Source organism: Engraulis encrasicolus, chromosome 10 (assembly GCF_034702125.1).
Source record: "Engraulis encrasicolus isolate BLACKSEA-1 chromosome 10, IST_EnEncr_1.0, whole genome shotgun sequence".
NCBI classification, from domain to species: Eukaryota; Metazoa; Chordata; class Actinopteri; order Clupeiformes; family Engraulidae; genus Engraulis; species Engraulis encrasicolus.
This window is the reverse complement of record NC_085866.1, coordinates 10301098-10445276: the sequence shown is the minus strand read 5'-3', so window position 1 is coordinate 10445276 and position 144179 is coordinate 10301098. Positions and strand designations below refer to the sequence as shown.

Sequence of the window (144179 nt, the reverse complement as noted above, 5' to 3'; positions counted from 1 at the left end):
GCTTCGCTCGTGTTCGCTTGCTTTCACTTGCCTTCGCCTCTCATAGGAATGAATGGCGAAGTTCGCTTCGCTTGGCCAAATTCTCGTCTATGTGTCCCTACCGTGACATGCAATATCATATGCAGTGTAGCCAGATGTGTCTAACCAAATCCCGCCCAAAATGCTCTCAAAAAATGCCAAAATGCGCTAAATTCCGCCCTAATTCAACAAATTACATTGACTTCTATGGGCCCAAAACGAAAAACCCGCATAATGTCCAAATTTTCCCGATTTTACCCGCAGACGCTTGTCCTAAGTAGCCCAATTGGGCGGGCACCCGCCCAATCTGGCAACACTGAACATATGTGGTATAACCTACTTTCACAGGGCCGATCCTTCGTGTGCGTAATGTCATAGCAGGGCCTGAGTTCCATGATACTCCCATCACAAGGTTTTCCTTCAAATTCTTTGTCACAAGTCCGCCGTCGCTTCTGTTGTCCAGTTTTTTTGGTACAGCTGATTGGTCTGTTGTAGGTGCTTTTAGTACACGCACTCCACTCACCCCACGCTTCCCATTCCCCATGTACTGAAAAGACAGATGATTTTGGTCCATGATTATACAGTACATTCATATCCACACGCACGCACGCCAGCAAGGAAACCAAACAGCCTCCTGCAATACGTTTGATGAGTTCTCAAAATGACGATAAGTATCTCACGTGGGCAGTGGTTTTCTATTTTGCAGATTTCAGACGCACTGCTGTCCCCTACGCAGGGCCTCCCGCCGTATTTGGGTGCCGGGTTGTCACAAGAGCGGCTACTGAATTTCTGGCCGACTCCACAAGTCACTGAGCACTGCGACAGAGGCCCCCAGTGTCCCCACTTACCATCGACTGCAGAAAAGGAAGTAAGTTAGTGGTTGAAATGATGTAATGGATGCCAATAATGGAAACGGACAGAGGTGTCAAGAGTAAAAGTAAAAGTAGTAGAGTGAACCTGATGAAGCAACAGCGAAACGTGTTGTTCACCAAATAAACTACCAGCAAAGATACCATTGTGCTGTGATTCATCCTTCATTTATTTAAAAGTAAAAGTACTTTTGTTGGTGTAATTACAACACTGGCACATGACATTACATAGCTATTACATAATTTACGCCATTGTACCTAATGAGAGAGGTAGACTGTGTTATTACTAGAGATGGGATTTATGGCTCTTTTTCGGGATCCGGATCTTAGTGGCTCGTTCCTTTCAAAGAGCCGTTCAAAAAACTGGATCTTTTGGCTCTTTTTTAAATGATTTATTCAGTGTTAAGAATGTAATATTTTGACTCCTCCTCAAGGTAATTTTGTCCAAACAACAACTGATTATTCTCCTGCTTCTAAAGACCGTTTTTGCCTCTATTTGGGGCAAACAATTGTGTTTTTTCCCAAATTGTATTACTCTGGTCGAGGTCACGTGCTTAAAATGAATGAGAAATGAACGAAATAACGGTCGAGTGGCTCCCCCAGCTGTGATCCGGTTCCCATCGTTCACTTCAGGGAGCCGTTCAAAAGAACCGGCTCGTTCATGAACGACACACCTCTAGTTATTACTGAAAAACACTGAAAACCTAACAAGAACCCACCACAAACTTGATCCAACCAGTGCAGAGTTAGCTGATCGTAAGACAAGTACACAGGTCTACTGGTTACTCAGATAAGTTACTTGTGTTGGAAGGAAACAGTGTTTCTTTTTTTTTTTACTTTTACTTTTACTTTTGACACCTCTGGAAACGGAACTACATAATGCTGAATCAGCGAAAGACAAATTGTCCTCATCATGGCTGAGCAGCATTGTGGTGTGGTCTTACTCACTGGGACACATATCCAGATAGTCACAATGTTGAGACTGGACGTCATCTCCTGGACAGGGCAGTCCTGCTGGTGCTGATGATGGTGGGGGGTTGGTGCAGCTCCTCCGGCGTTGTCTTGATGGGGGAACACTACCTTCTTTCTTACACGTCCCTGAGCAGGGACCCCAAGCTCCCCATTCCGCCCAGCCACCGTGCGCTGAGGGGAAAACAAAACAAAAAACTGCCTTACATATTCGGCAAGGGAAATGGGAAATGCCACACTTCCTGAGCTTCTGAGAAACTATCCTCAGATCCACACACTATAGGCCTTGAGCCAGGACCCAAAAATTGACCTCTCGCAATCGAACGGGTGGGCAAGTTCTAAGCTGTTTTTTTGACTTCTTGGACATCTCAAGTAAACAGTTTGGCATGATAACCATTGCAAACAGGTAGCTTTTTGGTAGTTATCATGCGTTGAAATGGTGGACCAGTAAAATGAAAATGTGAAAATCGGTATTGTGGTTCTTTGCTATTATGTAGTTTGTTGACCACACAAGGTGCTTGAATTACCTCAGGGATGCTTCCCCTTCTATTAAGACCCTACAGGGGTTGTTAGACCACACTAAGAGGCCTAATAGAATCACCTCAGCAATTTGTGAAGGACAAAATGTGATAAAAAGGATAACATATGAAATCCGTTTTTTTTGTTTTTGCTTTTTTTACTTTTTTACTTTTCCCCCAACAGCAAAGCAACACCAAAAAACATAATGAATTAACACATACTAACATGTGACAACCATGTACATTAATATGGCATGATAACCATTGCAAAGAGGTAGTTAGTGAAAGATCATGCGTTGAAATGGTGGACCAGTAAAACGGAAATGTGAAAACTGTATTGTTGTTCTTTGTTATTATGCAGTTTGTTGACCACACAGGGTGCTTAAATTTCCTCAGGGATGCTTTCCCTTCAATCAAGACCCTAAAATAGTTGTTAGACCATACCAATAGACCTAATAGAATCACCTAAGCAATATATGAATGACAAAATGTGATAAAAATGACAACATATTATTATTATTATTATTTTTTTAATTAAACTTGTCCTGCAACAGCAAGAATAACATTAACAAACACCATGAACAAATACACATTAACCATATTAAAATAAACTAAAGAGCATTATTTCAGTCCTCAAGATCTGACTGAGTCCAGTAAGCATCTGGAAATATGTCAACATGATTATCCTCTTCATGCTGATATACGCATGTCTGAAGTTTTTAGAGGGTTGTGCATTTTGAGCTACTTCTCAGACATTGGCAATCTGACAGTTTACATTGATGGCTGCACTTGCAAGACATCAGTTGTAGCACTGCCTCAGGGGCTGGAGATTGCCGCATCCACTGTATAGTGTGCTGGTCATTTTCATAGTTGGCCCAGCCATGGTCAAGTGGGCTTGGGATTTGTGGATGCTGCTGAATACTTGCTCTCAAGATGCCAGTCTGATAGTTGGCAAACATAGCATGCATGAGGAGGCAGTCCTCACATGGTGGAAGTTGTCTTGATTCACACTCTCCATGCTGAGTGCAGAAAAACTGGTAGCAGGTTGTATTTATGTTCTACGTATTTGTCGATGTTATGTAGAGTTAGCACCTAAATGCTTCATCAATACATCCATGGACAGCTCCAAGTCCTGTCCCAGCTTATGAAAAACTGCTTGAAAGAGCTCTGATCTCATCGTGAGCTTTAGGGCTCTGAGCTTTCCACGGCCTGCACTGTCCTTTTGTGTTTTTATGATTATTTTTTGTATTTACTTTACATTATTTTTCTATTGAAGCCCTAGCCTCTTCCCCCTTACATTAGATAATGTGTATTTCATGTTAAGATATTCCCTATCAAATAACCTGGTGGCTCGGTGGTACTCGCACTGGATACAAAGTAGTTCAAGAAAACTGTCGTATTTTACCCCGGCTGGCTTTAACGTCGTAACGCAGTCCCTCTGTTATAACCTTATTGTCACCAAATGGTGATGGCCAAGTCTCAATCGGTTATCTAAGACTTCCTGCATTGTTAGCAATGTTGTTATAATGTAGTTGAGCGTTTTCAGCCAAGAGTGAATTGGCCTGTCGCCAGGCCCATTTGCAGTAGGAGGCTATCAGAGGTGGAAAGAATTACCATACTTGTTTCAAATTCTACTCAAAGTAGAAGTAAAATTACCTCTTTAAAAATCTACTTGAGAAAGTTAAAAAAAAATACTAATAATAATTTGAGGAAAAGTTAGTTTTCAGTTGGTCTGTCTATTGCTTTCCTTAAATAGCACCCTTTGTGACCTCTGTCTATCTCTACACAAGTCATCTTCCAATAACCTGGCAATCGTGACAGCAAAATTCTGTGTGCCCTGGTGTGGCAAAATTGCAGGCCTAGGGTTAGCTCATTGATACAATAGCCCATTACTCTGAATTTAGGGGTCTGGATTTCATTGTGTTTGGGTCTGGGACCTTCCATTTCAAAGGCTGGGACGCCTACCAAAGGCAATAGTCTGATGCATTTCATTTAATTCCCTGTTGTGGGATTACATTCATGAATAAGTTTTGTTAATAAATAATAAGTCTTGTATATCTTCTAAAAAAGGCTTTCAGGCTGCGTTGCTATACAGATCTAGTCCCTGGTGTGTGCTCTACTATTCTCAGCCAGTCGCTTGCAACTCTATTGTGTACCGTCTGTGGGCTGTCGGACTAATGGTATGGGGCCGGCGGGCCCTAGATAGTAATCCAATAGATTAGTCCAAAATAGATAATTTATGGTAAATGGTAATAACACACAATTTCCCTTCATGTCTGACAGATTTTCCCCTTTATTTCAATTTTGCCTTCCTCAGTACTCAAGGTAGATGTAAGTAAAATACTTGGGCCAAATTGTAATTTGAGTAAAAAATAAAATCACCCACTTTAATAACTACCTTGGAAACTACAAGTTACACATCAAAGTACTCAATTACAGTAATTTGAGCAAATGCAATTGCTTGAGGTTATAGAACTTAAGTATGAGGTGGCCCCTTGTCAGTATATCAGGAATATACACATCGCCACTAAAAGTGTATAGGCCTTTTCCTCACACATGTGTTATGTTTAAGCATGCATGTACAAGAAAAGGTATTGTACTTGAATTGATGTCTATCTCTGATATTGTCTAAAGAGTGCCTCATACTTAAGTACTACTTATTACTACTTAAGTGTTTTTGGGAAACTCAGCCGAAGTCGATATTATAAGAGTTACCAGCAGGGACAGCCAGATGAAGGTAGATATTTGAGCAGAAGGAGACAAATGCAAGCAGATAAAGCTCATAGAGTCAACTCCATCTGTCAGGCACAGACACACAACCACTGCCACACCAACACACATGCACATTATGTGTTTTCTCTGGGTTATGTGTGGAATGATCAAAATTTGAGAATAGCATAACATATGAATCTAGAAACCACCACTTATTTTCACATAGTAAATGTACTTTCATTACCAGACACTGAAGCAGTAACTGTAAGGGAATGCAACTCTTCAATTTCTTGATTGTTAATAATCGTCAAACATGTAATCTGTTATTCCCTGTTACTGGCCTGCTCTCTGGACTCTTCATACAGTATGTTGCTTTGAAGGTGGGGTGATCCCTCACCCCCACTGCTTTCAGTACAGAGCGGGTCAGTCTGTTGATTTGGGACTTTACTTTTATGGTTAGATTTCCAAACCCCAGTGATTGTATCATAGGCATGCACAGATATAGGAACGGACTTTGTGGTGCTAAAGCACCTGCCCCTTCGCAGTATTGGACGAAAAAAAGGCCCTTTTTGAACGTTCCATTTTTATTTTGTCACAATGTGTTCCATATTGGCATGATCATCTACGGTAGAAATTCTTGAGATCAAAAGCATGTGACAATTCCCCCTGATATAATATAGTTTATAATAAAAGGGTGAATAACTTATGTCTCAAGGGCCGTTTACGGCCCCTGATGTAATTTTAATCTTATGCAGTTTCACATGGAATTTGACATGCTTTGTAAAGAAATTTAATTTGCAATACAATTAAGTTGTTTTCAGGGGACCTAGTGGAGGTGGGGTCTGTTGTGAAGGTGCCCACCTTCAATATAGGCCTAAACTGCCGGGGGAAATCCTGATCTGTGTTCATAGTGCAGCCTTTTATAAAATTTGAAGTGGCCCACGAATGAAAACGGCTCCCCACTCCTGCTCTAACCTAGCAAAGCAACTGGAAGTTCCACACGCCCCCCGCCCCCACCTTGAGCACCTGCCCCCAAAAATGTCTGTGCATGCCACTGGATTGTATAATGTTGTACAATCTCAACAACAGCATGGTACAAAAAGTTACTTTATCCTCTCCAAACACCCTTAGTTGTTTGGAGAGGATAAAGTCTCTGCTTCATCAAAGAGGTCTTTGTCTACATATCAAATTCGAGTGTGTCTCTAAATTAGTTTACATTTAAGTACAGTACACTTTGTTTGGATAATGAAACTTTTTTAAGGAAATTTTTAAGAAAATTTGTAATACAAAACCCACCTGTATTGTAATGTACTGGCAAAATTGTGTGGTGAGGCATAGAAGATTTATTTTTCTTACCCAATCTACCAGTATTTTCACTCTTGAGAAATAAACCCTCATTTTAAACGAAAAGTCAGTGAAAATGGGGGCCTGAACTAAATTAAGTGGGAAATATGTGTAATGTGCCCTTTGAACTATCCAAGAATTTTGTATAACATCTTTTCCTATAAATATATTTATCTCACAGTCATTTTTATGTTCAATTTATCAATATATTAGCAAATTAGCCTAGGCGTTTTAAGTGTAAAATGGTTCAAATAAGAAATGCATGATAAATATGATAAAGCTACTGTTCTGCAAAGGTTATCATACCAATTCATAAACTAGACATATATAGCAATAATAAAATACCAACAAGACTTTGCCCACCCTTTCGATTGCGATCGGTGGTCTGGCTCATGGACTAATACTAGTAGAAGATTATGCGTTGTTGAAGATTGGATACATTTATTGCCATGTCAACAGAGTTCTTTTTGTATTTTTTTTTAAGTATCACCATGTAGCCCTACTTGGACAGATGTTTTTTGTTTGACAAGGTTGAGTGTCTTGGCTCAGGCCGTCACATCCTCCTCCACATGTGGGTGGAGGGTTGGAGCAGGTCCTGTCTCGCTTCTCAGTGCCGTTCGCACAGGTCACTGAACACGGCTGCCACTCTCCCCATTCGGCCCAACCACCCTGCTCTAGGAAACAAAACAAAAAACAACAACAAAAGCACACCTAAGCACAACAGCATTTCACAACACCACACACACAATTTAAATCCAAAAGCACTCTCAGAAAACAAGGTTTGATAAAGAGACGTAGGGAACATTCAGGGAAGAAAGATGCATGGGCATCTGTGGGAATACTTGATAGCAGCAGTACTGGTAGTAGTAGACCCTAATATTAGTAGTAGCCAGTCAGGGCCGCTGCTAGGCTTAAGCAGAGTAAGCAGAGAGCTTTTCCCCGAAAATTAGAGCCTCTGAAAATGAGATTAAACATATCATTATTATTATTATTATTATTATTATTATTATTATTATTATTATTATCTAATTATGAGGGGGGCCTCCTGACTAGTTATGCTTAGGGCCTCCAAAACCTTAGCAGCGACCCTGTAGCCAGTAGTATTAGTAGTAGAAGTGCGGTCTACTAGTACTAGCCAGTAGTAGTGGAAGTAGTGGAAGTAGTGGTAGGCCAGTAGCAGCACTGTGCTAATAGTAGTAGGGCTTGCTAATACTGTAGTAGTAGTAGTGGTGGTAGAAGTGGTAGTAGTAGGCCCTACTAATAGTAGCCAGACTAATAGTAGCCAGCAGTAGTAGTAGCAGCCCCTACTAATAGTAGCCAGCAGTAGTAGGCCCTACTAATTGTAGCCAGTAGCAGCAGCAGCAGCAGCAGCAGCAGTAGTAGGCCCTACTAGTTGTAGCCAGTAGCAGCAGCAGCAGTAGTAGGCCCTGCTAATAGTAGCCAGCAGCAGTAGTAGTAGGCCCTCATTGACAGTGTGTGTGTGTCCAGGGGGGGCACCATGTTTAGTGACTGCAGTGGTGGTTATTTTAATGGTGTGTGTGTGTGTGTGTGTGTGTGTGTGTGTGTGTGTGTGTGTGTGTGTGTGTGTGTGTGTGTGTGTGTGTGTGTGTGTGTGTGTGTGTGTGTGTGTGTGTGTGTGTGTGTTATATCTCCAGGGGTTCCACCATGTTTAGTGACTGCAGTGGTGATTATATACTGTCAATGTAGGCCCTGCTAATACTGTCGTAGCCAGTAGTAGTAGTAGTACTAGTAGTACCAATTACCAATTAGCAGAGGTATCAAAAGTACTTGTGTGGTGTAACTAGCACATGGCATTACATAGTTGTCACACCCTTTACTCCATTGTAACTAATGGGATAGATAGACTGTGTTGTTACTGAAAAACACTGAAAACCTATCAAGGACCCACCACAAACTTGATCCAACTAGTTCACAGTTAGCTGATCATAAGACAAGTACACAGGTCTACTGTTTACTCAGATAAGGTACTTGTGTGGAAAGGAAACTGTGTTTCTTTTTTTTACTTTTACTTTTACTTTTGACACCTCTGCCAATCAGCTCTTACCAATATCCTTCTTACCTGGACAACAGTCCTGATCTTGACAAACTTGTATTTGCTGAGTTAATTCGGGATCCTTGCATTCCCCAATACCATCGCATCGCCTCCGTCTTCGCTGAACGCCTTTTAGGCAAGACACAGAGCAGGGACCCCAGGATGACCATTCAGACCACGAGGCTTTTCTGGATAACATGTAAAAGAAAACAATTATGGGCCTGTGTGTTTGTATACTTGCCACGTTTACATAATGTTCGTAATTCCAAATAAAAAAGACTGGAATGAAATGGTTCGAAATTAAAATTGTAATAATTATTTTCAGTCAAGTGTACATGAAGCACTTCATTTAACTCCTTAGGGCAGAGCGCAGATTATAACCTTATTGTCACCAAAATGGCAACGACCAAGTCTTAATCGATTTCTTAAGACTCCCTGCACTGCCATAGCAATGTCGCAATGATGCAAACATCGTATACAGTAAGAGATGTTTTTTGGCCTATAAGTTCTGAGTGGATGTACCATGTTTTTTAGACATGGTGGGTAATCTATAAATAAATAATGAGACTTAGGTTGTGAATGCGGATTTTTCTCCTTTCAGTTAAACAATAATTTACCATGGGGTTTGTGTACACTGATTTATGAGTGGAAATGACACTTCGTTGACCTACCGACAGGACTGGCATTCCCCATTTTCATTTATGAAGCCATAGTAGTAGTTGTAACAGCACTCTTCTTGGGTCACGTTCCCTATGAGTCTATGACAGGACCCAGTCTCTCTGGAAAACTCATAGTAACATGAGACGAGTTGTGAATCTTAAGCACACACACACACACACACACACACACACACACACACACACACACACACACACACACAAACAAACACAAACAAATAGTCATTACACATCTGCAAAGTCAACAAAAGGGACTGTGGAAACACTTTACACTTTAAATTGTTAAGTGAGGTCATAAGGCCTATATTTTAGGATCCCTTTACTGGAACGAAGTTCTACTACTGCTCTACTTTCTAGATAGAGTAGCTGTAAGGATTCAGATGCTACCGTAATCCTGCTTCTCTACACAACTGTTTCATCCGGGAAACTTACTGTGAAGCCTTTCCAAAAATGCAAATATGATCGATTTTCAGTCAATTCACCCCATCATAGAAACTCACTTTGAACCTTCAGTAAAGTCCATGATCATAATCTTACCTGTGATTTTAAGTAGCATGAAAAGACACAGCGAGCTAAAAATCCACAGCATTCTGTAACTCATAATGATCACAAGCCTATTTCTAAAATTTCCGTCTCAGTAGCCCTTTTATCCACAAAACAGCAAGGCTAGCGTCTTTTTAAGTGTCCGTCATTTCATTAGTTTCTTTTCAGCCAAAGGGCATTATTCATCATTTACTGGAAGTCCAGACCCGAGTCTGTTTGCTTAGTAAGATAAACAGCATTCGGCCTTTAACCAGAGCTCCCTGGTGATGGTGCTCAATAGTGTGAGCAAAGGGGTCAGTTGTCCCGGGCCCAGGGAGACAGGGGCAGAGGCGCATTTTGTCACCAGGCTAGGCAGGCAGCCGCTTGGGGCCCCCAAGCTTCTAGATGGTGAAAAACAGCTCAACTTTAAACTATAATAGCAGTGATTTGGTTCCTATGTCCATTCTTTTGGGTTTTTGCTTGGGCCCCCCACTGACACTAGAATCGCCTCTGGACAGGGGCCCCAAAATTCTGTTTTCATTACATTGTATGCATTGGATGGGGCGGGGGGGCTCTTTCAGATTACTTTTGTACTGGGTCAAGCAGAAGCTGTCTGCAGCCCTGGTGTGGAAGTGGACTCTGCAAAACTATGTGTCATTTCCTGCTGCAGCTTGTTAACAAACGTGCATTTTCTTTGAGTGTTATTTGCAGCTGTTTTGTTGCTGGAGCTTTATTAGATTTGGTTAGATTAGATTATTTATTGCCCCATAGGGATATATGTTTTCACATCAGACTGTTCAGTTCCATCAGGTTAGATCTTGTAGTGCACATCTCATTTGCTATACATATAGACACCATTTTCACACATAGACACATAAACATCCTCAGACAGTCACAAACAATACATATACACATATTTATTCATATACACTCCAATATACAGTGCCCTCCATAATTATTGGCACCCCTGGTTGAGACGTGTTAAAAGCCTTAAAATAAATTCAGTGTTTATTGCAGAAGAATACTGTCACACTGAAAATTGTAGGAAAATGTAGCCTTCAACTCAAATGAATTGTAGGAAAATAAAAAAATCCCTGACTAAAAAATAATTATTTTTCATTAAATCCCCTGTTCCATTTCTGTCATTTCTACAGTAGTTTACAAAGTTTACCAGAGTATGTAGGAACATTTAATTAGTAATTCATCACTTCCTGTTTCCCTGGGGTATAAATATGACGTGACACCGAGGCCATTTCTCTTATCCACTCTTAAACATGGGAAAGACAAAGGAACACAGCATACAAGTGAGGCAGATGTGCGTCGACCTTCACAGGTCAGGCAGAGGCTACAAGAAGATTGCCACTCAACTGCAGCTGCCCATATCCACTGTGAGAGGAATAATTAAGAAGTTCAAAACAACTGGAACAGTGGTAAACAAGCCTGGACGAGGACCCAAGTTTATTTTGCCACCACGCACAGTGAGGAGGATGGTAAGAGAAATCAAAAGATCTCCAAAGCTCACTGTTACAGAATTACAACAAATGGTAGCATTCTGGGGTCACAAAGTCTCCAAATCAACCATCAGGCGCTGTCTACACGCCAACAAGCTATTTGGGAGGCATGCACGGAGAAAACCTTTCCTCACTCACAATCATAAACGCAAGCGTCTGGAGTTCGCCAAGCGGTATTGGGGCTTCAACTGGGACCGTGTGCTTGGTCAGATGAGACCAAGATTGAGCTTTTTGGCAACAAACACTCTAAGTGGGTCTGGCGTACCACGAAAGATGCGCATGCTGAAAAGCACCTCATACCCACTGTGAAGTATGGGGGTGGGTCAGTGATGCTGTGGGGCTGTTTCGCTTCCAAAGGCCCTGGGAACCTTGTTAGGGTGCATGGCATCATGAATGCTTTGAAATACCAGGACATTTTAAATCAAAATCTGTTGCCCTCTGCCCGAAAGCTGAAGCTGGGTCGTCACTGGGTCTTTCAGCAAGACAATGACCCTAAACATATGGCCAAATCTACACAGAAATGGTTCACCAGACACAAAATCAAGCTCCTCCCATGGCCATCTTAGTCCCCTGACCTCAACCCCATTGAGAACCTGTGGGGTGAGCTGAAGAGGAGAGTACAGAGGAGAGGACCCAGGTCTCTGGATGATTTAGAGAGATTCTGCAAAGAGGAATGGCTGAAGATCCCTCTTTCTGTCTTTTCCCATCTTGTGAAACATTATAGGAGAAGATTAGGTGCTGTTTTGTTGGCAAAAGGGGGTTGTACAAAATATTAACACCAGGGGTGCTAATAATTGTGACACACATTATTTGATGTCAAATAATTATTTCTTTATGTGGGATTTTTTCCCCACTGAATAAATGCACTTGTATTGAAGGTTGGATTTTTCTCTTTTTTTCCATTAAGGTCCCATATTATTTAGAAAAAAATAAAATAATTGGAAGCTTAAAAAACACATCTCAACCAGGGGTGCCAATAATTATGGAGGGCACTGTACATTCCTCTACATACCTATACATTACATTCCCGTCTTCCACACAACCCATCCATTTTTATTTAATATTTTATACTATTTTATTCTACCCTCCCCCCTCGTTTAGTTTAGTTTAGTTTAGTTTAGTTTATTGGTTTATTTCATCAGGGACCATGTGCAAAGTACATTAGTTACATAGTAAAAAGATGACCTGCACCAGATTATAGCTAAAAGCTAATTTCCATCTGAAGTCCCTGCTATTCATCTGCAGTTACCCAGCTATGTCTTTCACCACACATACATTAGTCCATAGGGCCTACAAACCACATGTTGTTTCATCCCTGCATTGCCCCAAGTGTCACCATATACCCGTCATGTGGCATCCTGTTGGCCTTTTCCCTCCAAACTCTTGAGCATGCAACATTTCATGACATTTAATTATGCTTCATTTGTCCTGTGTATCTTTTATAATGTCAACCAATCAATGCATGAGATAAATTAAATTACTCCATTATGTATGGTAGTGTATATATTATTTTACGTATGCCTAGTTAATGTATAGTTTGTTGTGGTTATAGGCCCTGCATTACGTATGCAGATTGTGAAGCAGGCCTTTATTCACGCCTAGTGTAGACTACAATTCACCAAGTAGCTTTAAATATCATTACTTAGATGACACATAGATACATCTTTAATGTAGTAGGTAAGAATATTCAATGCCTCTTTAGCCACAGGAGTAGTTCCATCTTGCTTTAAGCAATCCATAATTGTGCCAGTTCCAAAAGGCAAAAGTTCAACATGCCTCAATGACTACCGTCCAGTGGCTCTGACATCAATGGTGATGAAGTGTTTTGAGAAGCTAGTGAAGTCCTTCATATGTACATCCCTGCCTAGCTCATTTGACCCTCTCCAGTTTGCCTATAGAGAGAACAGGTCAAGGGACGATGCCATCTCAAATTTGTTGCATACCACACTATCACATCTAGACAGAGGAAAGGGTAATTATGTGAGAATGCTGTTCATTGATTATAGTTCAGCATTCAACACCATAATTCCCCTCACTCTTGTCAGGAAGATTAAGTCACTGGGGCTAGACTTACCTCTATGCAACTGGGTGTTAAACTTTCTCACAAGCCGCACGCAGGTTGTTAGAGTGGGTGGCACAACATCTAACACCCTCACCATCAGCACTGGCTCACCTCAAGGTTGTGTGTTAAGCTCCCTACTCTACAAAATTTACACCCATGACTGCAGAGCCAGCAGCAGTCAGAAGTCCATCATCAAGTTTGCTGATGACACTGTAGTGGTGGGACTGATCAATAATAACGATGAACAGGCATATATAAATTAAGTTTCTAACATCTCACAATGGTTCCAGCACAACAACCTGGCACTAAACGTAAGCAAGACTAAGGAAATGGTGGTGGACTTTCGGAAATAGAGGGGAAACTACACTCCACTTTCCATCTGCAAACAACCAGTTGAGAGGGTAGAGTGCTTTAAATACCTTGGTTTTCACATCACAAATGACTTAACATGGACAAACAAAACACACAACATCATTAAGAAATCCAGGCAGAGACTGTACTTTCTGCGCCTGTAGAAAAAGTTCAAAGTTTCCACACCCATCCTAAAAGCCTTTTACTCCTCAGCAGTGGAGAGCATCTTAACAGGGTCCATCATCACCTGGTACGGAAACGCCACAGTGCGTGAACAGAAAGAACTACAAAGGATAGTGCGCTCTGCTGAGCGCTGTAGGCTATTCGTCAACCTCTCCCTGCCGTGAAAGACTTAAGAGAGTGCTATCTAGGGCCCATAACATTCTCAAAGACCAGTCACACCCAGGATATGGATTATTTAAAAAACTGAGATCTGGAAGGCGACGGTGCTGTCACAGAGCTAGATAGACTGAGAAAGAGCTTTTTTCCTCATGCCATTTGCTTACTGAATTCCTCGTAATTACTTTGATTGAACACACACACACACACACACACACACACACACACACACACACACACACACACACACACACACACACACACACACACACGCCATTAAAATAATCACCACTGCAGTCACTAAACATGGTGCCCCCCCTGGACACACACGCACACACTATATCAACGAGGGCCTACTACTACTACTGCTGGTTACTATTAGTAGGGCCTACTACTGCTGCTGCTGTTGCTACTGGCTACAACTAGTAGGGCCTACTACTGCTGCTCCTGCTACTGGCTACAACTAGTAGGGCCTGCTACTGCTGGCTACTATTAGCAGGGGCTACTACTACTGCTGGCTACTATTAGTAGGGCCTTCTGCTATTAGCACTACTACTGCTGCTACTGGCTACTATGCACTACACACACACACACACACACACACACACACACACACACACACACACACACACACACACACACACACACACACACACACACACACACACACACACACACACACACACACACACACACACACACACACACACACACACACACACACACACACACACACACACACACACACACACACACACCTTTTATTTTTATTTTTATTTTTATTTTATTTCTTCTTCACCCTTCTTCTGCACACTTGTTTTGCAACGGCCACACATTTCATTACAAGTGACACGAAAGTGTCTCTATGTACATGACAAATAAATATCCTTGAATCCTTGAATCCTTGAAGTAAATTAAGTCAGTCAGTCATTTCAATTTCAGCTGCTAGACTAATCTTCAGTCAATAAAAAAACACTCTTAATTGTGAGGTGCTTTAATTTTGTCACAAGATGGCAGTAAAGGCCTCCAGATGGCAAATCTGAGGACAGAGAGGAGGAGACATATAGCCTGTACGGTGCACACACCAGCCACCATGTTGTACAGAACAACTGGTTTTTCAACATGTTTGAAATTAAGTTTCTTCGGCAACACTTTATTTTAGGGATACATATATTAGCTCTAATACATACAATGTGCCTGTATAACTTGTAAGGCATGTACACCGCAAAATCAAACATTTGTTAGGCATGTATTCACAAATGTCTTGTTCATGCACAATAAGGGATTTATTACCAATTTAACCTTAGTAAGGACCTAGTAGGCCTTAGCATTTGCTTAGTACATGCCTTACAAGTTACTTATGCAGGCATTAACATTGTATGTATTAGTACTTATAGATGTATCCCTAAAATAAAGTGTTACCGTTTCTTCTCTAAAATGTAGGCTCGTTAAAATGGCAAATCACCTTTTACAAGGGCTATTGCAGTTCAAAACCAACTTTGAATATTTAGGAGCGAGTGAACTGGGACTCATTATGTAATGGCTAATCAGTATTGTATAAGAACATAGTCAATGTAACATGGAATACACATAAGTGGCTTCTTCAACTACAAATGTGGATGTTGGATATATCCTTTTTAGTCATTGTAGTCCAGAACCAACTTTGAAATGTTGGGACACATTATGTAAATGAGGGAGTGGCTAATTAGTATCACGTGAAGACAAAATACACCTGTTGATTAATGTGTACCACCATCACTGAGGTCCACCTGATGCAGAAGATGGTATTTATATTTTCCCCCTCTTCCTTCTGCACATGTGGGAGATGCCTATTTTATGCATGGGTTAACAGTGTGACACAACATTATAAAGAGGGGCAAGACATTGGCAGCCATCCACAAGAGCTAATTTTTTTGACAGACAGTGGTTTCCAACAATGAGGGGTTGAGTTGTGCGCTGCTAGTGTCGCACAGCCAGGAGAAAACAAAAATTGAGAACCCGTGTATATGGGCCATTCTATGAAATGGGTGCCTTTTTCATGTCAAAATTTGTGAAAAATAAAGTTATTTTTTTAAACACTGAATGTAATATCACACATTTATCTATTTGAAAAAGGTATGGGGCCATCTTAAGAGGCTTTAAATAGGTACTTTTGCAAACTGAGGATGAGTGAGGAGCAACGAGCTGTGTTTACAGCTTATGGACACTGGGTGGAAGCAGTGAGTGGGAGCAAGATATCTATGCACCATAATGGACACTACAATGGGTCCAATTCAATCTAGCGTCTCCCATCCTCTCCTTTTACTTGTGGCCTTGTGATGCGATGCAAGACATCATTGACGACAGATTTTTCATTCAATATCTCACACCATTGCAGTTTAATTTTGTCATTTGAAATTGGGAAGTTGAATGGTATAAATCCCCCTAATAAAGTTGCTCTGCTTAGACTGACAGCAGAGAAACTTTAATGTTTTCTCTATGGAAGCGGGCCTGTAGTGAAACACAGGGTCACAGGCAAAGGGAAAGGAGAAGAAGTAGGCCTACTGGATTAAAATGGACCCTGACTCTCATTGGATGGGACACCAAGAAGGAACAGGCCAGGGGTGCATTTCTGGAAAGCGTAGTTGCTAACTATGTTAGCTTTTGTTGGTTGCAACGCAATTTCAAATTGGCAACTACCGAAGTTGCTAATTGCTTACAACTACGCTTTCCAGAAATGCACCCCAGGTGGTGCTGCTGACCCATCACAAGCAGATCAAGTTGGAGCGGCTCTGGGGAACTCTTTATAACAGATGAAGGTCATGGGGAATGATTCTGCACATGCTGTCTGTTGATCAGAGCTCAAGAGGAGAGAGAGAGAGAGAGAGAGAGAGAGAGAGAGAGAGAGAGAGAGAGAGAGAGAGAGAGAGAGAGAGAGATGCATTAGACGATTTCAGAAAATGTGATTATTTAAATTGGCGTAAATTTGAGTAAATGTAGATATATCAATATTGACGTATTACATTGACAGTCATGATGATAGAAGGTATTGTTGAGTGGCAGTGAATACAAATCTGCTCTGCCCCAATCTCGTCTAATCCTGTCCAGTCTCCCATAGCTTTAAATGAAGCAGTCCTTTCCGGCCACCTCACCATTTGACATCTTTGAAATGTTTTGCCGCTTCACAGTATGGGCTGGCCCAGGCTATCAATGTACAGTGCTATGCTGTGAGAAAGCCAACATTCATTTAATATTTCTGATGAAATTTGACGATGCTGCTTGAAATGATACGATGTCTGTAGCCTATGTATGCACGAGTGTGTTGTATGTGTCTACTAATTTATGCGATTCAATGTTCCGTTTTAAGGATTTTGACACTTTTTTGTGATGTGTTGTAAATAAATGTATGCATCAATAAGCTACATTTATATCAGTTGTTCACCATAGGTCCTGATGGTACTCCACCCTCTCATGGCACTCTGGACACACACATAGAGAGAGAGAGAGAGAGAGAGAGAGTCCACAGATGACTAAGGGTGTCACCAAGTTAGGAATGTAGCCGATACCCAATATAGTTCCGCACATTCTTAAAGGGCAATATAAGTTAATTTGTCCATGACACAGATATGCCACAACAAAGGAGAGGTTTGTTACAGAGACATGAGCTACGGCTACACACAAGACACCTGCTCATCGTTGGGTATGTATAGGTACTCTTTCACAGAACAAACTTAAAAAAGGTAACCTTTAAAAATCAAGTATCTTTTTAACATGGTACCACAAAATGATCTTTTCAAGTACAAAAACTCAGGTTTGTGCCTGGTTGTGTATAAGTGTATGTGTAGACCTGAACGTATGTGTAGACATGAACTACAGTCTCAGTGCTGACAGGTTCATTTTATAATAATATGAACTTAAAAGTCATCGCCCCTAAGAAATGTTTGGTTAAACTTTGACTCAACCTGTTCTGCCCTCGACCAGTTGCAAACCAAAGGAGGTGGGTCAACCATGCCGTTTGAGAATGTTAGTTGTTATGCTCTTTTTCAGACCAAGTCTGGAAGAGATTTAAAAGTCATATCAGTGATAATCAGGCTACCGCCTCCCTTGGTTTGCTACTGGTCGAGGCCAGAAAAGGCTGTGCCGAAGTTTAAATCAAACATTTTCTTAGTCCCACTAGAACATCTCTGCTTAAACCACGTCACTGTCTTGAACACGCCTCTACCCAGGGATGTTGGAGCTGCTCAAATTTTATTGGTTCCTGACAAAGTGAGTGGAGTTCCTGATTTTTCCGGAGATCAGAAACGATATTTAGAAATTGGTGGTGGTGGTGGTAAATATTAATGAATAAGACATTATGAATAAGAATATTTCCTAATGGGCCATATACACCTTTAAACTTTAAACTAGAAGTGCTTGGCAAGGTGAGATAAACAGACAGGGAAACCACTGTAAAAGCTGACTCTCTACCCAAGAGGAATGTGTCCATCGTAAGAGGCATTATGAGGGGGAAGATTAAAACAGGCTGCAACAAAGGTGGTTCATGTACCATTGTCTTATCTTGCCATCAGAGATATTGAGCATTGAGTACCTTACAGTACACAGTTAATCACAGCAAATCACCAGCAGAAGGCGGGACAGGCAGGTGGTGGTGGGTGGGTGGTTGGGTGGAGAGATTTCCAAAGGCAGAACTACTTTCACTTCCACTATACCTGGTGGTGGATACACTGCTTATTCCAATTCTCACACAGTGATTTTGTCTTCCTACAGCATGACATGCTGTGCCAAATTAAGGATCCAGGAAGGCATTGGGATGTTCCTGGCAACATTGATTGTAACTGCACCATCTCTCCCCATCTCCCATGGCATATGTATGGGGCTGTCCTGTACCCCTGCCGAGTATGAGGTGAAGGAGGAATGCTGTCCTATGTGCAATCCAGGTAAGGCATATGCATCTGATAAATAACTACATTTGTTACTAGCGATGTAGTGATTCTCAACAGGGGCTCTACACCGCCCACTATATTGTCCCAGGGGGGCATTGAGAAGAAGACATGAATGATGAAGCATCTGCATTAGAATAGACTTACTTCATTTGTAGTATATGTAGTATCCCAATAATGGTTTTAAATATTAACTTGGCAGCTACCTAGAACTATACATGAAAATATTATTGTTATAAGCCTGTGCTACTTTCATCATGTTTAACGTGATGATGTTGAAATTATGTTCTGCAATAGAGAAATGTTGTTACTTCTGTATAGGCAACGGGTGGCTTTTGCACAAGAGTAGTTCTTCAACTTGACTGTTGAGTTCCACTGACAGTGCGACTAACTTCCCTGGTCTATTTGAAACAGCCATGATTATTATTGGATGACTGCATTAATGTAATGAATTGTGCAATGACTGTTGTGAAACAAAGCAAAATAAAACAACGGTGAACATTCGGTGGGTCCTATATTTCCCATATGGTGCGAATAAATAATTAATAATAATTAACTAGGCCAGGATAGCAGAGAAAAGTGTGGAAATCACCAGCACAGAAGTCAACAACATTCTATTTTTGTGTCTCTTAAGGATATTATGTGTATAGGCACTGCACCGAGTATACCAGTACAACCTGTTCTCCATGTCCCTTCCTTACCTACATTGATCATCGCGATGGCCTGGAGGAATGCGGGAAGTGTACCGTTTGTGACGCAAGTAAGTGTTGTTTATTACCTCCGCCAAGGAGGTAATGTTTTCGGTCGCATTGGCTTGTCTGTCTGTTTGTTTGTTTGTTTGTCTGTCTGTTTGTTTGTCAGCAGGATAACTCAAAAACGTATGAATGGATTTGGATGAAATTTTGTGCAGTTGTTGAAAATGACCAAAGGAAGAAGCAATCAAATTTTGGTGGTGATGCGGATCACGAACCAGAACCATGATTTTTAAAAAGATTCTTCACCATTGCTAGCCTATCTAGATGCCCCTAGTGACCGCAAATTGAATTGCGGGAAAGGGCGATTTTGACATTACAGTTTCTAACAAAAAGAAGGCAGAAAGACTTAAAATAAAAATAGGGTGTAACAAAGTCAAATGTTGTACCAAACAAGCTTCCTTGGCGGAGGTCTGCACTGTCTGATTGCATTTCTAGTTTATTTGTTTGTTTGTCTTGAATTGTTCCTTGTTTAGTCTGGTGAAGCTGTGGAACCGATGTGTGCTAGATATACCCCATTAAAACCCTAGCACGTATGTAATAATGTGACCAGGGACGCTGCCAGAAATGTTGGTGCTCAGTGCTTGGGCCCCCTTAAGGGCTCCTATCAGTGCTTGGGCCCTTAAAATCTGTACCACTTACCCCCCCTAGCGGCCCCCATGAATGTGACAGACAGAGTATATTACCGCTAATGGTGGATGTGTGTGTGGGGCAGCCACCTTACCTGCAGGCACCGGGCCTCTTCAAGCAGAAATCTGCCATAAACAGCAAGCACAGTCCTCTGAAACTTCTCCCGACTGCTCTTCTCCAGGTTCATGGTGGTGGCGGGAATGTGTGAGTGTATCGTCCCCTAGGAGGGAGCCTCTGGGGTGTTTCCACGGTACGAGCGATGTAAGGCATTTGCCTGTTACTCTCACTTACCGTGTTCTGTGACGGGTGGGGTTCAATGAAGCCAATTGGAGCCAATTTGGATTGGAGCCAATTTCGGTCCCCTAGGTAGGGGAAATTCTTTCTCTGCATTTATCCCATTTGGACTAGTGAATCACATACACTAGTCCGTAGCAGTGGGCTGCCTGCTGAGCAGCGCCCGGGGAGCAATGTGGGGGTTAGGTGCCTTACTCAAGGGCACTTCAGCCGTGGTTCAGTCGGGCACTGAACCGGGAACCCTTGGGTTGCCAACCCAGTGCTCTAACCACTGAGCCACGACTGCCCCAAGTTCAGGTGCAGTACGCTGACCCACCTCTGAAAATCTCACATGAAAAGTAGCTTGAGGGGTACTACATGAATGGCTGAAGCCATGAGGCCCAGAAAGCTCAGGAACATACGAAAGGGGAGCCACTGGGCGCGTTGAAAACTAGCTAGTCAGGCCTTAAAGTGTTTATGAAACGAAAACAAACGGTCATTCCCATTAAAGCCTTGTTTTTTCTGATAGCATCGATGAGACTTTGAACCCATTCATCCTGGAGGAACTTGTGAAAATGGCAACTCAAAGTGTGAATTCTGTGAAATTTGGTGTGACTAATGAGCTGGGCTGTGACATCATAGAGGGGAGTCCCTGGTTTGCTAGTATGGCGATCTGAGAAAACAACACACATTTGATGGACCCACATCTTATAAAGGAACCAAAATTCTGATACAAACATCAGCGTGTCGAAAAACCACACATCCAACCTCATGAGAGAAAAAAACAGCAGCACAAATCTATTTCAGAGGCACTGATACATCTGCAGAAAGTGACATGTCTGACAGGCGAAGTGACGATTGTTGACATAGCCTGACAGTTCGTTTTGTTTATGGTTACGGTTGCTAAGGGCGCTTTGCCATGACCCACAGATGACATGGCGTGTGTATTTGTTGACAAATGGGGGGCATTTTGATTCAATTGCGCGATATAGTGTGATTGAAATGCATGTAGGCTACATGCAAAAATATCATCAACTAGAGAAAAAACGGAGGTATTCGGCTGTTGGAAAAACGCCCTATATAGCCTAAGTCCTCAGCATATTTTTAGCGTTTATCATTATTATTATTTTTTGTGCTCAAAGTCACAGGCGTCGCGTGTCCCTCAGCCGGACTCTGAGGACGAGGTGTGTCCAAACGTCAGCCACACGTGCACCACAATACTAAAAACAAACAATCAACGCTTCAAAGTAGGCCTACGCTATGTGCATCTCTGTTTATTCGCTAAGCAGTAGCCCAATCTGTGAGTTGGCTGTCCTTGACTGAGAGCACCACGCTGATGTGCGGATATCCTCCCAAAAAACCAATTTATTGACCAGTTGAATGGCAATCAATAAAAAGTGTATATTCCGAGAGCATTCGCATCGGTTTGGCATGTAATGTGCATTACCCTTTCCCGAAAACAACATACAATGCAGATGGACAAGGTAAAACGAGTAGCCTAAAGCAAAGCAGTGCACTCACCTGTCTTCGTGCCCGAGCAGTTACAGGGGCAGTTTCAGTCTGCACGCCGGCGATGTCAATTGTTGGAACTGCTTGAGGCAATAGCATTCTCTTCAGTCCAACCATGCCCGCGACCTCCACATTTGTGGTGAAGCACAAGGGGTGGAAATGTGCAGAGCACAACAGTGACCACGAGCTTGCTTCAAAACCATGCATTGGATCCACAGAGCCCTAGCTTGATTTAGCCTTCTCCTTGTCGGCCACAGTTCCATCATTCTTCACAGAAGGGAACTTGTGCAAAGATATTCCTTCTGTCAAGTAGCCATTTTTGCAGCTGGCACCGTTCGGCCCTCCAGCAACACACTGCTTGACACTGCGCTTTGTTTTGGTACTAGCCGCCATTGATCTGAACAAGGTGGAATGAGGTGAACTCACCCCTTCTATGTCACGCATATCATTTGCATAAAATTTGCATGTCACCAAAAAAACACTTTTTGGGAACGTTTTAACATGACTTTTAGGACAAAATATCACCCAGACAATATCCCATTTTATTCACAAGGCTTAGAACTTTCAGAATCTGTCCTGGAAATTGTCAAATTCCTTTACTTTGTTTTCGTTTCATAAACACTTTAAACGCTTCGATTGTCCTCTGTGACAAGGAAGCCTTGAATGCAACAGAGTCGAGGTGCAGGCCAATGAACACTGTGATCTGGCCGAAGGGGAACACCATGAACTCATGAGCCACACAATCAAAGGCAAATTACAAGAATTTCCATTGAGGGGGGTAAACGTGAACCTGTAAATAGACATCCTTCAGATCAACCGAAGTGAACCAGTCGTTGCGATGTACCGAGCAAATGACAACCTCTGGAGTCTTCATCTTGAACCTTAAGACTCTGAAGTACGAGTTGAGACTTCTTCGGTCTAGTATGGGCCGTAGCCCACCGTCCTTTTCAGGCACCAGGAAGTATCTGCATTCGAAACCATCCTCGACCTCGACACGTATTGCTCTTTTCGCAAGTAACGCTGTGATCTCTCCCCTTAACAGTTACTTCCTCCCCATTTGCCACGAAGTGTCTGATCGCTGAATCAAAGGCAGGTGAATGACGTTTGAACTGCAAGCAGTAACCTCTCTCCACTGTATTCAGAATCCAGGAGGAGTCCGTGCATTTTGTCCAGAAGTCTATGCAGCGGGTCAACGGCATGATGGGTGAACCAGGCTCTTGGGTCCCTGTGCCATCACAACAGTCTCATGGGGACATGGCCGGATCTGCCCCTGCGGGGGGGTCCGTAGCCGTCCGCTGAGCGGGGTGGACAGCCGGTACTCTAGAGCCACGTGCAGTAGGCCCAGTGACCATAAACAGTAACCGGACGTTGGGGGGGCCAGGCGCCAGCGTCAGGTATAACGGTGGTCATTAGACGCCTCTTCCGTAACGTCAACCGAGTTGAAGGTTGAGGAGGGCGTAAAGAGGTATGCTGGGCGCTAGCCAGGAGACCTCTGCAACAGGCTAAACGTGAGTCAGCGTCCTCTACTGAGTTATCTTCTTTTCTTATCCCCGGACCCATGATCAGGGAACCTCTGGGAAGCGCCCTGTCTACCCCGAGAAGGGGGTTTCTTGAACTAGGCCTTCGTGCATCTCTCCATCACTGGGCCGGTGGCCGTGTCGGGAGGACTCACCCTGGCCCGAGTTCATAGAGGGCCTAGTCCAGTGCAGGTCCACGGGCAGAGAGTAGGGGACTGGGCGTTGGTACGTTGTACGTTGGCTTGGCGAGAAGGAACCATGGCCTTGAAGGCTGTTTGGCGCCTCAAATTGCCACTGGGTGGCTTCTATCGCAGCCGAACCGAAGAGTCCAGATGTCCTTGTCATTCATAGATGAAAGAATAAGGCAAGTGTGTCAGTCCCACCGTAGCTAGGGCCATGGCCCTGCCGGTGGCCTGGGCTGTACAGCGTGACACTCTCAGAATGAGCTCAGAGGCTGTCCTGATGTCCGTCCATAGCTCGTCAATGGGCCTGCCTTCCAGCAAGGCTGTGTCCATCTCCTTGCCTAGCAGAGCCAGGTAGGCTTTGAGGAAAGTGGAGGCACTTAATCCTCTGGGTGCAGTCGAGTTTTGTCGATGAGATGCCATATTTTCAAATAGGATAGTGCGGTATAGATATTAGTATAGATAGTATAGATAGTATAGATTTTTCCAAATTGTGTTTTTTAGAAACTACAAATCCCATAGTCTTCAAATCCACCTGTTTCCAAGATGGCGGATATGTGGTCATCATAGAGGTAGAAAATAACACTAGAGGTGACCCCGCCCCCCTTCTGACGGCAATCTGTGGCGGCCATTATCTGTAGGTAGGTCTGATAAATGGAAATGAATGGACAAGGAGGCTCACCTCTGTCAAAAAATGGCTTAATAATGTGAAATTGTCCATCAAAACACTCTACAAGGACATTAGTTGAAGTGTGTTGCTAAATATGTGCAGAATTAATATAATTCGATTTTTAGATGTATTTTATCGACTCATATGATTTAAGTAGATATTTATCCTGACATTTCAAATCTGGTCTTTGATTAATGGGTTACTTCATATTCACACAGTTTTAGTCCATTTTTTAACAGAGGTGGGCGTGTTCTCCATTGACTTGAATTGACTGAAGGTGCCTACACTACCTACAGACAATGGGAGGCGCCATGTGCCACTTCCCAGTGCTGTCGTGAATTGCCATATCCACTCGTGTTATTTTCTACCTCTATGTGGTCATATTCTAACACAATTGAATGTAATTGAAAGAAACATGTCATATACATTCTTGGAATTGGGGTTTTTATATTTCTCAGAGCCCCTGAATACAAAACAACCCGTTTCCATCCCCCCGCCCCTTAATTTTTGGTAGCAAAATCCAAGATGGCTGACATGACATATAGCATAAATTACATATTTGGTGTTTTAAGGTCTCTAAAGTTGTTGCTTTTTCTTGTATTTGTAATATTCACGATGGATAAAGGACTGTTCAGTCAGCCATTACATGAACTTCATTCAAAAACTATTTAATCTATTATTTAATCCATCTAAATTCTACGACATACAAAATAACTTCTTTCTATTTCCCCTTAACCTTTAGAAGCAAAATCCAAGATGGCTGACATTATAGCAAAATAAGGAGATTTGGTGTTTTAAGGTCTTAAAGCCATTCTGCCATATTGTATGCCTATTGGTAATATTTTGATAGACACATTACATGAAATGTTATCAACATTTATCTCATCTTTTGTCAAACTTCAGCATGGCGTCCAAAAATATCCTGGATCTCCTCTATATCTGAACTGACCTCTTTTCCAATTGGTTTATTTGAATTTTTATTTATTTGCAGGCACTTGACAAGGTCCTCAATAGCATAGCATCAGGTGGAGCAGGTGTAATTTATGACAGGAGTGGGGCCCACTGTCCATCATCAAGATGCCTCAGTCTCAGAGGAAGAGCATCTGAAATTTGGGGTGACACACTATAAATCTTGTGCGCAAATGTTGGCTTGCAATTGGCCAGTTGCAAAAAGAAGGCTGGTTGCCTCCATAAAAGCTCTCTAGACTGACCAGGAAGTTAAAGAAAATCCTATTAATTCAGTTCATAGAACAACGATCCAGAAGAATGGACAAGAGGACCACCTTATTCCACACAATATTATAGAGAATACTGTGCAGCAGCATCGAGGGAGACACAGTTTCATTTCATTTTAGTAGTTGGTATTTTTCTTTCATTATACATTCATACTTGTTCCACCTATACTTCATGAGGCCAAAGGTCTTATAAAGGTATGGAAGTGTGGCCATTACTAGGGTCGTGGGTGTGCTCTGACTGTCATCCCAAAGAGCCTAGTTCTATGAGCAGAGAACATGGCAAGATGGTTGGAATGCAACTTCCTGTTACACTTCTAGCAGAGCACTAATGCAGGAGACAAAAAATCAGGTCAATGCGGTGGATTTATTTTTCAGATCTTCAAACAATCAGGTAAGTATTCAGAGGTTAACATCAATCTTCTTCACGTCTTCAAGGGTAACAGAGGTAGTATTTCAAACATAAATATTCTCCCACACAGGGTTGTAAAAAGAACTGAGGTTCGTTTTCTTTTTTCAGGAATCATAACATAAAGTCTTTTCAGCATCAAAATGGAACAAAGGAGAATTCTTACGACCAGGGTGAGTTCAAAGGCAAGGTTCACAACAGAAAGTTCATCAGAGGCAAAGTTTGTCCAGGGAGTTCAGAGTCTATGTTGGCAAGGAATCTTCATGACCGAGCAAGGTCACAATGAAAGTCAAGGGCTTAAGTAAAGCCAGTACCATGAGCTGGAGAATGGGCTGCAGGTGATTCCACTTATCACCTGCTGTGGGGTCTCCCAGGGTGCTTGGCAGGGTCAGGGCCCGGCCTAGGTGTCTGGGGTTTCCCGGGCCGATTGCCAGGGGCTGAGGCAGACTGGCGGCATCTCCTGGCAGGTTGGGGCATGGCAGGTTGGGGCATGACAGTACCCCCCTCTCTACGACCGTCACCTGACGGTCCAGGAGCCCCAGGGTGGTCTCGGCGGAAGTCACGGATGAGCGACTTGTCAACGATGTGGCGTGACGGCACCCAGCAGCGCTCCTCCGGACCATAGCCGAGCCAATCGACCAGAAACTGCTCCCCTCGGCCCACTCTTCGAGAGTCCAGGAGTCGCTTGACAGTGTACACCGGGCCGCCTGCCACAAGACGGGGAGCTGGGGGTAGGGGTGTAGGAGGAGACAAAGCGGAAGTTAGAACCGGTTTCAGAAGTGAAACATGGAAAACTGGACTCACCCGAAGAGACCTAGGCAAAGCAAGCTGGTAGGCCACTGGGTTTATGCGCCGTACAACTCGGAATGGGCCAATGTAGCGCGGCTTGAATTTCTTGGATTGGACGCGTAGAGGAAGGTCCCGTGTGCACAGCCACACTCTCTGGCCCGTCCGGAATGAAGGGTTCACCCTTCTCTTGCGGTTGGCAAAACGCTGGGCACGAATTGCTGATCGCTTCAGGGCTGCCTGGGCTCGCTTCCAAGCTCGCCTACACCTAGCCACAGCAGCTTCAGCAGAGGGGACAGTGACATTGGGCTGCTCAGAGGGAAAGAATGGCGGTAAGTATCCACATTGAACTTCAAATGGGCACATACCGGTAGAGGTGGAGGTCAGTTGATTATGGGCAATCTCTGCCCAGAGAAGCATCTTGCTCCAGGACTTGGGGTTGTCAGAGATCACGCAGCGCAGGTACTTCTCCAGCTCCTGGTTGATCCTCTCAGTCTGCCCATTTGACTGGGGATGGAATCCTGAAGAGAGACTGACAGATGTATTAAAGAGAGACCAGAAAGCTTTCCAATACCTGGACACGAACTGTGGACCACGGTCAGAAACCACGTCGGCTGGGACCCCATGGTAACGGACCACCTCCTTCAGAATGACTTCTGCTGTTTCCTTGGCCGTAGGGAGCTTGAGAAGAGGAACAAAGTGAGAGGCTTTAGAAAAACGATCAACAATCACCAGAATTACTGTATTGCCTTCAGACTCCGGTAACCCTGAGATGAAGTCCATGGACAGATGGGACCATGGGCGACTGGGAATGGGCAGTGGACGGAGCAGTCCTGCTGGGGCTTGGCGTGAAGACTTTTGGGTGGTGCATATATTGCAGGCCTTGACATACTCAGTGACTTGCTTGGACATATCGGGCCACCAAAAACGGCGGCCGAGGAATTCTTGTGTTCTTTGCTCACCTGGGTGCCCAACCCAGGGTTTCTGCACATTTTGGATCACCAAATATAAGACTTTTTAAGACAAATATAAGACCTCTGATGATAAAATATAAGACCACCGCTCGGGGTGAGGCATTGCAATATTGCTAATGTTATTAGTTTGCATTGCTATAATGAAATGTAGGCCTAGTACATAATTATATATAATAAACAATATTATATGACTACTGTGCTTTTATAGTGTAGCCTAGGGTAAACACAGTGTAAGCAGTAGCAAGGTGTAACTGATCTGTAGGCCTACAGACACCATGTATGCATATGGTCAGGTCAGTTAACTGACAACTGGCATTTAATTGAGGGTCCCATGCATGTTTTGACGGCCTATGGAAAACTCAGATGAATGTTCATCAAATGCCTTTACATGTAGCCTACAATGCTCAACAATTCACCATTCTGATGGATAAATAGTTGAATGCACTTTACTATAGGAGAGATGACACCTGGTGTCAAAAGGGTTAAATGTACGACTACTCTGAGTGCCGTTTCTCCTCCTGGCTCCTCCAGCTCGCTTTATCAGACGGGTAGCAGAAGCAAGCGTTCTAATTCGAGCAGCCTGTCTGTAGTTTGTTGTTCTCAACAAACAGCGCACAACTTGGAAGCGATTTCCAGCATGTCCATAACAAGCAATTAGCGCGTTTATCTGTGACTGAACTTTCAACCTGCACTAACTCAAAACATACACATGCACACACACACACACACACACACACACACACACACACACACACACACACACACACACACACACACACACACACACACACACACACACACACACACACAAGCACACTGCACTTTCTGCACTAAACCCAAACATACACACACTGACACACAACTCATACTCACACACATACACACACACACACACACACACACACACATACACAGGTACACACACACAGACGCACACCGCACTTTCTACCTGCACTAAACACACACACACACACACACACACACACACACACACACACACACACACACACACGCACACACGCACACAAAACACATACAAACACACACACACACACATACTGCTGCTGGTGTATTTAATAAAAACCTTTTTTTAATTATTTATTTCTTCAAATGCTACTATTACTATGTCAGAACGCTATAAAGGACTTTTAGAAAAAAGAACAACAAAATACCTCCTCTTAATGTATGTTCTCTACAAGTCTTCTGTTGTCCAGTCTTGCACTTTAAATGTCTGTATGAGCAATGTCTACGTCCATACTGTCTATGTCCATGTATGAGTACTGTCTATGTCTATACTGTCTATGTCCTTACCTAGATTAGTCTATGTCTGCATGGGAGAGCAAGAAACGCAATTTCAAATTCTTTGTATGACCAGTGCATGTAAAGAAATTGACAATAAACTTGACTTGACTTGACTTGACTTGACTTACCATTGCCCATCTGGTTACCGATTTGGACATTACGCACCTCGCCAGATCATTGGCTTCGTACATATTCTGTTACTCATCCGATTTCGTATTGCCTCGCGCTCACTTCCTCATGCTACAATCATGTTAACGAAATCATTTTGCATTTGACAGAGGCCTCAAATAGCCTGTCACGTATCTAGAGGCGATTTTGAAAGTGTAGGTGAAGGAACATTTATTTTCGAATACGGTCATAATGGACTTTATGAAATGAACCCTTTACATTTAGCAAACGCTTCTACCCAAACGCGAGGGCATGGCTAACATGCTTACGATAGACAAGATTTAAAACTTACACTCAACGACTGATTAGGCTATGCGTCCTCCCGACACAGTTAACATCAAGCTTCATATTCCGACGTTGCTTTGGATAGCACCTAACCGTTTTATTTCTTGTCCTCAAGCCACATTACACTGAACGTGCATCTATCTACCCATCTCGATTCACGTTCATATTTTTTCGACCACTTTTTCGACTGTTTCTAATAGAACATGCAAGTAGGCTAGACGGCTCTGGCTGTACCCACAGGTCTGCGGCTGCCCCCCGCTGTGTGGCCAGCGGGCTGCGCTGCGCCACAAACACAGATCAGTTTCATCTACTTTTCCGCATCTTGATAAGGGACGTATGCCGGTTAAATAAGGTTTATAGCGTCAAAAAAAAGACCTTTTTCTTACACTCAAGCTACCCAGGGGAAATATAAGACCTCCCACGTAAATATAATACCACACTTCCAAAAATTGGCGAAATATAATGCTTTATAAGACCTTAAAAAACAAATATTAAAAGTAAGACTTTATAAGACTTTTTAAGGATCCGCGGAGACCCTGCCCACCCAATGTTCATTGTGACCCCACCTCAGTACCTCAGAGCGCATTGATGACGGTACGAATAAGCATCCCGACGGCCCACCTCCTGGATCTGGTTCAGCCTTCTGAGCCTGAAGGATGGACTCCTCCAAGGCAAGGCGCACTTGCCCGATCACCCGGCCTTGGGGAATTATGTGCTCTGGGGCAGGGGTCTGTTCAGTGCAGTCATGCTGACGGGAGAGGGCGTCTGCTTCGGTGTTCTTTTATCCTGGCCTGTAAGGGAGTATGAAATCAAAACGATTAAAGAACAGCGCCCAGCGTGCCTGGCGTGGATTTAGTCTCCTGGCTTCCTTTAAGTACTGTAGGTTCTTGTGATCAGTCAGTACTTGGAATTGGTGGGCAGCACCAGAGAGTGTTTATGGGTAGTACGAGAGAGGAATCTCGCAACTTTTTCCGGGTGGTACTGTCCACTAAGTGGCGCCATCCAGACAGCGCAGAGGAGCGCCAAGGAGCGCAGAGGCTGTTGAAATGAATGGGGTCCCATGGAGCTCAACCACGATGCTGCCATTGCTTTGGGAGAGAATTGGTATCATCGTTTCAATTTATTTTTCCAAAAGGCAGGATAGATTATCCTTTCGAACAGCACTTAGTTTGAATGTTTACTTGAGTTAAGGACTGGACGGACGTGTTCATTCGCTCCATGGTTTGTGCCATCTTGTAAATGTTCCTTTCTCGTTCACTGTAACAACTCACTCACGTGTGTATATGGGTCTTGTCTCACACCTCTACACAAGTTTGCGCAGGTCCCCACTTCAGCTCCTCCTCACTGCCTGTCCCCCCACTCCTCACACGTGGTGTGTTAGTAGAGCAAACCGGTGCGAGCTCATAGTCTCGTTCATATTTGTGGCAGCAAATGCGCTGTATTTATTAACACCCACATCGTGACAACAAGTTCTCGTTCACGTGCCTTTCGCAACATCGACGCTTGCAACAAACTTGTACGCGCCTATTCTTTTGAATGGTCTTGCAAAAATCTCTCAATTCCCCCTGAGATAGGAGAAATCCGCATTCATCTCTTAACACTTCCTCCGTCAATGATGTAAAAATCGTCATTTTGCATCATTGACGGAGGAAGTGTAAGAGAGGTGGATTTCTGTTGAGACTACAAGTCTTTTTCCCACCTTTTCAACCCCGCCCATAGGGGGTTTGACCTAATGCTCTAACAAACCTATCACAGATCAGTGTCCCAGTGCTTTTGAAATCACTGGCACTGAGGCTCCAGTAAGCAGTGTTGCCAGATTGGGCTGTTTCCCACCCAATTGCTCTGCTTGGGATGGCCGTCTGTGGGCAACAATGGCATTTTGCAGGAAAACTCGCCCAATCTTTCCCATAGACATCAATACAATTGGACGGGATTTATTGCTTCCAGGCAGGTTTTGAGCATTTTTTGGGCTGAAAATCATCAGCCTCATCTGGCAACACTGCCAGTAAGTCAATAAGGGCGTTCATGATGGCGTCTTTTCGGCGAGGTTGAAAATTTGCTAGGCAGCGAGCATGCTCAGTGTGTCCGCGTGAAGCATCCTGGTTAGAATTGCCGTTCACGACGCAGTTGAAGGGAGTGACCTCTGCTTGGCAGTCGTAACAAATGGCATTGAACCATCATGGAACAAAAGTTTTGTCAAGCAGCCACGCAGTGACAAAAAGCTACTGCTGGGCAGAAGACCTCCTCCATGATGTGAGGAATCTGCCGTGATTGGTGTTCATAGCTCATGTGATTCATGTGTGTGTAGTTGAACGTGCTTCATTTTCTACATGCTGAAATGTATTTCATGCTCAAATGCAGCATACTCAGAGTGGTACCATCCATATGTATGGTCGTACAACCCACTTACAACAGTAAAAAAGAGAAACAAACCACCCTGTTGTCACATGCTCCATCATCTCCACGTTAGGAGTGTATGCCGTAGGTTACAATACCAGTACTATTCTGTGGGCTGCCTGCTCGACGGTTAGAGTGGTGGTTACACGCCTGACTTCCATTCGTGAGGTCCCCGGTTCGAAACTGCACCGAAACACAGGAAGTCTTTAGTTGCTGATGGTTAATGTGGAAACAGACCCGTTGCGAGCGACTTATCTTGTCCTTTATGTATGAGAGTGCACGAAACAGAGTGGCCTTTGTGGTTGGCGCGCCATGGTAAAGCTACATATTGAACACCTGGGTTCAATCCTCGCAGGATGGGTTGGCGCTGTTAAGTAATTTTAAAACGGTCCTATCTGAATGACGACTTTGGTCCCAAAACACAAAATGAATAGCCTAAAGTGAGTACTAATTAACTGAATTATTACATGGAAGTGAAGCCAAATCATCACAAATTTAACTAAGACTTGTACCATGATTCACTGAGTGGTAACCTGTATCTCTACCACAAGACCACCCGATTTCTCTCCAAAACGCAGGGAAAGTCTCGCATTTCACAAGCATGTGCCGACGATGGTAAGCGCGTCATGGAATTAGCGCCATGATTATTTAATTCCACGAGAGGGCGCCCTGGTACACCCGCTGTCAAAATAGGTAGATCCACCCACAGACCTATAGATCCACCTTCTTTGCCGCTGTTGAAATCTCGTCGTCCTGATGTGTCCAGCTTGGTTGCGACGCAGTTATCCCCTCCTTTTTATGACCAAGCAAATCACGTTTTGATCAAATCTTTTACTGCGTGGTTGCGACCGAGCCTATTATTACCCCACACGACCATCCTAAGCAGCCCAATTGGGCGGGAAACAGCCCAATCTAGGGATGATGCATAGAGCAATAGTGTCCGGCTGCGTCCTGCGTCCACTAAAGACACGCCCACCTCTCGCTCGAGACACGCCCTCTCGAGACACGCCTACCGGTAGTGGCAGGAAACAGGATTTAGCGCCGCCATAAAAATACGAAATTCAAACAGTGAATATAAAGTTGTTAAACGGTATTTCATTTAATGATGAGATACTGAGAACCTCAGCTGATGAGAGCTGAGAACCTCAGCTTTCCATAACTGAAAACGGCATTTTCCTAGCATCTACCAATCCGAAGGTAGCCTACTTTAAGTGCGGGGTTACTTTTCTAAAGATAGGGTTTTGTTTCCTTGGAAACGGAACGGAGATGAAGCCAGACAGACTGACGAAGCGATAAATGTATGTCATTTGACTCGGTTTTGCATTATTATGGATGCATTTCTAATCTTGACATTCTAATGAACAATCTGTGCGAGTTTCAAAATGCGTTTTTATGGAACATGGGAGTAAAATGTGTTAACAGTACGCCCGTCTGGGATTTGTTAGCTAGTCCGCTAGTTAGCTAGCAAGTAAATAGATATTACAATCGATCTGTCTCAATGGCCCAAACATACACAAAGAAACACCAGGATTTGGATGTTTAATATCAGCAATTTGTCAAAGCAAAACATTTTGAAAACATTCACAGACCAGTTCATTATATCCACAGCCTTGAGTGTCGGCAAATCTTCCCACTTTTGACACATGATGTAGTGTAGAGACCTAGCACTTGCTAGCTAACTAGCGAGCCAGCTATTTTAACAAATCCCAGACGGGATGTAAACACATTTACTCCCATATCACATAAAAACGCATGATGAAATTCGCATAGATTGTCCATTAACATGTCAAGATTAGAAATGCATCCATAATAGTGCAAAACCGAGTCAAATAGCGTATGCGTAACACATAAACCGCGTCCGTTTCCAAGGAAACAAAACGCTATCTTTAGAAAAGTAATTCCGCACTTAAAGTAGGCTACCTTCGGATTGGTAGCTGCTAGGAAAATACCGCTTTCAGTTATGGAAAGCTGAGGTTCTCAACTTTTAAACAGGACCCATGGTGTGTCTTTAGGTCTAATTAAAAATATTCTGTGTCAGATCGAAAAAATGAAGTTTTGAATGGGTTTCAATGGCTTCAAAGGGCTGTGGTGTAATCCATTTTTCAGAACGCTCGAGACACGCCTTCAGAACGCTCGAGACACGCCTTCTCGAGACACGCCCCTGTCTTGCAGGACGCAGACAGACCCTACTCGCATAGAGTCCCAAATAACTGGGTGTGGCCTGTGGAACTTGAGCATTGCAGTGCATTATGGGGATTGTTGTCACAAATCCACAAGCACTAAAAAGTCATTTTCTGCCTTTTCTTGGCCAAGAAGGCACCAAATTAGAAATGTATGTTACTATTCTACTATAAATATGACCCACTTTCAGTAACATATTCATGTCTCCACCGGTGGAATGCCCCTTTAAGTAAAGTCAGTACCATGAGCTGGAGAATGGGCTGCAGGTGATTCCACTGATCACCTGCTGCGGGGTCTCCCAGGGTGCTTGGCAGGGTCAGGGCCCGGCCTAGGTGTCTGGGGTTTCCCAGGCCGATTGCCTGGGGCTGAGGCAGACTGGCGGCATCTGCTGGCAGGTTGGGGCATGGCAGGTCGGGGCATGACACATCCTGGACAGACCAAATGGTCTCATAGCCTTCAGATAAGATGAAACCAGAGCCATCTAATAACAGAGTTACGTCACTCCCATAGACCTCTATGGACCAATCTTTCCACAGCAATGGCGGCTCTCATGGAGCCTCACGGAGCGTTAACATGGAAATCCCCATTGACTTTAGTTCTATTAGAAGTTACTTAGTTCTAGGAGGTGGCCGTAGAACACAGAAAATGTGGTAAAGGTAATGTAATTTGTTTGTACTTAATCTTTGTTTGGTATGTGATGGTTCTGTGTTAGTTTCCAACGAACAGAAGTTTACTGTTAAAGGACCAGTTCAGTCAATTTCAATATGCTGTTGTATTGCTCACGCTACCCTTGACTTGTCAGTACCCGGTGATGCCACATTTTTCGGCTCAGCCCTTTCCGAGATATGAGCAATTCTAATGGGGGCAGCGTTTGTTTACATTTTTAAAAAATGAAACATAGGCCAACTCCAAATATTTTCCCAAAAGGTACTGCTGTTTGCTAGTTGTCTGCTGATGTTTTATAACCTTTTGGATGTTTTTGGGAATAAATAAAAATGTTTTTTTGAAATGTAAACAAAGAGCTGCCCCCATTACAATGACCAGGATCTCGGAAACGGCTGAAGAAGAAGAAAAAAAAATCTCAGGCAGGGTAGTGTGAGCATTACAACTGCATGTTGAAATTGACCAAACTGTCCCTTTAAGAAACATTTTAATCTACGCGAATCACATCACCAACCGACTTCCTGGTCCCCGGTTTGCTTATTATCCGTCTCTTATTAGACGGCTCTGGCTCAGACTAACCCTAAAGCAACTATGTAGGCCTTGGCCTTGACACAGGCAGCCAATCCAGTACAGGTAGCATTGCATAACAGGTAATGTGCCTACAGTACATGAACTGATTCATAGTAATTTTTGTTTGGACAATAATTTGGACCTGCACAGGACAAGATTGCAGACAATTAGACTGAGAGGCATTTTGGATTCATACTCTAAATTCAGTGGAGCCTCAGGGCATAAATGAGGAACTCAATATGTCTTGCTTTCTGTAACAAATTGCTCCAGCATCGCGGCTGTGGTCTTGTAATAATTGTAGCTGTGGTTTTATTGACAATGTTCTTTGTGTATTGTTTTTTCACTTTTTTGTTTTGTTTTGGGAAGTTGGCAAGCTGTCTAATTGTCTACAATCTTGTCCTGGTGTTGGGGGGTGGGGTCAATTACCTGCAATGAGATGAGACAATTTAGCCAAACCAAGTGGGATCATCAAGAATGTCAAGTCTTGAAATGTGTGTCTCTCTCTTGCTATCATTTGACTCTGAAGAAGGTGTAGCAACACCGAAACGTTGGTCGCGTGTGTGCACAAAATAAAGTCTTGAAAACTAAGCTGCAGTGTGCTCCAGCTTCTCCTTTCCAGTGATGTCTGTCCCACTGTGATGCACTTGCAAGCAGGGTTGCCAGATGAGGCTGATGATTTCCAGCCGAAAAACTGCTCAAAACCAGCCTAGAAGCTCAAAATCCCGCTCAATTCTATTGATTTCTATGGCTAAAATTGGGCAGGTTTTTCTGCTAAATGCCATTTTTACCCGCACACGGCCATCCTAAGCAGCCCAATTGGGCGGGAAACAACCCAATCTGGCAACACTGCCTGCAAGCTGAGTGAGGGATGATGCATAGAGTCCCAAATAACTGGGTGTGGCCTGTGGAACTTGAGCATTGCAGTGCATTATGGGGATTGTTGTCACAAATCCACAAGCACTAAAAAGTCATTTTCTGCCTTTTCTCGGCCAAGAAGGCACCAAATTAGAAATGTATGCTACTATTCTACTATATATGACCCACTTTCAATACATATTGATGTCTCCACCGGTGGAATGCCCCTTTAAAAAGGTCCTGGTTCCGGTTTGTGCTCCGGATCACCACCAGAATTTAATTCCTTGTTCCTTGGGTCATTACCAACGACTCCACAAAGTTGCGTCCAAATCCGTTGATTAGTTTTTGAGTTATCCTGCTGACAAACAAACAGAGGTGGAAGAAGTACTGAAGTTGTGTACTTAAGTAAAAGTAGAAGTACCCTGCGAAAAAATTATTCAAGTGAAAGTAAAAGTGTACTTAAGTCCTAAGTACTAACTTTTAAATGTACTTTTCAGTACAAAAGTACAAGTAGGCCTACTCACGCAATGGCTGTCTTTCTCCATGTCTACCTACTTGATCCAATAGGAAAAAGTGTCTGCAACGGTTTTCGGTTCTATTTGAACATGACTATGGAGTCCTGTTAATGTTTTTAAAAGTATATTTTCTGTCTGGGTGTCAATTTGGAAGAGGGGCTTGGTCCCGCCTCCCTGCCCGCAGCTGAGGCTACTGAAATATCCACGAAACACAACAGGAAAACCTAGGATAAATGTAACTAGTAACAAAGTCTTCTCCTAGAAATGTAAGGAGTAGAAAGTACAAGTAATTGTCAAAAAATGTAATTGAGTAAAAGTAAAAGTCTGCATTTTTATTTTTACTCAAGTAAGTACAAATTCCAGAAAAAACTACTTAAGTACAGTAACGAAGTAAAAATACTTAGTTACGTTCCACCTCTGCAAATNAACAGACAAACAGACAGACAATAATAGCCTACTTTGCGGCAGTAGGCAGTGTATGACCCTACAGGTGGATTTCATTGCTTGCATTTATTGTTTAAAGTCGTGTCTTCATCTGTGATCCCCAGGCGGTGGTCTAAGAGTGAAGAGGGAGTGCAGCCACATTTCAGATAGAGTCTGTGAGCCTCTAGAAGGATACTACTGTACCGACCCAATCAAAGATGCCTGCCAAGGAGCTGTGGAACACACAAAATGCAAACCAGGACAGTTCATCCAACAGAATGGTTTGGAAATTGTATTGCCCTAGCAAATTCTCTAAACTGAGACACCATGATTCATGGATGCGGTCCCTATGATTGAAATTGTTTATTCACACACAGGTACATCCTACTCAGACACTGTGTGTGGTGACTGTGGTAACAACACATACTCAGATGGATCGTTCACATTCTGCAAACCGCACACACAGTAAGAGCTTTCAAATGGTCTTTTGTCTATAATTTATAATAACTTATCTGTGTGACTACATTCCAAACTATTAATTTTAATCTCTGTGTTGTAGGTGTCCGGCAGGTTATATAACTGCAAATGAAGGAACCACGTCATCAGATACTGTGTGCCAGAGGACTGCCAGAGGGCACATTGGTTTGGTAGTTGGTGTCTGTGCTGCTACAGGCATAGGCCTACTGTTAGCCGTGAATGTCATAAAAGCCTTCCGAAAAGGTGGAAATGCTGGTATGCAGGTGTATTGTGAAATATATTTGTTCTTATGGCAGAATATAAGCTGATGAGTAGTAGTAGTTGTTGTAGTCATAGTAGTAGTAGTGGTGGTAGTAGTAGTAGCAGCAGCAGCACCACCATCAGTAGTAGAGCTGGGTAGATGATAGGATGGGGGAAATTAAATCTAAAACATTTGGCCTATCTTGGAAAGATGTTAAGAATTTGAGATGAACAGTGCTGCAGGGCTGTTACTTATGGTCTGAGCATATTTGAAATGTCCTGTTTGTGAAAACTGTCTTTGTGTTTCTCCTTTTCAGGCACACTGAGGAAGAAAAAGGTACTGTTACCATTTATTATTTTAATAAGAATGTTAATGATGTCAATAATAATCGATTCAGCTATGCATTGTAATCAGTGTTGCCAATTGGGCTACTTGGGATGTCGGGCTGCGGGTAAAAACGGGAAAAAAATGTGCATTTGGCGTTTTTTTTTCTGCAGTTTTGTGCCCATAGAAATCAATGCAATTTGTTGAAATTGGGCGGAATTTAGCGCATTTTGGCGTTTTTTGATAACCTTTTGGGTGGGATTTGATCAGACACATCTGGCAACACTGATTGTAATGTGGGGCAGGACAATTCAATAATCGATTCAGCAAATGCCATAATCAATGCAGCCTATTTTTTCTAGATTCAATTACTTCCTTGGACATTTCTAGAGAAAATTAACTTTAAAAGTAAATTAAAGCACTTCAAAGCATTGAAAACTGCAGGATACATACAACAGCCATTAAAGTGTTGTTCATTATCTGACTGCTTGTGTTGCCTCATGACTGATGAAAAATGGACCTTTTTCTCAATAGAAATGTGACAGTAAAAATGTAATGCATTGCAATGTATCGTAGAATTGGACTGAATTGATTTGAATTGAATCATTACCTGCCGAATCGTAATCGAATCAATATATTGTAATCGAATACTCGTAGTGTGACAAGGTGGCTCAGGGGGTACTCGAGCCAAAAAAGGTTGTGAAACACTGTTCTAGAGGGCCGCATAATAAAGGTTCTGGTGTGCAGAGAGCTCCTTATATTCTGAGGTAGCTATTTCAGATACTCTACCATCTTTAGGGTCAACTTCTTCCTGCCTAGCTCTGGTCGAGTTTAAAGAGTTTAAGCTATAAACAAATCTATTTGCATGGGTTTACTGTGACATGTGGTATGATAGGTCCTCCTTGTGCCCCTTGTGCTTCATCTAAATCCTGAATATGAACTTGCACTGCATTTCTTTTTTAGGAATATGCTCTTACTAAGAGGTAAGGACTCATTTAGATTGTGTGTGTGTGTGTGTGTGTGTGTGTGTGTGTGTGTGTGTGTGTGTGTGTGTGTGTGTGTGTGTGTGTGTGTGTGTGAGTGAGAGAGAGAGAGAGAGAGAGAGAGAGAGAGAGAGAGAGAGAGAGAGAGAGAGGGGAGAGAGAGAGAGAGAGAGAGAGAGAGAGAGAGAGAGAGAGAGAGAGAGAGAGAGAACATGTCAACCCCTTCACTAAGCCTCTGTAGCACTATTGTCATGAATGACCATGTGTTGATCTGTTACCTAACCTCCTTGTGTAGATGGAGCAGCCTCATTCACGCTTTGCAAAAAAGAAGACTCAACTACATCATAACAACATTGCTATAATCTTACCAAGAGCATTAATTAACAGCTTAAGACTTGGCCATTTCAACTTGACAATACAGTTATGACATAAGCTCTGCACGAAGGGCTTAAGACTCTCTGTGTTATCATAGTAATGTTGTAATGATGCAGTTGACGCGTGTGTGTGTGTGGGGGGGGGGGGGGGGGTGGTGTGGGGTCAGCAAAGAGTGAATAGAGCATCAACGGGCCCATCTGTTTGAAGAGGCTACAGGTGTTATCAAATTCTAAATTGTAAGTCACCAGCATGTGTTTGTGTTCAAGGGATGAGAGAGGTGTTCAAGATGAGGATATGCAGGAGACGGCAACTTGATCACATTGAAAAGAGATGGAAGAAGATTCTGCATATTATAAGGTGTGTTGCAGTGCTATTCACAAAACATATTGAATTCCGTTTGTTTACTTATTTGAACTACATTCACTAAACTTAACTTTTGAAAACAATCATGACTGTCACTGTCATTCAAGCCATTGCAATATGAATGTATGGGATTGTTAAAAGTATACATAGGGTACAATAAAAGCAAAAATAAATAATACTGGAATGACTCAATCCCTGATGGTATTGCTTTGTTTTATTTCTTCTTTAAGATCACAGAAGTTGCTACAGTGACATTTTGTAGTGTGCCAGCTGCCTACCACCCTCCCCGCCACTGATAAGCTAGAGGGACACCCTACTTTCTCCGCCTTGTCATCTGGGCTGTTCGGCCCTATTGGATCATGTGTGTCAGATGTCTGAGGTTGATAAGCTCCATCTGCAGCCCGGAAAGCTCATCTTTTCAAAATGGAAGCTATAAACTGTTGCTCATTTACACCTACAACTAGCAATTTATAACTAACTGTGTATGACTGCCTCCGTCAGGAAAGTTTATCTCAAGAGAGATGAAGGATATGGATCACTGGAACCATGCTGTGTGGTCTGATGACACCAAGATGAACAAATTTGCTTTTGATGGTGTTTAGCATGTGTGGTGGTAAACAAGTGAGTTTTACAAAAAAAGTCTATCTGGGTAGTCAAGCATGGTAGTTGGACTGACATGGTTTGGGGATGTATGAATGCCGTGAACATCAGAAATCTGAATTACACCTAAAGAAACATGCATACATGCTGCTAGTTGGCCTCCGTTACACTTTCCCCCCTAAACCTCATTCCCATCCCGGGTTAACGGCACTACTGTGATGGAGGTGTTCCTGCACAGTTGGTCCCCCTCAGAGCGCGAACCTGCTACCTTGTCAACTACATCGGCTCAGCAATGGGAGTCACAGTATGAGCGCGCTAAGCTAAAGAGCCGGCGGTCCGATAGCCCAACGCTACCGTAGTGTATTGAGGTTTTGGGAGGGAGGTTTACTAACGTTCCATGCCAAACTCTGCTATGGGCTCCGTTACACATGCACTGTGACTACTGAAGCAGATCATGACACTCTCCATAGGATTTCATTCAAATCTCACACCAATCTATTCAAGCCAGGTGCAGACTCATAATGTAGAAGTTCAATGTAAAGAAAGGTTGAAACGCACACTGATGATCTTTTCATTTCGAGACGTTTCGGCCCAACACGGCCCCTTNTCAGACACTCTCTACAGGATCTTAGCCAGGGGTGTACTCTGTCACGGGGGTGACTTGTGATTTGTGGGGGAGGAAATAACTTTTTGGTCACTTGTTTTACAGAGGGAAGGATTTTAACGACAGCCCATGGGATGTAAACACTGAGGGAATCATTAGGCACTTCTCAAAACCCAATCCCCACCTGAAAGCATTTCCATTAACTTCCAAGTGTATCAGCCTAATTAGTCACGCCCAGTGATTGGATACTCTTTATTAGTCACACCCAGTGATTGGATATTCCGTAGAGTTCACCAAAGAGTATCCAATCACTGGGTGTGACTAATTAGGCTGATACACTTGGAAGTGCACTACACTAGGGTTTGGGGCGGGCTGGTCGCTATGGCCTTTTCCTACGGAAAGCCCCCCTCCTAGATGTAGCGCTTCCCTCTGCTCTCTCTCTCTCTCTCTCTCTCTCTCTCTCTCTGACTGAGCTGGCAATCTGGAAATGTTACAGGCTGGAGCAGGATGGAAAAATAGTGGCACAAACTGACCTGTTTAAGACTCTTGTTGAAGCAAGGATAGTAACTGAGTTCACCTACTTTAAGGTCACAGCTGATGTTACTTTGTTTGAAAAAAAATGGTGTTTGGATAAGGGGCTTTGGTCAATCTGTAATGGAGGTAAGCTTAGATTTAGGTGGTAATGATCTGGGGTATGGGGGTGATGGGGGGAATGGGGAAGGAGAGGTCTACTCCCTTTTATGGTGAATGGAAGGATCAACATGCATGTAATGTAAAGTACACTTTTTAAGTGGTGACAATGGTTCACAATAAAGGAGTGTTGAAGGTCTCTCCCTCCACTATTCCTCGCTCTCTGTTCGAATCTGACTCCCACTCACTTGACTGGCTGCTCTTCAACACTAGGCGACCTTGTAGCGACCCGGCAGCGCATTGATAGAAGGCTACTCCTTTACACTCACGTATGACGTGCCGTAGTTTTAGTTAACCTTGATCACACTGTATGCTATAGCAGGATCGTGAATGGGATGCAGTGCTACTTTCATTGTGTGATTTATTCACCTTTGTGCGGTGACTGGAGTAGCCCTTAATTCTGTGATGTGTGCTGGAATCCTGAACAATCCAGCCCAAACTACCAAGCTTCCTCCTGTTCCCCCTCAGAGCGCAGCGGACCAAGGAACCTCCAATCTGGACCTCATCTGGGTGGCGGGTGGTTGCCAACATCACACACTTGGGCAGGCAGGACTGTGATTCCCCCCGAAACCCCCAACCTCGAACACTGACTTTCACTCCCCAGGACCAAGTAGAAAAATAAATATAAAACATTCTAAACCTCATTCTGTGTCTTGGCATGCTTGGTGATGTAGGGTTTACTCCTCAGGGTAAATGGTTTGTAAACGGGGGCCTCGCCAGTAGTGTGCCCCCTACCTGGGACAATCTGTTCCATGTTGTAAAACGTTAGTGGCTTTAATTTGATTTTTTTTGGAGTGAACAACAAATGTAAGTTGTCATATATGTTGTTAACAGGTCACTCATCATTGTGTCGAAGTGAAATGTTGTCCTATGAAAAGATATAGTTACAAATCTGCAAAAAACGTGATGGGTGTACTCACTGTGACATACTGTACGAACAATTTTGGCAACTCACCCAGTCCAAACAAGCGCATACAGTACATGTGGCTCCAATTGCCAGCTCGTACCCCACGCCACCATAACAATCCCAGCCCAGGCAGCCCGGAAGGAAGGGAGGCCACGACGGCACGGTTGCCTCCACCAATCCTCACACTCCCTGGTAGAATTACAGTACATGACACACCGCAGTCTCACCTGCTAACATTGGAGTCTATGACAAGACTACAATTCACACACAATACAATTGTGTCATGCCCCCTGGCTCCTTGCCTTACATGCTTCCATCTAAAACTGAACATGCAATTAAGAGATGGCCAAGATCTAAAAGAAAGTCTAGGAAATCTCAACTTGATTTGACTGAAAAGCGATAAATCAATTATGTTGGCCTATTTGCAGAACTATTTAAGCTTTGGAGAGGTATTTATTATTATTAAGTACTGTGCTCCCCATGTGTGTACTGTGTGTCTCCAATGAATAAAGTGTGGAAAGGATGGATTACACTCAGGCCTCTTCTTTTAGTTGCATTTAGTTTCAGTAGCATACAATGGACAGATGTTCAGATATAACTAATCCTTTGTAGCAATCAACATTTTTGATCTTTGTGTTTTTAATGTAGGCCTATCTGTACATGGAAAAGACAAACTGTACAAACCACACTACCCACCTCAGTGTTCTAGATGTAATAACTTTAAACTGACGAAATGACGTTATTTACAGTCCATGGACACCAGGTAAAAGCAGTGAGTCAGACGTACTATAGACACTAGTGATTCTCACAAAATGGAAACACTGAGAAGGAGCAGGCAAACAGAGGAGGAAAAACCTGCGTGCAGAAAGTAAAAACCCTGGCACATTTTTGCTCCAGCCTATTCAATGAACCAACTGATCCTAAATCACACTCGCCTTAAGCCAGGTTGATGATAATTAGTGACATTGCTTATGTTGAGAGGACAGGCAGAAGGAAATGCAGGACCTTTATTCTGCCTGTCATCTCTGACTGCAGGCTAGGCGGTGCTGCTCACTGAGGAACTTTTTAACAGATTATTGTCATGTGGAATGATCTTGCAATTTTCACACAAATTGTCTGTTGATCTGATCTCAAAAGGAGAGAGCTATTTTAGACAGGATTTCACAAAATGTGATTATTATTATAAATGTTTTGATATATCAATTGATGAATGACATTGACAGTCATGATTAAAGGTGTTTTTGCTGAGTGCCAGTGAAGACAAATCTGCTGTGCACCCATCCCGAACATCATCTCTTCTGGCTTCAAATTAAAAAGTCCTGTCCAGCCTCCTCCCTATTTGACATGTTTGAACTTTGCTGCAGCTTCTATTGAGTGGGCCCAGGCTATCCATGTACAGTGCTATACTGTAGCAGAGGCATGATTCATATGGTCGAATTTGAGGATGCTGCTTTAAATCCCATATGGAAAAGATATATTAATTTCATGCACATTTTTAATGGAAAGAATCTGTTCAGAACTTAAAACACTGTCTTAATGGTAAATCCTTGTAAAAGTATTGGTATAAAAATATATATGACATGTATGAAATTGGCCCATTTAGTGATTTCTCATACAAAAAGTATTAAGTAAAACTTAACTTAAGTACAAATTATGTATGCCATTTACAAATAATGTGTGAATTTTTTATGGGAAATGTATGCATTTTATATTATAATTTTTTGAAATATACATATTTTTCCATTGAATTGTGGATGTATCATAAGTATTCTATGATGGCCTGAAATCAAAAGCAAAGTGACGCCTCTCCCATTCAAGGGGGTAGCCCCCAGTGGCTCCCCAAGGGAGCAGTGCGGCGGGACGGTAGGCTACCATGCTCAGGGTAGGCCTACCTCAGTCATTGAGGAGGATGGGGAGAGCACAGGTTGATTACTCCCCCGACCAACCTGACAGGTCGGGAGTTGAATCGGCAACCTTTGGGATACAAGTCTGACACCCTAACCGCTCACCCATGAGTATAGCAGAGCAGATAACGCCAAAAATAGTTCACTTTGGTATGCAGGGAAACTTGGCACACATGTTCATTAGAATGCACTCTTTCAGTAGAGAGCATTGTCAACGCAAAAATCCAAGATGGACACCCTTTTCAAGATGGTCACCTTCTCCACTTGTAAATAAGGTCAAAAATAGTTTATATGGATATGGACTGCCTTACAGATATAGCCTACCAGGTAGCTGACGGCATGGCCTGCCTGGAGCCTGAAAACATTGTGCACCGGGACCTGGCGGCCCGCAAAGTGCTGGTGGGAGAAGACCACCTCTGCAAATAGGCCTTTGGCCTGACTCGAGTCGAAGGTGACCCTTCGTAATACAGTACCTATTTTAGTCCAACAATGTTGTTTGTTTATTTCATGTAAAATGAACTAAATGTTGATGTGGTTGAAATCCAAGCTACATTTTCAAACCGACCATAAAATAATCTCAAAAAGTCTCAAAATGGTTCCAGTATTTATCTACTTGTAACGAACAGGGCGGAAGGCAGTGGTTTGCTTCTGTGCACTGTGCCTAGCTGTGTTTGTCTGGAATGCTTACTAACAGTCCTTTATTATGTTGTATTGCTTTTACTAATGTTTTTAGCCAGACACTATAATGCACTTCAGACAGAGAGACAGAGATGGAAGTATAAAGAGAGCGAGAGGGAGAAAAAGCGACGTAGGACGGGAAAGAAACAGGAGGACGGGAAAGAAACAGGGCGGGATAGAAACAGGTAGGGAGATAGAGATAGAGAGAGAGAGAGAGAGAGAGAGAGAGAGAGAGAGAGAGAGAGAGAGAGATGGAAGTATGGAGAGAGCAAGAGGGGAGAGAGAGAGGGAGAGAGAGAGAGGGAGAGGGAGAGAGAGAGAGAGAGAGAGAGAGAGAGAGATGGAAGTATGGAGAGAGCAAGAGGGGAGAGAGAGCGATGAAGGGGGAAGAGGATGGGAAAGGAACAAGCAGACAGGAGAAAAGAGGAGAAAAGATAGGGAGAGAGAGGGGGAGGAGAGATTTGCGCTGTTTTCAAATCTGTTTTATAAATAAAATTTACTCACTTACACCTTGGGCTGTATGTGTTGTTATGAGAGACAATTCCGCCTCCAACCTTTCAGGCGACTGAAGAACAAAACTACTTAACACTGCTTTGGACCTGTGGAGGAACTTCCCTGTGGAAGCCATGCTCCAGAGGCCCTCAGCCACGCCATGTTCTCTAGCAAATCAAACTTCTTTGTCATTTGCCATTCTGCTCTACGAAATCTTCACCTATGGAGCAACACCATACCCAAGTATATTAACACAAATGTTTTTTTTTCAAGCTATCTGTATAATATATAATGTGTGTAGTACGTAAACCTCAATAATTATTAACATTAATTACTTTTGTGTTTGTGCGTTGCAGGTGTTGGAAATAATGAGCTATTCAATTATCAATTGGGTATCGAAATTAATGCCAAAGCCACCCAAATGTCCTGAACACATTTACTACATCATGAAGAAGTGTTGGAGTGACTCACCAGAGGATCGACCCAACTTTGAGGAGCTGAACACCCTTTTGCAAACTGAGGATGAGTGAGGAGCTGTGTTTACAGCTTATGGACACTGGGTGGAAGCAGTGAGTCAGAGCAAGATATCAATGCACCATAATGGACACTACAGTGGGTCCAACTCAATCTAGCCTCTCCCATCCTCTCCTCTTGCTTGTGGCCTTATGATGCGATGCAAGATGTCATTGACAACAGAATTTTTATTCAATATCTCACACCATTGCAGTTTAATTTTGTCATTTGAAATTGGGATGTTGAATGGTATAAATCCCCCTAATAAAGTTGCTCTGCCTAGACTGACAGCAGAGAAACTTTACTGTTTTCTCTATGGAAGCGGGCCTGTAGTGAAACACAAGGTCACAGGCAAAGGGAAAGGAGAAGAAGTAGGCCTACTGGATTAAAATGGACCCTGACTCTCATTGGATGGGACACCAAGAAGGAACAGGCCACGCGGTGCTGCTGACCCAGTACAAGCAGATCAAGTAGGAGCGGCTCTGGGGAACTCTTTTTAACAGATGCAAGTCATGGGGAATGAATCTGCACATGCTGTCTGTTGATCCGATCTCAAGAGGAGAGAGAGAGAGAGAGCTGCATTAGACGATTTCAGAAAATCTGATTATTTAAAATGACAGGACAGGAGTAAATGTATATATATGCCTATCAATATTGATGTATTGACAGTCATGATGATAGAAGGTAAGGTTAATAATAATAATAATAATAATAATAATAATAATAATAATTGTATTTGTATAGCACTGTATCATACAAGGCATGTAACTCAAAGTGCTTAACAAATGGGAAAAAAAACATCATTGTTAGAGATGGATTTAAAAGGAGCGGTATAAAGGAGAGGCAGAAATAGCAGGAAGGCAGAGGAAGAAGAGATAGATAGAGATTGTAGAGTCATAAGGTCAACGTAGGTTAGGACCAGGATTCTTAGATGCGTAAGGTCCATAGTGGCTGGGCCTAGCATAAGTCATAGATAGTCACACAGAGATTGGGCGCTCAGATGCGGCCCCTGGTGGCATCAGGGGTGAGGAAAAACTCCCTTTCGCTTGAATCATAGTTTGTGGGGGGGGGGAAGCTCAGTGAGGTCTGAGAAAAAAAGAACCCTATAGTCAGGAAGAAACCTCAGGCAGAGACCAGCAGCCACCTAGGGGAGCGCCCTGCCAGGGCTGGTTGTGAGCAGTAAGGACGCTTCATCAGCTGGGACACTATGACGCCTTGGCAGCTAGGAGTTGGCAAGGATGAAGCTGCTTCTTGAAGGAGTCGACGGAGCTGGCTGATCGGATCTCGATGGGGAGGGCGTTCCATCTCTTGGGCGCATAGCAAACGAACGTGGCGTTGTTGAGTGGCAGTGAATACAAATCTGCTCTGACCCAATCCCGTCTAATCCTTTCCAGTCTCCCCTATTAGCTTTAAATGAAGCAGTCATTTCCAGTCACCGCTTTGCCGCTTCACAGTATGGGCTGGCCCAGGCCATGTACAATGTACAGTGCTATACTGTGAGAAAGCCAACATTCATTTTATATTTATGATGAAATTTGACGATGCTGCTTGAAATGATACAGCGATGTCTGTAGCCTATGTATGCACGAGTGTGTTGTATGTGTCTACTAATTTATGCTGTTCAATGTTCCGTTTTAAGGATTTTGACACTTTTTTGTGATGTGTTGTAAATAAATGTATGCATCAATAAGCTACATTTACTTCACTTGTTCACCATAGGTCCTGATGGTACTCCACCCTCTCATGGCACTCCTGCATTTGGACTGCTGCACAGAGACAGACAGAGAGAGAGAGAGAGAGAGAGAGAGAGAGAGAGAGAGAGAGAGAGAGAGAGAGAGAGAGAGAGAGAGAGAGAGAGAGAGAGAGAGAGAGAGAGAGAGATGTCTTAAGCATACCTCTATATTCAGTCATGTCCCCCTCACATGCACCCGAAAATCAACAGACAGGTGATGATCAATGAAGTTGTCGGCGAGGTGGTTAGGTGTGAGCTGATAACGTTTAGCTTTAGTCTGTGTGTTTATCAGGACTTGGGTGAGTATCCTCTCCCATTCTTTTGTTTTGGAAGATGATAGTTCGTTATGTCAGTTGGTATCAGTGTTATCAGTGCAGTGGCAAGGCCGGCGGGAAAGTTTAACTAGGGTGAACGTACATGTGGCGGAGATCATCTTGCACCTGCTCGTCTCCCTCGGCGCGAGTCCATGATCTTCACAGGTGTCACCAAGTTAGGAATGTAGCCGATACCCAATATAGTTCCGCACATTCTTAAAGGGCAATATAAGTTAATTTGTCCATGACACAGATATGCCACAACAAAGGAGAGGTTTGTTACAGAGACATGAGCTACGGCTACACACAAGAAGACCTGCTCATCGTTGGGTACACGTAGGTACTCTTTCACAGAACAAACTTAAAAAAGGTAACCTTTAAAAATCAAGTATCTTTTTAACGTGGTACCACAAAATGATCTTTTCAAGTACAAACACTCATGTAGGCCTATGTGCCTGGTTGCGTATTAGTGTACCCTATGTGTAGACCTTAATACTTCAGTCTTTACGTGAACTACAGTCAGTGCTAACAGGTTCATTTTATAATAATATGAAATTAAAAGTCATTGCCTCTGATGAAGTTTGATGATTGGTTATGCCTTTACCAAAGCCCGGTTTAAAAAAATCGCTGCATGACAGGATTGACCTAATCTTACTGTATCTTACTGTACTTTATGCTAATAGATAAAAGTGAGTTTTAAGGTGAGTTTTAAAAGCAGCTAGGGAGGGGGACAGGCGGATATGGAGTTGCAGATCATTCCACAGTTTGGGGCCCATTACAGCAAAAGCTCTGTCTCCTCTGGTTTTCAAACTGGAGCGTGTTACAATGAGGAGCGAAGTGAATAGCTACTGCTGAACTACTGCATGTGAGTTGCAGTATGTTCCTGTCTGCAGAAAGTGTATGATGCTGCTGAAGTGTTTGTATTGACTCCTGTAGCAACTGACGACCAATGTCTTGTGCCAGCTGTTGGATAACATCAATAACAACATCCATTAACCATTTGATCACAAACCACTGTCATCTCTGCTCACATCCTCCAATAATCAGCATAGATGTAGCTTTTTGTGAATCAAATACACTGTTACATCAAATGGCAAGATGGAGTAGTGCAACTGAAAATGTGCACAGTTAGTCACTCCATCACAGTGCAGGATTCAGTAGAAATTTCTGCATAAAAAGGAGACAACCCGCATACTTCAGGTCTATATTTGTGCAAAGAAGCTTTAGTAGACTTGCAAGCTTTCAGTCCTTAGACCTTCATCAGGCAGAGGTGTGATGTCAGGCCAGTTCCGGTGCAGCCTTAGCCTGATGCAAACCTCAGAATTGGCATCGGCACAGCTGCTGAAATAGAAGCACGACTGGACTGGGACCAAAAAGGGCCTGGACATTTCTGTGCACTCCCCTCTTAATCGAGGGCCGGTCTCTAAGAAAATACAGGTACAATACAAGATTGGTCCCCAGGGACAGTCAGCGCGCCAGGAATGCCACAATACCAGTAGGCCTGCATAGAGACAATTGAGGCAACACTGGTGAAGCGCTCTGGGCATTTGAAAACGGAACGTTGAAATGTAGCTGCTGCTGGCAGCTCGCACTGTCTGCTGGAAATCAACTGTAAGTTAGAAAATGCTTCAATCTTTTTAACTGGATAGATAAGATATTTCTAACGGAAGTTATCAGGGCAAGTCTTTGCAAGTCATGAGGTGCAAGTCCAAGTCCAAGTCGAGTCTTTTGATGTTCAAGTAAGTCCGAGTCAAGTCGCAAGTCTTGAGACATTTTGTCAAGTTGACTCGGAAGTCATCAAATTGACGACTCGAGTCAGACTCGAGTCCAAGTCAATTGACTCGAGTCCACAACTCTTGCTATGTGCTGTCTTGCGAATCGATTCACAACCAAGCCAAGCCAACTTCACTGCAGTCCTCCGCCAGCTCAGTATGCTTGAAAGACCCTGAGTTCACTTCTTTCATTCCCCTCCTCTCAAAGACGGAGTAATGCGACAAACACTTTCATACAACAGCAAACATCTTTCTCTTGCTGTACATGATTTTTTTTAAGAAGTAGGCTTGTGTTTGAAAACTCAGTTGACACTAAAATTGCCTAAAGGAGACAGAAGGGTTTTTCCTGTGGACTTCTGCTGGCTCTCATTAGTTTGGTTATTGCATTATTATTGAGTGCCAATGTGATCTGATTTGTGACCAGGATGTTGCCCTTAGTGCCAGTGTGTAATTTGTCTCTTTCCAGATGTAATTACTTAGTCTATTTCCAATTCCGATCAGAAACGATATTTAGAAATTGGTGGTGGTGGTGGTAAATATTAATGAATAAGATAACATTTTCTAATGGGCAACAACATCCGTTAAACCTTAAACTAGAAGTGCTTGGCAAGGCGAGGTAAAGCTGACTCACTGCTCAAGATGAATATGTCCAGACATGTAGAAGGCTTTATTATGAGGGGGAAGATTAAAACAGGCTGCAACAAAGGTGGTTCATGTAGGCTACTGTATTGACTTCTTGCTAATGATTATGTTCTTTCCTTATCTTGCCATCAGATAGATTTGATTACCTCAGGCTGAGAAAGTAAAACAGAGGCTGGGACAGTAGAAGGCATGTCATGGGTGGGCAGTAAGTGGTTAGGGTGTCAGACTTGTTGCCCAAACGTTGCCGGTTTGACTCCCAATCCGCCAGGCTGGTAGGGGGAGTAATCAAGCAGTGCTCTCCCCCATCCTCTTCCATGACTGAGGTACCCTGAGCATGGTACCATCCCGCCGCACTGCTCCCTTTTTGGGTGTCATTGGGGGCTGCCCCCTTGCACGGGTGAAGCATGAATGCTGTTTCGTTGTGTGCATTGTGCAGTGTTCACTTGTGTGCGTGTCACAATGACAATGGGAGTTGGAGTTTCTCAATGGGCCTTCACTTTCACTTTTAAAGCACGCCTGAGAGGCAGGGTGTGTGTTAGAGCATGGCAACCCGACTGAAGTCCGACGGGCCTGGTCGGAACCCGACGGGCCGGGCCGGACTCAGACAAAAAAATTGAATATCTGTCGGACTCGGGTCGGACTCGGGCTTGAAGCAAACAGACATTGTGAAAAGTGTAAGCAACCAGAGGAAACGTTTCAGTTCATGCAAACGGCAGTTTTGTGATTAAAAAATAAGTAATTGAATATGCATAACTGAAAATGTTGGTAGGCTACTCCTGCGAGTGATTATTATTGGCTGTATGCACGCGCCAGTTACCAGTGGCAACATGGACGCTCACTCCCAGTCAGCCGAGCAGGAATGCCGAGTCAACTTGCTTTCTTAATAAGCGCCAAATCAACAGTTGTCAGTGAACGCGTGGTCTTTTGTTGTAGGCCTAGTGTAGGCCATGTTTTAGCATGCCTTCGATGCTGTCTTAAATGTTGAACATAAAATGACGAAGTTTGTCACTGCATTGCTCGCCAAGGATTACATTTCCAGCATGGAGTAGCAAGGAGCATAATATGGATTAAAGAAGACGCACACGCTACGTGGAGTTGCCTAGGGGCGAAGAGGTTTCCTGCTACTATTTTGTCCGCTGTGACATTTCATGTCCTTCACGTAGGTTCTTAATTCTTGTCACTTTTAGGCTACTGTAGGCTACAGTTGTAACTATGCGCGTGCAACCTTTCCTGATTTTATATTGACCGCATGGACATCAGGGGAAATGACATTCTCTTGGAGGGCCGAACAGGCTACTGTTCTTCGGGGTGAACTTATAGCCCATCCTTCAAGGAGCGGCATCTTCACCATGGCTCACCGGGATTTATTTGCACTATAGTAACGTAACAAATGCTTCCATAGGCGGGCTGACTGCATCCAAAACGTAGCCAATTCGTTAGTTTTCGCCTTTCTTATCCTCTCACGCCCCTCCCATGCATTCGATCACCGCACCCAACATCTCTGGTCTAACCGAAAGAAACATAAGGTGCGCTGTCACATGTGTGTGTGTGTGTGTGTGTGTGTGTGTGTGTGTGTGTAGCCTACTATGCGTGCGTAACTAAATGACTGTAGGCTACTGCAAATTGCCTCATCCTAACGTCTTTGCCTATCCTGGCTATTTATCACGTGCTATTTTGAGTATGGTGGAGCCCACATAGAAAATCTTGCTTGCGCACAGGTTCTGTTGATATTACAGTGGTCTCGGGCTTCGGACGGGTTCGGACACAAACATTTTAATTAGTCTCGGGCTCGGGTCGGGGTCGATCACTTTTCTGTCGGCTGAGGGCCGGGCTCGGACAGAAAAAACCGGCCCGAGCCACACTCTAGTGTGTGTGTGTGTGTGTGTGTGTGTGTGTGTGTGTGTGTGTGTGTGTGTGTGTGTGTGTGTGTGAATGACAGTGAGAGAGAGAAAGAGAGAAAGAGAGAAAGAGAAAGTGTGTGTGTGTGAGTGTTGGAAAGAACGGGGATTTCCAAAACAAAAGTACATTCACTTCCTCAGCTATCCGTGGACACACTGCTCTTGCCTCACACAGTGATTTTGTCTTCCTACAGCATGACATGCTGAATACTGGACTTTTTACTTGGTGTGCCAGATTAAGAATCCAGGAAGGCATTGGGAGGTTCCTGGCAACGTTGATTGTGATTGCAGTATCTCTCCCCATCTCCCATGGCATATGTATGGGGCTGTCCTGTACCCCTGCCGAGTATGAGGTGAAGGAGGAATGCTGTCCTATGTGCAATCCAGGTAGGCCTAAGGCATATGCATCTGATAAATAACTACATTTGTTACTAGCGATGTGTTTCTCAACAAGGGCTCTACAGCCCCCAAGGGGGCATTAGGTAGCCCTTTAGGGGCGTTGAGAATGAGATATGAAAGATGAAGCATCTGCATTAGAATAGACTTACTTCATTTAAACATAAATAAGGTGTCGCCTAATAATGGTTATAGCCCCTTAATGCACGCCGTACCTCCTGTGGCACGCTGTAATAGACATTGAAAGTTAACTACTATAGTACTACACGACTATGACAGTGCAAGGGGTCTTTAGTAATACATTGCCATTCTGGTAACAGCTAATTTACAATGCCGTGTCTTAAGGGGTTTAATATAAACAGAACTGGTGCCGAGAATTATACATGAGAATATTTTTGTTGTTATTTGGCTGTGCTATTTTCATGATGTAACTGACTTCCCTTTCCAGGTGTTGTGTAATAACTGTTGTGAAACAAACCAAAATAAAACACAAAATTGGATGGGTCCTTTATTTCCCAATAGATATAAATAACACAGAGAGAACAGTGTAAATTGTGGGAATTATATGTGGAGAAATCAACAACATTCTTTTTTTGGTTTCTCCAGGATATTATGTGTATAGGCACTGCACTGAGTACACCAGTACAACCTGTTCTCCATGTCCCATCCTTACCTACACTGATCATCACAATGGCCTGGAGTCATGCAGGAAGTGTACTGTTTGTGACACAAGTATGTGCTGTTTATTTATCTGTATGTTTGTTTTGAATGTGTTCCTAGCAGTTACAGCATAAAGCAGGTTAATCGACTCCCCCATGTGGATTGGATGTGTCAGTGTGCTGGTTACTTGAGATGCAATATCCTAACAAATGGTTGGCATTCAAATCAGCTCAATCTGCTTAGAACCAGACTGTGGACTTATATGGCCTTTTGGGCCTTTTATTTCTTGACAGGACAGTACAAAGACAACAGGAAGTGAGTGTGGGCAGAGATGGGGTAGCATCAGGAAATGACCCCGACCAGACACAAACCTGGGTGCCCCTGCATGCAAACCCATATCTGTGAGGCTTAGTACGCTGCGCCATTGGAAACACTTTATAATGTCTGCTTATAAAGCATTAATAACACTTAGTAAATAATGAACTAATGATGAACAAAACATCAGCAAATGTTTGTAAATGACTAGGAAATGTTAACAAATGTTTGTAAATGACTAGGAAATGTTATGTTAATATTTAATATTTATCAAACATTTGCAAATTGCTTGTAAATGAATAAACTACATACAGTACTTTGTTATAAGGTATGTGCAATCTTGAATATACTATAGATATTTTGTAAAGCATTAATAAAACTTGGGTAATAATTTTAAAAAAATGTTAATGTTTTGTTCATCATTAGTTAATTATTTACTAAGTCTTTACTAAGCAGACATTATTATAAAGTGTTACCACACCATTTACAGTTGCCATTGACAGTCAATGCTCCTGATACCCACCTCATCCACCTCGAGATGATTGATCAGCAATGTGATTGCAATAAGAAGCAGAAATGTGCGATATTTGGCCATTGCGTTACAGGTCCGGCCCACTTGAGCTCAAATTGACTGTATGTGGCCCCTGAACTGTAACAAGTTTGACACATCTGGTATAAAGTATATTTCTTCATAGATGTTGGCATACATATGTTAGATTATATGACATTCATCTGTACCTCACCATAAGTAGTGTATAACCCCGCAGGTGGGGGATTTCATCACATGTATTGTTTAAAGTCGTGTCTTCATCTGTGATCCCCAGGCGGTGGACTAAGAGTGAAGAGGGAGTGTAGCCACATTTCAGATAGACTCTGTGAGCCTCTGGAAGGATACTACTGCACTGATCCAATTAAAGATGGCTGCCAAGGAGCTGTGGAACACACCAAGTGCACACCAGGACAGTTCATCCAACAGAATGGTTTGGACATTGTATTGCCCTGGCAACTTCTATAAACTGAAACAACATGATTCATTGATGTGGCCCTCCTGCCAGTACAGTATGATGAAGATTGTTTACCCACACACAGGTACATCCTACTCAGACACTGTGTGTCGTGACTGTGGTAAAAACACATACTCAGATGGATCGTTCACATTCTGCAAACCCCACACACAGTAAGAGCTTTCAAATGGTCTTTTGTCTATAATTTATAATAATGTATTTGTGTCTTACAACATTCCTAATTGTTCATTTAATCTCTGTCCTGTAGGTGTCCAGAAGGTTATATAGCTGTAAAAGAGGGAACACCATCATCAGATATTGAGTGCCAGATCAATATGTACACCATTTGTTTAGGCATCATTGTTGCTATAGCCATACTGGGTGCTGTGGCAGCCATATGCTGGTGCTTCCGAAAAGGTGGGTATGTTGGTATGAAATATTGGTGTTATAATCGTTATTATTGCATAGGCTAATGTGATGAGTAGTAGTAGTAGCAGCAGTAGTAGTAGTAGTGGTAGTAGTAGTAGTAGTAGTAGTAGTAGTAGTGGTGGTGGTGGTAGTAGTAGTAGTAGTAGTAGTAGTAGTAGTAGTAGTAGTAGTAGTAGTAGTAGTAGTAGTAGTAGTAGTGGTGGTGGTGGTGGTGGTGGTGGTAGTAGTAGTAGTAGTAGTAGTAGTAGTAGTAGTAGTAGTAGTAGTAGTAGTAGTAGTAGTAGCAGCAGCAGTAGTAGTAGTAGTAGTAGTAGTGGTGGTGGTGGTAGTAGTAGTAGTAGTAGTAGTAGTAGTAGTAGTAGTAGTAGTAGTAGTGGTGGTGGTGGTGGTGGTGGTGGTAGTAGTAGTAGTAGTAATAGTAGTAGTAGAAGTAGTAGCAGCAGCAGAGCTGGGTAGAGTATAGGGTGGGGAAAATGAATAAAAACATTTGATGAGGAGTTCTGTAGGTTGATACTTATGAACTTGTGAATTTAAATGTTCTTGTTTGTGAAAACTGTCTTTGTGTTTCTCCTTTTCAGGCACACTGAGGAAGAAAAAGGTACTGTTACCATTTATTCTTTTAATAAGAATATGGTGGGTCTGTGACTGAGGGGTCCAAATAACAATCCTCAAGCTGCTCAGGCATTCATTATGATTACACAGGTACATTATAAGCATGGATTTGGACCTGACCGAGTGACCCAATGTGTCATGGTCTATCCATGGCAGGTGGAGGTTACTCACTCCCCCATAGACCCAGTTGGTACCTCTGGGCCTGCCCATGAAACTGCTTATTTTCCCCTCCGTATGCTCCACCTGCTGTATGTAGTGGCTAAGTCTAATGTCAACAAGCCTAATGACTGGCAGTGATTGGAACCGCACGGGTGGGGCATACGGAGTGGACAAACATGCAATTTCATGGGCGCCGCGGGCCAGAGGTGCCGACTGGATCTATACACTGTACATGTGGGATATGCAATGGAGTGGAGTCACAGTATCTCAACAATGGAACACACCTATGAAATTAATGAAACCATCAGACCGTTTAATAAATAATTATTTGAGCAGCTTTAGCTTGAGTATCACACAGTATCATACAGGAAGACAGTTGGGGAAGTGAAAAAGAGAAAAGAGGATGTGAAAAAGGATAACTCATTTTTTGAAAAAAGGTTCGCACACTTCTTTGGAGTTTTTTTCTTCTTTAAGTTATTTTTCTTCTTTTTATTTATTAATTCATTGGCAATGACGTTTCGACCTCTCTGTCTTCCTCAGATTCACTCTTTGTCAGTCCAAATCCAAAGGAGTGTGCGAACCTTTTTAAAAAAAATACGTTATCTTTTTTTTCAGCACCAGGGATTGTGCACAAGTAACTCTCTACAAGAAAAAGGAGAACTTGACTATAAACATGCACACCAAAGATGGTAAAAATGGACGTGGATCCTTCATAAGGAGACGCTTCCTGGTGCTGGGGGGTTGGGATGAACATTATATCTTTATCTCCAATGACAGTCCCATGACAACATTAATTCTGGTGTGCAAAGAGCTTCTTTCCATTCTGAGGTAGCTATTGCTAAACATCCCCACTATAGATGGGCCTATAAAACATTTCATATAGTCATGAAGCAATTTACTCTACTTACATACCATCTGTAGGGCCATTTTCCTCCTTCTGCTCGAGTATAAAGAGTTTTAGAAGTAAACAAAGCTGTCTGCGTGGGTTTACTGGGGCATGTGACATACTGTACAGTATGGTTTAATAGGTCCGTGTGCCCCTTGTGCTTAATCTAAACCTGAATATGAACTTGCACTGCATTTCTTTTTAGGATTATGGCCTAGTTATAAGGTAAGGACACATTTAGATTGTGTGTGTGTGCGTGCGTGCGTGCGTGCGTGTGTGTGTGTGAGAGAGAGAGAGAGAGAGAGAGAGAGAGAGAGAGAGAGAGAGAGAGAGAGAGGATGCACATGTCAACCCCTTCATCAAGAGCTTGTTAAAACACTATTGTCACGAATGACCACGTGTTGATCTTTTACATAGCCTCCTCCTTGTGTAGATGGAGCGGTACCGTTCACGCTTTGCAAAAAAGAGACTCAACTACATCATAACAACATTGATATAACCTTGCCGAGAGCCTTAATTAACAGCTTAAGACTTGGCCATTTCAACTTGACAATACAGTTATGACATAAGCTCTGCACGAAGGGGTTAAGACTCTCTGCATTGTCATAGCAATGTTGTTATGATGCAGTTGAGGCCTGTGTGTGTGTGTGTGTGTGTGTGTGGGGGGGGGGGGGGGGGGAGGCTTCAGCAAAGAGTGATTAGACCATCAACAGGCCCATCTGTTTGAAGAGGCTACAGGGGGTTCCAAATTCAAAATTGTAAATCATCAGCATGTGTTTGTGTTCAAGGGATGAGAGAGGTGTTCAAGGTGAGGATATGCAGCAGACGTCAGCTTGAAAAGAGATGGAAGGAAATTCTGTGTAATATAAGGTGTGTTGCAGCACTATTCACAAAACATATTGGATTCCATGTGTTTGCTTATTTGAACCACATTCACTGAACTTAACTTTTGAAAACAATAATGGCTGTGTCACTGTCATTAAAGCCATTGCAATATGAATGTATAGGATTGATATCTCAGTTTATAACAGTTTGTTCTGTTGAAACGGTCTTTATTTTAACCAACATATACTGCATACTGTGCATCCAGAAACAGATCAGAACAGGCCAATATCTCAATTCTGTACAAACGTCTAGAAAATGCCATTGTCTGGTGCAACACTACTGTATATTATAGTAAGTAAGTAAGTAAGTAAGTAAGTAAGTAAGTAAGCAAGTAAGTAAGTAAGTTTTATATCTAAAGCACATTTAAAACAGAACAAAACTGACCAAAGTGCTGCACAGAGGCTGGTTAAAATAAAAATAGATAGGCCTAAATAAATAAGGCATAGCACATTTTAGAAGCATTCCAATAGACACAAAGAAAAAACATCTGCATGCAGTGTACAGTTGCAGAGCTGACAGCATTGACTAAAAGGATACATAAAGTGAGCTTAGAAAAAAATTAATACATAAAACTATAGGGTCAAGGGCTAAAAGTATACATAGGGTACAATAAAAGCAAAAATAAATAATACTGGAAGGACTCAATCCCTGATGGTTGTTCTTTGTTCTATTTCCTCTTTATATTACAGAAGTTGCTAGAGTGACATTTTGTAGTGTGCCAGCTGCCTACCACCCTCCCCGCCACTGATAAGCTAGAAGGACACCCTACTTTCTCTGCCTTGTCATCTCAGCTGTTCGGCCCTATTGGACCACGTGTGTCAGATGTCTGAGGTTGATAAGCTCCATCTGCAGCCCGCAAAGCTCATCTTTTCAAAATGGAAGCTAACTGTTGCACAATACTGCCCTACAAAGGCAAAGTTCTGTAACTACGGCAACATTGAAACTGAGAAAAAGGCCTTAAAAATATTGGTATTGGGTTGGATATTGTAGTGGCTGCAAATTTGACATGGCAATAGCCTATCTCTAAAATGGGATACGTTTGGGCCATAAGGCTTTGCCACAATAAAGGTCGGAGGTGTTATGAAGATCATTTTCAGTCTAAACTCAATTTTGACAAAAATATAACACTAGGCCTACTTACTGCACTTTGCCTTTGTAGGCCTACGGCAGAAGACATGGGTCATACCCACAGCAACTGTATAAGTAACTCTGTCATGAAAGTTTATAATTGGTGAGGAGCAGAGGCATAGAATACGGATGGATAGTTGGCATTGCATGCAGAAACACTAAGCTAGTGTTGCGCTTATCTGATTGTCACATAGCCTATTTTAATGGTCCTTATAGGAAAATGTTTTTCCTGGACACTGAATGAAGGATGTAATTTCTGATGAGCAAAATGGTCCATTGGGTTCCAAATGTCCATGTTTATTTTGTCAGACATATGGCACCCCATGCAGCCCAATATTTCATGAATATCTTACACTATTGCCTTTTAGTTCTCATATTGATCACTGTTATCATAATACCTGTATCATACCTGTTATCATCTATCACAATCTGCATGGGTTTGTCACCTGTTCAGACATATGAGAGTATGTGGCTTCTTTCTTTTTAGTAGCCTATCATGTTTATTGTCTTTGTATATGCACCTTTTTTACAAGCAGTATTGTATTTGTAACAGTATTTGTATGCAATGTTAATTCATGCAATGTCCTGAAAAATAAAAGTAAAGCAAATGAATTAAAGTAGGCTCAAGTAAAGTAAATGTATCGTGATCTACACTGACAAATCCTCTTGACCTCCATCTCGTAGCCTACTACAGTCTTGCACTGACCTCTTGGGCCGTTTGTTGGGGTGGCCCTTGTCTTGCATGGGTGAGGCATTTGTAATGCATTTCGTTCTGTGCGCTCTGTGCTCACTGTCCTGTGCTGTGCCGCGCTGCTTGTCTGTCACGACGGTATTCGTACTTTCTCAGTTGAAGTTTCACTTCACATTATCAATAGGCCTACAATACAACGTGTTTTTATAGCGCAGTATCACAAATGAAGTTATCTCGGCGCTTTCAAAATACACACTCAAACACAACACATTCCCTCATTCACACACCTGAAGGAGTCTTATAAACGGCCCTGGAAGGAGTGCAGTCATATCGCCACCCCGTGGACATCAGGACAGCCAACACAATACAGACTTAAATAATGTGCGCCTGCGTTTGTGTATCTTTGTGGTTTTGATTTTTTTTACCGAGGGGGCTGAAATGCATTAGGCCTATCTGACCTGTTTTGCATTTTTGTAGGCTATACTGACACACTCATCATTTAGCATATTGTACCAAAAACAGGGCTGATGATAGGCCTACTAAGAAATAAATATGAAGAGTTGTCTTCCACAATTATGTCATCGTCATAGGGGTGTGCCCTTGCTCGGATAGCCTAGTAGCCCACTGCACTGCTTTCACTTTCCAGTGTTTAGCGTTGCTTTAAGAATGTAGACCATGCAACGATTGTGCTTTAACAGATCAGACATTGCAACTTGGGTCTTCACAGTGACGTTTAGAATATGTTCGGATTGTGCTCACGGGAGGGGCTGATAAAATAATTGTCATATTATGGCCATTCAGCTGTTCTTGACTGTCACTCAATAAAGTTTAACATAAACATTATACCAGCCTATCGTTTCCTTTCTTCTTCTAAATCCCACCCAGAGGACTGACCTGTTGCGGAAGCAGCGTAGTCAGAGTTGGAAATTACGAATGTGTCTTATTTAAACCCAACCCAAGTCAGTGAAGGAAAACATCTGTTTGCGCAGCCAACCACTTGGGCATGGAGCAACAATGAGGTAAGCTTCTCAAACCACTAAAAATAACAATACGAAAAAGTGTCCTTTCACATATGCCTTATGCTATCTCTCGTTAATATTTGGGGCGATTTGTTTATTCTTGCTTAGGAGCTGCTGAGCGTGTGTAGGCTATAGCCTATCAGACAGTTCTTTATTATCTGACAAGAGATACTTTTAATATGAACTCATCTGATGTTAGGCGATGCAGGCTAGCCATATGACGTTATAATATGTAACAATAGCAATGAGCGAATCGCATGGGATAACAAATCACTAAAATGTAGTTGTGGGAGGAGCGGGTAATTCACTTTTACGCGCGGCTGTTATCGCTCCGTCATTTGCCGGAGTGCATTGAAGACAAATTGTAATTGAAGTAAGTGTCAAGTGTTAAGCTTTTTACATAACTTGTGCCCACCACTCTCACGTACCATGTTTGGTGAAGGCGTGTGTGTCTTGGGGACAAAAAAACTTGTTTCAAAAAAGGCTCTGCCAAATTCAGGGTAAAGTGGAAAACGACGAATAGTCTGTGTATACTCACATACGTTACGCAGGGCTCTAGTCTAGATCAACCTTGTCCATCACCAGCCAAAATAGCTAGTAGGCCTAGATTTTCATTTCAATAGCCAAACACACACTTACTAATGGGTCAAAGTGGCTAGTAAGTTGGTCTTTTCTACCAGCCTTACTGAAAGTTCACCAGCATTTGCCCGGTTGGCGTCATGTGTCAAAAAAGTAACACTGGGCTACAAGTAAATCCATGGTGTACACCAGTACAAGAATAGACGTAGCCTAATGTTGTACCATTACATGTGATACATAGTTATTACACCAGTTATTACACTGTAGGAATTATGTAGGATCCTAATTATGTACTAACTCTATATGTTATAGACTGTTGTTACTGGAAAAAACTAAAAACCTCAAAAGAACACTGGCACAAATTTGACCAAATGAACTTAAGTTTACCTTTGGTTTACCCAAACCAGTTTACCTTTGGCACAACTTATTATGTTTCACACAGTATTGCCTTCTCCTCACTACACAGGTGCTGTACTGCGTGAATGGTTTCCCAGGGCAGCTCTGAGACCTCCCTGTCCTGTTGCTGCTGAGGTGAACTTCTAGTGGAAGCCATGAGGACGTTCCAGCCAGCAGCGGTGGTGATGCTGGCCGTGTCCCTGTTGGTGTTGTGGAAGACAGGCCTGGGTCTCACGTGCAATCCCTCTGAGTATGAAGTGGACGGGAGGTGCTGTGAGATGTGTAACCCTGGTAAGACTTGCATGTGAGACTAGTGAGCCTTATGAAAGCGAAAGTGAAAGCCCATTGGGAAACTCCAACTCCCATTGTCATTGTGACACAGCACTCTACAGCACACAAGTGAGCACTGCACACAACGAAATTGCATTTATGCCTCACCCGTGCAAGGGGGCAGCCCTCAATGGCGCGCCTAGGGAGCAGTGCGGCGGGAAGGTACTATGCTCAGGGTACCTCAGTCATGGAGGAGGATGGGGGAGAGCACTGGTTATACATACAGGGCTGAGTGCTGACAGATTTGACTGGGCCCAGGACGTCCTCTGAAAGATCCCCCTCGCAATACGCAATGCAATAAGGACCCAATTCTCGGGCCTCCATTTGTCTGTACCCTGGACAACATACCTGTTTGTCCCTGCCTGCCGGCTCTAGCCTATTCAGTATGTTACCTTACTTACAGTATGCCTTACTTATGCTGCAATATTACTGTATGCAATGTCATAGCAATGTTGATATGATGTTTTCTTCTGCCAAGTGTGAATGGGCCCATCAACAGGTCCATCTGTACTAAGAGGTTATGGTAACACCTTCCTTGTTAACTAACAGAGAGTCACTGGTTTTGAATCCCTCAGGTAAAGTAATAGACTTGATTAGAGGTTTGCAGAAACATACACATTGCCCATAGGCAGCATTGTCAGTGACTCCTGATGCACACCCTAGCACAGGGGTGGGGAACCTATGTCTCAAGGGCCGTTTTATACAGCCCCCGATGTTATTTAAATGTTATGCAGCTTCACATGAAATAGGACATATTTTGTAAAGTAATCTTAGAAAATACATTTGCAATACAATTAAGTTATATTCATGAAACCTAGATAAGGTGGTGTTTGTTTAAAAGGTGGCTGCCCTCAATATAGGCCTAAAGGGAACGGGAAAATCCTGGTTTGTGTTCATAGTACGGCCCTCGGATGAATTTGAAGTGGCCCTTCGAATGATTAAGGTTTCCCACCCCTGCCCTAACGGATTGAAACTTTTCTTTCTTTATAGGTTGCTTTTGGGCTTTTCAGCCTTTAGTTGGACAGGACAGTTAGAGCAGGGGTTCCCAACCTTTTTCGACGTGGGGCCCACTCGAAATTGTCACAAATGTTCAGGGCCCACTTCTGACCCAATAAAGAACAAAACTCAAATAAATCAATAGCAACACACTGCAAAATATATGACTATAATTTGTAGAAAATGATTTCAAGGCCCACTTGGAATACCTTCAGGGCCCATCAGTGGGCCCCGGCCCATAGGTTGTAAATCACTGAGTTAGAGCGTGTGACAGGAAGCAAGCAGGAGAGAGATGGGGGAAGGATCGGGAAATTACCTTGAGCCGGACTTGAACACGCCCCTTAGTCACAATGCCCCCTGAACTTTGTACATTTTTAAAGAATTTGACTCGGTTGGACTTTCAGTCTGCAGACTTTTACTCACTCTCACATTGTTACAATACCTGGACTTAGTGAGGTGGGACTTGCTGTGCATCCATCTCCGTTGTTGAATAGGGTTGTCCACAGGTGCAGATGTTGTGGGGCCCCTATAAGGCTGGTGCGCCCACAGAGCTCTCTCAAACAATGTGTCACTTGTGAGAAACTCTACAGCAGGGGTGGGGAAACTTCTTCATTCCAAGGGCCACTTCAAATGCATCCGAGGACCGTAAAAGTCCTCCGACGGCCGTACTATGAACACAAAGATTCCTTTACAAAATGTGTCATATTTCATGTGAAGCTGCATAACATTAAAATGATGCCGGGGGCGGATAAAATGGCCTCAAGGGACACAACCGGCCCTCGAGACATAGGTTCCCCACCTCTGCTCTACAGGGTCAATATGAGTCATACAAACATGGTGAGCAACCACCACAAGCAGAAACATGAGTAAATTTGACACCTGGCTTTGTCATTGATCAAATAGTGACCCGGCAATGAGGATAATTTATCAACATTTCTAAGACTTGTGTTTGTTCTGTTTCCCTCCAGGGTATTATGTGCTCAGCCGCTGTGCAGAGTCCACTAACACCACATGCTCTCCCTGTCCTGCATCTACCTTCACGGACACACAGAATGGACTGGAGGCGTGTAGCATGTGTGGAGTGTGTGACTCCAGTAAGTCTCAGCTTTTCTCTTCTGGTAGACTTACTGTATTTTATGTTAACTTCTGTGTGTATTTTGGTGAAAACTTGTGGTGTATTATCAATGTTGGCATTTTGTGTGTGTGTGTGTGTGTGTGTGTGTGTGTGTGTGTGTGTGTGTGTGTGTGTGTGTGTGTGTGTGTGTGTGTGTGTGTGTGTGTGTGTGTGTGTGTGTTGTAGTGCACTATAATGTCACTGATGTAGCCTACTCTAGTTTAGATATTACGTGATTCATAACTACTCTCTGCTTCATAGTTTTCAACAATAACCACCTGCTTGTTATGTGAAATCAATGCAAAATCAATGTCAACGTGTTACTTCATGCAAGCCTCTATTCTGCATTACAAAGGCAAAGTACAGTAACTACATAATACTGTTAGTCAAAACTGAGTTGACACTGAAAATGGTCTTCATTACTCCCCCTTTATCTTGTGACAAAGCCTTATGGTCCAAATGTGTCCCATTTAATAGACATTTCTGTGAATATTTCTGTAACTACAATATCCAAATGAGTTTACAGTAATACCAAGGCTTTGAAGGCATTCTTCTCGGTTTCAATGTTGGCATAGTTGCTGCTCTTTGTGGTATTGTTGTCTGAAACAATTGTGGCTTTTCACTTCTTTTTTCACTTCTCCATTATGTTTAACGTCTTTCACTAGGGGCAATTTCACACCTAGTCCCCTTAAAGTGAACCAAACTTCGTCCTCTATATGTGGACCAAAAAGTGAACCGACAGCAAAATGACTCAGTTCTGTTTTTGTTCACATTGGGAGTGTATTACAAAAAGAACCGGCTAATCTTTCTGGTCCTGATAGGCTCTTATGGTGTGTCAGTCAGTCCTCTTTTTGATCACATACGCATACGGTCCTCTAGAGCCATCCTTAAAGGGATACTGTGCAGGAAATGGTCAAAAAAGGTACTGCAACTATACTGCTCATTGAAACTTGGCTGCCTATTGCCAAATTTGATCTTTTCATGAAAGTTTACTAAATAATAAAGTAATATGTTCTAAGTTCCAAGTGCAGTCAGTTTTACAGCTAAAAATGGCTATTTCTGGAAATTCAAAATGGCGGACCATGGAGAAGATCCCCCTTTTCATGTATAAAAAGTGCAATTTTTCCAGTCATAATGAACACTCAGAATTTGATGGTGGTGGTAAGTATTCAAGAAAAAGGTAACATTAGTGAATGGGTAGCGTGGATTCTGGAAATAATCAACAAAAAATCCTGCACACTGTCCCTTTAAATCATTACCAGGGTGCAATTTGTAGGGGGGGAAGGGGGGATTGCCCCCCCCCCCCTTCTGGTCTTTATATTGCCATGATGTGATCACAGTTCAATGTAATTCCATTGATATTGCTTAAAATCTGAAAGATATCCCCCCTTTTGGTTTTCCGAAAAATCGCACCCAACTAACTCATAAGCCAACCGTACTGAGACCATGTCAATATAGGTCTCAGTATGGTTCACTTACAAGGGGACCGTCTGGGTACACTTTGGAGCGTTCACAAATGCACAAAAAATGCTGGGTCACAGCAGGTCTGAGTTCACTTAAATAGCTGAAAGAGACCTGGTGTGAAAACCCTATACCGTATGTCACATCTCTGAAAATTCCACAGTCATGATTGGTTCGCAACCTCGTAGCTGTGTATGGTAGCCATGAATAGGAGATAGCCTCCCTGATTTACTGTAAGTGTAGCAGTTGCTATCCTACTGCCATTAGACTTTTGAACTCAATACGTCACCTGCCCCCCCTCAATACTTCAGGACTCTCTATACTGTGAGATGCATATGGATTTTTATATATTATTTATTTACTGTTAATATATCTTTTATTTTGTGGGCATTTGTGAGTTGCCACCAAACAGTATCTCACTGTATTTTATATAGTGACAATAAAAGCACTCTACTCTCTCTACTCTACTCTACTTGAGGAGCTGAGCGGAAGAAAGCGGATCTGGAGAATGCTCCTCCTCCTTGTTTGGAAGTGGCTTTAGACCAGTGTTCCCCAACCTTTTTTGACTTGCGTACCCCCTAAGCCTTTTTGTTGTACCATGAGTACCCCTTATCCCATGCTCTCTACATTCCTTTATCCCAGTATGACTACTCTATTCAATTGTCATTATCACATTTTTCCGCGTACCCCCTGAGGTGTGCTCGCGTACCCCTAGTGGTACACGTACCCCTGGTTGGGAAACACTGCTTTAGATAACAAATAGAATGCACAATATTGGGCTTGTTTGTTGATTTGTTTTTTTTTGTTTTTGTTTTTTACAGTTCCCCTTGGAATCAAGTTGCCGTCACCATCCAAATTAAACCGTATCTGTGATCTCCAGGTGCTGGTCTAAGCCTGAAGAGGGAGTGCAGCTCCACCTCAGACACACTCTGTGAGCCTCTGGAAGGACACTACTGCACTGATCCAATCGCAGATGGCTGCAGAGGAGCTGTGGAACACAGCAAGTGTAACCCAGGACAGTATATCCAACAGCAAGGTAAGAGACAACAAAAAGAGAAAAGGGAATGCTTGCATGTGTGTGTGAATGTAAGATGGATGGAAGTTCGGCCCTTACATTTGTGTCTATCAGCATTGCACCATTGCACACAGGTCTGAGTGCCTTGTGCAGGAGCGCAAGATTGACATAAAATGTGCATGGCAATGCATCCATACACAAAATGTACACACACGGAATGTATCCCGCAACAGGCAGTAGTAGTGTATGCAAATGTAGTATTATTACCATTGTGTAAGCTATGTAATAACTCATCTGTCTATTTATTATTTATTCATCATTACTTGTATTTACTCGTTCATGCTTTTATACCATTATCTTTCTTCTATTGTACCCTTACTGTCTACTTTTGTTTTATAGCCAAGTAAAGTATAGAATGGCAGTGCAGTGTTTTAAAAATACAGTGTTAATTCAACACTTAAAGAGTTGGTGATTTAATATCTAGATTATATTTTATACCAGAGTACTCTCTAAGTGTTGTATTAACAGTACATTTTTAAAATCTGTAATGGTCCTGAAGTCTTGAATTAACAGGGCTATGGCTTGTTACAGGTCAACATGTCATTTATTCTTCATGTTTCTGTTTTCTGTCCATGCAGGCACCGCATCTACAGATACTGTGTGCGCTAACTGCAGCAAGGGCGAGTTCTCTGACGGGACGTATTTACATTCTTGCAAACCACACACACTGTGAGTTCCTTTAAGTGGGATTTTTCCGTGTCATTTAAAGAATTATACATGTACATTTAAACACTTAACGGATAATTCCGGCCCATTTCAACGTGCAGTTGTATTCCTCAGTAGTATGCAGTTGTATTGATTGTATTGTTACACTAAGGGTTGCCACCTCTGTCTGACAAAAAACCTGGACGTTTCAATGGTAATCATTTCGCTTATAAGCATGGCTCCCTTCATGCAGTGTGCAGGAAAACTGTATATCTCCTTTGGACAGACCATTAAAAAGTTAAAAAGGGTATGTTAAAATGAACACAAAAGGGGTTCCACGTGCTTCTGTTTTTTCATCTGGTGCATCAACGGGAGGGAGACAGGTAATCTTGAACGAAGAGAAGACACCGGAGCAGCACAGATGGGATGCTTTTCTTTTTTTAATCAAGTGCACAACATGATAGGGACTAACGTTTCGATGGAAAGCCATCTTCATCAGAGTTCATGGACTCTGTCAAGGACTCTGATGAAGATGGCTTTTAAGTGAAGATGGCTTTAAAATGAAGATGGCTTGTTAAAATGCTTCAAAATGTCCAGAAAAGGGCTGAACAAAAAAATGCTGCGTTGTTGTTGAATGTTGACAGCTCATATGTGGTGTTATATAAGTGATACAACTGCATGTTGAACCTTCAACTATTTACTTTTGTGTATGAATTCAAATTCCATAGTTTTTTTTCCCGTAGTTGTCTGTCAAGGGAATATAAGGTACTGAACTGTTCTATACTCATGCTGTATGATTGATATTCATTCATAATCCAATGTTTGTTTGTTTTTTGCCCCGTAGCTGTGAATCGTTGGACCTTGAAGTGGTGACAGAAGGAACACCTTCCCATGACACCGTCTGTGGGGAGAAAAGTGGCAACGGCCTTCTCATATTTGGGATCGTCGCAGCGGTCATCATATTCATAGTGGCCTTTGGCTGTGTGTATAAGATCTGCGATCATTATAACATCAGGCTCTGTAAAATCCCCCGGATCTTCATGTGGTGATCTGGGAAGTGACCTCTGAAACACACCTCTTCTTTCCAAGGCCTCTATAGTGTTTTTTTGCAGTCTGGATAGATAGCTGCAGATTTTATGTATATTTTTCTATATGTTATACCAAATAGCCAGGTTGCCTATACCAAATGTGTACAAAAGTGTCACCACTCAATTCCATTTCACTCTGACAGCTACAGTAGGTCAGGAACCACAGCTAGCGTACACTAGTCACTTGGACCAGGAAGTCGTAGGCCAATCAAAACAGCGGTTTCCAAGCTGCCAATCACAAAGGGAATGAAACCAGCTGGCGCACCGGGCTCCCAATCAGAAGCATTGATGGGAAAACTTCAAAAAGTCCATTCTTTCAAGTCCATTCTGCACTCCCATCTGTTAATACAAACAGTGATGGCATTTTATGTTTTTATTTGCTTCATGTCCTTTTTCTGTCATGCATAGGCATCTAGAGATTGGGAGAGAGAGAGAGAGAGAGAGAGAGAGAGAGAGAGAGAGAGAGAGAGAGAGAGAGAGAGAGAGAGAGGTTGCAGTTGCAAAATACTCTCAGGTAGCTGTATTTGAACCTGAGTCTCCACATTCTTCATAAAGGGTGCCTCCTCACCTGCTGGTATACCTTAGGCTGTTATGTATACGTAGGTTTGTGGACAATGCTTTACAGAAAATTCCTTAAGGGGGAAATACATACTTGAAAAAAAAAAGAGTTTCTCACTAGTGACACATTATTTGAGAGTTGTCCATGGGCGCTCCACGGTGCTGTAGCACTCACTAAATCAGCTCCTACAGTATGGACAATGCAGCTCAAAATTGATTTTCTACTGCCTTTCTGCAATCGCCCTTATTAATACGCACACTGATAGCATTTTTATACGTTTTTATTTGGTTCACGTCCTTTTTGTAATGTACAGGCACATGGAGAGAAAGCGTGTGTGTGTGTGTGTGTGTGTGTGAGAGAGACAGAGAGAGAGAATGAAATTGCGTTTGGAATACACCATACGGAATACACCGTATTGTCATTTTAGCGGATATTTGCAGTTTTCTCTAAATATCCCAAAGCTGAATGAGAATATTTGCGATAATATCCATTACGCACTCTTTTTAAGCACTGACAACTGGGGATATTTTTTTGTGGAAATTGAACAAAGCACTGAAAAGTGTGGATAATGAATATTATCGCAAATATCTTCATTTGGCTTTGGAAAATATAGAGCATTTTCAGAATTTATTTTTTATATTGATGTGTATACTGTTGTTGAATTGAAATTGTGTTGAATATTGTGTTGGATTGAAAAGTGTTGTTTCACATAGGCCTACATAGCTAACGACCTAACGTGGTCTATACTTTGTGTTTAATCTCAACCTCTTTGTTTTCTTCCAAAGACAGTACAAAAGTGGCCTATTACAATCAACATATAAGACTTTGCCTTTACAGATATCCAGCAGAAAACAATTAAACCCCAGTGGAAAGTGTAACAAATGTGACCTTTGTATTTCAAATAAAGTGTGACAAAAGAAATAAACTTGAGGAATGTGTTTTATTGAGTGACAAAGGGCATTTACTGGGCTGGAAGATCAGCTTCATACATGGAATGTAATGCGCAGTGCACAGTGATGTGAGTTACATTTTAAGATGTGCTCAAAACATGTGAGGCACCAAGTTAATTCTTGATTTCTTCTTTGTATGAGTGATGAAGCACTTTAAGGAGGCAGAGCGGTCCAGAGACAAGGAGTTCACCAACACAGATTATGAATGCTAAGATATATTGGGTATGTCATGATAGGCCTTTGGCTACAGACACAATATCACTGGATACAATAGCACCACAGTTGTCAGATGTGGATGTAATCCAACAGCAGGGATCCTTTTAGTCAAAGTTAAAGTGCAAATACATGAAGTAGGGAATTAATACTCTTTTGCATATTGCTAGTTCAGTAAGTTTAGTTTAGTTTAGTTTAGTTTAGTAGAATGTTACTGGTGAGATTGATTGCCACACCCAAGTATTAAAAGCCACCTTTTGCCACTTTAAAGGGCAGCTGTGTCAATATGCTCAGGGGAGGTTTTTTGGCCAACAGGAAAGACTTCATTTTTATTGACATTAAGTTTATATCCAGATAAAGGATTCTAACCACGCGAATAGACCAGGCGCAATGCGATTCAAGCGACAGAGTGCAGCAGCAAGCGATACGAGCGATTGAGGAGACTAGAGTATGTCCGTACAGGCAGAAGGCAAAGCATTCAAGCATTCCCATTGGCTGTGGTCACTGACCTCTATACAGTCATTGGCTGTCGCGGCTTGTCGCCGAACCGTGTCATAGAAAGTTGAAAAGATTTCAACTTCAAACTGTCGCGCTCGTCGCGCAAATCGCTCTAGTCTCCAGAATCGCTTTTGTTGCGCGACTCAATACAAAGTCAATTACTTCCGTCGCTCGCCTCGCTCCGATCGCCGCTGGTGTATTTCTGCGGTAATGGATTAGAGAGATATAGGACAAGGTCAGGAAGAAAATTTTAATACAAATATATTATTAAGACTATATATTAAATATATAGGAAACAAACAATACAAGCACATTTAAAAGTCGTGTGCACACCTTCAGATTGAATGCCTCTCAATGGAAACATCTAGAGTTCAGCCTTGTTGAACTTTCCCGCCGGCCTTGCTGCTGCACTGATAACACTGATAACAATTGACACAACCTGCCAACTATCATCTTCCGAAAGAAAAGAATGGGAGAGGATACTCTACCCACTGCCTGATAACCACATATACAGTACATACAATCTACAGCTCAACTTTATCAGATCACACCTTGCCACCTCACTGATAAAACTTGATCGATAACTCACCACCTGTATGTTGACTTCCGGGGGCATGTCAGGGGGATATGACTGAATATAGAGGTATGGCCAAGACAACAAACCTCCCTCTCTCTCTCTCTCTCTCTCTCTCTCTCTCTCTCTCTCTCTCTCTCTCACTCACTCACACTCACACTCACACACACACACACACACACACACACACACACACACACACACAATTTGTATAACCTGTACAGTAAAAGCAAATGCACTAATAAGAAAGTAACAAATCCAGTCAGGAGTTAGGCTGGAACATTAAATTAATATAACTGTATCAAAACAAAACATGGTTTGCTACCCTCTAGTGGTGACCACAGACGGACGTGCATTTCTTTACTGTATTTTTTTTTTGTTCAGATTACAAAATTGCATCTACCCCACCTGGGTAACACTTTATAATAAGGACCCCTTGTCAAGCATGAGTTAAGCATTATTGAAACCTTAGGTAATACTTAGTTAATCGTCTTTCAATCGTGTTAACCATTATCTCTTTATAACTCATTACTTAGGTATTGTTCTCACACTTAGTCCTCAGCATCATGTTTTAACGCCATTTAAGCCGTCTTACACCGGATTTCCCCTTCAACAAGTCTTTAGAAAAGTTCCCAAGAAATATGTAGGTAGCAAGTTACAATGTGGAGTAGGCCTACTCATGAGGAAGCCTTAGCAAGCCACATATGCATGCTTTGTAAAGCATGAACAGTTCTAACTTTAGAATAGCTACCTGGATTTACTTAGTTAATGAGTTATAACTTGTGAAGTAATCATGAGCAAGCCTTAGCAATCCATATGTGAATTCTTTGTAAAGCATTAACAGTTCTGACTTAAGAATACCTGGATTTACCTGCATCCATGAGGGGCAGTCACATAAACCTCAATTCATTCTGGGTAACATGTCATACTCAACGCATACAAATTATTTAACATACATGCTTAAGTGATGAAAAATAATCAAGAGGTATTTTCTTAACAAATGAGCAAGAAAGGGTTAACAAAGGCATCCCCAAAAGAATGAGTATTTATTCATCACATGCAAACCATTAATATACATGTTTAAGAAATGAGGAATAATTCAGATTTATATGTTAACTAATGATGAAGAAAGAGATTAACTAACACTAAGTAATGAGTTATAATACAGAGATAATGGTTAACACACGATTGAAAAAGAATGAATAAGCATTATAGGGTTTAAGTAATGCTAAACTCATGCTTAGCAAGGGGTCCTTATTAACGTACATGCTTAAGAAATGAGGAATAATTAACGTACATGCTTTAGAAATGAGGAATAATTAAGAGTTATATGCTAACAAATGATTAAGAAAGAGGTTAACTCGTGCTTATCAAGGGGTCCTTATTATAAAGTGTCACCAAGCTCTAAAGAGTATAAAAAATGTTACCTCATTTGATGATTATGTATGCATAAGCTATGTTTAGGTTCACGCTTCATTGAAATTAAATATATTGTAACATTTTGATGTAATGTTCAGATTTTCCATTTTACACCCTTAGAATAAAGTGACAGCCAACCCCATAGGGTGTGACAACAAACCCCGCCCTGGGGTTGGTTGTCTGCGCAAGGTGTCTTTGACAACCCGTATCTTTTAAAGCGAATGAATTCTATGGGATCTATGACTATACAAATGTACCTGACAGATGGCGCATTGGAGCTGTATAGAAATGGTTTTCTTACAATACACAGTTTTTCCTGAAATTAGATTTAAGTTTTAAAAAATGTGAGAACCACTCTCCCCTGGATGCGGGCAGATCCTGAGGAATCCCCTGTTTGGTGTCGGTTGGAGTCACTTTCAAGTAGGCCTACACCTGACATACTCTATACACTGGTGACCTGCTCTCCCCTATTAAAGAAAGCAAACCGTGGAAAGAATGCTCTTGTTACATCCACATTGCGTATGCAGACAGTTCTGTAACCATTTGGGAGTTAAAACTCCATCTCTATTCATGCCACTTAGTTGCAAGCCCCTGTTCCCTCCTTCTACTGTATGTTTCAGGCTATGGCACCAAAAGGATTTAGCTACAGTAAAATACTTATTCATTGACTGTGTATTTGAACAACGAGTAGAGAATTTTTTGATCCTAACATTGATCCATTTTGTGATAAATGCCGCCAACATCATGGCACATTGGTGCATGTTTTGGACTTGTCTCTGGTGCTCTACATTCTCTTCTGTCTCAGATGTGCTGCAAATAGAATTAGAGCCATGCCCCATTCCAGCCTTGTTTGGAGTCCTCCCTGACACTATCAAGATATCTTCATCCAAATTCGTCTTTGCTGCTTTTCTGTTTCTTATACAGTAGCTAGGAGTTTAATTTTGATTTACTGGAAAGCTTCACATTTGACTTACGTAAGACTCCCCCCCCCCCTTTTGTTACATGTAATAGCATTGTTTGCGTAAGATATTTTATGTTTTACTTTTGTACCAGCTTGTATTGAATTTCAATTGCACCTTCTGGAATAAGACAAATGTCAAAATAAACCATGGAAATCTCTTCCTGAACTTGAGTCTTGTTGCTTTTATGTTTTAGAGCTCATTTGAGGAAAAAAACTCTACCATGTATGCCAATATGTAGACTGAATTAATGTACTCTGGTTTTTTAAGACATTTTTGGAGAAACTGCACTCAGGAAGGTCAACGGGCAGCTGAGTTATTAATTAGTTAATTACTTGGTTAGTTTGGTAGGTTTTAATTTTGTAGTAGTTTATTTTCAAAATGCATTCTGTCAATTCACAAATGTAATCTTATTCATTAATATTTACCATCAATTTCCAAGTAGGCTACTCATCTCATCACTTATTCATCGCAAGACAATGCGAGATACATAATATTCATGCAAGGCGATATACAGCGCCAAAAGGATCAAATACACATACAGACATACACAAATAGATAAAACAAATAAATACATAAAACACAACACTAGTCCAACTGTGTGCAAAGTGTCCTGATAGCTCCCTTCTACAGAACTTAAATAGACCAATGAGCCCAACTTCCGGTTGCGCTGCTCGGCTGCGAACCGCGTCCTAAACATGTCAAACTCGCTTATGTGTATGTTCTGTCTTAAACGAGTCTTGCTCAGGGATGCAAAATGAATTTCAGTGTAAACTGACAATGGAATATTATCGTGTCGTATCGTATCGTATCGTATCATACCGTAGAATGAAGTGGCCAAAAGGTTGCCAATAGTGTAATAGTGTCCAAAATGGTCTCTGAAGTCTCAGAGACAGCAGATATAGATGCAGTTGATTACAAGCTCATTGCTCCAAACCCCAGTGAAGAAGTCATGCCAATACAAACATGTAGGCTAACATGCTTCATGTAAAAAAAACATTACAGTAATTAATTTACTGTAGGCTATTTGTTCTTTTCAGACATACAGTATAGTGAAACATGCAAAGGTGTTCATTAGATAATTATGTGTGTGTGTGTGTGTGTGTGTGTGTGTGCGTGCGCGCGCGCGCGCTCCCGTGCATGCATGCATTCGTGTGTGTCAGTTCGAGTCTTGGAGAGAGCGAAAGAGAAGAGGGAGTGTTTTTAGGGTGTGACCTAGGCCTACTGTCTGTTATTCAACCATGTCATCTCCTCCCCATATCCTCTGTCAATTCCCATGCCCCACCTTCGGGGATTTTCATTTGAGTCAGCAGTCTCTCCCACCCCTCCACTAGATGGCCCTGCTGACTTCGACAAAGATTTGTTTCCTCCCCCAACTGCAATGGTGAATAATGGTTTTGTCTGTTAAAAAGAAGAAGAAGAAGAATGGTTTTCACGTGTGACACATGGGAGCACAAAAAAGATTCTTGTCTAATGTGGATTTATATTTTGTTCAACGCCTCTCACTGTCATCCGTGAAATGTGGATCTATGTTTCACTTCTCTCTGTCATGCTTGTTATTTGCAACTCTCCAATGTGTCTGTCTTGTGGTGCTGCTCAATATGAAGTGAAGAAAGAGTGTTGTCCCAAATGTGATCCTGGTAAGTCTTACCCTATTCAGTTTCAGTTTTTGTGAGTTGGAATGTTGGCTTTTGTTTCTGCTGTATTCCTTGCTAATATTCTCTACATTATGTATTTCCTGTTCATATCTTTTAGGATACCACGTCTATAGACACTGTACAGAAGATACCAGTACTACATGTGCCCCATGCCCCATCTCTACGTATACTGATGAACACAATGGACTGAGGGCATGTAGAATGTGTGGAGTCTGCCACTTGAGTAAGTCCAACTTTTGGTTTTGAATGAGGTGTTCAGAGGAACCAAAATGTACTACTTATTGTTCAGTTAGGCCAGGGGTTCCCAAACTTTACCATGACAAGGCCCAGTGGCGGACTTAGCAATTTGGGGGCCTAAGGCGAATTTACCTAGGGGTGCCATCGGCCCATTTCATATCACACATTTTTAAACATAAAATCTCTTCTTCAATTTTTTAAAATCACGATTTTCCATTCAAAAAATATTTACAAAAAAAAAAAAAAAACAGGCAATCTTGGGCTACAACCCTTTCTGGACAGATTTCAATGAATATTTGCAACTTCTCATGCAGAAATTGAACAAACTAAAATGTGAAATTGTCATCCCATTTTCACTTTAATATGAGAGCAGAGTGATTTCCCCCCCTCACTGAAGTGTTATTTCATATGTGCATGCTTGCTGTCACCTATTTGAAGTGACGTCTGTTTGGGATTTCATGGAGGACTTTTACAGTTTTTCTCAATTGGTTTTGTACATTTCTCACAACAGAATAATGATTCTCAAAAGTCTTTGTTCAATTGTGACTTCCTGGTGTTACCTCTGCACATGGTCAAATCAGTTTCTCATTATTTTCGGCAAATAGCAAATGCTCTCGTCCACCATGCTATGGCTGTGTACAATTCTCAGTGATTTCGTACATTATCAATTGCTTTTGTCATATCACTCAAAAAGCTTTGTCACTGAATGCATGAAACTATCTCACCCCCCAAAACATTTAGGCCCTATGTCATAGTTTAAGTCTTGACATGCAAAATGATTTACCAAGCTGTCATAATGTGATAAGCACTGTATAATTTCCATTGGATTTTTATCTATAGATGTGATCTGAATTGGTGAATTGCCCACGTGTAAATATTGACTCTCTCTAATCAAAGGCAATAGAAGGGAAAGAGAAAACAAGCATGCAATACAACAATAGGCACTGTACTGCATTATATTACTCTATGCCTCATGTGCCCTTTATAATTATGCTCCATGCAAAATTACAATATTTCCCTAGAATTTCACAAGACAGTAAGTGCACTTTATACAGTATCGGTGTATTGTTTCAAATTTATTTTGCTTTACAGTTCTAGATTTTTTTTTCACATTTTGACACCTCAACCAGAGTTTGCTATATTTTTCCTATTTTGCAATGAGAAAACCTGTCAATAAATAGGTCATAGTCTAAATGTATCTAGGACAATCTTATCGGATCAATGTAATATAAAGCCGAATTTCCCATCCAATCTAAACAATATTTTGCTTCAGAAAAGATCCTCAGGAGTGACTATTCAATTGACAACATAACATGACAAATCGATTTGACTAGCTTGTCCATACACGGACCACACTATGACACAATGACTAACCATTCTGCTGGCACTGATATGTTCATTGACACAAAAAATTGGGTTTTGAACAAGAGACTCGGTTTTGCAGGTCATCCACGGTGTTTTGCCATTTGTAAAAGCTGTTTGGAGAATGAATATTATGTTTTGCAAATTGCGAGAGAGATTCGAGAAATGTACAAAACCAATTGAGAAATACTGTAAATGCTGCTGTGGGGAGTAGACAGGATAAGCGACAGGTGGACACTGTTTTCTGACAGAACTTAGGTTCCCTTTCGGTCGATTCACTCGGTACAACACAGATAGTATGGGATATCACGCCCCCGCGTGGTCTGGCTTGAAGACACCTTTATTCACGCCTGAAAGGCAAGTCGCGTGGTGACGTAGCAAGCACCGCCTACGTGGTACTTAAGCGCAGTCACCAGCGATGCTTCCCCAGTTCAAGCTTCTTCACCTCGCTTGGGCACCTAACTCTGAAACACCGCCTGTCTAGCCCGCTAGCTGGTTCTAAGTGTGTACTACTTGACGTGTAGATGTGTGTGTGTCTCATTACAATGAGCTCGCCAAAACCGTCACTCTGCTAACCCCGGCCCTAGACCGTGTCCACAGGCTTGTGGTTTTTCCCTTCATGAGAGGGATCACCATGACGCCTGCCCGGTCTGTCTGGGGATCCTCCACGCTCGCAGACCCTGAGGCATGTGCGTTTTGCCGCCAGTTTAGGACCTCAACGCTGGAGCGGCGTGTTAAGTTTGTTGAGCGAATCCTCGGCGAGGCTGCTACCGCCGCCCAAGACCCTCTCCTCTCCGATTCCTCCGACCCCCTGCCGGGCTCCGAGGACGACCTAGAGGGCTCTGGTGGTACGGTGGTCAGCTGGGCGGACCAAATGGAGGAGATCAGCGAGTTGAAGCTAACTGCTCCGCTAGCTCCGACAATCGATGCTACTGAGGACGAAATTTTCGACTTGGGTCTGGATGAACATGGTTTTTCGGAGGACGAAGACCAGCCCGACTTATCCCCCGGTTGAGACGGATGACACGTTTTTCGCCTTATATCGCCTGGCAGCCCAGAAGCTGGATGTGGAGTGGCCCCCCACCCCCCCCTGCTCAGAAGCCGACAAGATTTTCTGGGTTCTTCCTGCCTCAAACACCAACTGCAGCGAAGCCTCGTCTGCCCTTATTTCCGGATTTTGTTACAGAACTAACAGCCTCCTGGAATAAACCCCTATCCACTCGGGCCTCCCTGCCCGGATATGCGCCATTTTTGGAACACGAAGGGGCAGATAAAGCGGGCCTTCTTAATCCTCCCCCAATGGAGCCGTCCCTAGCAGCCTACCTGGCCCCGGCGCAAAACTACGGCGTGGCCGGCCCCACAACGCTGCCTTCGAAGCACTGCTGGTTCTCGTATGTGCAATTGGAAAAATGCTACAGGTCACAGGCGACGACGGCTCGGGCGATGTCCTCCGTATCTATGCTGCAGACCTACCAGGCAATATGTCTCGCGGAGCTAGCCAGCCTGCTACCCGAGGGAAGCACACTCACAGAGCTACTCAACGAGATTCGTGTAGCTACTGACCACTCGCTACGCATGTCACGCTGCGCTGCTCTATCTCTGGGAAGAGGAATGGGTACGACCGTAGTGGCACAGCGTCACCTATGGCTCACTCTGACGGATATGCCAGATAGAGACCGAGCCTCATATCTGGACGTTGAAAAAGAAGAAAAAATCCAAGGCGATCCACGAGCCCGTTTCACCCGTGGGCTTGTTTGGGCAGTCACTCGATGCTATGCAGACATCCTTTGATTTGCGGAAGAAGCAAGCTGAAGCTCTACAGAACGTGCTGCCAAGACGTGATGCTAAGCCCAAGGCTAACCCTCATCCCTACAAGCAGCATCCTCAGCCCCAGCCTCCGGTGGGTTTCCGACGCCCGGGTACCTCTTATCAACCCGTGAAGAGAGCTGCTTCAGCCGCCCCAGCACCGCAGAAGCAGCCTATGGATAGAGCCCCAGGCCAGCCGGCTTGGCCCAGACCCCCCCCACAGAGTGGGGAAGAGGAAGCAAAAATCATCCTAGCTCCGGCTCTGGGACGGCTGTCAATTTTGGGAGACGCTGCAGCCGCCCTTCCAGTGCCACTGCTGTGTCACAACACGTTTCAGGGCCCCAGTCCGAAAAGGACTCGTTTGTCCCTACCCACACAGTCTCCCAAGCATTCCCACCCCCCCACACCACTTCTGTTCCAGCCCCACTGTTCGGGCATAATAAAAGAGTGTGTGTATGTTGTTGTGAAATCGCCTCAAATAAAAGATGCCGTTAATTCTCACACAATCTCAAAGGGGTACAAAACAGAGCTAAACAGTGCTTGCCTCCCTCCACCGGAGGGCGCGAGTGCTCTACCAACGCAGCCACTGGCAGGTCGCCTCGCGTCTCGGTTATCTCAGTGGCACTCAATCATAGCTCAGGGGTACAGACTTCAGTTTCGCCTTCCCCCGCCTCAGTTCTCCACAATTGTCGAGACAAATGTGTTAGAAAATGCTGTCGGGGCTATGAGGGAGGAAATAAACTCTCTTCTCTCGAAGGGGGCTATAAGAATAGTTCCGCACACGGAAGCACAGGGCGGCTGGTACAGCCGGTACTTTGTTGTGCCAAAACGCAATGGGAAGTTACATCCTATCTTAGATCTGCTTGTGCTAAACAGACGCTTGAAGGTATTCAAGTTCAGAATGTTAACTTTACGTCAACTTCTGAAAGTAGTCGGACCGGAAATGTGGTTCACATCAATAGATCTGACCGACGCATTTCAACATGTAGCTATTCTCCCAGCCCACAGAAAATTTCTCAGATTCGCATTCGAGGGCACTGTTTACGAGTATCTCGTCCTCCCGTTTGGCCTAGCGCTCTCTCCCCGTTGTTTTTCAAAAACACTGGAAGCAGCCCTTGCACCCCTGCGAGCTCAGGGAATTCAAATTCTAGCTTATTTGGACGACATGGCGATCATATGCCGTTCGGAAGAACAAGCAGTCACACACACGGCCATGGTGCTGTCTCACATTCAGGCTTTGGGGTTTACAGTGAATTACATGAAAAGTTCCCTGACACCTCGTCAACGTTTGGAGTTTCTGGGTCTTGAGATTTGCTCACTTACGTTCCTTCGCCTATTAGGTCTGATGGCCTCCATGATAGCGGCTGTCCCACTGGGGCTTTTGCACATGAGACCGTTTCAGATGTGGGTACTGTCACACCGTCTAAATACCTCACGTCACCTAAACAGGCGAATGTTGGTAGATGCGGCGTGTCTAGCTGCGCTGTCGCCATGGAGACGGAGGGATCTCCTGCGCAGGGGAACTCCCATAGGCAGGATTTATTCCCGAATTCTAATAACGACAGACGCGTCCCTCAGGGGCTGGGGAGCCATATGCGAGAACAGAACAGTGAGAGGGGTCTGGACCCCATGTCAGAGCAGACTCCACATAAACTATCTAGAGCTGCTGACTGTTTTCCTGGCCTTAAAATACTTCCTCCCCACGGTGGAAGGGCATCATGTTCTGATCAAGACGGACAATACTACAGTAGTGTCATACATAAACAGACAAGGAGGGACACGTTCACTCCCGCTACTAACGTTAACGAGGTCGCTCCTCCTGTGGAGCGAGCAACATCTCTGTTCAATCCGAGCGACGCACGTCCCGGTCGCTTTGAATCTGGGCGCGGATCTCCAGGGGCGGGCCCCTTGTGAGAGAGTGGCGCCTCAACCCCCAAGTGGTGTCTCAGATTTGGGACCGGTGGGGCAGGGCCCACACCGATCTATTCGCATCCAGAGAAAACCCGCACTGCCCTCTGTACTTCTCGATGCTGGATCCCAGCACTCCACTCGGGGTAGACGCGCTGGCGCACAGCTGGCCAAGGCGCTTTCTCTATGCGTTCCCTCCGGTGGAACTGATCACGCCTACACTGGAACGAGTGCGTCGGGACAATCACTATCTAATTCTGGTAGCCCCGTGCTGGCCAGCGAAGCCATGGCACGCGGAAATAGTCAGCCTACTGGTGGACGAGCCGTGGCCTCTTCCCCTGCAGCCAGATCTCTTGTCACAGGCGGGGGGGGCAGATCCTACACCCTCGACCGGAGCAACGTTATTGCCACTATACATAATGCTAGAGCTTCATCTATGCGAAATCTATATTCGTATAAATGGCGTGCGTTCGAGAACTGGTGCCACAGCAGACGTATTGTGCCTTTTCAGTGTTCTGTAGTTGATGTTTTGACATTCCTGCAGGAGCTCTTCGAGCAGGGCCTGTCTTTCTCTACCATTAAGGTCTATTTGGCTGCTATATCAGCATGTCATGTAGGCTTTGAGGGCGTGTCACCTGGAGCGCATCCTCTAACTATTCGTTTCATGAGGGGTGTGCATCGTCTAAGACCATTTAATAGGTCGTCGGTGCCCTCGTGGGACCTTCCTGCTGTTCTGGAGGCGGGAGCGTACCAATGTTCCCACGGCCCATTGGTCCCACGGCCCACTGGTCCCACAGCCCATTGGTCCCACAACCCATTGGTCCCACAGCCCATTGGTCCCACATCACTAAGACTTTTTTTCATTTTTTAGGCCCATTGGTCCCACAGTCCATTGGTCCCACAGCCCATTGGTCCCACATTGCTTTTTTATTTGAATTTCTGGGCCATTGGTCCCACGGGACTCACTAGTTCAAGGCTCTTTCGGTACTTACCGCTAACGTCATACGACCCTAAACCTAACCCTAACCCTAACCTTAACCCTAACCTTAATCCTAAACCTAACCCTAACCTTAAATCGCTTGTTTGAAATGTTTGATTATCATGTGAAGTACCGAGAGGGCGTCAAACTAGTGGGTCCCTTGGTCCCACAGCCCATTGAAGTGTTTGTGATGTGGGACCAATGGACTGTGGGACCAATGGGCTGTGGGACCAACGGACCTAAAAACAAATTTAAAAATCTTAGTGATGTGGGACCAATGGGCTGTGGGACCAATGGGCTGTGGGACCATTGGGCCTAATTTTGAAAAAACGCAAAAGTCTTAGCAATGTGGGACCAATGGGCCGTGGGAACATTGGGCTGACCCCCTCGAGGCGCTGTGTGGCCCTCCTTTCGAACCTCTGGAGTCAGTGGATGATTAAAGTGGTAGTTCGCTATTTTAGACATTAAGCCCTGTTTGTGTGACTTCTGGGGTGAAGTAGAGATGTTCTCATCACAATTTTGACATTTGGTGCTGAACGGAGCATTTGGGTATTCAAGACTGCAGCCCCCCCACCTTTACATTGACTCCAATGAAGCACTCAAGCAATCGATCATAAAATGGCATTAAACTTTCGTTTGCAGAGACATGAAACTCACCGAGTGGTCAGAGGTGGGCAGCGATACGTTGGCTCGAAAATCACCGCGAAATACGCTTCCAGAGAAGATATATTCATTATTGTCCGTCTTCATTGATTGTATTGGTTTAACTAGTATTACTCCGCGCGACCGGAAATGGGGGTGCGTTTGTTTACGTTACTATCTATGGTTTGTATGCAAGCTGTAGTTTTTGTAGCCAGTCCCGCTCAAAGATAGCCGTTCTACCTCGCTCCATAAACAACACACTATCGCTACCTACTGGCTGGATGTCTACTGCTATTCAACGGCGTCTGGGGAAAAATAGGTCCGCCAAATGCTTAACAACAGTTAGAAGGCATATTTCGCTGCAATTTTCGGGTCAATTTATCGCTGTCTACCACTGACCACACGGTGAGTTCCATGTCTTCTCAAACAAAAGTTTAATGCCATTTTATAATCGATTGCTTGAGTGCTCTATTGGAGTCAATGTAAAGGTGGGGGGGCTGCAGTCTTGGATACCCAAATGCTCCGTTCAGCACCAAATGTCAAAATTGTGATGAGAACATCTCTACTTCACCCCAGAAGTCACACAAACAGGGCTTAATGTCTAAAATAGCGAACTACCACTTTAAAGTCGTGTCCTACAAAACCGCACTTCTGCTCGCATTGGCGTCAGCAAAGCGCGTATCTGACATTCATGCTCTTTCAGTACATCAATCTTGCACTCAGTTTGCGCCTGATGGGGCGAAAGTTGTTTTGCTGCCTAACGCTGCTTATCTGCCCAAGGTCATGCCTAGGTCTTATCAGTCTATGGCGATTGAATTATTTGCCTTTTCACCCCCTCCGTTTACGTCTGAGGAGCAAAGGCGTCTGCACTGTCTCTGCCCTCTGCGGGCACTGCGCACATACATGTCACTAACTAGCGAGTTTCGGTTGTGTGACCAGCTCTTTGTTTGCTTTGCTAGACCAGCATTGTCTAAAGAACGTCTCTCCCATTGGATTGTCGAGGCTATTGCTTTGGCCTACAGCACAAGGGGCATGGCATTGCCTGTGGGTTTGCGCGCTCATTCAACTAGGGGGATGGCAGCATCCTGGGCTTTATTCAAGGGTGTATCTCTGGATCAGATCTGCTCAGCAGCATCCTGGTCCTCCCCTCACACTTTTGTACGCTTCTACCGTTTGGACGTGGCGGACCCTTCGGTGGCCTCCTCGGTCCTTTCCTCTGGGACAGGATGTTGATATGTGTCAGCCCTTGCTGTGCGGGGCGTGTATATAGGTCCCATACTATCTGTGTTGTACCGAGTGAATCGACCGAAAGTCAGGTTATGAATATAACCACTGTTCCCTGAGGGAGAGGAATGAGGTACAACACCAGCTTGCCCCGCTTAGCTCATGCTCGGTGAAGTTCGCTGGGTTGAACTGGGGAAGCATCGCTGGTGACTGCGCTTAAGTACCACGTAGGCGGTGCTTGCTACGTCACCACGCGACTTGCCTTTCAGGCGTGAATAAAGGTGTCTTCAAGCCAGACCATGCGGGGGCGTAATATCCCATACTATCTGTGTTGTACCTCGTTCCTCTCCCTCAGGGGACAGTGGTTATATTCATAACCTGACGTTTGCAGGCATTTGGCGTTTTCAGGTGGATACTGTCTTCGTGGATGTTACAGACATCCCAACTTTCAAAAACTAATCAAGGAGATATTTACTGAATAAACCGAAAAGCGCGCTCTCTGTCAAGCGGTCGCCCTGACCCAAGCCTACCTGAACAGACCCATTGAGAAGAAATGCGCGTGCAGTCAGGTTAAACAGAAACACAGCCTTCACGCTCCCCTCGCTCGCGTGCCTGTGAAATCTAATCGAAGTAGCCAATTCCGCGCTCAATGCGCGAGTTGCCATCTTGCCTGCACTTCTCATATGTTGGATGTTGGATTTCATGGGAGACTTTTAAATGTCGCTGTGGGAAGTAGACAGAGTAGGCGTCAGGTGCACACTTTCTGACAGAACAGCGGTTTGCAGGCATTTAATTTCATTGTCTTCGTGGATATTACAGACATTCCAACCTTCAAAAACTAATCAAGGAGATATTTACTGAATAAACTGAAAAGCACGCTCTCTGTCAAGTGGTCGCCCTCAACCAAAGCCTGCCTGAACAGACCCATTGAGAAGAGACGCGCGTGCAGTCAGGTTAAACAGAAACACACTCGCGTGCCTGTGAAATTTAATCAAAGTAGCCAATTCGCTCAATGCGCGAGTTGCCATCTTGCCTGAACTTCTCATATGTTGTAGGCTATATTGGATTTCATATGAGACTTTTAAATGTCGCTGTGGGAAGTAGACAGGCGACAGGTGCACACTCTTTTCTGACAGAACAGCAGTTTGTAGGCCTTTGCGTTTTCACGTGGATATTGTCTTCGTGGACGTTCGACACCATAAGTTCCAAAAACGAATGAAGGAGACGTTTACTGCATAAACCAAAAAGCGCGCTCTCTCAAGCGGTCGCCCCGAACGAACCCTTTGAAGACGCGCGTGCACAAAATAAACAGAAACACAGCCTTAACTCTCCCTGCACTCGCGTGCCTGTGAAGTCTAATCGAAGTAGGCCTAACCTACTCCACGCTCAATGCATGAGTTGCTTTCTTGCCTGCACTTCTCATAGCATAAGCCAAAAAAAAATCAGGGGATTGCCGGTGTTCAGGTTTTTTTCTATGGTTGTTTAGTTTCTTTTGAGTGTGGTGACGCTGTCTGTAGGCTAGTCTAACAACACTGAATGTAGCAAAGGCTATCTGCAAACGTTTCGTGCCTTCCTATGTTTTTGTGCTCCGCTTGATGTTATTGACCATGAAGAGTTTGTTGAGTGTGGCCTTCACAGTTATCCTCCTTATTTATACGTCGTTGAATGTTCAGGGATTTGCCTGGCGCACATGGCACGCATGGATGGAATATTCCATTTTAACGGGAAAGAGAGGGGGTGCACGGAATCTGTATTTTTACCTTCGCCAGAAGGTTATGTTTTGCCCGCCGTGTATTTATTTATTTGTGAATATGTCTGTTTGTCTGTTTGTTTGTTTGTACTTCGTATAACTCAGTCAAAACTGAGCCAATTTTTATGAGGGATGATTGGTCATGACCCAAGGAACAATCGATTAGTTTTTGGGAGTGATTGGGTCAAAGGTCAAAGGTCAAGGTCACGAAAAGGTCAAAAACGTAAATTGAGCCGATTTTTATGAAATTTTGTGGGATGATTGGTCATGACCCAAGGCACACTCCATTACTTTTTGGGAGTGATTGGGTCAAAGGTCAAGGTCACGAAAAGGTCAAAACCGTAAATTGAGCCGATTTTTATGACATTTAGTGGGATGATTGGTCATGACCCAAGGAACAATCGATTACTTTTTGGGAGTGATTGGGTCAAAGGTCAAGGTCAAGCTCACGAAAAGGTAAAAAACGTAAATTGAGCCGATTTTTATGAAATTTACTGGGATAATTGGTCATGACCCAAGGAACAATCGATTACTTTTTGGGAGTGATTGGGTCAATGGTCAAGGTCAAGGTCACGAAAAGGTAAAAAAAAAAAAAAATTGCCAAGCACTATATGCCAGAACAACGTGTGCATGCTGAATTGAATAAGAGGTCAAGACTGGGCCAAAAATGTAATATTACGATATTCCGGTCCCATTTAAATGAAACTAACACCAAAATTTGGAGAATGTTATGCCCCACACTCTGAAGATGGCCAGAATAAAATAAGTGGCGTAGGCGAAGGTTTGCGCTCTACCGAGTGCCCATTCTAGTTTGTAATGTATTGTATTGTTCTTGTTTCCAATTTAAACATACAAAATTCATTATTCATGAAAAAAAATACCATTTATCTGTGAATAACTGTCCAAGGGCCCCAATTACCAGCTATAGGCCTATGTGAACTTTGCAGAGGGGTCAGAGGGGGCCCCTACAGCTGGTCTGAGATGGATGGGGCCTAACCGCAGAGATACACCAGCGGCGACGCGACTCAAGCGACAGAGTGTAGCAGCAAGCGATACGAGAGACTGAGGAGACTAGAGTATGTCCGTACAGGCAGAAGGCAAAGCATTCAAGCATTCCCATTGGCTGTGGTCACTGACCTCTATACAGTCATTGGCTGTCGCGGCTTGTCGCCGAACCGCGTCATAAAAAGTTGAAAAGATTTCAACTTCAAATTGTCGCGCTCGTCGCGCAAATCGCTCTAGTCTCCAGAATCGCTTTTGTCTCTCGACTCAATACAAAGTCAATTACTTCCGTCGCTCGACTCGCTCAGATCGCCGCTGGTGTATCTCTGCGGTAAGGCGGTTGCCTAGCAACGCCTCAATGCAAGGACTGCGCCTGACAAGGCCCCCTATATACTGGTAGATTCCTGCCAAGGCCCCCCTTATATGGGCCCATTTTTGGAAATAAGCTTATTTTACACCTTCCCTTGAGTTAAATTATTGGGTCTTACCTTTCTCCTGTACTTTCAACCGTTCTCTGGGTATGGCAGTGCACATTGTACCTCCAAGCTAGCAGTTAATATTGAGTCCTATGAGACCAGCTGGCGGCTAACTGGTCTCATAGGACTCAATGTTAACTGCTAGCTTGGAGGTAAAATTTGCACTGCCATACCCAGAGAACGGTTGAAATCATAGGACAACTGTAAAATCCTATTATTTAACTCAAGGGGAGGTCTAAAATAAGCTTATTTCCATGGGACAGTATCACATAAACATTCAATATAATTATTATGTGGGTACAGTATAGTGCTACCAGGCTACCTTCACTCAACCAAATAGCACTCTGGAACTCTTGTTTGGAGTTTTAATTATTATTATTTAGAAGTTTGAAGGTATGTGAACATTCTTTATAAGTTTATTACCATAGGCCTATATGTTGCCCATTCAACAATTATATCTTTTTCATGAAAATGTAGAACCCATTAATGTCCACATTTCCATTATGGTTTGGAAATGTACACTTTTCATACATGAATACGTGGATCGTAAATCCATTATGAATGACTAGTCGTAGACATCATAGACATGGCCGGCTCTTGCCTGACCTGTGTGGGTCCGTGCAGCTTCATGAACACTCCTTAGCTCCACCAGGGGGCTCCGGAGCTACACACAGGTCTGGCTATTCATGGACCTCATTCGTTGCGTATCCACTCTGGTCCAATATTACACATTATTTCTCAATTGGTTTTGTACATTTCTCGAATCTCTCTCGCAATTTGCAAAACATAATATTCATTCTCAAAACAGCTTTAACACATGGCAAAACACTGTGGATGACCTGCAAAACCGAGTCTCTTGCTCAAAACCCTTAGTTTGTCTTTCAAAACCAAGTTTTTTGTGTCAATGAACGTATCAGTGCCAGCAGAATGGTTAGTCATTGTGTCATAGTGTATGGACAAGCTAGTCAAATCGATTTGTCATGTTGTCAATTGACTAGTACACTCTTGAGGATCTTTTCTGAAGGGAAATGTTTAGATTGGATGGGAAATGTTGTAAATTCGACGTTATATTGCATTGATTAGATAAGACTGTCCTAGATATGCATTTAGACTATGACCTTTTTATTGACAGGTTTTCTCATTGCAAAATAGGAAAAATAGCCAACTCTGGTTGAGGTGTCAAAATGCGCCCTCTACCATCCCTTTTTACTTGTCTTGCAGGCCCATGTGAAAAAAAATCTAGAACTTTAAAGCAAAATAAATTTGAAACAATACACTGATACTGTATAAAGTGCACTTACTGTCTAGTGAAATTCTAGGGAAATATTGTAATTTTGCGTGGAGTGTAATTATAAAGGGCACATGAGGCATAGAGTAATATAATGCAGTACAGTGCCTATTGTTGTATTGCATGCCTGTTTTCTCTATCCCTTCTATTGCCTTTGATTAGAGAGGGTCAATATTCACCTGTGAGCAATTTATCAATTCAGATCACATTTATAGACAAAAATCCAATGGAAATTATTTGGTAAATCATTTTTATCAAGCATGTCAAGACTGAAACTATGACATAGGGCCTAAATGTTTTGGGGGGTGAGATAGTTTCATGCATTCAGTGACAAAGCTTTTTGAGTGATATGACTAAAGCAATTGATAATGTACGAAATCACTGAGAATTGTACACAGCCATGGCATGGTGGACGAGAGCATTTGCTATATGCCGAAAACAATGAGAAACTGATTTTACCATGTGCAGTCACAATTGAACAAAGACTTTTGAGAATCATTATTCAGTTGTGAGAAATGTACAAACCAATTGAGAAAAACTGTAAGACCTATATTCCTGAATGGGCAGCATACATTTAGGATAGAAATTACTAAAATTACACACTGGACCCTGAATCTCTCAAGAAAAGTCTAATAGTCTAATAATTCGAATAACTATGTTTTTATGATGAAATACATTCCAAACTGAACATTCAGTAATTTTTTAGTTTTCATCTGAAAATGATGTAATTGTATTTTATTTGAGTGTAATTCAAATTTTGGTGACACTAAAAGGGTTCTCTGTATCTCTTTGAAGTCAAGACTGTTAGCCAAGACTTCCTGTCATATACAGCTCCCCTCAACTACAAAGTGAAACCAATGCCATATTTTACATCCAAATAATACACAGAATGAAAATGATCTGCCATTTACATCGTCCACTGACCAGACCACCATATGTAAGCAATTCAATCAACAATGATATCTCTGCCTCTCGGGAGAATAGAATCTTTATTGTTACTGCTTAGTATGTTGTCTCAAAAGTCCTTTGCAACACTCAAGTTCACCGGTTGTTACCCCTTCGTTGCTACGTATAAACATTAGAGATAGGCCAAGAGAGTTATCTATTCGTTTTTTTATTTTACTTACCAATACTATAAAGACATGGGTGCGTCCGCTCCATTGTCATCTGAAGTGCTGTCTTCTTCTTCTGAAGTCACACCACTTCCTGTTATGCTACAGTACCTCTGACCATGGGGGCCGCTAGGGGAGGGGGGGGGAGTGGTACAGATTCTAAGGGCCCAAGCACTGATAGGGGCCCTTAAGGGGGCCCAAGCACCGAGAGGGGCCCTTAACCGGCCCAAAAATTCGAATCTTTCATGGGGCCCAACATTTCTGGCAGCACCCCTGCCTCTGACCACAACTCATATCTGCAGTGAGAAACAACACGTCATTTATATTCTTCAGAAATAAATAATAGGAAGAGCGCATAAACATAGCCATTAAAGGAACAGTCCATCTCAAATTTATCATATGTAGTTAAGTCCCTGTAAAATATAAGAATACATCGGATTTTTCATCTGTGTTTGCATTGCATAGTTTAACAGTATAGCCATATTAAGCATAGCAATGCAAGTCTATGGTGCTAAAAAAACATCATCAAATTCACTTCTAACCTACTTTAAAATGAATGTAAAATTCACCAGAGTGCAAAACAGGGGTGTAGTTGAAGTTGTTTGGTAGTTGCCAATGGGAAAATGCATTGAAAACAACAAAGCAGCTAATGTAGTAAGCAACTTCGGTTTCGAGAAATGCATTCCAGCTATTTAATCCCACCCTGGGATCACTTATGCTAGTGCTCCCATTTACTTCCAGTGATTATACAAAACTATGCTAATAATTCTGATACCAATACATCTAAGTACTGAAAACGCTGAGAAGAAAATTCTATGCACATTCATGAATAATGCTTGGAAATACTGCAAATATGTGAAAATAAAAAGGGTGGACTGTTCCTTTAAGGAAAATGTATTCAAAGCATGAGGTCTATGGTCCACAGGTGCTGGTCTTAAAGTGAAGAGAAACTGCACCTCCACCTCAGACACACTCTGTGAGCCTCTGGAAGGATACTACTGCACTGACCCAATCCCAGATGGCTGCCAAGGAGCTGTGGAACACACACAGTGCAAACCAGGACAGTTCATCAGACAGCAAGGTAAAGAGATACTTACACTGCCATGGCAACTTGTAGAAACAGCAATAATCTAATCATTTTTTATGTTTAGATTCACCTTGTATTTGTGTGTAACAGGTTGATGGATAAGACAGCTGCATCAGACAGTTGGTGTGTGGTATGTTGGTGCAGAGGATATGGATAATATAATACACAATATTTCTGTAAGCAAATGATACAGACAAAAGATTTTACATGACTGTAGCTAAGGGGAGTAGAATTACCCAGCTGGGACTTATACCCAGACCTTCTGAGGTAGTAAACTAGGGCTCTGACCATGGGCATATTTTTAGATGTGGATATAACTCCCCTGTTATTGTACATTTGATTTAAATCCACATCGGTTTCTCAGAACCCACAGTAATATTGTCAGGTTTCAGCCGACAGTGAGCCCAATTGTGAGTTATTTTCGCCAGCATTATGGGCTGCGCTTGCTCGGCTCCGCTCCTATGAACTGCAGGCACGGGTTGGAGGGCAAGTTTGGACACTGTAATGTAAACCCACTGTGGCCGGACTCATTAGTGTGACAGTCAGAACACACTCACACAAGTGATGGTCACTCCATCACACTGCCTTCCCCTTTGGGAAGTGCACGTTTCACACACTCATGGTGTCCCTCACACAACTGTTCATCATGCTACTCCCACCCAGTGTGCCCCATCATCTATGCTTCACCCATCACTGGGGTCCTTCGCACCGGGGTCACCAATCCTGGGGTAGTAATCCTTCTGAGGTAGTAAGCTGTGGCTCTGACCACTACACCAAAGAGCCAGGTACGTTGGCGTGACAGCCAGAGGACACCCACAACCCTTGTGATGGTCACTCCATTCCAATGATACAAATGTTGGAACATAACATCTGGGTTCAACTATGCCTGTAGGAGCAAGAAACGGACTAATAATGTAATAGGCTGGAGTTACAGTAGGCCTACATTGACAGACTGAAAATGATTTAGAAAGAAAACAATGGTGTGTATGCTATAACTTTTCTACAGTTTAGTATGTCTGTCTCCTCCTCATCATGATTATCTTTTCCACAGGCAGTGCATATTTGGATGCTGTGTGTGAAGACTGCCCTACCAATTCATATTCGAATGGAAATTTCACCATCTGCAAACCTCACACACAGTCAGTATATATCTTACAGGGTTTTCACACCTGGTCCCTTCCAGCCATTAAAATTTTCTGCGGATATGTGAACGCTTCAAAGTGCACCCAGACGCCTCGGAAGTGAACCGTACTGAGACCGGTCTCAGGTACCTTTATTGACGTGGTCTCAGTACGGTTCAGTTATGAGTCCTGACAAGTTACACTTGTGAAGCCTAACAGGGCCAGGAATGGCAGCCGGTTGTTTCTGTAATACACTCTCAATATGAAAAAAAAACAGAACTGTGTCCTTTTGCTGTCGGTTCACTTTTTGGTCCACTTAAAGAGGACTGAGTTCGGTTCACTTAAAGAGGACTAGGTGTGAAAATACCCTTATACTGTGATAACATATAATACACATTCCTTTTTTAGAAACACTAACCCTGTGTGTGTGTGTGTGTGTGTGTGTGTGTGTGTGTGTGTGTGTGTGTGTGTGTGTGTGTGTGTGTGTGTGTGTGTGTGTGTGTGCGCGCGCGTGCGTGCGTGCGTGCGTGTGTGTATGTTTAACCATGACAGGTGTAACTTGTACATCATGGATGTCATCACCAAAGGAACGCCATCCTCAGATACTCACTGTGGCAGAAGTGCTATGATCAGAGGAGTCACATTCACCGTTGTTCTGGGGATGCTGTCAGCAATAGTCATGATGCTTGTCTGGAAAAGTTTTTCTCAGAACAGGACCAACAATGGTAGTACTGACACAACTCATTGCTGTTGTTGTTACTTTAAATTAATTCCATTTTTCATTTTTACTGTAGTAGTTGTTACTATTTGTTGTTCTTATGGGTGTTGTTTCCAGTGGTCAATGGCTAGTTAAGGATAATCGGACCGCCCTCCTGATTGCCGGTTCGATTCCTGGAATGATTGACCATCCTCCCATGTGGAGACACCCACTGGTACCATCCTCAAACTCTTGGGCTGCCCCCGGGCACTGTGCAGGAATGGAGTTTCATTAGCTGCACTATGTACTGTGTAATAGGGCTGCGTAAATATGAACAAAAAAAGTCATGACTCAGTTTATTTCAGTCAATACTGAAATCACAATTATTCAAATGATTATTATTTTTATTTATTTATTGTTTATACTGTTATTATTTCTAATTCTGATAGACTGATCTCAGTTTTCCTGTATTCTGCTGTCCTGTATTCTGTGCTATTTTACTAGTATTTTACTAACACGTGTTTCTCAGAAATGGTGTCAAGTAAAATAGCAAATCATCATTTCAACTCGGTAATATGAATGTAGAAATGCGATCAAAATTCTTTTACACGCACAGTGTTATTGTGTATTGTCAATGATGAAACCTCCACTTCTTATTCATAGCCTGTTTTTTTGTTTTCATTTACAATGCAGAGAATGAAGGCATGCAAATGACTGGTGGAGAAAAAGGTAAGCTGATGTGTGTGTTTGTGTGGAGAGACCATCATTCTTTAAAGTTTAGACACGTGTTCAAAAATGATCAGAATTCATGTCATATAGTAGATGCTATTCGCCAGTATCTCCAGAGTCCAGCTCGCTGCAAATCTATGAGCTTAATTTGTAATTTACAATCTCATATTTTACATGTAGACAGGACAAAAATAATGTATAAAATGAAAATGTAATCAATAGCCTATACTGTACCTGTTTCCGTTTTATTCAGGCAATCGTCTGAACCTGATGCACAATCAATGACACATCAATAACAGCAGATCCTGTCCTGTTTATGAAGACATTTCACTTTGTTCCACACGTCCACCTCCCTATTCTACTTTCCTCTTGTCTACATACTGAACAGTGATTCATACTGAACAGTCAGGTCCGCCACTAGGCATAAGCATTTGTGTAATTTTAATTTTGTAACTTGAGCCGCCACTTGGCCAGGACACCCTTGTAAAAGAGGTTCTTAATCTCAACGGGTTTATTTTTCCTGGTTAAATAAAGGTTAAATAAAAAATAAAAAATATAAAATAAGCAGAGTATACAGAACGCTTAGGGCCTTGACCATTTTGCCCCCAAAATATTGGTAACACTTCCTATGAAGCCCGTATCTATAGCACATTATGAGCACATTTATAACAACTTATAATGCGCATCATCATCATAGTGCATTATAACTACACTATTAACGCTTCATGATGGAGTATATCAACAGTCATGAATAACTATAAATCTAGCGTATAATGCATTGTAAATCTTAGGGTGTTTTGAGTGCTTGTGAATGGTTATAAACTACAGGCAATGAAGGGGCTTATAATACATTATAATTGTCATAATGCACTATGATTAATTATGATGTGCATTATAACTTGTTATAATGCGCTCATAATGCGCTATAGATATGGGCCTCATAGAAAGTGTTACCAAAATATTGAATAATGTTCTCTAAAACATATACTTATTAGTTATCAAAAGGCCCATCATTTTTCAGGCATAGTGGAATTATGAATACTGGATTACTGGAATGAATTAACTGGCGTTGTGCCCCCTCTTTGTAATTTTTGTTGTAGCCCTTTCTATTGAGCATATTTTAACTTGCTCTGCACTGAGAATGAAAAGGCAGATATTTTTAATAAGGTCCCATCTTTAAAGGTATTAATTTTTTTTAGAATGTATTAGTGTTAAGAAGCGTATTTTTATCACTTAATTTTATATGGTAGTTGTTTTTGTTAACGTGATGTGATGTTTTTTATTTCCAATCTGTATTGGCCATGATATAACCATAGCTGCTGAAATGCCAATAAATGTAAACAGGCAGTCAATCATAGCATGATGGAACAGCAGACACCAACATCTCTGCACCACTCGTACACTTCAACTCTGCTGCTAACTTCATGTACACTTGAACTCTGTAGCCTACCATGAACAAAAAAAATGTGAAGAAAAATGCAGCTAAGAATGCAGGCAGCTAAGAATCTCAATATGTGTGCTTTGTAATACTCAGAAAACTATGAACACTAGTATTTCTTTCAGCGAGGTAGGCCTATTGTTTACTCTACATCTAAAACAACTCATGACATTGTTTCCGTAGCACTACACATGGACCAAGTTCTCAATTTTGTGTATGAATTAAACGGACGCTGCTAGCTCTACTTTCTTGTATATGATGTACTTGACTGGTCATAGGTCCCTGTTTTTTTACATCCTTTGTAATGTTGGTCAATGCTGCATGTGGACTGTAATTACATAGGCCTATGTGATAAATCATCGAAAATAAGATTGTGCTGTATTATACGGCAAGGTTTTGGAACGTGTTGTTGCTGCTTTTTAAGTTCTTCACATGTTGTATATGTCATTTTACATTTGGGAAGTGTTTTTTAGTGTTTTTACGCAATTTTCTGTCTTATATGAGATTATCTCTGGGCCTTTGAAAGTCTGTTAAAACCAAAACGTTGTCAAGAAGGTTAGTAACAACAGGGACACTGTGATTATGGGATTCTTGAAAGGACATAAGATGGAAGACCTCTGAAAAAAGATCTGCACATCATTGAATTGAATAAAGTTTAAAAAATAAATTTAAAAAAAAAACATTTACATCTTTATTTTGAGTCGTTGTTAGCCATTAATGCAGATTATTTTATGAAAGATACCAACAATGGCATAGAAATATGGTTAGATGTAATTTCCAAATGTAAAAAAGCTGAAACATAAACATGCCTTGACAGTATGCCACAGTAGACTTCTATCTTGATCGATGTTGTATGCCAGTCATTTAACATCTAAAAGAATCAATTGCTGGAAAGCTAAACATGTAGCTTCTAATTTGGTATTGTGTTGGAGTCTGAGGCATGCCAAAGTTTAAAACAGGAAGCCTGTGCTACCCCACATAGTCAACATTTTGGTTCAGTGGAAATGACAGTTGCCCTTACCAGCAACTAGAAATGGAATATGCTCTATATACCAGTCCCATGTGGTTCCTCTGTTGTGACACAAAGAGTTCATCACTGCCACCTGTTTGCCTCCCTTTCCATTCCCAGGTGGTGGTGATAAACACTTTGTGTCCTCAGTGTAACCACGACAGAGGAACAACATGGGGCAGGCACAGCATATTGCATTTGTTGATAAGAGCAACTGTCATTTCAACTGAACCAAAACCGTTGACAACGTGGGGTACCACTCACTTCCTGCTTCATAACGCTTCACCAGCATCAGAGACAAAGGAAGGCTGCCTGCACCACACCTGCCTATGGGGATTGTCAGTTATAAGCCCCACAGGCAGGTGTGGTCCCTTGTTTTGTCTCTGATGCTGGTGGTAAGTATGCCTTAGGTCCTTAGAGCATAACCTCCTGGTTCTACCCAGAATCAACACTAAGCGTGAGGAGGCACCCAGGGTTCATATCCGCCTGGGTCATTTGCCATCCCTACCCCTTCTCTCTCTCTCCACATTCGCTTCCTGTCGCTCTTCACTGTCCTGTCTGAAAGAAAGGAGAAAAAGCCCATAAAAAATACATCCTTGAAGAAAAAAAAGAAGAAAACAAATCCTTGAAGAACCTTCAAGTTCTTCCAGTGGCAACTCTGAGGAACCTCTCAAGAAAACCTTCTGGTTTGTCCAAGAACCAATGCGTCATATAGGTTTCTCTGAAATTTGATTTCTTAAGACGAGGGAAATTATTGTGGACTTTAGAAAACATCCTCCTCCCCTACAGCCTCTGCACATTAAAGGGACAGAGGTGGTGAGGGCTGAAAGTCATACAAAGGCTGTACTTTATTAGGATGCTTTGGAAGGCCGGACTGAATTACCACCCTCTTACCCAGGCCTACAGAGGACTTGTAGAGAGCATCCTCACAACAGGCATCACTGTCTGGTATGGCAGCATCACTCAGGCTGAAAGGAAGTCTTTGCAACAAATAATCAAGACTGCAGAGAGGATTATAGGCACAGCACTTCCCTCCATGGATTCCATATATGTACAGCGCAGCCATAGGAGAGCAGAGAGAATCATTAAAGACCCACTCCATCCAGCTAACTCTCTGCTCAAACACAAGAACTGCATATACAAACTGAGACACAGTAGAGGGGACAGCATTCCTACCAGAAAAGCAAGGTTTTTCAACAGTTTCTTCCCAGCAACAGTGAGGCTGATGGCAAAAAAAGAACATTTGATCCACCTTTTTTTTATTACTATTTTGATCACTTTTTAATGTATTTTGTCTTCCTATTTTTCTATTCAATTCTATTTATTGACTCAGAGGGCCTGCACAAGAGTTCCTATGTGCTTGGACTACTAGTTTATGCACAAATGGCAAACTAAAGTACTTTGAACTTTGAACGTTTTATGTGTTCCTAATTCATTGACAAAACAAAGATTCTTCTGGGAATGTACTGTGTGTAGTTGTGTTTTCGGACATTCACTCTTACCCTTTCAGATTGGGCACAGTTGGCTTGTTCACTCAGCTCATCGAAGAGTGGTCTGATTGAATTATGAAGGAAATGTAAGATAGCTACAAGAAATGAAGAATACATTCTTAAAATAATGTGAATGAAAAATAAACAACATAAAAGTGCTAAGAGGAAAAGATAGAGAATCAGGGGAACCAATAAACTTGATAAATATGATGGGGCCAAAAAAAAAAAAACCCGAGAAATAGGCCTTGTGTAGACTCCATGCGACCAAATACGCTACTTAGGCGCTAGGGGGTAGTATAGTTCTTTACATGATCTAAGTGACGTGATCTAAGTTTGTTCATGACGCACTTCAGGGGGGTGCAGAGCCATCTAATATCAGAGTTACGCCACTCCCATAGACCTCTATGGACCAATCTTTCCACAGCAATGGCGGCTCTCATGGAGCCTCACGGAGCGTTAACATGGAAATCCCCATTGACTTTAGTTCTATTGTTACTTAGTTCCAGGAGGTGGCGGTAGAACACAGAAAATGTGGTAAAGGTAATGTAATTTGTTTGTATTTAATCTTTGTTTGGTATGTGATGGTTCTGTGTTAGTTTCCAACGAACAGAAGTTTACTGTTAAGAAACATTTTAATCTACGCGAATCACATCACCAACCGACTTCCTGGTCCCCGGTTTGCGCAACTCTGTTATTAGATGGCTCTGGGGGGGTGAAGAAAACGACGCTCCGCAAGTAAACACACACACGCTTGATAAGATGCGCACAGCGCTTTCAATGAGTTTTGTCAGGTAAGAGTGTAATGGTCATGTTTTAATCTTAGATTGTTTCTTTTTGTCGGCTATACGCAGTGCTTAATTTGAGACGGAATATGCCGGAACAGGATCCCCCACCTCGTAATTTTGACCCCCCTGTGTTCCGGGACTTATTTTGGCTGATCCGGCACCTCCCGTGAATTAATAAAATATATAGGCCTATATAGCCTATTATAACGGACTACCTCTACCTCCTCAGGAGTGAGAGCGCAGCATCATGCCATGTTCACTAGGCTACTTTTCCCATCTCACCGTGCAGCCTTGTGTTTGAGACTGTCAGGATCGCAACAACCACGAGTGAGCAAGCGAGAAGGAACCATGAAGTGTGCGCGCCGAGAAGATCACCATTTCTGAATCACGAAAGCTAGACAGTAGACACTGATGTGCGCTGTTCCAAATTGAGACCGAGCGCGAGAGTCTGCAAACAAGGGTTTGCAAAAGTGCACTACTAAAAAAAGAAAAAAGATATACGTTGTGTTGATCTGAGTTATTTCTTATGTGTTGGTCAGTAGTGTTTATTCATATTTGGAAAGGTAAGCTAACGAATGCTAAACCAACTCATAACCTTTTAAACTTTAAAATAGCCTACAGTCGGCTGCACGTTACAATATGGTTGAGCTGAAGGCACCGACTTAAAAAAAAAAAAAGATCGACATCATATTTTATAATCGCGACGCAGGGACATGCAACAGTTAATCATATATGACATTCGACATAGTGAGAGTGTTTGAGTGAAAGGGAGAGGACTCTGAAGTATTGCAGTAGGAGAAGTCCAGCGTTTGCGTGGCTATTTTGGTGAGGGAAGCGCAATTGGTAGCCTACTGCTTGACACATTTAAGAATCATAACTATTATGGATCTACTACATTTCCATCCCGAGTAGGATCTATCTGATTAAATGTAGGCTACATGAAGTTGCCCCTCCCTCGCTGTTTGTTCATATGCGCGGATGAGATGGAAAGCCTGGCTGTGCCAAACATTGTTTAAAAGTTTTCATCAAATTTTGGTCGGCACACAAGGTTTTGGACATACTAGTTTATAGTGGCACGGGCGCCTGGGCCACTTTTGGTGCATTAATCAGCCATGTAGCAAAAAGGATAGATAGCCGAGGTGAGAGGATGATATCTTCCACGGCTGGCGAGCGCTCCGCCTAGTGCGCGCGTTTCCTTCCCTCCCAGGACCCGACAGCTGCTTACAAGTCAATTTGAGCACGAAAACAGCAAAGACAATGTGATGTTTCATTCAAATATGGCATACACGCTCAAAATAAAGCACTGGCTGGAGGGATTTTCAATCGGACCGCAGCGCGAGCAGACAGTCAGTGTGAAAAGCCAAGTCTAGGGAACATCGCCGTCTTCGCTGCCGCTCGCTTACCATCAGTGCACGAGCCCTTGAAATAGTGAAGTGGCATATCGCAACAGCACATGCGGATTAGCCAAATTATATGCAAGAAAGTCGCCAACAAAGCGTGGATTTGCCAACGTTGTGTAAATACGGGGAAAGGATAACAATTGGAAAGCCATGCGCTGTCCTTTCCATGGGTAGTAGAAGACCGATTTTGTTTCTTTTCACCTCATGTGGAAAGCATAATTTCCATGCACTGCATTTGCTGAAACTACTAAGCATAAAGTTAGCGATCAAACTAAAATATTGGTTGTTGTCATTAGGGGCCTACATCATTTAATAGGCTGGTTGTTGGCCATTGGATTGCCAACCGTATTAAAAAACAAAAGTATGGTTCCATGACCTGACATGCTCAATGTCGTTAAAATGTAGGGAATTGCATCTCCCCGTTTTTATTCGTTTGCGTAATTGTAGCCTATGTAGTTTTTTTCTGTGCGTTCCGGGACCTCTGTCCAACTCATCATCGCTGTGGTGTCATATGTGTTTTGCGTTCCGGTACCTTGTGATTTACAAATTAAGCACTGGCTATACGCCTTGTAGCCAATATCGGGAATAGGCTACCGTGTTGGGTAATAGTAACATTAATGTCATAAAAACGTCTACAGCGAAAGAAAACAATGCGTAGGATAGGCCTAGGTTGTGCCTGCCTTGCATGTGTACCCTTAGCTTGCTGTGTATAATTCAAATGATATTATGTCTAGGCCTAGCCTACTTTGGAATTTGCGGTCTTATTTCCACAGTTTTAAATCGTCACCTGAAAACCTAAATGTCAATTGCTTTTGTTTGGGCGGTTGTGTGTAAGCTTGGCTCCCTCTCGAGAAAACAACAGTGCAGTGTAGGCCTATTTTATGAAAACGGCATTTGTTCCCTGTAAGAATATAATGTAGGCTATCTGTATTTCATCTCCAAGTAAGCTAGACTATTGCAGATAGTAAACAGTTGCTACAGCAAGCACATGCGCAGTACATGCCAGCGCCATGGGGACTTTCCAACCACGGGTTGCAGGTTGCACCACTAAGTGCCACTACAAGTGTCAACCTTTCGCAGAGAAAAACAAACCTTCCGCTGTGAAACTAGATTGAACTAATCATAGATTAACAACTCGCGGAAATAGCCTAACATAGGCAAGAGCAAGAACACAATTTAAAAAAAAGTTTTTGAAGAAGTTTGCTTCTATGATACAATTATATTATTATAATATTATTTATGGCAACAAAACGTTTAATTATGAAACGTTGCACACTAGGCCTACTTTTGAATCAAACGTAAACATGATAGCCTTCTATAGGGCTATGTTTAAATTTCCTCATGCTTAACTTAGTGATGTTTGTTTTACTGAATCTGAAGTATTGAGTCTCTCTCTCTCTCTCTCTCTCTCTCTCTCTCTCTCTCTCTCTCTCTCTCTCTCTCTCTCTCTCTCTCTCTCTCTCTCTCTCTCTCTGTTAGACATGCTGATTTATTGTCGGTGGTGGTCAAGAGGACTGGATCACTTCATTGGCCAAAGACAAATAGGCCTAGAATACAGCCATTATATACTAGAAAAGTAGAAACAGAGTAAACTATTTTGAGGAACGCTGGATAGTAAATCAACAACAATACAGTCAGATCAAATCATTGAATATGTAAACAGAATTATTAAGCAAACTGTGTGTAGGCCTAATATTGATAGACAGGGTATTGGCTGACGCGATGTTCTACAGCATTACTTACAGACTGATTATTATAGCGAGCATTGTGCATTGTACTGGCTACTCTGTAGTATGTGGTAAAGCTGAATACTACTCTGGGGAAGGATGCTGCCCAGTCTGCTCTGCTGGTAAGACCAAATGTGTATCATAAGGAAGTGTTACAGGTGTTAACATACAAGGGTAATGAGGTGTTACAAGTTTATAGGGGTATTCAAGAGTAGAGTAATCCTATCCCACAGGCAGACATACCAAGTCTCCCTGAAGTTCAGGGAGTCTCCCTGATGTTGAAAAATATTCACTGGTGCCCGCAAGTCAGATAAAATGTCCCTGATTTTTTGGACGATGCGAGTGAGAGTGTGCAGGCAAAATGGTAACTGGTGCGTCATGCATAAAATACATCAAATAGATTGCGCAGGTAGGCTAGAGAGGGAGAAGGAGAGGCTGCGTGCGTGTATTGTGGAACCTGTGCACACGTGTCTGTTCAACGTGAGTGCTGTTCAGAACGAGTTTTCATTCAGGGTGACTTCTTGACAGAGAGTGTGCTGATTTGTCTCACAAAATAAAGACTTAACATCTCCCTGAAATTTGTTTTTCGACCTTGGGATGTCTGCAGAGGTGAATTAAGGTATCTAGTCCCACAGCATGTACTTAAGACATATTGCTGAAATTTGACAACAATCCAGTTGTCCAACAAAATGATGTAGCGTGTTTGTGGCCCTTTACATCTCCAGATGCACCCTTGTATTTCCATATTTCTGTAAAAGTGTCTTGCTACTGTTTCAATCCCAGAGGGCAATTAAGGTGCACAGTAAAACATAAAGATGTATTATCTTCTTAACAAAATGTTCCCTTGTATTTGTTATACTATTTTGTTTTGTTGTTTTGTCCATTTTCAAAACTCTATTGCTTGATGACTCTTTTGTGTTTGAGTTTGATTTGTGTGTTTTGGTGTGTTTCGCACAGGATACCATGTTCGGAAGCACTGCACGGAGTACACCAGTACAACTTGTGCCCCCTGCCCTCCGGCCACTTTCACTGATCATCCCAATGGCCTTAGTAGCTGTAGTTCTTGCAGAGTTTGTGATAACAGTAAGTACCTACAGAGAAGCCTCTGTTGTACATGCACCTCCACAATACATTTTGCCTGAATGATATGAATGCTCAGGTTCTCTTTATATATTTTTCACCTGTGTTAAATAAATACAACTAGAACGGGCACTCGGTAGAGCGCAAACCTTCGCCTACGCCACTTATTTTTTTCTGGCCATCTTCAGAGTGTGGGGCATAACATTCTCCAAATTTTGGTGTTAGTTTCATTTAAATCGGACCGGAATATCGTAATATTACATTTTTGGCCCATTCTTGACCTCTTATTCAATTCAGCATGCACACGTTGTTCTGGCATATAGTGCTTGGCAAAGAAAAACGTTTTTGACCTTTTCGTGACCTTGACCTTGACCTTTGACCCAATCACTCCCAAAAAGTAATCGATTGTTCCTTGGGTCATGACCAATCATCCCACTAAATTTCTTAAAAATCGGCTCAATTTACGTTTTTGACCTTTTTGTGACCTTGACCTTTGACCCAATCACTCCCAAAAAGTAATCGATTGTTCCTTGGGTCATGACCAATCATCCCACTAAATTTCATAAAAATCGGCTCAATTTACGTTTTTGACCTTTTCGTGACCCTGACCTTGACCTTTGACCTAATCACTCCCAAAAAGTAATCGATTGTTCCTTGGGTCATGACCAATCATCCCACTAAATTTCATAAAAATCGGCTCAGTTCTGTCTGAGTTATACGAAGTACAAACAAATTCACAGAAAATAAATACACAGCGGTCAAAACATAACCTTCGCCGAATAACCAGGCCACACCTTATGATGGAGAGGCTGTTGCACTCGGGTGTAAATGGAAACATAATAAGATGGGTTGAGTCCTCCCTGAGACAACACCGTGTGCTATAGGGTAAACAAGGCTGTGTTAACCAACACTGACACATACTCTACTAAATGAGCGCCAAAGCAACACAGCTGATCATGTCCCAATTAAATTTGCAGATGCAGCTACGGTCTCATGGGGTCAATACAGGCTAACAATTAGACCCAATATAGGGACTGGGTTGATCAGTTTGCAGATTGGTGCAAGTCCAACTCTCTTTTTGTAAACACAAAAAAAGACTAAGGAACTGATCATTGATCTCAGAACGGGGAACGGGGTTGTGATGAACTACAAATACTTGGGAGCAGTAATGATAAATGATAAATTAACATGGATATGTAACACTAACACCATCTACCAAAAGGGGATGCAGAGGCTTTACTTTATGCGAAATCTAAGATAATTCAGGGTGGATAGATATTAATGCGGCTTTTATTTTGTTGAGAGCATTTGATGTGTCTCTTCCGTGGCCTGGTATTTTTCCTTGCCGATAGCAAATGAAGAAAAGCTTCACAAAATAGTCAACAGGCATGCTGGATAGCTCATCCGGCATTAAATAGCATGGCTATGACTGTAGAAAAACATCTACCAATTAATATTATTTATACACTGTTGTCAATGATCAAAAAAACTGTCATTCAATGTGCTAGAAAGCAGAAAAAGAGAAAAGAGAAGTAAAAAAAAAACTAGCCTGTATTGTATTATAGATCGTTGATAACTAACACCGAAGGCAGAGGAAAACAAAGCTTTTTAAAGTTTATTTTTAAAACAAGTGTTGGGGCAGTTCTAATTTGAACAGGAAGTTGGTTCCAGCATTTGGCAGCATAATGACTAAATACCATTTTACCCTGTATAGATTTGACCCTAGGCAAAACCAGTAGAGGAGACTCTGAAGATCTAAGACAGTGATGGGCAACCTGGATTCAGAAGCAACAATCCATGTCACATATTCCAAATTACCTGGTTTTACCTGTTCTATTCTGTTCAATTGACTAATTGTGGACAGGTAAAACCAGGTCATTTGGAATATGTGGCATGGATTGTTGCTTCTGAATCCAGGTTGCCCATCACTGATCTAAGACATCTATTAGGATGAGTTTGCTCTGACATATCTACAGTATACTAAGGGCCTACGTCATTTTGTGGCTTATAAACTATCAGAAGAGTTTTAAACTCAATTCTAAACCTCACTGATAGCCATTGCAGTGACCTAAGGACTGGCAAACAAAAAAAACAAACAAGGATGGCAAAGAAAGCACTTACTGTCTGTGATGATGTATCACATCCCTTACATCAGGCAGGAGGTTCAGGCCGCCTTCATAGAGCCCACAGATAATTTAAAATGTGATCAAATGCAAAATGTTTCCATCTAAATGGCCATCAAAGTTATGGTAGTAGTCGATGTAGTTTAATACTCTCACTCACGCTAGACAGATTAAGCCTGCAGTGTGGGGGTATTTGACTGTTGCTCTGAGGTTTTTGGTTGAATTTTTTAATGATGATCATCATTCATTTTATCAAAGGCATTCTTCAACCATTACTGGGTTGTTCAAGGTCAATCTACATCTACATTTGATGCAATCTTCCTAGGTGCTGGTCTAAGCCTTAAGACAGAGTGCATCTCCACCTCAGACACACTCTGTGAGCCTCTGGAAGGACACTACTGCACTGACCCAATCAAAGATGGCTGCCAAGGAGCTGTGGAACACACAAAATGCTCTCCGGGACAATACATCAAAGAAAAGGGTCAGTATGATCTTTTTTTGTAAAACTGTTGCCCCCCAAAAGAAACATTCACATACCATTTGTTTTTGTATATCCTCTTCAACAACAGTCCAATGTCTGTCCAATGTGCAGGTACTTCATCCTCCGATAGTGTGTGTGGTGACTGTGGTAACAACACATACTCAGACGGAACTTTCACGTCCTGCAGACCACACACAAAGTGAGCAAGCTGTGACTTAACCTTCCTTATTCTTCATTCTCTCCTGATACACTAAACACCATATACTTAAGTCCACCGTAAAGTCCCATCGTTGATATACGTACTTTCTCTTTGAACAGTGCTTGCAAAACCAGACAGAGGCGCGACTTGGCCACAGAGCGTGACTCGTCCACCACTTTTTGCTTTTTGAATAGGCGCGACGCAGCTCAATCGTAAAGCAAAAAGTGGTGGCCTAGCTGCGCTGTGTCGATCTGTAAGCCTACCAGAAAACAGGCAGTGGAAAAGAGATATTAGGAAACTAAAAACCACTCCCACCCCATTTGGGGCCAACAGGACCACATAGTAACTGCAGTAGGCTACATTAACAACATTTTAAATTTCACATAGAAATACGGTATACAAAAGTGAGTGACTCTGAGACAGTTATGCGGGTGTAAAAAGTGCATTGGGATGATTGTTAATCTTTGAACCTGAACAGGTGTGAGGCGTTGGGTAAGGAGGTTATTCAAGAGGCAACATTGTCCTCAGATGCCCAATGTGGCACCAAGCAGGACTACACTGTGGCCATCATAGTAGGAGTGATGATGGCGGTGTTGCTGGCGGTGGTGATACTGGTGATGTTCCTTCGTAGGAAGAGACGGCGAGAAAGAGAGGAGTTTCCAGGTACAGCAGGGTTTTCAAACTCAAACTTTATTGGTTTCTATTGCAGTAGTTCACATTAATTTATTCAGAGATCATGCACATTTCTAGTAGAGGGCTGTGGTGTGACGTGCACATCCAAGAAGCAAGTTAGCGGCTGGATATACAGTACAACCCCAACTCCTTTGGAAAAATTATTTTGAATGAACAATAAATTGAAGTTGCAGAAATGTGAGGGGTGTGCTCACTTCTGTGACATACCGTAAAATGACAGGTAAATGTCACTTGCTGGACTGGAGTAGTGCAGATATTCAACTTTCTTGTACAGTATACGGGATTGTGGAAATGCACATTTTATAACCTGCATGGAATGAACATTAAAGTAAAATTGGGACTGAAATGAAGTCAGCAAGCACAGTACGTAGTGACTATCCCCATGCATACAACACCGTATTTCTGGTGTCAATCAGCCCTGATGTCTAGCAATACTTGACAGTGTTTGGGTTCATAATACTGAAGAGGTTAAGGCCTAATGTCCTGATGAATCCTTTTATTTCTACTCCTTAGATTTTCAACTCACCCCTACAGTAAGTATAAAACCAAGACAACAATTCTTTGCTTCTAAAATGTGGATAGTAATACGATTAATCTCTTTCTGTTGTGCATCGCTTCCAGGTGTATATACACAGCGAGATGGACCAAGTGAACACTGCATGACAGCAGAGGGGAAACTGCAGAGGGGCTGCTGTGAGCTCTGTGAGAATGTGTGAACTCTCTGGTCATTGGTTAGTTGAGTCAGTGTTCCATGAAGGGGCGTGGCTTATGAGAGTGACACTTCTTTCTGTCTTCCTTACACTTAAACAACTTGTTACCGGTCCATGTTTTGTTGTGTGCACTTGCCTGTGTGGAAACATGGATGTCTCAGGTTTCCTTTCTTCACCAGCCTAGATATTTTCAAACTACACTGGAGTGACTATGCCGCAAAGAGAAACCAATGTGGAGGGGTCGTCTACCAGTATTTTTTACCATTGCCGTGCTAGTTCTAGTGTGCACTCCTGTAGGCATTGTTGCTGCCGTTTCCTGTACTGCTGCTGAGTATCAAGTGAATGGAAAATGCTGCCCAATGTGCAACCCTGGTAAGCCTCGTCTATGTAAGCTGCATGTGCAACCCTCCTGTTGCCTACAGTTGATATGTAAACCTATAATGCCAGTAGCACAGTATCTACTTGGAATGGATAGATTTTGTTTTTCTACTCATAGTGTTCTAATTACACAAACTCTGGCCTAATTAACCAATTGATTGTACTCTTCAGGTTTCCACATGTTCAGGCACTGTACAGAGTACACCAGCACCACTTGTACTCCATGCAGCTTCCCTACTTACACGGATCATCACAATGGACTGGAGGCATGCAAAAACTGTACAATTTGTGATACAAGTAAGGACATGTGATGTTTATACAGTGTGTGTGTGTGTGTGTGTGTGTGTGTGTGTGTGTGTGTGTGTGTGTGCGTGTATTTATAACTCATGTACTGATGTGGAAAACAATGACAACAGCCATGGATGTTGGAACAAACACATCAGACCCTTGGACCTTCATCTACAGCTTACTGTTAACTGAGTCTGTTATGCCCAGGTGCTGGTCTTAGCCTGAAGAGCGAGTGCAAACCTTTCTCAGACTCAATCTGTGAGCCCCTGGAAGGACACTACTGCACTGACCCAATCAAAGACGGCTGCCAAGGAGCTGTGGAACACACAAAATGCTCTCCGGGACAATACATCAAAGAAAAGGGTCAGTATGATCTTTGCCCCCCAAAAGAAACATTCACATACCATTTGTTTTTGTATATCCTCTTCAACAACAGTGTGATGAAGCGGTCTGCACACTGTGTATTAACTCCAAAAATACTTTATTTCATTTAAAATCGTTAAATGAAATAAAGTATTTTTGGAGTTAATACACAGTGTGCAGACCGCTTCATCACACTACCTACTACTTTTTGTCTGGCACCTGGACAACTACCTGTGGATGTGCGCACCCTACCTCCAAACACTCTTCAACAACAGTCCAATGTCTGTCCAATGTGCAGGTACTTCATCCTCCGATAGTGTGTGTGGTGACTGTGGTAACAACACATACTCAGACGGAACTTTCACGTCCTGCAGACCACACACAAAGTGAGCAAGCTGTGACTTAACCTTCCTTATTCTTCATTCTCTCTTAACATGCTAACAACACCATATACTTAAGTCCACCGTAAAGTCCCATCGTTGATAATATACGTAGGCCTACTTTCTCTTTGAACAGTGCTTGCAAAGCCAGACAGAGGCGCGACTTGGCCACAAAGCGTGACTTGGACACCACTTTTTGCTTTTCGAATAGAGGCGCGACACAGCTCAATCGTAAAGCAAAAAGTGGTGGCCGAGTTGCGCTGTGTCGAGCTGTAGTCCTACCAGAAAACAGTCAGTGGAAAAGAGGCATTAGGAATCTAAGAACCGCCCCCACCCCATTTGGGGCCAACAGGACCACATAAATGGAGTACATGAATAACATTTTACATTTTTACATAGAAATGTGGTGTACAGAAGTGAGTGACTCTGACACAGTCTATCAACCTCAACAGGTTTACAGCATTAGGAATGGGTGTTATGCGGGTGTAAAAAGTGCATTGGGATGATTGTTAATCTTTGAACCTGAACAGGTGTGAGGCGTTGGGTAAGGAGGTTATTCAAGAGGCAACATTGTCCTCAGATGCCCAATGTGGCACCAAGCAGGACTACACTGTGGCCATCATAGTAGGAGTGATGATGGCGGTGTTGCTGGCGGTGGTGATACTGGTGATGTTCCTTCGTAGGAAGAGACGGCGAGAAAGAGAGGAGTTTCCAGGTACAGCAGGGTTTTCAAACTCAAATTTCATTGGTTTCTATTCCAGTAGTTCACATGAATGTATTCATTATTTATTCAGAGATCATGCACATTTCTTGTAGAGTGACGTGCACATCCAAGAAGCAAGTTAGCGGCTGGATATACAGTACAACCCCAACTCCTTTGGAAAAATTATTTTGAATGAACAATAAATTGAAGTTGCTATATAAGTTGTATGCTGGCTACTGTCAAAGTGATTAAAAAAAATGTTGTCCCAGGAAAAGATACACTTACAAATCTGCAGAAATGTGAGGGGTGTGCTCACTTCTGTGACATACCGTAAAATGACAGGTAAATGTCACTTGCTGGACTGGAGTAGTGCAGATATTCAACTTTCTTGTACAGTATACGGGATTGTGGAAATGCACATTTTATAACCTGCATGGAATGAACATTAAAGTAAAATTGGGACTGAAATGAAGTCAGCAAGCACAGTACGTAGTGACTATCCCCATGCATACAACACCGTATTTCTGGTGTCAATCAGCCCTGATGTCTAGCAATACTTGACAGTGTTTGGGTTCATAATACTGAAGAGGTTAAGGCCTAATGTCCTGATGAATCCTTTTATTTCTACTCCTTAGATTTTCAACTCACCCCTACAACTGCACCCCCTCTCACTCCAGCAATAGTATCATCAAGTTTGCTGATGACACCACCATCGTAGGTCTCATCTCCAAGGGAGATGAAACTGCATACCGGGAAGAGGTGCAGCGTCTATCGGTCTGGTGCAAGGAGAACAACCTGTTCCTAAACATCACAAAAACAAAGGAGTTGATAGTGGACTACAGGAGGACAAAGGCTAACATTCAACCGCTGGTCATCGATGGGGCCTGTGCTGACCTGTCAGTTATTGGGTGGGTTAAGGTTCCCCCTTGTGTTAATGTTAGGTACTGCATCCAGCATTTCTTATTTCCTATTGTTTACAAACCGTACTTCCTGTCCAACCTTCCTGTTGCTGTGCAAATGCTTACCTCGCTTGATTCAACTGTTTCAATCCAAAGACTGGAACTATCAGTAAGTTTCTTCTAGAAACCTTGGCAATACGTTTTAAATGTTATTGTAACATTGAAAGTAATGGTAAAAATGCCACATTTCGTTTCTACTGAGATCGCCATTTAAAAGGTGTGAATTGTGCTAATCGCCGATCATTAGCTATGGTGCTTAGCTAAATTGTCCAGCCTCTTAACCTTTGTTAAGCCTTGTTTGCCGTATTTTATACATTGTATTTCACATGTAAACATTCCTACTATAATTTTACATACTTACCTGTTAAATTATCTGTGTTTTAGTCTTCTTGAATAGAATGTTAAAGTTCGCCTGATTAGCTGATTTAACTTGGGCTTCCCTATCTTTATCATAGCCTGTGACAATCAGTGCCTACTTTCCTGACCTGACCTATAAAGAAAATACTTACCTTAGTACCTGTAAAAGGAAAACAGATTTTATCCTGTGGATTGTATTCATTCATTTCCTAAATGTACCCTATATGTTTGATTCTGTTTCAGTTTTACAAAATTGTTAAGATTCAGCAAGACTTCACTAAACTTCACAAACTGGAAACACGCTTCGAGTCTTAATTCTTTGTTCGCTATCTGTCAAGAATACTCCAGTATTGCCGGGACAGAATAGTAAAATGATAACCACCCTAAAAGGATAAGCAGTTGAACAACAGTGAACAGCACAGCAGAAGCATACAAGATGAGCCAACTGGGTCAAGAGGAACGTCAGTCTCAGTTGGAGACAAGATCTCATGCCTCGGGTTCAACTTCACACAAATCCTCCAGATCATCAACCAGGACATCATCCAGCATCGCTGCAACAAGAGCCAGGGCTAAGGCTGAAGCAGCAAAAACTAAGGTATCATTTGCAGAGAAGGAGGCAGCAATGATAAGAGAAAGGGCTGAAAAGGAGGCAGCGATGATGAGAGAAAGGGCTGAAATCGATGCACGTCTTCATGTGTTAGAGCAAGAGAAAGAAGCAGCTGCAGCATCAACAGAGGCAGCTGTCTATGAAGAAGCAGCAGCAGAGCTCGAACAAAGACAAAGCAACGATCTTGTTGAGTTACAGGATCTAGCTCTTTATGATCCAATGACACGCACAGAAGACTATGTCGAAACTCAGCCATTCGATGCCCATCCACCACGATCGCCATCAGCCCCTAGCCAACAGCACTTAATTGCTCAGCATGCACCAGTGACCTTTCGACCCCCCAGCCACAAAGACCAAGATTCACTATACGAATCTTTCGTAAAGGAAAATGAACTCAGAGGCACAACTACTGTTCGCCATGCTGCTCATTCTGCTCCAAAGACATTTATTCCAAAGCAGGAAAATTCACCTGTTCCTCCAGACATTAAAAGGAAAGACACAGAACCTAACCCCCCAGCCTTACATCCCAACCAGGGTAACAAATGCTCACCTCAAAACCCACAAACCCATGTCTTAGCCCAGTATCTCATGAGAAGAGAGATGGTGAGCTCAGGGCTCCTTGCCTTTGACGACAGCCCAGAGAATTACTGGGCATGGAAGGCCTCTTTCATTGCTGCGACAAAGGAGCTAAACCTATCTGAGCAGGAAGAGCTCAACCTACTGATCAAATGGTTGGGGCCCCAGTCGTCAGCTCAGGCCATGAGGATTAGGGCGGTGCATGTAAATAATCCCAGGCGTGGTGTGTGGATGGTATGGGAGCGTTTGGAGGAAATTTATGGAAGCCCAGAGGTGATTGAAGACGCCTTAATGAAAAGACTGGATGCCTTTCCTGTTATCTCCAACAACGACACACACAAGCTGAGAGAGTTAGGCGACTTGTTGAAAGAGCTACAAGGTGCAAAGGCAGAGGGGTTCCTACCTGGACTCATGTATCTCGATACAGCTAGAGGGGTGAATCCTATCGTTGAAAAGCTTCCCTTCTCACTACGAGAACGATGGATGACACAGGGATCCAGATACAAGGAGCAATATCACGTGCCTTTCCCGCCATTCAGCTACTTTGTTGAATTTGTATGTTCCCAGGCCAAGACTCGCAATGATCCCAGTTTCGCGTTCAGCCTTTCCTCTACCTCCAGTCAACCCAAAGGTGAGAGAGACCAAAAGCACATCCACAAACCTGCAGTAATAGTGAAGAAGACTGACGTCGCAGCCGCAGGTGGGGCGTCTCAGGACGGCATGTCTTTGAAGGCAGAACCAGACAAAGAATGCCCTATACATCACAAACCGCACCCGCTAACAAAATGCCGTGGCTTCCGACTAAAGCACCTGGATGAGAGAAAAGCCTACCTAAAGGAGAACTCAATCTGCTTCAGATGTTGTGCAAGCACTAAGCATATTGCCAAAGACTGCAAAACCACACTGCAATGCACAGAGTGTGACAGCGACATGCACATCTCAGCTATGCATCCTGGTCCAGCGCCGTGGTCACCTTATGGACAGGCTGAACACTCACCAGGGAATGACCAGAGTGGGGAGCATGGTGGGGAGCAAAGCGGGGAGAGTGGAGTTACAGCACCCCCTGTTGTCAGTTCCAAATGCACTGAGATATGTGGCGACGCGCCCCAGCCTAGATCCTGTTCCAAGATCTGTCTGGTCAAAGTTTCACAGGCTGATAATCCAAGCATTTCTCACAAAGTATACGCTGTACTCGATGACCAAAGCAATCGATCCTTAGTGAAATCAGAGTTCTTCAGTCTGTTGGGCATTAACAGCAAGGCATCCCCTTACACGCTAAAAACATGCTCGGGCAGAGTGGAGACTGCTGGACGGAAAGCGACTAACATCATCATGGAATCTCTCGATGGGAAGACCAAAGTCACATTACCCACGTTGCTGGAGTGTGAATACCTACCTGGCGACCGGTCAGAGATCCCCACACCTGAGTGCGCCCAATACTTCCCTCACCTCAGACCAGTGGCTGACAAGATCCCTCCACTTGACAACACGGCACCCATTCTTCTGCTACTAGGTCGAGATATCTTGAGCGTGCACAAGGTACGCGAGCTGTGTAATGGGCCACACAACTTGCCTTATGCTCAGCGCCTTGATCTTGGCTGGGTCATAGTAGGGGAGTTGTGTCTGGGTGGCGCTCATAAGACTGAGGAAGTCAATGCTTACAAGACCCATGTCCTTCATAATGCACACCCTTCCTTCCTGAAGCCATGCACTGACATCATCCACGGCAGGGTGAAGGCACACAAGCGCTGTAGCACGTCGTCTGGGAGGAGCAGCTCTAGTTCCAGCAACACGCAGACAGCTCCTGCCCCTGCTCCAAGCAATCCCCAGCCTGCTCCAGCTCCACGAGGTCATCAGCCAGCTCCTGTTCCTGCGCCCTGGTGTCTCCAGCCTGCTCCAGCTCCACGGGGTCACCAGCCATCCTCTGCTCCTGCGCCCTGGTGTCTCCAGCCTGCTCCAGCTCCACGGGGTCATCAGCCAGCTCCTGTTCCTGTGGCAAGATACCTCCAGCCTGTTCCAGCTCCACGGGGTCACCAGCCATCCTCTGCTCCTGCGCCCTGGTGTCTCCAGCCTGCTCCAGCTCCACGGGGTTACCAGCCATCTTCTGCTCCTGCGCCACTGTGTCTCCAGCCTGCTCCAGCTCCACGGAGTCACCAGCCATCCTCTGCCCCTGCGCCCTGGTGTCTCCAGCCTGCTCCAGCTCCACGAGGTCATCAGCCAGCTCCAGCTCCACGGGGTCATCAGCCAGCTCCTGTTCCTGCGCCATGGTGTCTCCAGCCTGCTCCAGCTCCACGGGGTCACCAGCCAGCTCCTGTTCCTGCGCCATGGTGTTTCCAGCCTGCTCCAGCTCCACGGGGTCACCAGCCATCCTCTGCTCCTGCGCCCTGGTGTCTCCAGCCTGCTCCAGCTCCACGGGGTCATCAGCCAGCTCCTGTTCCTGTGGCAAGATACCTCCAGCCTGCTCCAGCTCAACGGGGTTACCAGCCATCTTCTGCTCCTGCGCCACTGTGTCTCCAGCCTGCTCCAGCTCCACGGAGTCACCAGCCATCCTCTGCCCCTGCGCCCTGGTGTCTCCAGCCTGCTCCAGCTCCACGGGGTCATCAGCCAGCTCCTGTTCCTGCGCCATGGTGTCTCCAGCCTGCTCCAGCTCCACGGGGTCACCAGCCAGCTCCTGTTCCTGCGCCATGGTGTCTCCAGCCTGCTCCAGCTCCAGGGAGTCACCAGCCATCCTCTGCTCCTGCGCCCTGGTGTCTCCAGCCTGCTCCAGCTCCACGGGGTCATCAGCCAGCTCCTGCTCCTGCGGCAAGGTGTCTCCAGGCTGCTCCAGCTCCACGGGGTCACCAGCCATCCTCTGCTCCTGCGCCCTGGTGTCTCCAGCCTGCTCCAGCTCCAGGGAGTCACCAGCTAGCTCCTGCTCCTGCGCCGTGGTGTCTCCCTCCAGCTCCACGGGGTCACCAGCCAGCTCCTGCTCCTGCGCTGTGGTGTCATCGGCCGGCTCGTCCTCCAGCTCCTGCGCCGCACTGTCACCGGCCGGCTCCTGTTGCTGCTCCGCGGGGTGCCTGGTCGCACTTCGGCGGTGTGGGAGGTGGACCTCAGAGAAACCCAGCCTTCAGGAAGGTGACATTGTTTTGATAAAGGACAGGCAAGCAAAGCTTGTAAGGCCATAATTAAGACTCTAAGCCAAGAGCTAATTTAGGAGCACATTACACCCATTTACTAATGCCATTTAAGAAAGAGTTAATAGTGGTATACAAGTACTGTATACCAAGCGGGGAGTGTGCTGACCTGTCAGTTATTGGGTGGGTTAAGGTTCCCCCTTGTGTTAATGTTTGGTACTGCATCCAGCATTTCTTATTTCCTATTGTTTACAAACCGTACTTCCTGTCCAACCTTCCTGTTGCTGTGCAAATGCTTACCTCGCTTGATTCAACTGTTTCAATCCAAAGACTGGAACTATCAGTAAGTTTCTTCTAGAAACCTTGGCAATACGTTTTAAATGTTATTGTAACATTGAAAGTAATGGTAAAAATGCCACATTTCGTTTCTACTGAGATCGCCATTTAAAAGGTGTGAATTGTGCTAATCGCCGATCATTAGCTATGGTGCTTAGCTAAATTGTCCAGCCTCTTAACCTTTGTTAAGCCTTGTTTGCCGTATTTTATACATTGTATTTCACATGTAAACATTCCTACTATAATTTTACATACTTACCTGTTAAATTATCTGTGTTTTAGTCTTCTTGAATAGAATGTTAAAGTTCGCCTGATTAGCTGATTTAACTTGGGCTTCCCTATCTTTATCATAGCCTGTGACAATCAGTGCCTACTTTCCTGACCTGACCTATAAAGAAAATACTTACCTTAGTACCTGTAAAAGGAAAACAGATTTTATCCTGTGGATTGTATTCATTCATTTCCTAAATGTACCCTATATGTTTGATTCTGTTTCAGTTTTACAAAATTGTTAAGATTCAGCAAGACTTCACTAAACTTCACAAACTGGAAACACGCTTCGAGTCTTAATTCTTTGTTCGCTATCTGTCAAGAATACTCCAGTATTGCCGGGACAGAATAGGGCCTGTGTGGAGAGGGTCTCTGATTCCCGCTTCCTGGGCGTGCATCAAAGGGACGACCTTACTTGGAACACCAACACCACTGCCACCATCAAGAAGGCACAACAGAGACTGTACTTCCTTAGGGTCTTACGGGCTAACCATCTACCCCAAAGTCTACTGGTGGCCTTCTACCGGAGCTCCATAGAGAGCATCCTAACATACTGTATATGTGTGTGGTATTCCAGCTGCACAGCAGCGGACAGAAGAGCTCTTCAGAGAGTGGTCAGCACAGCTCAGAAGATCACCAGCTGTCCCCTGCCCTCTTTAGAGGAGTTGTTCTCCTGTCGCTGTCCAAAGAAAGCCAAGCAAATCATCAGAGACCCCTACCATACTGGACATAAACTGTTTGAGCTGCTGCCATCAGGCAGGCGTTACAGGGCTCTGGGTACAAAAACAAACAGGCTAAAAGACAGTTTTTATCCAAAAGCAATCTACACACTTAATTTTGCACAGCTGACTTGACAGCTGAATTATTTTTATACAGTATATACAGCTCCAGGCCTTTTTATTAGAATACCATGAAAAAGTTGATTTATTTCCATAATTCCATCAATAATGTTAAACTGTCATGGATTGTAGATTCATGGCCCAGTTTTTTAACTATTCCAATCATTATTTTTTTTCTTTTTATATACGTTGGCGTTCCAGCTCAAAAAACCCATGAATTGGGGAATTCGCATTATTAGAATATTGTTATAAAATCACATTTTTCTTCATCAAAATTCGGGTCACATTAAATCAGTTGAAATTTGGTACTTTCTACATAACATGCAATGGTCAATACTTGGTTAGGACATTCTCTGTCTTCATAATGACCATGATGCGTTTAACATTGAAGTCAATGGCAAAAACAGTGCATGGGAGTTATGGAAGCCCAGATATCCTTGATGCTTTGCTGTCAGCTGTTCTTGTTTGTTGACCTGGTGCCCCACACTTCCCTCTTCAATATACCCGAAGATTTCCATGCCACGTTTTGGTGTTAACTCACCAGTTTAATTCTAACTCAACAGAAATTAAACCCCATTCATTTTCAATGGGGTTTCATTTCTGGTTATTTAGAATTAAACTGGTGAGTTAACACCAAAACGTGGCATGGAAATCTTCGGGTATATTGAAGAGGGAAGTGTGGGGCACCAGGTCAACAAACAAGAACAGCTGACAGCAAAGCATCAAGGATATCTGGGCTTCCATAACTCCCATGCACTGTTTTTGCCATTGACTTCAATGTTAAACGCATCATGGCCATTATGAAGACAGAGAATGTCCTAACCAAGTATTGACCATTGCATGTTATGTAGAAAGTACCAAATTTCAACTGATTTAATGTGACCCGAATTTTGATGAAGAAAAATGTGATTTTATAACAATATTCTAATAATGCAAATTCCCCAATTCATGGGTTTTTTGAGCTGGAAGGCCAACATATATAAAAAGAAAAAAAATAATGATTGGAATAGTTAAAAAACTGGGCCATGAATCTACAATCCATGACAGTTTAACATTATTGATGGAATTATGGAAATAAATCAACTTTTTCATGGTATTCTAATAAAAAGGCCTGGAGCTGTATATACAGTGCCCTCCATAATTATTGGCACCCCTGGTTGAGATGTGTTAAAAGCCTTAAAATAAATTCAGTGTTTATTGCAGAAGAATACTGTCACACTGAAAACTGTAGGAAAATGTAGCCTTCAACTCAAATGAATTGTAAGAAAATAAAAAAATCCCTGACTAAAAAATAATTATTTTTCATTAAATCACCTGTTCCACAATTATTGGCACCCTTAACAATTCCCAGGAAATAAATATAATTGAAGCATTTCTGTCATTTCTACAGTAGTTTACAAAGTTTACCAGAGTATGTAGGAACATTTAATTAGTAATTCATCACTTCCTGCTTCCCTGGGGTATAAATATGACGTGACACGAGGCCATTTCTCTTATCCACTCTTAATAAACATGGGAAAGACAAAGGAACACAGCATACAAGTGAGGCAGATGTGCGTCGACCTTCACAGGTCAGGCAGAGGCTACAAGAAGATTGCCACTCAACTGCAGCTGCCCATATCCACTGTGAGAGGAATAATTAAGAAGTTCAAAACAACTGGAACAGTGGTAAACAAGCCTGGACGAGGACCCGAATTTATTTTGCCACCACGCACAGTGAGGAGGATGGTAAGAGAAATCAAAAGATCTCCAAAGCTCACTGTTACAGAATTACAACAAATGGTAGCATCCTGGGGTCACAAAGTCTCCAAATCAACCATCAGGCGCTGTCTACACGCCAACAAGCTGTTTGGGAGGCATGCACGGAGAAAACCTTTCCTCACTCACAATCATAAACGCAAACGTCTGGAGTTCGCCAAGCGGTATTGGGGCTTCAACTGGGACCGTGTGCTTTGGTCAGATGAGACCAAGATTGAGCTTTTTGGCAACAAACACTCTAAGTGGGTCTGGCGTGCCACGAAAGATGCGCATACTGAAAAGCACCTCATACCCACTGTGAAGTATGGGGGTGGGTCAGTGATGCTGTGGGGCTGTTTCGCTTCCAAAGGCCCTGAGAACCTTGTTAGGGTGCATGGCATCATGAATGCTTTGAAATACCAGGACATTTTAAATCAAAATCTGTTGCCCTCTGCCCGAAAGCTGAAGATGGGTCGTCACTGGGTCTTTCAGCAAGACAATTACCCTAAACATATGGCCAAATCTACACAGAAATGGTTCACCAGACACAAAATCAAGCTCCACCCATGGCCATCTCAGTCCCCAGACCTCAACCCCATTGAGAACCTGTGGGGTGAGCTGAAGAGGAGAGTACAGAGTAGAGGACCCAGGTCTCTGGATGATTTAGAGAGATTCTGCAAAGAGGAATGGTTGAAGATCCCTCTTTCTGTCTTTTCCCATCTTGTGAAACATTATAGGAGAAGATTAGGTGCTGTTTTGTTGGCAAAAGGGGGTTGTACAAAATATTAACACCAGGGGTGCTAATAATTGTGACACACATTATTTGATGTCAAATAATTATTTCTTTATGTGGGATTTTTTCCCCACTGAATAAATGCACTTGTATTGAAGGTTGGATTTTTCTCTTTTTTTCCATTAAAGTCCCATATTGTTTAGAAAAAAAAATAAAATAATTGGAAGCTAAAAAACACATCTCAACCAGGGGTGCCAATAATTATGGAGGGCACTGTAGGTTTCTTTGTTGATTTTTAAGCACCGTGAGCATCTGCACTTTACCAATTTCGTTGTACCTGTACAATGACAATAAAGTTTCATTCATTCATTCATTCATTCATACAGTAAGTATAAAAGCAAGAGAACAATTCTTTCAAAAATTATGATGTGCATTATTTATACTGCTGAATAGTGCTATCTATTTTAATATCACTGTTTCAAAATAATCTACAGGTATGTGTTGTTAAAGATTGCATCACTATCTGATAACAATACAATGAAATGTGGATAGTAATACGATTAATCTCTTTCTGTTGTGCATCGCTTCCAGGTGTATACACAGCGAGATGGACCAAGTGAACAGAGTGTAACTTTGCATCAGGTGACAATGACTTGATCATCTCATCAGTAGGTCTTTTCTTAGCCTGGCTGCCGTGCAAACGAGAGCTGCTGAACAGATTCCAACTGTTTTGATGTAAATGGGGGAAAAAAGAAAGAAATTTGGATTACAACACTACAAAACTGTTTTGCGTAATAATTTGGAACAGAGCATTTTAAGTTTTTCATTATTTTAAAAAATACCATTATTATTGGATGGTTCATTCAAAAACCTTTTAATTGTACTCTAATGGCTGATGACTTGAAAATTACCATGACTGTCATTTATATTGATTATTTGGAGAAACAGCGAAAAATGCCATTTGCGTAAGAATGTGGAATGCAGTGTAGTATGTAACTGTATTTCATCTCCAAGTAGGCTAGACTTGCAGTAAACAGTTGCTACAGCAAGCACATGCGCAGCACATGCGCAGTGCATGCCAGCGCCATGGGGACTTTCCAACCATGGGTTGCAGGTTGCACCACAAGTGTCGTTTCACTCCCCAACCCTTCCGCTGAGGAAAACAAACCTTCCGCTGTGAAACTAGCGGAAGTATTATCACAGATTGTGGTATTATGTCACTTGCATCAGTATGCTGCTAATTTCGACCAACTATGAACAAAATTGCAGGGAGCGTCCTCATAGATTAACAACTTGAGGAAATAGCCAAACATTTAGGCAAGTGCGAAACTCTTTGGGACTGAGCTGGCAGTAATTTGGCTCTGTAGGCTATTACTCTATAGGCCCATGAAGCAAGACCACAAAATTAAAAAAAAGTTTTTGAAGAATATTGCTTCTATGATGTAATTATATTATTATAATATATTACTATGGTAACAAAGTAACGTTTAATTTTAAAACATTGCACACTACTTTTGAATCAAACGTAAACCTTAAAATGATATCTAGTATATGTTTAAATCTCCTCATGCATATCATGCTTTGAAAACAAGTGATGTTTGTTTTAAAAAATCTGAAGTATTGTCTCTCTCTCTCTCTCTCTCTCTCTCTCTCTCTCTCTCTCTCTTCTCTTTTAGACATGCTGATCTGTTGTGAATGGTGGTTAATGGTGGTGATGGTCCTTCGTTGGAGGAGACGGCCGGAGTTTCCACGTCTTGCAGGGGTTTCCATGTGTAATGCCATCCTTTTTGTAGTCAGACAAACATTCTGACAGGCTTTAGACCAGTGTTTCTCAAAATTTTTCAGACCGAGGACCACTTTGTCCCCCAAAAAGTGTTCAGGGACCACGTGTCAACTCAATTGACATTTGAGGGGTGTTAATTTGACAGGGCTAATTTCAATGCAGATCACTTACTTTTTATTTACATTACAAGCCTGTATTATTGTGGTGAAAATAAGACTTTCCATGTGTTTAACTTTGTAATTGTGTTACAAATATAGCCTACTTCTAGCTCGTCTTGGAAAAGTAGAAATCCACTCGCGGACCACCTGAGCTCTGTCGCGGACCACCAGTGGTCCCCGGACCACACTTTGAGAAACACTGCTCTAGACCATAGGAGTGGTTTGGAGCATGTCATGAACAGTTCAAGCAATTTCAATCCAACAAGTTATAATAATTGGTTTCTATTCCAGTAATTCACATGAATTTATGTATCATTTATTCAGAGACCATGAACCTAAAAAGACATGTAAGGATTTCTCCTCTATCAGATAACATTGAAAATGTGGATAGTAATACGATTAATCTCTTTCTGTTGTGCATCGCTTCCAGGTGTATACACAGCGAGATGGACCAAGTGAACAGAGTGTAACTTTGCATCAGGTGACAATGACTTGATCATCTCATCAGTAGGTCTTTTCTTAGCCTGGCTGCCGTGCAAACGAGTGCAGCTGAACAGTGTACACTTCCGCACTCATAGCACTGAGAACATTTGCTCTCTACTTAGAACAGGAAGTGAACCTGAAGTGGCCCATATCAGCAGCATGCCCCCTGCTGTTTTCTTCCCTGCTGTGTTTTTGACGACCTAGTCGAGGGCAGGCTACCTATCTTATGCTCCTCAAAAAAGAAGAATGTGTTGCGTATTATTGAGATAAAACAAGTCTAGGCAGAATGCCTATCTTATGCGTCTTAAGAAAGAAGAATGTGTTGCGTATCATTGAGATCACAGCCCATTCTTTTTAACAGCACACAATGAAATGTGTCTTCTGTCGTTTCACATATCATGGGAATGTATGAACAGTGGGGCAGCAATGAGAACAGCGTTTCAGGAGCAGTGCTGAGGGACAGTGATATGATCAAAGCACCTCAGTCATGGAGAGGATGGAGGAAAACACTGTTGAGCCAGCTGGAACTGTTGAAGACCATAGCTGACCCAACAATATGCCACACTCAGCTTCTGGGACGGGCCACTGCCATCGCTTGCCTTGACTACAGCAACTCTTTCCTGCCTGACTTCAGCCTGCAGCAAATGGTGGAGAATGTTGTATAGTGTCTGGTGTTAATTCTACCCTAAAGGGTGCATGCTTCTATAATAACTTGCATTAATATTTTGATATATATATGTATATATATATATAACATTGATAGCTTGCTATAATAACTTGCACAAATGTCAGCTCAGATCAAGCACAAGGCCTTGACCCTCACCTATAAAGCTGTGTCCAGGGCTGTAATTCAATTCCAGGCCATACCAAAGCCTTATAATGTTCTTTCCAGGATGTGACACTTCTCCAATACCAATAGCCCAGCCTTGCCTTCTACTGAAGCCACACCCAAAGTATATGCAGGCTGTTGACGTGTAATACTGGTTGCAATACTGTTGGTGGCGGCCTAGTGCAACTGTCATGTGTTGGACTGGGGATTTTTTTTTCAGAATCAACCTGGCAACCCTACACTTGTTGAAACTGCGCAACTAAAAGCAACAGCTGCCGCACCCTACCACAGGGGCAGGACTCCAAAAGTGTACTACTCCAATACTACCCAGGCTCCGCCCTCGCAGTGACGCAACATCTTCGGCTCAGCTACATCGGACAGTCTATGAAAATCGAGCAGGTCACCTCAGAACATGACGCATACAACTATTGGCACATGGATTATGGGGAAAAGTTATTTTGAACTGTCTATATGATTATTGCATTATGTATCTATCGTAAAAGAGTGTGACAATTCCCTTTGGCAAGCCGCGCGCTAGTTGTGGAGTTCATTCGTCCAAATAGGCCTACTAATATTGCACAGTAGCAGTGTGAAAGACAATGCGTTCTAGGTTTAGCATTCGCAATTGCTCTTTCGAAGTAGGCTACGAGACTTGTCCCGGGAGAAAATATCTGGGTGGGTCGGCTGCCAGTCGTGGATGAAATCTTTCCCAAAAGTTGGATGACGCTATGTGAGAATCTGACATCTATGAAGATAAAAGGGTCCGAGTGGCGAGGGAGGGGGCGCATGTGCATGTCTTCGGTCAAGCAATTTAAGTAGCCTAATTGTTCAGTTTGTTTACTTAATGGTTCACTATTGCAGTGGATCTACCACATTAGGTAGGCTACAGTGTTATAACAGTGGACAATAATACCAGTGTAACGCCATGCACCAATCTTACACTTAGGCGATAATGTCACTAGTGCATCAGGAATGCCATTTGTGCTACAAAACACATTGCAAAGTTTCACAGCTTTCATCTAACATTGTCGCTGCACATTTGCTCGCTTAACGTAAATAAATTACGCTTACAGTTTTTGGCCATTCAATGGCTGTTGGAGTTAAACTATTCAGTTTTACATGAATGTGTAGCCTATGCCTACATCACATCACTCATACTACAAGTCTTAAACGAGATTGAGTGTCACTTTTACGTCACTCAAGCAGCAGAATCTGACTCTTTTTTTTAAAGGGATAGATGTCATGCTACCTAGTGAAGCCTACAGTTGTGTTTTTTTTTTAGGACGACTGGAAACTCACCGTTGACAGTGATGACATGGCCACCTCGCCTTTTCACTCCTAACATATCCCACACATGACCAGTTAGTGAAACTTTATTTAGGCCCATATCACACAAAATGTGCATAATATGGGCTATCTGGCAACATCCCTTCGGCGAAGAAGACGGACCCAGACTTTTCTCGGCTTTAAATTTACAAATAAAAGTTGGCGATAAATTGCAAACATGTCATGGATGTGGTTTCGACTGGCATTTTACGTAAGATGAATTCCACACGTGATGAAAGTTAACGATGTACTAGGAGAGATAGAACACCCTGGTAAATTTCATACTGAAGGCTATGTTGTCCTTCCTTTTTGTACTGTCAGTGTTCGCCATATTGCAATCTTCTGTAAATTGCTCTTGTCGAAGAGCAGAGTACTTGAGTGTTTCGGGAGAGTGCTGCCCGATGTGTCAAAGAGGTAGGTAATCTTCACACAATCTTGAGGCCAGTTGCCTGGAATCAGCGCATTTTAGCCTACTGATGAAAGGAAATGTCTTTTTTCCACACCTGCTTTGATCTACTTTCGTTATGAATAAGGCTATGAGTCATAGCAGATATCAGTCAAAAAAGGCCACCACCGCACCGCTAGACTTTAACTAAATAAAACACAACGGATTCGGAATGCGAAAATGATTTATGTAGGCTAGGCTGCATTCATAAACATAATAGTCTAAAAGGACATTCTCCTCCCCCCCGCGCGCACACTTCCACCCGGAAAGGTGGCGCGCCTCGGGCTGCCCCTCAACACGGCCGTCCAGCAGATTCAAATGACAGGAGATGGTGCCCCTTCCCCAGAAAAGGAGACGGTTGCCAGGTTCATTGAACCCACACGGAGTCATATTATTCTGTAAACATTAAGTTGGACTCGCTACTTAGTTGGCCCCAACTCCGCGTTCTATAATTTAATTATTTTCCATATTCTCGCCAGGCCTACTGTATGTGCGTCACTTTTCAGTTCTTTATTATAATTTCAGCAAGTAAAATGTTTTTTTCCCCTTGTAGTAGGCCTAGCCTAATAAAAACAAAAAGCGCTCTGCCTACTACTGTTGACAATTATTCTCACATTCTCTGGTTTTCCAACCACATGTCCAGATGTCCGCATCCACAGGAATGATTTCCATATGCACAGCAAAAATGCAGCGTTTATTTTAAATCTAGATAGTACTCTAGGACCAAATATGTGTATAATTAGATGTTAAATCGATTCTCTACGTGTTAATTTAACATTGTACTTTTTGCTGTGCTGTGTGTTTGCTGTCTCTGTTCTTAGCCTATACATTTGAAGTATGCAATTCTGTACTCAAAGTAACGTCCCTGTGCACAACCACTTGTCCAGGTGCTGGTGATGTGCAGTAAGAGTAATCCAAGTAAATGAAGGATGAATCACCGCACACTGGTATCTTTGCTGGTAGTTTATTTGGTGAACAACGCGTTTCGCTACTGCTTCATCAGGTTCACTCTGACATTACGCATGTCACCCAAAGGTGATAAGGGTGATTACCTGGTCACATGACCTCACCCACATTCAACTACTCCACCCATTTAAGTGCTAGACAACACCCAATACTGGTTTAGGTATGTATATTATCACATCCTACCATTTAAATTACTATACAATTCTCATGCATTTTACCAGATAAATATGCTCACATCCCTGATATGTGTATCGATAATCATATCCACATAGAGTTCATACAATACATATCACTCCTCAGATGCAGGTTCGGGCCATTAGTAAATAAAAAAACACATGATATCAAAGTGCAAAAGTGCTAATCCCAATGTGCAAAAAATCACAGTATAATCAAAATCCTTTCTCCAAAAAATATTAATGTCCATATTGTAGTAGGTCTCTCATCCAGTCCGACATATTCATTTTTACATGACGTATCCAACTCCTGAAGCAGGTTCATTAGTCAACAATAGTCCAAGTGACAATCTTGATGTGGCATAGGCCCATCCATTAAAAAAAAATGACATTTACAGTGTGCAAGTCAGCAGTGCATGCATGTTACAAGAATACACTGAGGTCCTGTAATTCATTTAAACCATGGGGTTCTACTGTGTTCAGTTCGTGTATCCAGTAGGCCTCTCTCTGCAAAAGTTGCTTAATTATATTGCCCCCTCTTGGTTTTTGTTGTATGCGTTCTATACCTATGAATTTCAGGGAAGCGGCTGATCCATGATTTTTTTCTTTATAGTGCCTAGCTATAGAATAATCCATGTTTCCGTTTCGTATTGCTCCTTTGTGTTCAGCAATTCTTAGTTTTAAATTACGCTTAGTTTGGCCAATGTACATCAATCCACATGGGCATTTTAACATGTATACCACATGTGTCGAGAGGCAATTGATGAACTCTTTTATGGGATATTTCTTCCCAGAGTGGGGATGACCGAATGTTTTTGTGTCAAATGTATGTGAACAATGAGCACATTTCCCACATCTGTAGTTTCCATGTATCCCTTTGGCCAGCCAAGTCTTTTTGGGGGTCTCCATGTAGGTAGAACTAACCACCATGTCTTTGATATTTCTCCCTCTTTTAAAACAGAAACGAGGTGGCAGTGATGATAGATGGTGTAGACTAGGGTCACATTTTAAGATTTGCCAGTGTTTTCTGATGATCCGCTGGACCTGCTTTGATGCAGTTGAGTATTCAGAAACAAAAGTCACTCTGTTTTCAGTGTTTTTGGGTGTGGGGTTAAGTAATGATGCTCTGTCCCTCCTGTGGGCCTTTTCTGCAGCTTGATTAATTAGCGAGTCATCATACCCCCTTTCCCTAAAGCGTTGAGACATTTCATTAGCCTTAATTCCATAATCATTCTCATCACTACATATCCTCCGTAATCTCACAAATTGTCCATATGGAATGTTTTGAATGGTATGATCAGGGTGGAAACTCGAAGCGTGCAAGATAGTATTTCTATCCGTCGTTTTTCTGTAAATAGAAGTTTCCAGTTTTTTGTCAGCATTTACAGCTATCAGCAGATCTAAAAAATGTATTTTTTCACTGTCATATTCCATGGTGAATTTCAAAGTTGGATATGTTCCATTTATATGTTCATTAAATTTAAATAAGTCATCTTCAGTACCTACAAACACCACTAGGATGTCATCAATAAATCTTTTGTACAGTAAAATGTTGTCAAAAAAAGGATTGTTGTTAAAAATGTTTTCTCTCTTCCCATAAACCCATGTACAAATTGGCATAATTAGGCGCAAAAGGGGAGCCCATGCTTGTCCCTTGAGTTTGCAAGTAAAATTTGTTGTTAAACATGAAGTAATTTGATTTTAAAATAAACTCAGTTAGCTCCATCAACAATTCGACAGGGAGGGTATCTTTCTTAGGTGTCAAATAAAAGTTCAAAGCCTCAAGCCCCCCCACATGGGGGATGTTGGTATATAAGCTTTCCACGTCAAATGTTACTAAAAAAGTCTTATCCGGTACATAAATGTCACTTAAAAGTTTCAAAACATCAGTAGTGTCGGACACATACGATGGAAGGCATGTCACAATTTCCTTTAAGAAATGGTCAACATATTGGCTCAAATTTTCAGTAAGGGAGTCTTTACTAGCCACAATGGGTCTTCCTGGAGGATTGTCCAATCTTTTGTGTATTTTTGGTAACAGGTAGAAGACAGGTGTCACAGGATGTTCACTCTTTAGAAAGTCAAACTGACTCTTAGTGAGCCAGTTGTTTTCCAATGCATTATTTAGTATGGTGTCACGCTCATTCATATATGTGTCCACAGGATTCTGTCCCAGCTGTTCATAGAAGTTAGGATCAGTTAACTGTCTCATAGCTTCAGCCACATAATCCTTTGTATTTTGTAAAACGATTCCGCCACCTTTGTCAGCAGATTTCAGAATGATGTCAGTATTTTCCTTTAGCTCATTTAAGGCTTTTCTTTCAGGTACAGTAATGTTGTATTTGGTCTTTTTATTTGCAACAGAAATGGTTTTGTCAATGTCTTTTTCAACTAGTTTGGCAAAGGTGGCCAAAGTGGCATTGGGGGCGCCAGGAGGCATGAAAGTGGACTTTTTCTTAAACTTATCAAAGACACATGGGCCAACACTACCGGTGGATTCTCCCATTGCTTTAGCATGGAAAAAGTGTTTTAAGTGTAACTGTCTGAAAAACTTGTATGAATCCACCTTCAATTTGAATGCATTTACTTTATTTGTAGGGACGAAAGACAGTCCGCGGCTCAGTGCCTTTACCTGCGGGGTTGTCAAAGGGTAGTCCGAGATGTTTATAACCGTGTTCAGGTCCGGTTCAGGCTCCTCGTGAACCGATTTGGATCCCGACTTCTGCCTTTTGCCCCTCCTCGTCCTTTTCTGTATGTGTGGCCTCCTCTCTGTCCTAAAAAAGGCCCATCGGTGGAAGAAGACGCACTGCTGCTGCCTTGGTCGCTTGTCTCCGCCTCGCTGGTCAGGAGCAGCATGGCATGGCCCGAACCTGCATCTGAGGAGTGATATGTATTGTATGAACTCTATGTGGATATGATTATCGATACACATATCAGGGATGTGAGCATATTTATCTGGTAAAATGCATGAGAATTGTATAGTAATTTAAATGGTAGGATGTGATAATATACATACCTAAACCAGTATTGGGTGTTGTCTAGCACTTAAATGGGTGGAGTAGTTGAATGTGGGTGAGGTCATGTGACCAGGTAATCACCCTTATCACCTTTGGGTGACATGCGTAATGTCAGAGTGAACCTGATGAAGCAGTAGCGAAACGCGTTGTTCACCAAATAAACTACCAGCAAAGATACCAGTGTGCGGTGATTCATCCTTCATTTACTTGGATTACTCTTACTGCACATCACCAGCACCTGGACAAGTGGTTGTGCACAGGGACGTTACTTTGAGTACTACATTGGAAACTTCGCAGTGAGTTTTGTTACCTGTCGCACGCCAACAAGATGACTAATGAGCACCTGAACCAAACTGTGTGCTTCTCCTTCGATGACGCTGAAGCGCAAAGTATAATCTCACAACAATCGTTGTTTGGAGAACATCAGAGAGACAATGCACATTTCTATCATGAAGATCAGAAAAGCCAACTGATTTATTTAGAGGAGAAGAACATTCGCCTAAAATGGCATGGCATTGCGCTTTCCGAATATTGGCGTAAAAAGCAAATACCGAGGGGGTTACGCATATACAAAAAGCCAGCACTCGGCAAGGGTGACACCGAGTTTATGAATAAGTGGGAAAGAATCCTTAACAAATGCTCATTAGACTTGACTTTGCTGATCATAGAACAAACTAAGAAAGACGCAGAAAAAGTGATGACGGAGATACAAGAATTAAAAACCGAAATCAACACTCCAGACACAACACAGGTCGCCAAATTGGAGGAAGCCATAAAAGAGGGATTGGCTAAATTTGAAGATGAGCTGAAAGCGTTCAAAATAGAGAAATATGAAAGAGATGCCGTGGACTACAGAAGAGGATCGGTGTACAAATGGGATAAGCGCAGACAACAGAAACCACAGACGAGAGGCCAGCGCAGTGGACAGCGCGGTGGACAGCGCGGTGGACATCGCAGAGGAGAACAGAGACAGAAAGAGCGACACCTGCTCCTGACCAGCGAGGCGGAGACAAGCGACCAAGGCAGCAGCAGTGCGTCTTCTTCCACCGATGGGCCTTTTTTAGGACAGAGAGGAGGCCACACATACAGAAAAGGACGAGGAGGGGCAAAAGGCAGAAGTCGGGATCCAAATCGGTTCACGAGGAGCCTGAACCGGACCTGAACACGGTTATAAACATCTCGGACTACCCTTTGACAACCCCGCAGGTAAAGGCACTGAGCCGCGGACTGTCTTTCGTCCCTACAAATAAAGTAAATGCATTCAAATTGAAGGTGGATTCATACAAGTTTTTCAGACAGTTACACTTAAAACACTTTTTCCATGCTAAAGCAATGGGAGAATCCACCGGTAGTGTTGGCCCATGTGTCTTTGATAAGTTTAAGAAAAAGTCCACTTTCATGCCTCCTGGCGCCCCCAATGCCACTCTGGCCACCTTTGCCAAACTAGTTGAAAAAGACATTGACAAAACCATTTCTGTTGCAAATAAAAAGACCAAATACAACATTACTGTACCTGAAAGAAAAGCCTTAAATGAGCTAAAGGAAAATACTGACATCATTCTGAAATCTGCTGACAAAGGTGGCGGAATCGTTTTACAAAATACAAAGGATTATGTGGCTGAAGCTATGAGACAGTTAACTGATCCTAACTTCTATGAACAGCTGGGACAGAATCCTGTGGACACATATATGAATGAGCGTGACACCATACTAAATAATGCATTGGAAAACAACTGGCTCACTAAGAGTCAGTTTGACTTTCTAAAGAGTGAACATCCTGTGACACCTGTCTTCTACCTGTTACCAAAAATACACAAAAGATTGGACAATCCTCCAGGAAGACCCATTGTGGCTAGTAAAGACTCCCTTACTGAAAATTTGAGCCAATATGTTGACCATTTCTTAAAGGAAATTGTGACATGCCTTCCATCGTATGTGTCCGACACTACTGATGTTTTGAAACTTTTAAGTGACATTTATGTACCGGATAAGACTTTTTTAGTAACATTTGACGTGGAAAGCTTATATACCAACATCCCCCATGTGGGGGGGCTTGAGGCTTTGAACTTTTATTTGACACCTAAGAAAGATACCCTCCCTGTCGAATTGTTGATGGAGCTAACTGAGTTTATTTTAAAATCAAATTACTTCATGTTTAACAACAAATTTTACTTGCAAACTCAAGGGACAAGCATGGGCTCCCCTTTTGCGCCTAATTATGCCAATTTGTACATGGGTTTATGGGAAGAGAGAAACATTTTTAACAACAATCCTTTTTTTGACAACATTTTACTGTACAAAAGATTTATTGATGACATCCTAGTGGTGTTTGTAGGTACTGAAGATGACTTATTTAAATTTAATGAACATATAAATGGAACATATCCAACTTTGAAATTCACCATGGAATATGACAGTGAAAAAATACATTTTTTAGATCTGCTGATAGCTGTAAATGCTGACAAAAAACTGGAAACTTCTATTTACAGAAAAACGACGGATAGAAATACTATCTTGCACGCTTCGAGTTTCCACCCTGATCATACCATTCAAAACATTCCATATGGACAATTTGTGAGATTACGGAGGATATGTAGTGATGAGAATGATTATGGAATTAAGGCTAATGAAATGTCTCAACGCTTTAGGGAAAGGGGGTATGATGACTCGCTAATTAATCAAGCTGCAGAAAAGGCCCACAGGAGGGACAGAGCATCATTACTTAACCCCACACCCAAAAACACTGAAAACAGAGTGACTTTTGTTTCTGAATACTCAACTGCATCAAAGCAGGTCCAGCGGATCATCAGAAAACACTGGCAAATCTTAAAATGTGACCCTAGTCTACACCATCTATCATCACTGCCACCTCGTTTCTGTTTTAAAAGAGGGAGAAATATCAAAGACATGGTGGTTAGTTCTACCTACATGGAGACCCCCAAAAAGACTTGGCTGGCCAAAGGGATACATGGAAACTACAGATGTGGGAAATGTGCTCATTGTTCACATACATTTGACACAAAAACATTCGGTCATCCCCACTCTGGGAAGAAATATCCCATAAAAGAGTTCATCAATTGCCTCTCGACACATGTGGTATACATGTTAAAATGCCCATGTGGATTGATGTACATTGGCCAAACTAAGCGTAATTTAAAACTAAGAATTGCTGAACACAAAGGAGCAATACGAAACGGAAACATGGATTATTCTATAGCTAGGCACTATAAAGAAAAAAATCATGGATCAGCCGCTTCCCTGAAATTCATAGGTATAGAACGCATACAACAAAAACCAAGAGGGGGCAATATAATTAAGCAACTTTTGCAGAGAGAGGCCTACTGGATACACGAACTGAACACAGTAGAACCCCATGGTTTAAATGAATTACAGGACCTCAGTGTATTCTTGTAACATGCATGCACTGCTGACTTGCACACTGTAAATGTCATTTTTTTTTTAATGGATGGGCCTATGCCACATCAAGATTGTCACTTGGACTATTGTTGACTAATGAACCTGCTTCAGGAGTTGGATACGTCATGTAAAAATGAATATGTCGGACTGGATGAGAGACCTACTACAATATGGACATTAATATTTTTTGGAGAAAGGATTTTGATTATACTGTGATTTTTTGCACATTGGGATTAGCACTTTTGCACTTTGATATCATGTGTTTTTTTATTTACTAATGGCCCGAACCTGCATCTGAGGAGTGATATGTATTGTATGAACTCTATGTGGATATGATTATCGATACACATATCAGGGATGTGAGCATATTTATCTGGTAAAATGCATGAGAATTGTATAGTAATTTAAATGGTAGGATGTGATAATATACATACCTAAACCAGTATTGGGTGTTGTCTAGCACTTAAATGGGTGGAGTAGTTGAATGTGGGTGAGGTCATGTGACCAGGTAATCACCCTTATCACCTTTGGGTGACATGCATGCAGTTCCTGTGTTGTTTTCCTTCCAGGCCTGGTTGTACGCAAAGATTGCACGGAGTTCTCCAGTACATCATGTATTCCCTGTATAGATGGCACATACATGGATGAACCCAATGGCTACAACAAATGCCATCAATGCAAAACCTGTGATTCAGGTATGGATCTGTGTAATAAAAAGTGAAAATAAAGTGTCATGTTAATGTTTGTGTGTCATATACTGTGATTCAGATATGGACGAAACAAGAGCAAGTGTCCGCTCCTGTAAGGTACCAGCTATTAAGAGCGTGGAACATAGCCTTTTCTATTTGTACAGGGATTATGCTAGCCTTCCACTAAATATTAAAATGGCAGAAACAAAAAGTGACTCAGGAATGTGATGGTATACTTGTAGCCTATATGTGCTTTTTATTGCATGTGTTTGTATGTCTCGTCCTTTCCATCTGGGACCATGTTGGAAATAAGTGTTTTATGCTTTTACATGTAATCCCTTAATGGATACCCATTGTTTTCCTATATCCATAAATAAACCAAACCAAATAAAAAAGACCTGATTACTTGAAAATACTATTGGTGTAACATAATGTGACATATTTGTATGGAGTAATAACATGCTGTTGTGTTTTTCCAGGCCAAGGGCTCAAAACACGACAGAAATGCACATCAACAGATGACGCAAGGTGTGAAGTAGTGGACGGATACTACTGCGAAAGTTTCTCATCACAAGAGGACTGCAGTTTTGCAGTAAAACATGCAGTCTGTACTCGTGGTCAGAGGATAAAAATACCTGGCAAGTATCATTGCAAAAGGCTGCACTGCACAAAATTAATACTAAGAGATGCAGATTCAGAAGAATACAGTTACATTTAAATCTAACCGTTGACAAAATGTTACTGAGCTCAAATACCTAATAATGCAAAGTGTTTGATACATACAAGGTTGCTCAGCATTATATTTAGCTGACACTTTTATCCAAAGTGATTTACAAACAAGTTCATAATCAGCAGCACCTAAACCTGTACATGGTTAGGTGAGGGTAACAGGCAAAACAGGGTTAGTGTAGATGAGTAGGTTTAGCTTTTTCTTATTTTTTATATTTATATTTTTTATATATACAACTTTATGTTTTTCCTGCACACCTCAGCTGGCTGGTGGGTTGCAGTATAGGTTGCTAATCAGAAGAAAACAAAACTCACACACACTGACCGTTTCACAGTAACTTAATTCACAATGTTTCGGTCATATACCTTAAAGGGACACTGTGCAGGAAATGGTCAAAAAAGGTACTGCAACTATGCTGCTCATTGAAACTGGGCTGCCTATTGCCAAATTTGATCTTCACATTAAAGTTTACTAAGTAATAAACAAATATTTTCTAGTATGGTCCAAGTAGAGTCATTTTTGCAGCTAAAAATGGCTATTTTTGGAATTCAAAATGGCGGACCATGGAGAAGATCCCCCTTTTCATGTATGAAAAGTGAAATTTTTCCAGTCATAATGAATACTTAGAATTTGATGGTGGTGGTAAGTATTCATGAAAAAGGTAACATTAGTGAATGGGCAGCATGACTTCTGGAAATGAACAACTAAAAATCTCACACAGTGTCCCTTTAATAGAGATAAAAGTAAAGCTAAATGATCATTATGTCTTTATGTGGGCATTTTCTAGTTGTTTTCTAATGAAGGACCACTGTCACAACTAACCTCTGCGTGTGTTTTTTTTTCATCTACAGGGTCTAAGACCTCAGACACTGAGTGTGAAAAGTGTCCTAAGGGCCAGAACTCCACACACGGCTTTAACTGCTCTGCATGGACAGAGTATGTCTGTTCTGACTTTGTTCTTATTGTCATGTAATTTTTGACTCCCAATACCCACCTCATTTACAGGTACATCATTTAAAAACATCATTTGTCCCATCGCATCTAAAAAATCTCCTGGATTTTCCCATCCAAATGTTGGCAGGTATGAAGTAGGTGTTTTTCATCAGTCTTTCGACATCGTTTTTCTTTTTTCTCTGTTGTTTTTTCATTTCTTGTTTCTGTTAGGTTCAAACCCTTAACATTTGTAATATGAAACACCTGAAATGAATGGACACAGAGAATCGTTAATTAAGTTTCAAGCTCGCTTGGAGAGCGAGTAGGGAGAACCGTCAGCTACAATTTTCCCCAATCGCTCTAACTGCTCTCCGCATTCCAAGCCGTTTTTATTGAAGGATTGTCCCTGATTTACATTTGGTCTCTACCCGCTACGGAGGGGGGGCAATCACCCGGATAGAGATTTGTTTCACACACACACACACACACACACACACAATCACACAAACACACAAACACACAGGCCTTGGCCTGCTATGTGTAGATGTAACTTTGTTGTGTTTGGGCATTCCATCGTTCTGGTACAGATAAAGTCTTCGCACAGTCCAGTAATCTTCCGCTTAGCCTTGAACAGCAATTCTTGAATGCGAAAAGGCACATTTGTACCAAGGCAACATGTTTGCTCTACTAAAGGATAAAATACAGTTCCAACATTTCCCTCCTGTTTATTCTATTTAGAGACAAACATGAACATCATTCAGCGATCACTTCATCACTTTTTTCTTTAAATAGGTACACTTAGAGGCCCCCATCATAATCCCCTGGGTCAGGGAACAGATCAGGGACGTGGAGGGATTCGCCATCATCAGATTGGTGTGGAGGCTCATGGTCTCCACCAACAACATTATCATAGTCAACATTAGTGTCATCGACATCACTATCCTGTCTAGTTAAAAGAGCATATAGGTTTGACATTTTTTCTTCCATTGGTGCAATGGCAGTGGTAATAAATCTGGTGCACAACAATCTAATACAAGGAATACAACAACATCCACATAACGTGAGGTTCGCCGCAAATATTGACGCTGCCAACTGTTTGTATTTGCCAAACATGTCAGAGAAACCATCCCACACTGAAGTGTCGACCCCGGAGTGGTCTTTCATTTTCTTTTTGGTTGAGGGATCTCAGTCCCTCTATCGCCCTGGTGAGACTTCCGTCAGCTGCCGTATTGTTCGGTATGAAGGAACAACATTGATAACCAAAAATAGAGCACACACTCCTATCGGCCAAAAGCATATCAACCGCAATACGAGATTGGAATGCCATGAGGGAGGTTGCCTTCAGTTGTTCATGGATGGCCCTGAACCCGAATTCAGTTTTGTTGCCCAGCGCCTGCACGTTATAGTGGATCTAGTTCATTCTGTCCACATGTTTGTTTATAGTACACCACCAACATACAAATGATTCAAACCCTGATGCAATTTGATTCCACATTGTAGCTCTCTTATGTTTGTTTTAGGTTAGGTTAAGGGGTGAAGTTTTAGAACAAGGTTTCATTTAACATGTGCCCTATACACATATTTGTTTGATGGACTGATTCATCCTAAAATATCTCTCCTGTTTGAGACATGTGCCATCCACATGACTCAATAAGACTGAAGTAATTTCCGAAACAGACTTTGAGCGAAAAGGCAAAAATGCCTTTTGAAGAGAAAAGAAAACAAAAACAACTGCTAAAACCAAAAATGAATAAACATCTCCCAACACCCTCTAGTTCATAGGTGCATAGGTTTTTTCAAACATTTGCTTAAAGAAAGAAGCTCTCAGTAGTCAACTCATCCACACACAGACAGTAGTGTGGAGGAGGTGCGCAGCTGTAACAGATTAGAGAGCATTATAATAGAGAAGAAACAAAAACATGTTTTGTTAGTTTAGACAAAACAAAACCCAAAGCCGCCCAACCATTCTCTCATAATCTATAATCAAAATAAAATAGATAGCTCTACATTCCCGGGGAACAACAATTATCAAGAGCACAGCAAAATTATGAAAAAGAAAATTACTTAATCCCAGAAGCATAACATGAAACCGACTATTGTGGCTCACGTTTACAGTACAGTTCCTTACAGAATAGGCGATAAACGCAAACTGACAAAATGTGGTGTTGACCACATAGTTACTTCATCCAATGTAGCCTTGAAAATACTCTATGCACAGATGGACATAATAGGCACAGAAGAAACATTAAGCATGCCGTACAAAATGACTATACTCATAGTATTGGCTGTCTTTACATGATAGTTAGGCCTGCATAAATCACTTTGTAACAGAACTAAAACATATTGGCATGCAGTCCTCACTGTCCTTTTGTCATGAGGTCATGGTGATATAGGGGCCTAGCCCAACTCCTGCCAATAATGTCAGTACATTCAAAAATGTATTTTGTAAAAAAAAATTGAGTATGAGTAATATTTGAGAATCCAATAATATCCCTCCTGTTGATACATGGCTTAGCCCATGGCTCCATCAATTTAAAATGAATGACATGTATTACTACTCTCCACTTTCTCACACCATTCCAAAGACATACAAATCACTAGATAAACCAATCAAAATTTAAGAGATAAAAAGAAAGAAAACACAACTGCCATTGTAAAATACACAACTATTAAAAGAAAAAAAATGAAACAAACAACCAGACATACCCTTTACCTAAGGTATAAAGGTCAGACCTTGTCTAACTTTAGGGCAAACTTTCCATGGTTTGAAAGAAAAAAAATAACAGTTGTCATTGTATCAAGTGTAATAACTAAAATTATTACCCAATTGAAACAAAACAAACTCTGGGAAAATCTTGTGAAACTTATCAAATTAAAAACAAAATTCACTTAACCTAGCGAGCATTGGTGTTGTCTAGGTTCCTTCCATTCACATCAGCTGTATTTCAGCTCGTTTCCATAACAGTAGGCCTGTTCCTCAAAGAACAAAAAAATTATGGGGAAAACAACTTTCTTGCATGTACACTCAAAGCAGATCAATTTGAAATCAAATCAGAGCAAAAATGGTTGACTTCATGTATCGGTTACATAAAACATTTTGTAACAGAACTAAAACCTTATTGGCAATCAGTTTTCACTTTGATTGCAACCTGACGACTGAAATGAAAATACAGAGAGACAACTGTCTCTTTCTTTATAAATCAAACAAATGAAAATATAAGGATCCCAACGTCAACAAATTCAAACTTTTAAAAGCAAATAGAGAACATTGACATGTCTCATCACACACCATGTGAAGCAATGTTCACACTTACAGTATTAAACTAATGACAATGATAGATATTTAACATAACTTTAAGCTGTGGTATTGTTTTATCCTAGGTCGGTGTTCAGTTTTAGGTCTTATTGCCTTTGCAGTGACAAACAGGTGGTTTAGCATACACTGTTGGAGGTTTCAATATTGAGTGTCTTTCTGTCTCTGCCACAGAAATGTGCATGTTGATAGTTGGGCCTGCTGTGTCTGATAAGGGGTGCCTGCAGAAGACCTTGGGCTACTTACAGAGAGCCTCTGAGACAAACAGGAGCCATCCGTATGTTTTAATATCTATACAGAGTCTGGCAGTATCACTGCCGCTGCCGAGCTAGTGTAAACATCTACACATAGGACACTGTTATCTTTGCTGGGGTGACCTTGACAAGCGCCTCTGTGTATTCGGAGTCTAGTTTTTGCTAGTTTTCAGAGTCTACATTGTGCTCCAGTTATTAAAATAAAGTTCCAGATCATAATTTCATTGGAAATGACTAGTTGAGTACTACCACCCAACTTTTAGGTTTTTTGAAACCAACCCCATGATACCATTGATATTAACGCATCAAAATAGAACATAATAAGGCAAGAAATCCGATGAAATAAAACGAAGAAATAAGTCATAGTTAAAAGTCAATCAAAACAAAATGACAACCTAAATTTCTAGAAATGTTCAGCACATGTGATCTAACTCTCAGACCAGGTCCAAATTAGGTTTACTCACAGCACCTTTAGGCCATCAAATAACGCCTGCGTTATTTCAAGATCTCAAACCCACTGTTCTTTTAAAAAAATAAAAAATAAATAAATAAATAAGAACAAGGAGAAAGCTTCATCTATTCTTTTAGAAGAAACAAAGACATTTTGGTACAGTAAATCATGAAAGCAAACTCTTTTGCAAAGTTAACATGTTCAGGATAATCCATTTAAGACAATGCAGTAGCCCCTTAATGCACGCCGTACCTCCTGTGGCACGCTGTAATAGACATTGAAGGTCAACTACTATAGTACTACACTACCATGACAGTGCACGGGGCCTTTAGTAATACATTATGACTTGGTCATTGCCATTCTGGTAACAGCTAATTTATAATGCCGTGTCTTAAAGGCTTAAACATTAACATGTTAACTTTCAATTGAAAACAGTAAAGAAACAACATAACTCCACAACCCCGTTTTCTCCTAACAAAAATAAATGGGTAAGAATGTGTGGAAAAACAAAATCATGACAAAAACCCTACACCTCAAAGTTGAATTGTAGAATAAAATAAAAGGCTTCTTCTTATTTTAAAAAAATCGTTTCAACATGTGCACTCCCAAGCTCCAGCTAACTCTGAACACAATAGAGTACCTCCACTAAACACACTCACTCCACAGATACACACGTACACTCCACATACACATATACAATCTCTCTCACACACACAGTGGGGTGTCCCACTAGGACAATTCATACAACAAATAGGGCCCACACAGACAGACAAACAGATATCCATATTACTATATGGTATAGGCTATCTGAGACATTAACTGCTCAGTGAGTAATCCAAATGCAAATTGCTTTTTCACACTAGTTTTGCTATAATTTCCGAGTTTTCAGATCTACATTTTTTTTTTCCCTTGTGGGCAATGCCTTGCCCAGTGACCCTTTTCTCCACATACAAAGCATTTATCAAGTCTTTTTCTATTCGTACCGCTTTATCCAATAACACAAAAGTACTATTGCCGTAGGGTCTTCTTTTTGTACTACTTCCCAGTCCTTGCATTGCATTTCAGCAAGGAACTTTTCACTTCTTTTGCTGTTACTGCCCCCCATTTTGTCTCTATGAATTTAGTCCAACGTCACAACACCTACAGTGCCTCTATTGTTGGATACACTTTTCAACAAGATAGCGATCAACGATCGTTTGTGGTAAGATTCACTTCAACCTCCGAGGATACGTGCCCCTCACAGGTGGAATCTTCTTGCATACAGGCTTCCACAAAGACTCGCTATTTGAACCTTGTTGTATTGGTATGAAACGTATTACCGAGTGGTAATACGAATCCTTTCACACAAACTTTCACACTTTTTCTCAACGCAGAGAACACAGAATTTAAACTAGTTTCTCGTACTAGGGGAGTCTGCCCTCCCTTTACTTTACGTAGTCTTCAGAATTTAACTTGTTCGACGACACAGAGGAGTCTGGCCTCCCTTTTTCTTTTCTTTTTTCCTTTTTTTAAATTTTTATCATACAGTCTTCAGAATTTAACTTGCTCGACGACACAGAGGAGTCTGGCCTCCTATTTTACCTGATAGAGTCTAGAATTGTCAGGGTTTTGTCTTCTCTTATTTTACCGTCTTTTCATTCAATCCTTTTTAAATAAAAATAAAAATGTAGGCCTACTCACAATTCTCTGGTCTTTTCAAGATTCCCGTCAACCGTCGGATCCCAGCCTGCGAGGGAGGGACCAGTCCCGGAAAAGGGTCTTAGTGCTGTGGCCACAGACTTTCCTGGTTCCCTCCTCGCGTGCTGGAATCGTCGGGTATCTTGGGATCCGGCTTCGAAGGACCAAGTAAATGTTAGGTTCAAACCCTTAACATTTGTAATATGAAACACCTGAAATGAATGGACACAGAGAATCGTTAATTAAGTTTCAAGCTCGCTTGGAGAGCGAGTAGGGAGAACCGTCAGCTACAATTTTCCCCAGTCGCTCTAACTGCTCTCCGCATTCCAAGCCGTTTTTATTGAAGGATTGTCCCTGATTTACATTTGGTCTCTACCCGCTACGGAGGGGGGGGGCAATCACCCGGATAGAGATTTGTTTCACACACACACACACACACACACAATCACACAAACACACAAACACACAGGCCTTGGCCTGCTATGTGTAGATGTAACTTTGTTGTGTTTGGGCATTCCATCGTTCTGGTACAGATAAAGTCTTCGCACAGTCCAGTAATCTTCCGCTTAGCCTTGAACAGCAATTCTTGAATGCGAAAAGGCACATTTGTACCAAGGCAACATGTTTGCTCTACTAAAGGATAAAATACAGTTCCAACAGTTTCTGACTGTTCTTGTTTCTGACTGTGTAAGTGTGGCTGTGGGGTATTTTTATTTATACTGTTTACATTAATGACTACGCCACTTTCATTTGTTAGGGTGAGAGAACCCAACCATCAGACACTTGGTTCTACTTCCCCGCAACAGGTTAACATGTATATCTTGAAATACAACTGTCATACAATTCAGAGCTTTCATTTTCTTTAAATGATTCTCCTCTTTTGTTATAATAATGGCCTCGTGGGCTCAGTCATAGACGATATGTAAACTTCGAACAGTAGATGATTAAAGAATGTGCAGTTGCATGAGAGTCTGCCAAATAACAGGCTACTGCACAGTACTGCACAGCGACAGTGGTTAAAATAAATAAATATAAAAATAAATAAAGAAAGAAAGAAAAAAAAAACCCTCAAAATAGAAAAGAAAAAAACAACCAGGTTGTCCCTACCCCTCAAAAGGTTGGTAAAACTGCCCGGGAGTTGTGTACTATTTATTGCACCAATCCCAAATATAGCCACTACACACTTAGTTCCAATGCAGCGCGCCTATTGAACAAGCCCCATTGTCTCGAGTATCTCAAAATAGAAATGGTAAAACGACTGGTGCTCCCCTCTAATGATGTTGTAGCAGTGTTGACGATGTTGAGTGTTTCTGTGTGCATCCGACAAGACATTCACCATTAGTAGGGCTGTAACGATACACTCGACTCACAATTCGATTCGTATCACGATTTTTGACCTGCGATTCGATACACCACATGATTTCACATTTTCCAATACTATAAAATAAAATTATGAATACAAACTTTGATAGTTTATAGGTACAATATGTTACAAGAGGCTATGATATTTTTTTAAGTTTACATTGGAAGCACTATTACTTCATATCATTTTATTGTTTTCTTGACTGATGGGAAACAAAACTTTGAAAGGGCTTATCTGTGTATCACGATTTCTCTGTTCGATACAATATCGTTACAGCCCTAATAACTAGCAAGGACACTTCACTGTTACGCACCTAAGCAGAGTTGTGCAACGTGGAAACATGAGTGCTACCACAAACGACACCACAGCATGATACAAAATGGTTTCAAACTCTGAAATAACATTCTGCCAGTCCCGCAGTCACATCTGCCGGGGCACCCACACACACCCACCCCACACAAAGGAGCCTACTTTTCTTGCACGACAGACCAAGTGCAAAACAGTACAGGAGAAACAACACAAATGCCACAGGTGCTTAACATCAAAGACTAGGAGACGCATAGTGACACTGCCCTGAAGAAGGCACTTGTGCCGCTGCGCGTGGGCCTTGTTTTTAATATGTCCATGTGGGACCTGTCATATTGATGGGGACATTTTGATTTGGAGTGCCTTAGTCAGAGAATTTATTCTCATTTTTTGATCCTCTATCCTTCTTATTAGACCTCTCTTGCTAACTAGATAAAAGACGTGACATTTTATCAGGGCAAGAGTGGAAATGACTACCTGGCCATCAGGATAAAGTGTCACACAGGCTACATAAGGATGCATCATTTGACCTCCAGATTGTTTACTCTTTTAGGATTCTTTAACCTTTGATTTGTTTTCTGCATGTCTGATTCTGTTTTTATCATCTAGTTGCAGTGCAATAAGAAAAGAGAAGGCTGAAGATGGGAGTCCTATAAGTGATGTTGTATGTAAAGACGTCAGACAGAGATATGCACTTTTGGTTTGTGCGGTACTTTCTTTCATTCTATATGGCTTTGCATTTTACCAAATTTGGAGGAAATACCAGAGTGAAAGTAAGTTACCTTTGTTGTGAGCGCTTTAAAAAAATATATTTCTATAACACTAATATTGTTGCTGTTTAGTGAATGAAAAATCCAATAGGCTAACTTTTTTTTCATAAAAGAAACAGGTAAAGGCCTATAACATTTTGTCTATATAACATTTTTACAACAGCAGCAGATATGTAAGGTCATGAAATATGATTTTGTCTACTGCTTATGGTCAGGAGGACTCTGTGATGGAATAGCTTGAAAGTGATAGTTGACATCGGATCATATTAAAAGGCACACAAAACATAGTCTCCAACTCAGGGACATGAGCTGATGAACTACTATTTGTTTGGCTTTCTTTGTGTACAGGGTCATAGCTTTTGAAGTAAACTACATACAGAATGTCCCAATATTGACCTGAGGAATGGAATTAAGTTGTTGTTTTTGACATTTGACAACAGGGACATGAGCTGATAAACTACTGTATGTTTGACTTTCTTTGTGTACTCGTCTAATACAGGGGCTGGCAGTGATGGTATATCATTGCCTAAACCAATAGAAGAAACTGACGCAAGACACCCATCATCACATGTAGGTTTTTAAAGCATTGTTCACCTTTTACCAATGCACCATTAGTGATGTGATGCGAGTAGACATAGAAAAAGCTTCAAACTTCTCATTTCCCCAATTCATTGCTTACCCAGACAACTCATTTAGTAGCACTGAAGGGTTTGATATGAAATGTCTCCATTTGGTTCCTTGTTTATTTTTTTCCACATTGGAATGTATTAAGATCAACACTATTACTATAAAGTAACCTAATATTTGCAGATCTCTTCAGAATGTCAGAGTTGTGTATTGAATGCCATATTACCATGCCACCTAGTGGCCAAGTTTTTCACCTGTAAATCCAGCAAATAACACAGATCTGGCCTTTGTCACAGACACACGACGCTGTGATTAGTAGAATTCCATCAGACATACGTCCACAGGTATGATTTACAAGTTTACATATTAATGTCCTCAGAGAGCTTGAGTACCTGCCAAATTGATGTGTGTTCTTATTCTGTGCGTGTGCATGTGCTTGTTTTTTCAGTTACAACCAGAATCAAACGACTCCGCCTATGGATCCACGATAAACAATCGGTAAGAAAAGTTGAGATAAATTGAATAATCAGTGACTCTTGTGCAATACATACATATATCATGTTGTGTGATAATTGTGATATTTCTGTATTACAGAGAAGAGATTGATAGTCATGAGCCTCAAGCTCTGAGCAGTGAGCTTCCATCAACTCCAGCCACCCCCAGTGGCCTGCCATCCATACAAACATAACATTTCACATTTTATATAAGAAGACACGGGGGCGTCCGTAACTCCGCCTAGTAGCCTATCTTATTTTGTGGTTTTAACTAACCTACTAACTAGCCAGTCCCAAGCCTGGATAAAGGAGGAGGGTGGGATCCTCCACAATTACTGTTCTGTAACTGAATGTTCATGAGGTACGTATGTTGCACAGGCCCATGTCAAGGGTACCACTTCCTTTCCTAGCGTGTGAATAAATGGTCAACTTCAGTCCGGTCTCTCAAAGTAACGTCCCTGTGCACAACCACTGTCCAGGTGCTGGTGATGTGCAGTAAGAGTAATCCAAGTAAATGAAGGATGAATCACCGCACACTGCTATCTTTGCTGGTAGTTTATTTAGTTTATAACTTCAGTCCGGTCTCTGTCCTTTATTGTCAAGTTGTTTATACGTGTCCCACAGTCAGTTATACTTAGGGAGTATAACATAACATGGTGTCATATTAGTGGTGGACAACGCGACAACGGAAAGAAAATCTTACATACGCAGACACGGGGGAGTCCTTAACTCCGCCTAGTGTCTTATATTGTGTTTTTTTCCCATTTATTTAGTAACTAGCCAGTCCCAAGCCTGGGTAAAGGAGGAGGGTGGGATCCTCCACAATAACCAGAGAAACATCTCAGTTATTAACCCTCACTAAATTCGGATGCTATGTAGCTGATGTCTCTGGATCTGACAAAGGCCTAGCCTGGTAATCCGGACTATAACATGAAAATTGTATCCTGGCACCGGACTGGCAAAGCTCTGGAACCAACGGTTGACATACACAACATACAAAACGTTTGGTTCAAGCTGTCAGACTCATTGACAGTAAATAGAATGGACGCCAAATCAACGCTATTTGCCATTCAACGCTTTGAAGCCAGATTTGGGAACATTCCAACTTACATTCCACCTTAGCAACGCCAAACGCAGGTGCTGATTGGACAACAACAAGACTTCTAACGGTCAATCAAACCATGTTCTGATGCTCATTGGTCAATTTAACTTTTAATATCTCTCTAAAATAAAACATCACCACAAAAAATCACCACCCTGGTAAGTTGGAGAGCAAGGGGACCTACTAGTTGAGCGAAAAATGATCCCCCTGGAGTGGCATTTAAGGGAGATACAGGGTTTTATGTCTCTCATAGGAATGAATGGGATTTGGCCATTTTTTGGTCTTTTTGGGTCCAACCTTGGCTCCAACTTGGCTTCAACAATGAAATAGAATTTTGGCCTCCATTCTATTTACTCTCAATGGTTTGTCTGCATGTAATGACCAGTATTGTGCAGACAACATTGTGGCTTAGGGTTATGCATCCTTTGCATTATCTCCAGTGGTGAAGTACTAGACCAACTCGCCTGGCAAAAATGCTTTCTGCTTTTGGTTTTGTCTTCCTACGAGGTAGCGGAGGCCCACAGTGCCCCTAAGTAAAATCAATTTCAAAACAACAACTTTACACGTTAAGAATTATTAATGTAATGTAACTCATTGTGATCTTAAATGTTATGGATGTTTGCATTAATGTTCAATCATTCCGTTTATTAGGCTACTTATTTTAGGCTGATATTTTCTTCCTTTCTGTTCCTTTCTTCCTTTCTGGATTTTAGCCTGGGGTGTTCTCACTTTTGTTACATGTTGTAAAATATTAATGGGTGTATTTAGATTTTTTTTGTGAGTTAACAACTAATTTAAGCGGTTATAGTATGTTGTTAACAGGTCACTAATCATTGTGCCGAAGTGAAATGTCTTTAATGTTGCTATGAAAAGATATACTCATGAATCTGCAAAAATGTGAGGGGCGTACTCACCTATGTGACATACTGTAATAACTAATTCTACGGTAACACTTTACTTGACGCCGGTGTCATAAGCATGTCATTACGGCGTCATAATAGTGTCATGGCACAGTTATGCATGCGTCATAAATATTATGTCCATGTCATAAACATTTTATGACTGTTGGCCTTAAGTAACATTCGGTTATGGCAAAGACAGCCCAAAGTTGCCACTGCCTTAAACACATTTTATGCACCCAAATTGCTTTTTTAAAAACTTTTTATGTATCATATTATTATATGCTACATCTTCTTTTACCATGTGTTGGCCAATCCTGTCTGTGTTGCAACTGTACATTGTGCCTAGATTTCATTATCATCTACATTTTGCTACTAATTACTTATACTGCTGTACTGTAATTCGCTTTGGT

The 144179-nt window shown here is 42.4% G+C and overlaps 6 protein-coding genes across 9 annotated transcripts in view; 5 read left to right on the top strand and 1 right to left on the bottom strand.

Annotated features, from left to right (window-relative positions):
• The window catches only part of LOC134456597 (properdin-like), an 11021-nt gene extending 1113 nt beyond the window's left edge, over window positions 1–9908 (bottom strand). Inside the window, exons 1-7 of the mRNA XM_063208009.1 lie at window positions 9698–9908; window positions 9155–9299; window positions 8511–8671; window positions 6934–7104; window positions 1836–2030; window positions 699–872; window positions 359–565 (exon numbers count right to left, since the gene is read on the bottom strand). Of these exons, the coding sequence (XP_063064079.1) occupies window positions 359–565; window positions 699–872; window positions 1836–2030; window positions 6934–7104; window positions 8511–8671; window positions 9155–9299; window positions 9698–9761 (1117 nt within the window). The 5' untranslated portion in view covers window positions 9762–9908. The remainder of the gene's footprint in view (window positions 1–358; window positions 566–698; window positions 873–1835; window positions 2031–6933; window positions 7105–8510; window positions 8672–9154; window positions 9300–9697) is intronic.
• A 22963-nt stretch (window positions 9909–32871) lies between these two features.
• LOC134456449 (uncharacterized) lies at window positions 32872–55218 on the top strand. The gene is made up of 11 exons (XM_063207811.1): window positions 32872–32965; window positions 37283–37438; window positions 37535–37622; window positions 37717–37727; window positions 38192–38211; window positions 48608–48684; window positions 52842–53053; window positions 53669–53844; window positions 54016–54037; window positions 54862–55017; window positions 55127–55218. The coding sequence occupies exons 1-11, from the start codon at window positions 32872–32874 to the stop codon at window positions 55216–55218; spliced, it is 1104 nt and encodes a 367-aa protein (XP_063063881.1).
• A 4786-nt stretch (window positions 55219–60004) lies between these two features.
• LOC134456595 (tumor necrosis factor receptor superfamily member 14-like) lies at window positions 60005–68882 on the top strand. Of its 2 annotated transcripts, none has more exons than XM_063208007.1 (6): window positions 60005–60850; window positions 61896–62116; window positions 64120–64245; window positions 66607–66762; window positions 67380–67470; window positions 68291–68882. In XM_063208007.1, the coding sequence occupies exons 2-6, from the start codon at window positions 61981–61983 to the stop codon at window positions 68493–68495; spliced, it is 714 nt and encodes a 237-aa protein (XP_063064077.1). In that variant the 5' UTR covers window positions 60005–60850; window positions 61896–61980; the 3' UTR covers window positions 68496–68882. The 2 variants fall into 2 exon arrangements, with proteins under 2 accessions (XP_063064077.1, XP_063064078.1); XM_063208008.1 differs by lacking the exon at window positions 60005–60850 and adding an exon at window positions 60873–61223.
• Window positions 68883–75144: 6262 nt separating this feature from the next.
• On the top strand, window positions 75145–93208 carry LOC134456594 (tumor necrosis factor receptor superfamily member 14-like). Of its 3 annotated transcripts, none has more exons than XR_010036347.1 (7): window positions 75145–75346; window positions 75462–75587; window positions 90076–90231; window positions 91289–91376; window positions 91911–92290; window positions 92749–92784; window positions 93038–93208. XR_010036347.1 is itself a non-coding variant. In XM_063208006.1 (7 exons), the coding sequence occupies exons 1-7, from the start codon at window positions 75226–75228 to the stop codon at window positions 93067–93069; spliced, it is 732 nt and encodes a 243-aa protein (XP_063064076.1). In that variant the 5' UTR covers window positions 75145–75225; the 3' UTR covers window positions 93070–93208. The 3 variants fall into 3 exon arrangements, 1 of the variants encoding a protein (XP_063064076.1); XR_010036346.1 differs by adding an exon at window positions 90328–90367 and having other exon boundaries at window positions 91911–92784; XM_063208006.1 differs by having other exon boundaries at window positions 91911–92083.
• Window positions 93209–97434: 4226 nt separating this feature from the next.
• On the top strand, window positions 97435–108913 carry LOC134456448 (tumor necrosis factor receptor superfamily member 14-like). The gene is made up of 12 exons (XM_063207810.1): window positions 97435–97512; window positions 100386–100755; window positions 101591–101716; window positions 104162–104317; window positions 104429–104516; window positions 104995–105179; window positions 105723–105742; window positions 106217–106257; window positions 106779–106948; window positions 107247–107334; window positions 107859–108043; window positions 108667–108913. The coding sequence occupies exons 2-12, from the start codon at window positions 100629–100631 to the stop codon at window positions 108747–108749; spliced, it is 1269 nt and encodes a 422-aa protein (XP_063063880.1). The 5' UTR covers window positions 97435–97512; window positions 100386–100628; the 3' UTR covers window positions 108750–108913.
• A 12085-nt stretch (window positions 108914–120998) lies between these two features.
• On the top strand, window positions 120999–142348 carry LOC134456447 (tumor necrosis factor receptor superfamily member 14-like). The gene is made up of 9 exons (XM_063207809.1): window positions 120999–122554; window positions 130728–130853; window positions 131327–131485; window positions 132429–132513; window positions 140484–140647; window positions 141144–141214; window positions 141568–141615; window positions 141720–141769; window positions 141866–142348. Exons 1-9 carry the CDS (start codon window positions 122434–122436, stop codon window positions 141957–141959), a joined length of 918 nt encoding a protein of 305 aa, XP_063063879.1. The 5' UTR covers window positions 120999–122433; the 3' UTR covers window positions 141960–142348.
• Window positions 142349–144179: the final 1831 nt, after the last annotated feature.

What these genes read in the sequence shown, in the direction of transcription:
- LOC134456594 (XM_063208006.1), top strand. Translation starts at nt 75,226, where the DNA reads ATGTGGATCTATGTTTCACTTCTCTCTGTCATGCTTGTTATTTGCAAC. An exon ending in TTGTCCCAAATGTGATCCTG is followed by an intron (nt 75,347 to 75,461) that starts GTAAGTCTTACC and finishes CATATCTTTTAG; the next exon opens with GATACCACGTCTATAGACAC. An exon ending in TCAGAACAGGACCAACAATG is followed by an intron (nt 92,084 to 92,748) that starts GTAGTACTGACA and finishes TTTACAATGCAG; the next exon opens with AGAATGAAGGCATGCAAATG.
- LOC134456449 (XM_063207811.1), top strand. Translation starts at nt 32,872, where the DNA reads ATGCATAGAGCAATAGTGTCCGGCTGCGTCCTGCGTCCACTAAAGACA. An exon ending in CTCTCGAGACACGCCTACCG is followed by an intron (nt 32,966 to 37,282) that starts GTAGTGGCAGGA and finishes TGTGATCCCCAG; the next exon opens with GCGGTGGTCTAAGAGTGAAG. An exon ending in GCACACTGAGGAAGAAAAAG is followed by an intron (nt 38,212 to 48,607) that starts GTACTGTTACCA and finishes TCCATGACACAG; the next exon opens with ATATGCCACAACAAAGGAGA.
- LOC134456448 (XM_063207810.1), top strand. Translation starts at nt 100,629, where the DNA reads ATGTTCTACAGCATTACTTACAGACTGATTATTATAGCGAGCATTGTG. An exon ending in AGAAAGAGAGGAGTTTCCAG is followed by an intron (nt 105,180 to 105,722) that starts GTACAGCAGGGT and finishes TCTACTCCTTAG; the next exon opens with ATTTTCAACTCACCCCTACA. An exon ending in GTACTGCTGCTGAGTATCAA is followed by an intron (nt 106,258 to 106,778) that starts GTGAATGGAAAA and finishes CTGTTAACTGAG; the next exon opens with TCTGTTATGCCCAGGTGCTG.
- LOC134456595 (XM_063208007.1), top strand. Translation starts at nt 61,981, where the DNA reads ATGAGGACGTTCCAGCCAGCAGCGGTGGTGATGCTGGCCGTGTCCCTG. An exon ending in GTGTGGAGTGTGTGACTCCA is followed by an intron (nt 64,246 to 66,606) that starts GTAAGTCTCAGC and finishes TGTGATCTCCAG; the next exon opens with GTGCTGGTCTAAGCCTGAAG. An exon ending in ACAGTATATCCAACAGCAAG is followed by an intron (nt 66,763 to 67,379) that starts GTAAGAGACAAC and finishes CTGTCCATGCAG; the next exon opens with GCACCGCATCTACAGATACT.
- LOC134456447 (XM_063207809.1), top strand. Translation starts at nt 122,434, where the DNA reads ATGTTGTCCTTCCTTTTTGTACTGTCAGTGTTCGCCATATTGCAATCT. An exon ending in CAAGACACCCATCATCACAT is followed by an intron (nt 141,215 to 141,567) that starts GTAGGTTTTTAA and finishes CCTTTGTCACAG; the next exon opens with ACACACGACGCTGTGATTAG. An exon ending in GGATCCACGATAAACAATCG is followed by an intron (nt 141,770 to 141,865) that starts GTAAGAAAAGTT and finishes TCTGTATTACAG; the next exon opens with AGAAGAGATTGATAGTCATG.